General features: G+C 41.3%; 8 protein-coding genes across 12 annotated transcripts in view; 7 read left to right on the top strand and 1 right to left on the bottom strand.

The window, feature by feature from the left end:
• Positions 1-18,350: 18,350 nt before the first annotated feature.
• usp31 (ubiquitin specific peptidase 31) lies at positions 18,351-31,439 on the bottom strand. The gene is made up of 16 exons (XM_084677945.1): positions 29,763-31,439; positions 29,508-29,645; positions 28,815-28,909; positions 28,620-28,712; positions 27,340-27,475; positions 26,868-27,015; positions 26,578-26,758; positions 26,305-26,416; positions 26,065-26,159; positions 25,524-25,601; positions 24,844-24,973; positions 24,193-24,312; positions 23,820-24,045; positions 23,415-23,573; positions 23,153-23,305; positions 18,351-22,964 (listed from the first exon to the last, which is right to left on the bottom strand). Exons 1-16 carry the CDS (start codon positions 30,288-30,290, stop codon positions 21,493-21,495), a joined length of 3,864 nt encoding a protein of 1,287 aa, XP_084534071.1. The 5' UTR covers positions 30,291-31,439; the 3' UTR covers positions 18,351-21,492.
• Positions 31,440-33,620: 2,181 nt separating this feature from the next.
• Positions 33,621-38,948, top strand: il21r.1 (interleukin 21 receptor, tandem duplicate 1). Its single transcript, XM_084676833.1, has 8 exons — positions 33,621-33,645; positions 33,893-34,013; positions 34,171-34,361; positions 34,607-34,740; positions 35,258-35,459; positions 35,554-35,635; positions 36,217-36,298; positions 38,056-38,948. The coding sequence occupies exons 1-8, from the start codon at positions 33,621-33,623 to the stop codon at positions 38,767-38,769; spliced, it is 1,551 nt and encodes a 516-aa protein (XP_084532959.1). The 3' UTR covers positions 38,770-38,948.
• A 3,700-nt stretch (positions 38,949-42,648) lies between these two features.
• Positions 42,649-49,330, top strand: kctd5a (potassium channel tetramerization domain containing 5a). The gene is made up of 6 exons (XM_084677085.1): positions 42,649-42,929; positions 44,372-44,480; positions 44,704-44,795; positions 45,600-45,695; positions 46,279-46,404; positions 46,788-49,330. The coding sequence occupies exons 1-6, from the start codon at positions 42,708-42,710 to the stop codon at positions 46,815-46,817; spliced, it is 675 nt and encodes a 224-aa protein (XP_084533211.1). The 5' UTR covers positions 42,649-42,707; the 3' UTR covers positions 46,818-49,330.
• A 548-nt stretch (positions 49,331-49,878) lies between these two features.
• On the top strand, positions 49,879-56,748 carry ube2ia (ubiquitin-conjugating enzyme E2Ia). Of its 2 annotated transcripts, XM_084677087.1 has the most exons (8): positions 49,879-50,072; positions 50,300-50,399; positions 50,957-51,038; positions 51,227-51,310; positions 51,394-51,466; positions 51,563-51,672; positions 51,864-51,943; positions 54,795-56,748. In XM_084677087.1, exons 3-8 carry the CDS (start codon positions 50,973-50,975, stop codon positions 54,853-54,855), a joined length of 474 nt encoding a protein of 157 aa, XP_084533213.1. In that variant the 5' UTR covers positions 49,879-50,072; positions 50,300-50,399; positions 50,957-50,972; the 3' UTR covers positions 54,856-56,748. The 2 variants fall into 2 exon arrangements, with proteins under 2 accessions (XP_084533213.1, XP_084533212.1); XM_084677086.1 differs by lacking the exon at positions 49,879-50,072 and having other exon boundaries at positions 50,130-50,399.
• A 1,026-nt stretch (positions 56,749-57,774) lies between these two features.
• baiap3 (BAI1 associated protein 3) lies at positions 57,775-88,389 on the top strand. Its single transcript, XM_084678765.1, has 35 exons — positions 57,775-58,656; positions 58,784-58,841; positions 63,528-63,674; positions 71,338-71,425; positions 73,099-73,182; positions 73,366-73,473; positions 74,032-74,091; positions 74,835-74,901; positions 75,333-75,546; positions 75,748-75,792; positions 75,925-76,002; positions 76,171-76,276; positions 77,437-77,544; positions 77,652-77,744; positions 77,847-77,950; positions 78,238-78,355; positions 78,586-78,710; positions 79,168-79,258; positions 79,351-79,407; positions 79,604-79,701; positions 79,810-79,861; positions 79,985-80,136; positions 82,492-82,615; positions 82,831-82,971; positions 83,237-83,332; positions 83,646-83,861; positions 84,951-85,019; positions 85,116-85,195; positions 85,485-85,593; positions 86,133-86,204; positions 86,360-86,443; positions 86,694-86,814; positions 86,913-87,036; positions 87,141-87,346; positions 87,540-88,389. The coding sequence occupies exons 3-35, from the start codon at positions 63,541-63,543 to the stop codon at positions 87,641-87,643; spliced, it is 3,528 nt and encodes a 1,175-aa protein (XP_084534891.1). The 5' UTR covers positions 57,775-58,656; positions 58,784-58,841; positions 63,528-63,540; the 3' UTR covers positions 87,644-88,389.
• Positions 88,390-112,515: 24,126 nt separating this feature from the next.
• On the top strand, positions 112,516-120,631 carry gpr146 (G protein-coupled receptor 146). Its single transcript, XM_084678856.1, has 2 exons — positions 112,516-112,798; positions 117,149-120,631. The coding sequence occupies exon 2, from the start codon at positions 117,191-117,193 to the stop codon at positions 118,190-118,192; it is 1,002 nt and encodes a 333-aa protein (XP_084534982.1). The 5' UTR covers positions 112,516-112,798; positions 117,149-117,190; the 3' UTR covers positions 118,193-120,631.
• A 10,200-nt stretch (positions 120,632-130,831) lies between these two features.
• Positions 130,832-131,935, top strand: gper1 (G protein-coupled estrogen receptor 1). Its single transcript, XM_084678083.1, has one exon. It carries the CDS (start codon positions 130,871-130,873, stop codon positions 131,933-131,935), a length of 1,065 nt encoding a protein of 354 aa, XP_084534209.1. The 5' UTR covers positions 130,832-130,870.
• Positions 131,936-136,966: 5,031 nt separating this feature from the next.
• unkl (unk like zinc finger) overlaps positions 136,967-137,940 on the top strand; it is a 12,366-nt gene continuing 11,392 nt past the window's right edge. For all 4 annotated transcript variants that reach the window (XM_084678162.1, XM_084678161.1, XM_084678160.1 and 1 more), the window contains exon 1: positions 136,967-137,095. In XM_084678162.1, coding sequence (XP_084534288.1) covers positions 137,031-137,095 — 65 coding nt within the window. In that variant the 5' untranslated portion in view covers positions 136,967-137,030. The remainder of the gene's footprint in view (positions 137,096-137,940) is intronic.

Below are 137,940 nucleotides of genomic sequence, written 5' to 3'. Positions count from 1 at the left end.
CAGAATGTTCCCATGGTTTCTAGCAAGGTGACATAATTCTAAACATACATGTCAATTTCACCAACTTAAATAACTGGGCATGTCCATTCAGTGCAGAATGCCCTTCAAAGGCTTTTCAAAAACCTATTGAATTTTAGAAGATGAGGCCTTCGGAGACTTTATAGAGAAGACGGGTGGCTGTGTTTCAGGTGCTGCACAGTGTGAGGTCAGTCGTCAATACAAGTAGAGACATAGTGGCTGGCCTAAACCAACCTGAGCCAACAGGATTGCTCTACAAGGCCACTAATGGTCAAGACCACATCTGTATTTAGTTCCAGATCACAAGTTCCTGTAAATTATATGATAGGGCCAAAGCATATTGATGTTGGAGAGAGAGATGCCGTGCCTTGTCCTTGAAGTATAATTGTGGTTTTATTCTGAGTGAATCTTCGAGGTCTCGTTTCAAACGCTCGGTGGTAGCCAATAATTCTTGGAATCACTGAAGTCCACCATCAGCTGTCCAGGGACTAAATGGAGGCGTAGTCCTCATCTCCCTGTTCTGACCTGTGTACATTGCACATCATGTATCATTGCACATCATGTAATTGAGACAATAAAAAAGACAGGTTTGGTAAGTATGTTTGTGAGAACTGCCTGGGAAAGAAAACAGCTAAAGTTATATATATTTAGAAAATACAAACCAAGGACTAACATTGCACCAAACAACTCTAAAAATATGTTGATTTTTCAAAAACAAAATGTTGACATAACTAGGACTTGAGGTCCTTTGAAATAGCTATATTTTGTGTTCAGCAATTTCAAAGTTTCTGTTTCTGCAGTAAGGTTACATGGTAGAGAGATATCAGATGCTTCAACGCACGATTACTAAAGACAGAAAAACACAGTCTCTTACTCAGCTGTTCTCCTGTCAGGGGAAGCCCAGATTCAGCTGTTGAAGTAGATACTCTCCTCATGCCAGGCAGAGCAGCAAGAGTCTCATGTTATATTGGTAGGATATTTGTCAATTATTTATGTTCTGCTAAAATATAGGGAGGGCACAGAAGAGACAAGACCTTTTAAAATCTTGCGTTTATTTTGAATATATTTATACAAGTGAACGCAGTGATGATATAGAGCTAGTGCCCAGTGTTAGAACACAATTTGTATCTCCACTCCAGTGGGGCCCCCAGAATGTTCTCATAGGGGAGGCCAGGGGGGTCCACTGAAAATCTTGTGATAGCGCACCATCAAAAGCCATAACTGAATTTCAGGAATTTTAAGATCCTGAAATGTAGGCTAGTTGAAAACTGTGTTAATATGATAGTTTGGGAATCACATGCTGTTATACTTTGGTTTCTTGTTTTCCTAGTAATGTTCTAATCATCTGATATGCACATAAGAAGACCGGTACAGTTAACATTTTTGGTAATACAAAATAAAAATACAGACAATATGTGACTTGGGAGGCAAACCAGTGATTGTACCCCCCCCCCCCCTCCCCCCCCTGACCATTTTCTCCAAAGGGTAAATATGCTAAATATGGTAAATATTGCACCAGAAAAGTTACATTGTTCATTACTGTTTAGGATGAAAATAAAATAATAGACCCAATAAATGCCCGATATAAAGAGGTATTTTGTCTCACTTTTAGTGTACCTTCAGAGAAGGTGACTGGTAAATGTGTTTGAAAACCCAGGAGTCTGAAGTGCATCCCTGCACTGAGAGGACTGAACCCTCTCTTCACCAAAGATTCCCAAGATAAAGCTACATGTCAGGACTGAAGCCCTGAGCGTTTCATCAAGGAAAAGTCATTCTTATTACTGTAAGATGCCATGACAAGTGTCCACAGAGAACATACAGGAAGAGGCTACAGATTAACATAGAATCCAAATAAAGTTGGAATCAAATACAATCAGTGCTTCTATACTGTCTTAAATGCCCATGACTCGATGTCAAACGAGTACATTTGAATCAATGGTTCAATACTGTTTTAACAGCCCATGACTGGATGTTGAAGGTGTGAGATTTATTTTATGTAATTAGTTTTTGTGAACCTCATTCTTCCTCTGGCATTTGGGTGTGATTTTTCTCTTTTTGGTAAGCCTGATCCTGCTTGCCAACAGTCAAAGATAAGACCTGACAGAACAGTTATTTAGCATGGTGTCACAAGCTGGAATGCTGACATTGTCATTCTTCAGTTTGCAAGCAGACAGAATATAAAAAGGTTATCATCAAACAGCATCACTTGGGATGTACATGGTGTAATTTAAATCCAGCCCGTTCCAAGTGTCCACATCCACACAAAAACAAATATAATGTCTCAGGGGACTATGGAATCTTTTTTTGCAAGAATCTGCATTCACTTGCAAAATTTACGCAAATGTTTGAAAAAATCAGCACCGCCAGGTCAACATCTAACTTCTTACATACTAACTTCAAAATGAACATTATTTGAAGCAGATAAAATGGTCTCAAGTCATACCAAACCCTATTATACATTCATTTGTTGAGTCTGAAATGGATTGGACACACCATTTCACTGCACTGGCTAAAACATGTCACTGAATCAGCAATGCTTGAAATACGAGTCTTCAGCTGTAGTGCCTTCAGCTTCAAAGTGAATCGCTCCAGCGCTGTAGTTTTTGATCACTGAAGACAATTGATCTTTGGCGTTCAAAGAATATTTATGTTCAACCATTCTTTTTTTCATGCCTTGCTTTAAGCCTTCTTTAGAAGCATCGCACAACCCGTCATAAAGTATGTGATTGTGCTGTAATGTCACTGTTGAGGATTAGCAGATACTGAAGCTATAGCAGTCAATCAAAAAATGCTGTCGAAAGTGCTGTGTAATGCAACACTTACAACAAAACAAATACAGGAGACACCTGTACAAGTAGGGAGACAGACAGGCTCTTGGTGCCATATTGAAACAGCCAGACATGTCATATAAATATGTAGAGGGGAAGCACAGTGTGCAGTCATTGGAATGTGTCATTTTACATACAAAATATGTTGTTCTTCACTTAAAATAAGTTAAGGCTAGTAAGAAGCATTTTGTAATGTTAAATATTGAACATGGGTCCAAACACCATCATGCGAACACCCCTCAGGGGTTAATTAATTTAATTATTCAATAAACAATTCTCCTGGAATCCTGATCGTGGTTGGGTTTGGTATACATTAAATCCAAATAACAGAAATAATAGATAGATAATAGCTGAATGAGATTAATTGAATTCATTCAATAGTTACTATGCATTTGGGATTTTATGTGAATCTAATTATAACACTGGAATTAATTAGCCTTCATGCCTCTCACCGTTCCAGCAACAAAATTCACCACATTGTATGATTATACACTATGGTTACAAAATAACAAACACTGCTTGGCCCTTTTGGAGATACTAAAATACTTTAAGTGTAGCATAATTACTTTGGGCAAAAGGGTAAAAGAGATGTATTCAATGCATTCTTCAGAAATGCAGTAGGACAATTGTAAGAGGCTCAGGGCTTGTTTCTCTACTTTATTTTCTGCCACTTGTGTGACATGATCTTTTATCTCCCTCTCTGTTATCTCAGTCTCAACGTATACCTCTGACTGATAAAATGTACCAGAGCCAACTTTGCCAAAAGCTTTGATTAAAAAAGTTTTCACATGTCACAGCAGAATCCAAGTGTGTACTAATCTTTATTGCTTATAAAGTCTGCATCCTCTCAAACAACGATGGGGATAACACACGCGAGCATCTGTGATAGTTGATTGTAGTAGATTGATAGTTACCTGTAGCCTTGTCTGAATTTTCTGTTGAATCAAGTCTGATGAAAAGTATACTCATCTGAGGTGACTGACTATGTATGTTTGACAAAGAATAGCAGACAGACCTCTAAAAACAATCAGAATTAATTGTCGTTGGGATTAGATGATGACATTGTAATCTTCCAAGGGTCCAGTGCCTGTACATCAACCCACCCATTAGCACTTACTTCACACATTTGATTGCACAAGTGGCATGACTTGCAACAGGCTGTGTTTAATATTTTTGAACAGGACTCAGCGACTAACAGTTGGGTCATATTTTATCTGCTGTTAGATGTGAGTGTCTCATGGTTCCTACGGAGAGGGGTAATGGTGTGATGGAGAACCTTTTTAGCTGCTCAGGCACTCCCTCATGCAGTGTGCGTCCTGTCTTGGGTCAAAGTGTCTACAGAGCATCACTGACATCAACCAACACCTTCTGACACCCCACCTCCATCCTGCTTTGCATAGCGTCAACAGCAAGTAGATGCTGAACAAGCATGAGAGCCCAAGGGCCAGCAGGGTCATGATGAGGTGGAATTATTTCACGGTTGGGTTCAACATCTGGTAGATGATGTGGCTGGTGATGAGAGAGAGAGAAAAAAAAACGATACGCTCTAACCAGTCCATTAGATTTTCTTATCTGTCAGCCCACTTCACATGACAGAGCAGCACATACTGGAATTCAAGGTGTGATAAGCTATGTTGCTTGATGTTGAAGAGAAGCAAGAGCAATACCAGACCATTTTTGGGGGGTTGTTATTGAGGCTTAAGATGGCATTCAGAAAATCCCTTTTTGTATAACAATGTCTTCATAATTGGTGTGAATCGTAAACTGTATTGTGGATTGACAATAAAAGATCGAGTTATAACGTGAACATTTCCCAAACCCCAACCAACCTCTGTAGCCCTTTGCCACTAAAGCACTATGTTGCCCCCCTGTGGTGAACTCTCACCGCCACAATGTGTGGGCAATCGATCCTGTGTCTAATCCAAGACTAAGACCTTGGATCCTCTAGAAATGTTTGCAAGAAGATCCTTTAATCAAGACTACCATTTCTAAAATACACTGGGGGTTCAGTCCATTGGACAGTACCCAGGTTCCAGAAAGGCCAAAAGTTAATATTAATATATTAATCATGGTGACAATGACGAAGATGATATTATGATGATGAAGATGATGAAGATGATGATGATGATGATGATGATGATGATGATGATGACGACGATGATGATGATGATGATGATGATGATGATGATGACGACGATGATGATGATGATGATGATGATGATGATGATGATGATGATGATGATGATGATGATGATGATGATGATGATGATTGTTAGTTGTAAATTTGGGCTCACTATAAGATCAAGGGGCTTGTTTTTTGTGGAAAAACGTTGAAATCCACAATGGTAGCATGGATGATCTTTTTTCATGTCAAAGGAAACTGCTTGTGGGTAAATATGACCTAATGTAAATATAACCTACTTAAAATGTATTGGTGCAATTTTATAGCAGTGAAGGTTGTAGATAGAGTGCTTACTTTTCTGTGAGATCTGTCACGAGTGACTGACGGAACTCAGTTCACCAGCAATATGACTGTCACACTAAAGTTTTCATAACCATTGCTGTGCACAATAGCACTATAAATATAATGTTAACTTACTTTATCATTCACGTCTATTGGTATATTATATGTAATCAAATTGATATCTCCTCACTCGTTTATCTTAACCAGCGGAAGTATTTTCCAATTTTGCCAGTAAAAAGCCCTGTCAGAAATTATATTCCTATAAATTCAGAGTAACTTATGTGTCTAATTAGTGTAGTCAGTGTTCTTCGAGTACCACGCTAACGTGTCTGTGTGTGACACCAATGGAAGTTTGCTATGAGCCCATGTGGTGAACACAGAATGAGCAAAACCATTTTGCTCATGCAGTGTTTGATACAGGTACCTAAATGAATGTTTATGAATGTGATACCTTGGGCACTGAGACACAGTTACAGCTGGATGTGATACCCTAGGTACTGAGACACAGATACAGTTGTGCCACTGTAAACCCCACCACCTCACAAATGTCATTATTGAAACTCAGATGGAATTTCATTTCTTGCTTTGGTATTCCAGGAAAAGGTCAAACCCAATTACTGATATTTTCCTGCAGGCACTGTGTGACTGGTTGAACAATGATGCTTCAGTGCTTGAAATTAAAGGCTGACACAGAAACAAGCCCAGGAAATTAAACCTTGACACATGGGTCAATTTCTGTAATGCAAAATCCCCAGCTATGCCTCTGCATGTCATGGGCCATTTTTAAAGTGCCGCAGAATCACATTAGGCTGCGAAATTTATACTGTTCAGCAACAAATTATTGCTATATTCCCTGACACTGACTCTTAAAAGGTGGATACTAAAAACAAAAGGGCCAGTCCTCTTTTGACAAAGGCTATACTAATACAGGCTGGACTACATGTTGATGGTTGTCTTGAAGTACAGAGTGATTGAATGGCTTGCCAATGGTTTGTGGAAAAGGCCATTCAAAAGTGTGAAGAGATGAAGAGGCATTGCTGGTTGAGAACTGAGTTGTAACCTCTCTGATCCACGAGGAGTCATGCTCTACTGATGCGTTCAGACTTGGTAGTAGTCCAGTAAATAACATGCCCCACAGACATGATGTTCCTGGTGCTGCCGCAGGTGAAAGGGTGTAAGGGGTGCTTTGTGACTCACTCAAGCATGTCCTCAACACCACCCACTCTCCTCTCGGTCTCATTTCAGCAGGACTCCATTCACAGGGGGGTTGACTGAAATGAGTTGTGTTCGACTGGGAATACCTATACTTTACCAACCATTGCTGTACCACACCATTTGGGGAGAATTAACTATTCACAAACAAAATGCAAATGTTTTGAATTATTGTATGTTATATGTTATAAACTCTTTAAACACTATAAAATTATAATGTGATGATATCATCAGCCAACAGTACAGTCCTAACCTAATACATATATTACAGTATGATGTAGGAATAAAAGGAGAGGTTGTGGGAATCCAAACCAAACTGAGACGTGTGAACAGGAGTGACATTACCTTCTGTGTACACATGCATCAATGTTTTTATCACTGGATTTCATTTCAATCTCTATTTACAAATGATTTACTGACCATATTTAAATGCAAACAAGCATTAATTGTTCAAACATCCAAGAACGATTTGCATTAAATGTGCATTTAAATGTATGCTATTCTAAAGTCTAACATTGGGCTTGAATCACTTCAATATCAAAACGGAACCATTCCATATAATATCCTGCCACTAGAGCTGCTGCAATCCCTCTTGTCCATCTATCTATCTGTGTGATCTACTAGTCTGTTTGTTTAGCTATTCATGAAGGGATATGGAATGAATAGGAAATGAAGTGATTAAGATGTGCTCTGCAATTACTGTACTTGGTTGAAGACATAGGAAAACGTATCTCAAAAAAGAAAGCTGCCAAGTAATATCTCTCGCGCCATTACACTGAATAAACATGCACATTTGGAGCCTCTTTGTGTATACAGAGGAATTATGGAATTATTGTACAGAGATGTTTGAGACATGTTTAATTACTGGTTGGAGGGAATGTGTGAGAGTGACTCAATTCAGTCTATTGATTGATAAAGTGGCGTGGTGACTGCAAATTGGTAAGTAGATTGATAATCCTCAGCTCCAGTGGTTGGGTTACGTCCCTTTTTTTGAGAACCAAGATATGAGCTAATAACCACTTCTCTTTCTTTCTGTTCCTCTCTCTCCACCTACTGTAGGCATCAAACTGAATAAGTGCTCTTAATTAGACTTGGTCCACCAGACCAAGAGGCGCTCCATACAGCAGTTTCAAAACAAAAGCCTTAGTGCAGGATTTCATTTTGTGGTCGAACTTTGATAAGGCTGGAGAAATTCCTCCTGCTGCAGTGGGCAGATGAAACGACTGGAGGCACCTTCTAATTCTTTTTTCACAGCCTGGCCCCAGTCCTTTATTCAATTATTTAGCATGATGATCTTCACCATTTCAATAAATAACAGAAGCAACCCATCGTTAACTTTTCATCTCATACTGAATATAAAAACCAATACACTCAAACTGGATTGTAATTTACTGTTGGTTCACTGAACACGTGTAATGTGAATGAAAACCTTCTAACAAACAAGGAAAAAAAACACATAATAAACCAATACAAATACTGTCCAATCCAATTTTGGATCTGTAGTAATAACTGTAGAGGCATAATAATGCTGTTTTTAACAGTGGAAGACTCAAATGATCCAGGTGCAGTGACAGTAGGAATACAGACAAACATTGGGTACATCTTTCTGACCTTATCTCTTCAAAAACAACCTCCTCTTCACTGAGTTGTGTGGAGATGAGGATGTGATCCCAACAAAGTAGTTTTGGTCTTTGGCCTGCCTTCTTCTATCTTCTTCTTATTTGTCAAGAAATTGAGGCAGGACCACATTTTTGGTCACCAAAATACATAACTAATTTCAAATTGTAAATAGTATCTGCCTGCAAGCTGCCTCCTAGTCCAGATGAGTTGTAGAGCTATCCTTTTTCCGTCTTGGACGGTTAACAGTCTGAGCCTAAAACCTTGTCAGCCGGCACACACAGAGTAACCCAGGGGATGTGACAAACTTATCACTTTTCCTTCTCTGTCACATAAAGCAAATGTTTTTTAGTCTAATGGTCTCAGCTGACAGGAGGGGAAATGTGCTGTGTTCATTATTTGATGAGGCATTTTGGTTCCAGGAGGTAGCATTTATTAATATGTCCTAAAACAAGAGAGAAGTATTTACGGAGGTAAAAGTATCCTTCGCCTCTAGTCAATCCTCCACACAGCAGGCTGTAACATTGCTATTCTCGGCATATATAAATATATATATATATATATATATATATATATATATATATATATATATATATATATATATATATATATATATATATATATACTGTATATGAAAATGTAGAGACACTTCAAAGGCGAATCTTACAGACAACCAAACAGAAATGGCAACAGAAACTTTGCAAGATTAACACCGAAACTGTTTGGCTAAACACGTATGAACAAGATAGAACACTAGATACTGTCAGTAATGCTTGTTGGTGTTGTTGACTATAGGGATCATGTGCAGCACCAGGAAGGTGATTTGTTTATAGCATTCCATTTGTGAAACAGAGCTCTGCATTTGCTTCCAAGATGGAAAACTATCTTGTTTTCCATTTACAGTTTTGTTTTCTCTGAAACATGTCAGTTATATTTTGTCATGATCTGTATCTTCAAATTAAATTGTTAAGTAAGGACACTATTATATTTTTTCTTGCCCAGAATAGGGCCACTCACCTCATGCTATATCAATTGAGGCTTTCTGAGGCTAGTATGGTAAATTTAGTGTGTTTACAATCCTCAGGTTATTAGCATTCTGTGGAACATTTAAATGCCTGACTTCTAATCTTTTAGTCATAGATCTGTAGCTGATTTAAATCAATAAAGGGCCGCAATTAAAGTTAAGCACCGGTACAAGTCGATTTTACTCCTCTTGTGCGACGCTTCTCGAAGCATGACACATTGATCCATATGATTCTGATGACAAACTGCACATATTATTTACAACATCACATGACTAGCTCATGCTTTATATTACTCCTCATCAAAGCATATTTTATGTTTGAAACATTACTGGGCAAACAACACATTGGTTATTTAGAAACTGGACTACAATTGTAGTGATTTGTGTTGCAATGTCATGGCTTCTTATGTCCCTGTAGAATGAAATTCTACTTTCTAATATAGATATATCTCACAGTAATGACCATAACTCTAATGACTATTATGGATAGAGAACGGCTGAGTGTTCATTTCATACTAAAACTACCCTTACCAATGAAATGTCACGTCTCACAGACAAAGCTTTGAGGAGCTTTGTGGAGCACTTTGTCCAACTCCCTCTGTCTGCAATAGTCAGATTTACTACTGTGTCGCTGTAGAAAACCTGACATCCTTGATCCACATACCCACCCCACCTCCCTCACCCCTCCATATACACTGACAAACTCTTTCACACATGCCCATACACCAACACACACACACACACATTACTTTCAATAGGGGACTGCAGCACTACAGCCACAGTGGGTTAGAAATTATACCCAGAGTAGCTCAGTCCAGTCCTCAGCCAAAAGATTCCATATAACATCCTCTCACTGGTTACAAACCCCTTGCCATAAATCATAATTAATTACAGACCTAGCAAATGTGTGGACCTCTATGGAAGTTACAGGCAGCAGGAACAGGAGCCCGGAGGTGCTCTGTCTCAGTTAGAGCAGCATCTTGTTGACTGCACTCACATCCACTGATGCTGAGCGCAGCAGTCATTGGATTGACAGTACGGCCATATTCCATACTCTATACTAAGGACCAATATACAAATCTTCAACATCAAAGCTGGCTCCACCAGCCACTGTGAATAATCTTCAATGTGGCGGGAGAAGATTACCGTGCATCACAAACAGCTGACTTCACAACACATTAGAGTGAGCTACACTGCAGCACATAGCCATAATGAAAGCTAATATTATGCAGCAAAAATGTAGCTGGCTGGTCATTTGATTCTCTTAACTCAGTAATGGCATACTGCCGGGCACTTTACCTCTCTCTCCAACCTAAAGAAAGGACTCCTGAGTGTATTAGCCAGGGGCACAGCACAAACCTGTTCAGCCCGATTATTTCCTCTTGTGCAACATGACCACAGGGAGTGTTGTTGGAGAAAAAATCGTAAGTGAGGCAAGTGCGAGGAAGAGGCAGCTGACTTGTTACATGATGCAGGTGCCTCCTGTTCGCGATGCAGGTTGGTAAGGCAAGTTGCTTTTTATGTTTGTTGGACATGTTGTGTATGCCTTTGCCGGTCGACAACTGTGTTTACAAGTCTATGCCTCCTAAGTTCAAGAAGCTGTCAATAAATAGTACAGCAAGATTCATCAAACTGGTACTGTATGTGTATTGTTTGTAAAGTAGTGCTTTCGGTAATCAAACATGCGTTTCTGTCCTGGTCACCAATCTGAAAACCAGATGGACAAAAGTCCAGTATAGTCCATGAAGCTCAAAATATGCGATAATTAGGCACATGTGAGATCCTCTTCTTCTGTTGGATCCCTTGTCCTTCTTCTCAAAGTCAAAGAAAACCTGTCCAAGAGACTGGAGAACATGGTGATTAAATTCCTCCCTTCAGCCACAGAGCTTGAACACTCAGGGGAGAACACAAGTCAAGGTCACAACATCCACACTGCAAATCCCAGGCCTGCTCCAGGGCCCGTTTGTGTGTCTGTTTATCCACCATGGCCTCCTGTGTGGGGGTATAAAGTTTTAAAGGTGGTGGGAAAAGGGAAAGGATGGTTTGGGGAAACATCAGCATGTCTAGCTGTAATCTATTCCAATGACACTCTGGGGGGATCAAAAGCAATGAGCTGCTGACTGTTTAATAAACTGCAAGCTTACACTGCAGTATAGTCTTAACTATGATTCATTACTGTCACTGGATCCTGTATGAAAATAAAAGAGGCGCTGGAGGAGCCTGCTGGAATCCAGCCTTGTGTAATTGCTGTAAATTGTGTCTGTATTGCACGTCAAGTTGCTCACTTTCTGTCTGTATTTTTACTACCAATTAAAATACATGAAAAGAAGAACTTTAGAATCTTCTGAGTTGCTGTGGGGCTTTAGAGTTTACATATTGGAGTCTGATATTTTATTCATTGATGTGTTTCTTCCAACTTACTATACAGGTAGATTTCAACAGCTTGCCCCAAAGATATGTCAGACATTGGTCATGTTACGAGGTTTTGCTAGTGTGAATATTTTTATGACTTGCTATTTTTACTATCAATGCTCAACATTAAGAATTCCAATTGCAGTGATCTGGTAAAAAGAAAGTGGGGTCGTAATTGATTAATGGCTGTCAACATTTTAATAATAGTAACAAGGTGTTCATTTAGCAGATACTTTTATCAAAGGCAACAACGTGGGGCCTTTGAAGTGCAACCTCTTGATCTGTACACCCATCCCAAATGAACATTATTCTGGACTGAAAGAGACGGGAATGTGACTCCCTGTCAAAGGAGAAGACAAACGATATAAAAACAACACTACAGAATCAGAATCAGAATTCGGTTTATTCGCCATGTATGTTATCCAAACACGGAATTTACTGTGGCAGAGAGGTGCAAACACTAAACATATACGAATAAAAGTGTACACATTTACGAAATTTGTAAAGCTACAAAAGTTTAACTATTCCTAAGAACTAAACGTCTAAGATTACAAATTAAAATATAAAATAAAATATATATAAAAATACGAATAAGAATAAGAATGAGCAGCATCAGTGGTCAACATAACAACAGATTGGAGTTGGCTGAGTTGATTGGCTCTGAAATGTGGCCTGTTATTCCTCCACATGATATTTCTAGGCAGTCTGTAAAGGGATTGTTTACTGTGTATACTAGTACAATTCATGTGTAAACTTGTATTACTACGGTACTTGTATCATTCCTCTGTATTATTGTGTATAGTTTTACAGTGGATTATTGCTGTATTATACTTGTTACATTATTTGTATTATTACTGTGTTACTTGTATTATTACCGTATTACTTATAATACTACTGTGAATACTTACTTATTATTACTGTGCATATATTTTGTATTTTTTATGTTGACCCTTAGACGTAAATCTTTTAGGGCTGCTGTGACATCTTAACTTTCCTTCTGGGATGAATAAAGTTATATCTAATCTAATCTAATCAAAGAGTTTAAAGTGTAAATAGCTACCAAAATGTACCATGTAATAAAGCACTAACAATATTCCTCTGAGTATGACATCATATATAATTCATTCAGTTGAGTTCATTATTATTCACACTGGTGTGAGCTAAAGGAGCAGAGCAGAGTCTGGAGGTAGTGATAGAGCCTCTCCATAGTGTTAATTAATGGAGGGAGGAAGACTTCTCTAACTTGTCATGGACATGCGACAAAACCATTAGAAGCTGATTAAAATAATGGTATTATTAATGTTAACTGTGCCATTCATTGGCAGACACTGCTCATCCCGTTCTCCCTGAATTAGCTATCCTCAAGATGATGCACTGCAGTATCCACAACAACTGATAAAGACAGGAAAACTGCAAAAAATGCTTGACCTTTATGGAGAATACAGCTTTAAAAAAGGCTTTAAAACATATCATTGCCCTCCAAACTTGACATGCACAGTACAAAATTGAATGGTGGTATGGAATCCAAAATAAATCTAAAAAAAGTTCTTAAACATTAAAGGACCTAATGATTCCTTGACTGAGCTTTGACAGTGTTCAATATATGAGTGTAAGCATGTTTGTGTCACAATTTATGACAAATTTATTCTTTGTTGTTCTGATGCAAGCCAGCATCTGCATCTTAATAAAAGTAATGAGAAATTCCTCTCACTGACAAATCTATTACAGCACCAATTTACTCCCTTAGACTGCTGTAGGTTATGTTTATGATGCAAATGTGTGTGGAGGAGTTAACATTTACGACTGGGTCATTAACAAGGAGTGTGGATACATTTGCATTTTGAGTGCCTCCGTTTAAGGAGGTTGGTCCCTAGACCTGAACATCTTGCTACTGTCCCCTCATCCTGATGGAGACGTGTGCCTTCTCTTGCAGGCGTCTGGATCATACTGGGTTCATGATCTGGAACCACAGTACTGTAAAACAAATATCGTTTTGGATTGTTGGGCTGTAGAATACTGGCTCTGTAACATTTTAGTTGATAGGTAAAATATATATAAATAAAGATTCTAGTTATTGTGCATTCACTGGGGAAACAGTTCACCCAAAATCGAATTCCGTTTTTTTATGTTCGGTAGAATTTGCTTGCTAGCGACAATGGTCACAGCAAAACTACAGGAGCAGAACTTGATTTAGTGGTACATTAAATTGTGGTACAGGTGATAATAAAGACACAAAGACAAAGAATTTCAGACAAATCAACTCACTCTCCAAAGTCCAAAGATATATTACAACAGTAGAAATACATCCATTCATAAATAAATAATGGTTAAACAGCCAAGGGCATCTGGCTTCATATCCGTATTAGTTGCTGTTCTTATGAACCAATGTATCATGATGAAGAGGATTTGTGAGGGTGCTAAGGCAGATTCATGCTGTACACATGTTAATGTTCTAGTAATGTTCTCACTCACTGATGTAACTAAATATTTCACCAACAATTTTTTTTGTCATCCACCGAATTCTGTTTATCATGCCTCATTACCTGAATGCAGATTACAGTGTTCTGCCTAAAATTGAACATGTAGCTATTCTCTTTAATTTAAAACCTTTCATGAACCTGCCTAAAATACTAAAATTAAAAAGGGCCCCAGGTTATAGAATAAATAGGAATCCCCCTCATAATCTAAAAATGAATCAACACCAGTTTTGAATGTTGTTACATTGAAACTATTTACATGCCATTTTCAAAAACAAATTGTACAAACAGGTGTTGACCTCCATTGTTTGACAGGCAGTTCCAGGCATTTCTGCAGTTTTCGGCAGAAGCATCTTCCACAATCGGGGTACATGATAACTGACTAATTGAAAGCACATTGTCTCCGCTATCTGTGGAGATCTGCATATGCTGAGATTACCTATGGGTCATGACACCTGGCTGATCACACTAAGCAATTCTGCACAACCTACGCAGGGACGGACATTCCTTTCTTGCAGTGGGAAAATGCAGAACAGTGAGCTATGTATCCAGTTAGTGTTGGTGGTAGTGGAAGATTCCACAGACCCACTGTGTGATTCACGACTGGTCACAGTGGCCAAGAATTGAATTAAGGACCGAAGAAGTTGTCTTTGATCATGGATGATCTTTACATAAAGCTATATGTTACACCCAATACACAATACAATAAGATGAACAAGAACATGATAATAACCATTATCACCATTATTTTGGTAGGTGTTTTCAAAAGAAAAAGCAGCCTTGTCACCTGTTCATGCAACTGCACATCTATATTGAAATCGGTTTAGAGATTTCAGATAGGAATCAGTAACAGAGCATAATTCTCTTTGTGCAAGTCATGTTTTGTGTATTTCACTATGTCTGGAAAAATATGTTTAGGCAAGAGACAGGAATTATATCAGGGTGCAATCAAAATCAACAATGAAAAGAAGCAAAACACACATTTGCCCACCATGCTCATTTTTATTCAGGGTTCAGCTGTTATTCAGGTTTAAGGATGCTCAAAGGGTCCACAGGTGCTTTGTTGCTGCCCTGGCCATGCGAAGTACCATTTATCGGTCATGATGAGGGGTGTCACGTGGCTACCAGCCAAGGGACCACACAGACCATGGGGAATTGACTGGCTGCAGCCCCCCTAACCCCCCCCACCCCCCAGACACACTCCCTTATGGGGGCTTTGGCTCACTGCTCATGTTGTCCAACACTTTTCCACCTGGGGAGTTCGAACAAGCAGGGAGGATCTTCCCCATCAATCTTTGGGCTGTCAGCTGCGCTGACCCGTCGGACCCCGTCACAGCAGAGGAATCCGGCAAATGAAATCAAACAGTTCTCCTACTATATAGTGGCTCCAGCAATGGGGAGTGTCTGTTGCTATCTTGCTCTGAACATCACCCTGTGAAGCTTGATTGACTGGTCTTGGAAAAGAGAGACGAACAAACAAGCATTGTGAGAATGTAAGGGAGGAGATGCCAAGAAGATTTTGACATGAATGTGACAGATTGCTGTAAATAGCAATGAGCTGCACTGGTGTAGCGATGTGGAGAGGCAAGGATGAGGGAGATAACAGAACCGTTTTCAGTGCACTGTTGCTTACACAACACGATGCACGACATTCAGAATCATACATCTTTGTCAGAAAATGGCCTCTTTAAAGCTCTTATCAGAATTACCAAGTCTGAGCTCTTGGCCTGCTAGGGAAGGCCTTCAATTTAGGATAAACAAACCCTGAACACTATCTCCATCCCACTTCTTATCCCCAACAAGGGCAAGTAGAATAGGTAACACTGCTCACTGCTGATCTCTTTGGTCCCTCAGTAACTGTGAAACCAATGATGTGACCCTCTTTAATAATCTGTTGCAACAGACAGGTTCAGGCTGGTGACCTTTAGCTGTGCAGTCACATGCATATTTAACTCAGGGTCCTGCACTTCTCCGCCACCAGCTCTCTGTCAATGTCTTCCCTGAGCTCTTCCCATGAATTCCAACCCTTTTCCCTTCGGTCTTCAGGAATCAATTACTATCGATTTTCTTACAAAGTTCCCGCACTCACCAGTGCACAGTCAAAAGAGGGGACCAAGGAGATAAAACCACAGGTGAATTACTTAAGTAACTCGCTCTGCCGTGGGAGACGGATATTATTGAGTGTGAAGAGGAGGACAGTGGTTAGACTTTGTTTCGAAACATGGGGAATGAGGTTAAAATGGCATCCTCTGCAAAGTGGGACATTTTAAATGACTTGTCCTCTGGACATGAGCCAGGCCACAGGTTGAACGTCTGTCCCAGTTTAAAGCCCAGTAGGACATGGGGGCAGTGAGAAAACACATAGACAAACCAGGAGGTTTGCTTAACCACATAAGTTGGCTTCCGGCGAAACTTTGGCAACCATGCTTGGCATGCTTGTTGGTTTTTGTTGTGTCAAAATGCTAATGCAACTAGTGGGTCATAATTCTTCCAGCAATCCTAGCTAGAGGGCAACATGCACACAGGGGAGGTCTTTATTGATCAATATTCAACTCATTGTTCTGTTTCAATGATGGTCTACCCTTGGAAATAAAACCCTGCATGACATCCATTTTAAGTCCCAGTGATGATTAGACTAGATTACTGTTTTATTTCGATTGGATGGAACATTAGTGGAAGTTGTTCCCATCGCACACAGATCACTGCAATCCAGCCAGAGCAGTTCAACCACCTTCAACTGTACAGGAACATCAATCCCCACAATTTCTTTCATAAGGCAAAAATGAAACCACAGACACTGGCGTCAGCTCATTTATGCCAATCATCATACCCTCGGCTGTTTCACAAGGTAGGCGGTGGAAGTGGTGTTGAAAAATCGGTGTAATAACCGCAGGTAAGTACATAAAGGGGCCATAGTTTCATGGTCCAGGGGCACATTGAACCAACAGAACGGAACACAGCATGGTGCCAGGGCACCATGACGGATGATCCAGCATGCTGGGACCCACTCTAACGGTTTGCTGAGGACTTCAACAGAAGCTCACGGCCGTAGGCTGTCATAATTAACGACGGTATGACTCTGTTTAAAATGTAGAGGTTGTGGCATTTGACTACCTTATAGGGGAAAATCAATGAGTGGAGCACTGGCCTTTAAATAAGAAATATGAGACTTAGGTATGTTCATGAGGATGTGTTAGACTAAGCCTCTTGAGTGAATGGCATATAGATGTTTGTCTAATACTAGTGGGTTAGAATGAATAACAGAAAAAAGCCACATAGTGGGTTGAAGTTGGCAAGTTTCAAAACAGGGGTTACAAGCAAAGCATTTATGCACCCTACCCTAACCCACGATGAGGATTGGAACACCTGAAATTTCCAATGCCCAAATAAGATTTATAAGCAAACACAACTCATAATGATACACATGACGTTGAAATCAAATCTTCCCAATGAAAGCACACAATGATCCCTGTAATGTTACTAACATCTCTCGTTCGCTCCATTAAAACCCGACCCTGAGGTGAGAAGCAAACACCATTTTGAGATGTAAAAATCAGACACGTCGACACTGACAACTCACATCTTGCAGGCCCTGACGCCTATGCATTTCATGAAAAAACCCTGCAGTATGAATCTATGGTGGTAGTGACCTGCTAAGGGCTTGTGCATCACAGCTCATCTATCTGTATCTGCAGCAGGAAAAGTCTGAGCCATTGATTTCTCTTACACTCATCCAATACCAACTGAATCTATAATTGCAGGGGGAGGGAAGTAGATATTTGGCAGGAATATTACTTTTCTTGTGATAAAAAAAAACACTTGTAAATGGGTCTCATGCAGGCAATGTAAGAGATCTGTTGACAGTGTTGAGTAGGAGCAACAGTACAGCCTGTGATTCAATGAGCAGACAAGCTTTCATATGTGCCTCAAAACCAACTTCAGTGAAACCCTCAGGCAGGTTAATCTTACAGCTGCTTTTCTGCAATTTTTTCTTAGTTCAGAACAATGTCACTTGTCATGTTGCACTTGACACTTACTGGAGGGGAAAGGTTTTTTGATGGTTTTCCAAGAAAAATAATGGTTTTGGCACTATGATTAACCTTTTCAATGGAACTTAAATATCAACAGGTTAAAACTCAATGTATGGAAAAACGACAAGCAATTGGATACCAAGTGCAAACAGAGTCAAAGGAGAAGAGCTCCCTCCAGTGGTTAATAGTTAATGGTACATGCATACGCCATAGACGTAGAGCACAGTGAGCTGTTGTAAACATTGAGGACACAAGAGGTTACAGACAAACAATTAAATTTTTTATACCTGTTTTAATTTTTAGATACATTTTTGTTCTTGCATTGGTAAACCAACAATGTTTATAAATGTTTGCTTCTTTCAAAGAAATGTATTATAAAAAAGAAATTGTAAAATATGATATATGAAAAGAAATGCATATTGAAAGTGCTTGCACATCATTAATAAAACACACAAATAAATTAACATAAAAAGCTTTGACATAGTCTCATTTCGCGCAATTATTTCATTTGCTCCTGTTGAACCAGCTTCCAGAATGACATTGTTTGAACAGAAACATCCACACTGTATTATGAGTTCCAGTCTAGAGTGAATCAAGGACTGAAAAATGAAGGGTGTTGTACTCGTCTATCACACGATTCAAGACTGATTTACCTAAAGTCTAAGGACTAGTTATGAATATCTAGTTACATTTCCTGAATATATTAGATCTCTTTAATGCACTAATACAATACATGACAAGTTGTTCTTCCTGATGGCACCAGTAAAGTTCTTAAAAGGAGGATTATACTCCAATTGACTACTACTATTAGTGACATTCATGACCTAGCTAACTTTACATTGTCTTTTGTTTCCAGTTGTAATACTTTAAATTAAAGCGAGACCAAAGTATAGGAATGACCCATTTATGTAAAACACACTATCTGAAATGGGAAAGGGGAGACAGTTGCATCCATAGTGTTTGTGTCCTTGCTAGTGATGGCAAGGGGAATACAAGTCACTCTTTAACGAGTGAAATTGCAGTTGGAGCACCAAGAACAAAAACGGCTGTAACACCAGGATCACCTATAAACAAATCAAACAGGGAACAAGAAACAACATAAAGACAGCTCCTTAGAAAGAAAATATTATATATACACACACACATGATTTTTTTTTAAAGCATTGACATTCTAACATTAGCCATTTTAAAAGTGATGATTACCCTCATGTTTTTTGAGTGCAAATAAAGCAATGTAAGTCATGGGCTATGCTCCCTACAACTGGCATTTGGAAAACAAAAAGCATAAATTGTTCTGTAGAGGGCATAGCAACAGTCTCTTGCATAGTTTAAGACATGCATGCTTCTGTGTCATCATGCAAAACTGCTTTCCATACGTCTCTTCATGGAATTCCACGGCTTGGCATCACAGTGGCATCTACTTCAAACAAAAAGGTGAAAAGAAGCTGCAGCTTTCATAATGGTCTTATGAAGAGGAATATGCACCATTTAACCTTTCAGGGCTAGAGAAAGGTTCTGCCTTGCAAGCATGGAACGGCAGAATGGCATCAACTCAGCATTACGTGGTCACAGCGGAACTCAACTGCCCATTCGCGGACGTTGACTTTAAAACAAAGATTAAACTCTGAGTACAAAACCTAGGAGTTTGAGTCTTATGGTCAAACAGGACACAGCAGAGGGGGAATTTAGTGACACTGCCACAGCTAGATCCAAACCATTTCCATAGGCATAGCAGAACACTTGATGACAGTTGCCAGCAGCAACAATTAAAAGTGACAGATTATTAAGAGTATTGCTAACCTCCCCAAAACCTCTCACACCAGAATTCTTGCTTTGACCCAAATGTCATAATGAACGTATGACCAGTTTTGAATATGCAAGATGGAATGTAGCTACAGGCAGTGAAGTCGGTGGAAGCCAATTAATGCTAGAACAGACAAGTGTTCCATGATGTGTCTTTTAAGACAGAAATACTTATGAGCCTCTCTGCATTATTGCCCTGACAACACTGTCCTTCATTTATATGGGTACTTATGTGCCAACCTAGTTTGTTTACATTTTGTGCAGCTAAGAGAAATTGCAGTGTGCGCAGAAATATTCAGCATTTTGGATGTTTTTCATTAGCAAGCCAATTAAACTGTAGAATAATGGCATTTTTGGGGGGGTGACGGGGCATGCGGTGACACCCCAATCTGACAAAAGAATGATCGAGCTGTCGAGTGGTAGAGGCATAAATTGATTTGAAGCCATCCCAAGAGTGACCTGAACCTGGAATAAACATCTATCCAACATCTATCCCATTCCCCAACTTGGCTAGGGAATCTGGTTTGACATTTGTGAGAAGCACATGCAATAGATTCCCTCCACAAACTAACTCGGATGGGGTTGCAGTGACATGAACAAAGTATTGCACTTGCAGGCTAGGATCAATCCTAACTAGATATGGGCAAATTCTGTGGCAGTTCAAGGCTTTGCAACCGAAAACAACTTTAAAAGATAAGGTAGCACAACATCGGGGTGGCGATCAAAGTTGTAATTATGTTCACTCTTCTAGCCATCACTGTATCACCGCACAAAAAAAAGAATTCTGGATTCTGCAACGAGTTTTACCCTTAGATAGGCAACATAAGGATATCCCAATGCTGATCTTGCCACCTGAAATTCAAGTAGTATGAACTATAAAGATTGTCACGTCACTGTCTTACAATCAAAAGGCAGAAAGCACAAATGTACATATTTCCAACTGAAGGAAGCCGTTGTGATTGCATCTATGGCAGCCTGTTATTTCAAAAATGGCAGACATAATCGCCTCAGATGAGGTACCACAGCTTATGCAATTAACTGCTGCCAAGATGTTCAAAAGTGTTCACGAAAACTGTGGTCATACTTGGGAACCTCAGCATTTGAATGGCGTCAGTGCGGAGAACAGCACTGCCCCACGGTACAGCACCAGGTGTAGGGAAGGAGTCACTTCTTTCAGAACTCCTTCCAAAGATCGAAGATAAGTGTAGTTTGTCACCCCAAGCTCATTAAACTACATAAATGGGATGTCTTATGTATAAACACTATAACACATTATATTACTTAAATCTTTTGACAGTTAGGGTACTTTATAGCTATGTAGTGGGAAATAATGTTTAAAATATACAAAGTGCTCACTTAAAACATTCCTATTCAGTTTAGCGTACAGTAGTGAACTTATACTTTGCCAAAGGCAAATGATTTGGTTCCATGATAGGACTGAAAGGCGCTTTTGATAAATTACATTGTGATTCTTAAAAGAAAATACAGGTATATACTTTATACTCTCTTTCTATATATATAAATTCATATTTATATTTATGTATATCTTAGGCACATAAAATAACATAGCTGCATTACCTAAAAAAATGAAACTATTGTTGATATATTATTGAGGCTTCTGTGTTGGGCGTGCAGAAGATTGCATGCTGGAAGACAACTTTCTGGAAGACGCCATCCTTTCAAGAGGCTTTTTCCCATTAGTGGGAGATTTAAGACTTGTTTCAGAAGTGGAAGACTTGGATTTGCCTACAGGTAAAAGTGACCGTCTGACAGAGGGCTTCGAGGACACCCTCCCCTCCGGAGCCAGCTCACCCAGTTGAGGCTCAGTGCAGGCCTGGAGTGAGACGCCGTCTGCCGCCTCTCCACCTTCGCCCCCATTGTTCAGAGTCTGGCTGCTCAGCCTGGCTGTCCTCTCTGAGGCCTTCTTGGACAGGATGGTGGCTTTCCCCAAATCGGCCGAGCGCCGGCTTTCCCTCTGCCGCAGGGCATTCTTGAAGAAGGACAGGCCCTTGTCTTCGGACTTGCTGCTACGACGCAGGTCTCTGGAGGACACGCTGGGCGAGCGGAGGCTGGTGATGGACGAGATGCTGCTGGAGCTCCTCAAGGGCCTCCTGTCGGTCCGGCTGCTGTCCCCGCTCCTGGGCAGGGGGGCCCGCGAGGCAGAGCAGCCCCGGGGCTTGTCGACCAGGGGGCTGTTGAGCCCAAACGAGTCCCTGCTGTAGCTCCTCTCCACCAGTCTCTTCCTGCTGCCGGAGGAGGAGGAGCAAGTCTCAGTGCCACCGGAAGTCTTCTTCGCCGTGGGGGAGGGGGACGCGGAAGACTGGGGCGTTGAGATGCGTTGTTTCCGCTGCGGGGTGCCGGCTGTACCTGCCTCTGGCCCAGGGGAAGACTCTTTCTTTTTGGAAAGGGTCCCAGTAGGCGTCGCGTTGCTGATCTTCGCATTGGCACTTTTGTCTTTAGAGGTGATCCCCCTGAGGCCCTTCACCTGAGGGCTGGAAGACGATTGGGAAATGGAGGATTTGGGCGTCGCCGATGCACACTGGCGTTTCTTGGAGGACTTCTCTTGCTCGGCTTTGCCAGAGCTCTTTTTCGACCCGGTCGTTTCAGACTTGGAGGAGAATCCTCCAATGCTGCTCTTGCGTTTCTGCTCCTTGGTGGCGGTGGCTTGCGTGTTTTGGTCCAGGGCTGTGATCTGGTTGTTGTTGTCCGCTGGCGTGGGGGCCCTGCGGTAGACCTCATCTAGGAACCTCTTCCCGCCATCCAGATCGCTGCCGTTACCCTCCACCATGGCCAGGGGCGCCCTGCTGCCAAAGTAACGCTCGTGCCTGCTGTAACTACCGAAACAGGAGGTGGACACCTTGTCGTCGCAGGCCTCGCCGATCCTCTCCAGCGGGGGAGAGGAGCGGGAGTCCAGAGAGAAGCGGGAAGGGGAGTTGGAGCGCATCTGGAGCTTGGCGGAGAGGGACCACGAGGGCTTCATCCCGTTCTCGGTGAAGGACAGCGGGCTGGCCACGGACGATCTGGAGGACAGGCTCTGGCGTTGAATGCTCCTCACGAAGGGGCGGGTCGAGAATCCTCCTGCGAAAGGAAGACACGGAGGGTCACATCAAAACTCCGATAAGAGGTTTGAGTATCCATGTCTTGACCGAGCACAGCACTGGGAAGGGAAAGGCCAGACATGAATAGGGGGGGGAGACGGGGGGAGAGAGAGAGGACGACGAATGATGACAGGGCTGAATAAGGCAGGGTTCCAACACGTCTCTCACCGTCGTCTTCCATGCGGTCCCCCAGAAACTCCCCTGACTCGGCCAGCGAGGCCAGAGAAGTGCGTCTGGAGGAGGCCCCTGACGCCAGGCTGGCAGGCCTGCTACCCGGCAGCCTGTTGATCCAGTGGTCACAAAGAGACGAGCTGGTGGAGCCTGAAACAGACAGATACAACAGCCCTCACACAACATCCCTCCCAGACAGTAATCTTCCAGAGAGCCGTTTCCTTTGTCCTGCGCAGTCCACAAAGTGTGTCCCCCTCACCAGCGACTGAGCTGTTGGCTGACCAGGAAGGGATAGTGGTCCTCCGTTGATAAAACAGGATGTAGGCCGTCTGCTGGCAGACGTCATCATCCGCTACGGGCTGGACCTCACTGTCGTCAAAGCAGTACCACTGCCCGTCGATGGAATTCTTACAGTAAGCTGTCGGAGCAGAGAAAAGGGAACATTTACATGTAGTCATTTAGCAGACGCTCCTATCCAGAGCGACTTACAGTAAGTACAGGGACATTCGCCTGAAGCAAGTAGGGTGAAGTGCCTTGCCCAAGGACACAATGTCATTTTGCACAGCCGGTAATCGAACCAGCAATCGGGAAGGGAGGCTTTTTCAAGGCAAACCAAGGGCGGGAAAACAGGACCCAACCCGTTCTGCTGTCAACCCCTCTTTACCTGTGTAGTGGCCGCCCTGCATGTTTCCGTGGTGGTTGCAGACGGCGTACAGGTCATACAGGTAGTCGTCCGGGTTGCGTCCCAGGCCGTAAGGTCGTCTCCACGGCGACCAGTGGGAGGGCAGGCTCCAGCTGCTCTGGCTCCTCTTGACCATGTGGGGTGCCATGTCCATCCCCAGCAACGGGAACCTCACCATGTTCTGCATCTTCACCCTCCGGTCTGCCTCCTGAAGACGAGAGCACACGGGTCAGCACAAAACGAGCCTTATCCACTCAAGTCAAGAAGATTTACATTCACATTAAGTCATTTAGCAGACGCTCACCCCCCCCCCCCCCCCCCCCCCGAATACTGGCGCCGTTTCTGGGTGCAGTACCTGGCGGAACCTCTTGAGGTGCAGTATGAGCACATCCGGCAGGGTCCACAGGCTGAGCTTGATGCGGCCCTGCTGCAGCTGCTTGCAGTGGGGACAGCGCCAGGCATCGTCCGGGGCCAACTGGAACACACACACAATCCAGGCAGCAGCATCAAGGAGAAGCTCCCGCAGCAATGCTTTTGAATCAGCATCACACGCGGGGGAGGATTTCTCTCTTCTTCTTCCTCCTGTCTCTGTCCGTCCCTCCCTCTCTCTCTCTCTCTCTCTCTGTCCGTCTGTCTCTCTCTCTCTGTCTGTCTCCATCTGTCTCTATCTGTCTCTCTCAGTACACACATTGAGACCAGACTGGCTCAACGCAGCTCTGTGACTGACCAACATCTGCCTGAGCTAATTATAGAGTACATTCACATGGTTGTTGGTCTCTTTCCAGAGTTCTAATAGTAGTAGTAATGACATGCTTCTCTTTTTCCGAAGACAGCATTAGGAATAGAATATCCAGCCATCTCAGAAAGTGACAGTCCATTGGATATCCAGAAACAATACACAAGCCAGTGGGTGGGAAAGAGCAAACTGTCGCTTTCAACCTCTCAGCCCAATCACGTCAAGCTAAGCGTCTGTACCCTTTTAGCGACAACGTTACAGCGGCTTTACCTGTTCCTCTTTGGTGTACAGCTGGAAGCACTGGGCGAGAGTGCAGGCCTGGGGCTGGTGATGCTGCTCTCTGTGCAGATATACACTCTCGGCATCGGGGATGTACTCCTCTTCAGTGTGGCCAAACAGACTGCAGACAAAAGGGATCACAGTCAAGACTTCCACAGAAAAAGAACATAACAAAAAAAAAAAAACAGTCCTGTCATGTGAGGTCCCTTTTTTCCTGTATAGCTCTTTTTAGCATTGTAGAATCAGTCTTATGTACGCATTTAAAAAACCTGTGTGTGAATTTAGAGCAAGAGACGTTCGGTAAGATGTCAACTGTAAGGTTGGCAGGAGGCATATCCTGAAGTTGGCGTGTTGGGCCTTTTGGATAAACGAATATTTCCAAACAAAAATGTAAACATACAGATGATTGACACCCTGAGCCATTCTCTCTTCCTAGCTGTAATATTTTTGCCCATGTCGTATTATAACAACACAGACCAACTCCTTGAGGTATAAACAAAAACAAACATGAAAGGGCTCTTCTTTACCCTGTTCCGATTCTGCTGAGTGTGAACTGTTTCTCTGCATCTGCCATGTTTATGAATCTCCCAGCAGATCTTACTGCACTCTAGACACACACGGTTCATCAAAGAGACAAAAAGCACAAACAATCCTCCTTCAGCTACACTCACTAGTCCTTGGTCTCTTTGTCCCACTCCACCACTATCTTGACATGTGGAGGTCCGCCCTGTCCGCAGGACTTGTATGCTCTGCAGATAGAGACACAAATATATACAGATTTTTTTTATTTTTCTGATTAAAAACGAAATAAACAAACATTGACCACTATTAACTAAGATATCATCGAACAATTGAATGGACTTTTGTTAGATGGGGTGCATACATTGTATACTGCATTACTTGATATTTCACATTGGAAGGCAGCACATTATTCTCTACTCCCAGACAAATAGGATCAACAGCTAGGGCATGAACCAAACACGTTGAGCAGGAAACCATGGGGAAAAAATACGAAAAAGCATGCTGTAGCATGCTGCTGAACAGTGTCAATAGGAATGCGCCCATCTCTCAGGGCATGCGTGTGTGGCTTGAGGATTAGGATTGGTTGAGCGTAAACAACCTGCAACGGGAGGGCGCAAAATCAATGAACTGTATAGAATAACAGACTGTCGGGGCTGGAAGGAAATCTAGAAAGCAAGCGAGATGGCTGACCTTTCCACTGTGGGGTGGCACAGAGGCTGCTCGTCTTGGGGTAAAAGATAGGTGATCCCGACAACACCAACCACCCGAAGGCTGAACGGCCCCACCTACAGACAGACAATCACTTGTCAGTCAACAGTTTGCATCCCACCCCTTGACTGCAGGTGGTCCCATGAGCATATGTTGAGAAGCAGAATGGCATTCTCATTTCCAATGAAGACAATGAAATTGTCATTTGGACTGGTGACCAACCTGAATGTAAACTCCTGGCCTTAGCAGGTGACGCATTTTCTCCAGGATCTCCTTCTGTAGTGCATCCCAAGTCACAGTACGTTCCATGTACAGTACAAACGGTAGACCAAACCTTGAGAGAGCGCACATATTAGTCCTCCGAATATATCATGAGATACCATTTCAGCAACGTTTTACACGCCAAGTCTGCTTTTAGAGATTGAATCCATGAGGCCTATTAGATAGCCACAGATGCTGGTGTGCACAAGAACTAATAGAACTGTTCTGTAATACCTTCTCCCTTGCTGGCCAGAGCAGGCTCTGTTGCAGACCAGCAGGATCATCTTCTCTAGTCCCATGTTCTTATTGGGTGAAGCCGATACAGGAGTCACCGCCCCCTGCATGAAGGACGAAGTCCTACTGCTCTCAGTCCCGTACTTCAAGTTGTTCTGATTCAGGTTTGCAAGAAGACTCCCTAAAGGACCACAACGTTAGGGATTAGTCATCATGGGATACCTTTATGAAGATAATTGAAGAGCTTCAAAAAGACCGTCGGAACAGTATATCGGACGATAGCGATATACCTCTTTTAGTTCGGATGTTCTCCAATCGAAAGGTCTCGGGCGTCTCAAAAGCAAAGATGGAGTCGCTCTCTTGAATGACGTTGAGGTCGTCCTCGTCGTCGCAGAAGGAACGGTGGAACCCGTCGTAGTACATTTCCGTCAGGACAAACTGCGTACATGGATGGGAAAAGGACAGGACATTTTTTCTTTCATATTTTGCATTGTGTCAAATCATACGAACACATCGTTTCCCCCTTCATCCCCCACATACTCATTCATTCCAACTGCATCCTTGCAAAAACATTTAGATAACTGAAAAATTACATCTGGTTATATGACAACGCTCTTACAAAGTGATGCTGTTACTGTGCCTCTGTGATTATAGGACTCTTCTGGAGAACTGCTGCAATGCCAGTGTGCGTGTGTGCGTGTGTGTGTGTGTGTGCAAAGCTAGTATGACAGAGCAGAGGTTGGAGGGAGGAGAAAAGGTTACCTGGTCCGTGGGGATCTTGGTCTCACGTGACACTGCCTCTCGGAGCCGGAACACAGAGCTGTTCAGTGGCACGGCCACTCCGATGCGCATGCAATGGGAGTACTTTCCCTGGTACACCACTATCACATACAGAGGCCTGAGAAGGTGATGGAAACCGCAAATGCAACATTTAGTTTTCACCCAAAACTGAACTTTTCCAATAACGGGTAGCGTGTACCCACATGTTCATGAAAGAGGACAAAACACCCATGAGACCCGATTAAGAAACTTTGAATCTATAGTATTGATAATCAAATTCTATTTTCAAAAAACAGTATTTCCTGTTGCTGCATCCCTGCTTATTATGTGGGTTTTGTCTCTATAATCAGGATTTCTCTGGAAAAAAGTGGATTACTGCCTTAGCTGACAGGACTACAAGCTCAGCCAGGAGTGCTGAGAAATGTGGCTCTCAGCAGTTCTATGCCCCAAGAATTAGAGAACCCCCCCTATTAAAAGTGAGATTTCCTTTCTAGAGACATTGACAGTGAGGTCTGTTGTCACGTAAATTCAGCTAGGTTTTCAAGGCTTAATTTAGGCTTAACCCTCACAAAACTACATGTCTATATGAATATTTTTCCAACAATGCTTTGTAGCTTAACAGAAAATCTTTTCATGTGAAGTGGTCAACACATGCTTCTCAAATAAGTAATTACTGACTAAGAAAGCTTGACTAGAGCGAGAGAGCGAGAGCGAGAGCGCGCGAGAGAGAGAGAGAGAGAGAGAGAGAGAGAGAGAGAGACAGAGAGAGACAGAGAGAAGCCAGGCAGAGCACATTATTATGTAATTAATCAGACATGTTGGAGGAAAGATAGAAATTGTCACTGCACATCTCTTAATTCCCCTCACCATTACCTTCCTTAATTATGCATGGACAGTAATGACTTTAGAAGATTGAAAATAATCTTCATTGAACAAGGAGCTCTGTCCCTGATCTGACAGCGTAGTCAAGCTTTTAAAAATAGCCTCACTCCATCATGGGGAAAAGACGCAGAAGAGACACTCACAAGCATGTCTCCATAGTTTGAGACCAAAAACCAAAAGTCACTAGTTTCCCTAAATCCTAGGCAACATAAAAACAATGGCCTGATCCATTGAGAAAATGTACAATTATCTAAATAATGAATTTATACTGTATATGAACATGAAATTAATAATAATGGATATCCATCCAGAATATTCCAAATGTTTGTCTGAACCAGCGGGCCCCTGGCTGCAAAACAGAGGGGGGGTGGAGTACTCACCGCGTGTGAGGTAAGGGGATGGGCAGAGAGATGCAGAGGAACGGGTCAAAGGTGTTGCTCTGTTTTTGGCACTGTGGGCAAGTAAGTGATGACCTGTTGGCAAAAGATCCAAGTCAAACATCCGGTGCGTAACAGGTACGCATCTGCTGAGGCGAAGAACGAAACACCTTATGGGGGGGAACAGCTTGAGCCTACCTGTACTGAGCCTGAAATAGTTCCTGAACAAATGAACCAGCAGACAGGGGAGGAGAAGGACCCTCAAGGCCTCCATCATCCTCTTCAATTGGTGGCTAAATAGACAACAATTACAATGATTTTGTTGAAAAGCACTCTAAAATGTAATGGCTTGAGGGTTAAACATTTTGCAGTCAATGTACAATTTTGACACAGACTGGCAATGAGAAGGGAAAGCAAGGTTCAGGGGTCATGTATAGAAAACCAGTCAACAATGCTTTTAATGCTGACCAAACGGATTTCTACACTCACATTTTACGTTACCACTAAAACAGTCTTAATGGCTATTGCCAAAACTAAATCACAGCCAATTGGATCAACTTCAAATCATTCAACGACAAATGATGTAACCACATATCTGTTCACACAGCCCCAGTTGAGTACTTTGGGGGAGGCTCTTAACCCAAACCTGTTTTGCATGTCAAGTCATGTCAGTTAAAAATTGGTTTGGTCAGTAAATCAGCCCGTCAGTTGGATTTATATCCGCTGCTGGGGACATTTTAATGAGTTTCCCCAGTGCTGTAACATGCTGCTGACTCACCTTAGATACGGTTTAGAACTCACCTGCGCAGTCAAAGTCACACAAACTCTACTGCACTAACCTAGACACCAGCAAAGTCATGCAATTCACAGCTGTTCAATTGTAGAATGTACCTTTATTGATGGCCTGTTGTTGGGGTGTACAATGCAGTTTAGGTCCTCATGTACCCTGTCCAGGAGCCACAGCAGAAACTCCTGTGCATCATGCTGAGCATTCCCTTTGTATTGCAAGGCGTTTTTTGACACAGCATTCTTTAACAAAGAACACAACGCTCAGATCGGTCTGTTCAAAACATCTGTACATGAAATGTAAAGTGTGGCAATTTCAAACTTCAACTTAGACCACATGCAAATAGGTTAAACACCTACTTTAAACTCTCGGCTGTGTTGTGGAGTGTACTCAAAAGTCCACAAAGCCCGCACCAGGCCAGACAGCTGCTCTGTAACCTCTCCTCTGAGCTGCGGAGCTTTCCTCTGCAAAAGCACACCATTGGTCTTCGGTTTCTCTTCATCGATTCCTTCACCCTTGTACTGTTCCAGTGCCAAAAACTCAGCAAAGAGCTCAGTGTTACTCAAGCACTGAAGAATTGCATTCATGAAGCAGGTGTTTCCATGGTTTTTGAGACCTGACACTCCAGGAACCTTCTCTCCAAAAAGGAAGCTGCTATCCGTGTCATCCAAAGGCTGGGCATCCTTACCTCCTGTTTTAAATGATATGAACCCTCCATCGTCTTTGTCACCCTCAGTTGAATGCACCTCCGATCCAAAATGGGACAATGTTGACAAAGTCCTTAAGACTCTGCTCATAAAACTACCGACAGAGCGTACAGAACTCCGTCGGAATAGCTTCTTGCTAAAACCAGACTTTTTTTCCTTAGTTGTGGCTTTGCTAGACATGGTTCCTTAAATTGTAAGCGATCCCTTCAGAACCAAATTACCAATGTAATGATCGTTGCCAGCTCAATCAAGCTGAGATTAACGAAACTGAATTACTTTCTAGTGCTGGTTAAGTTAGCTCGCTATACCTGCTGACCTATGAAGCCAGCACAGAACTGCTTGATTGCAATGATAACACATTTCACAACCAAGCAATGCGAATTTAACTACATCAACATGGCTTTAGCATACCATACAACTGCTTTGCTCCTCAGCTAGCCTAGCCAACACTTCTAGAGCTAGATACTACTGTAGTTGTCCAGTAAAGTATTGGCTGTAACACGGCGCAATAGATAAGGTAAATTAGAAAGTATTAGAAATAATCAGCTAGCCTGTCAGCGGAAGCATGCTACTAGCCTTGATAGTAGAAAGACAGCTAGCTAGCTATCTTTTTAACTACTTTACTGGTAGCCAACAAAACTCAGCATAAATCATTCTGCTAACGTTAGCTAGATACCTCAATATATAGCGTTAGATACTGTGGCGCTGCTACCTACTAGTATGATAGCTATATACTACAGTGTAGCTGTTGGTACTACTAGCTAGGCTATCAGGCTCCATTATCAAGTTAGCTAGCTGGTAGTAGTTGTCAAGATAGCTAAACGACTAGGTCGAATTGTTAGCTAACAAAATTATCTAGCTACCGTTAGCTACCAAGCTATACGTGGCTGGAAGCCGAAAAAAACTATAGCTACTTGTTTCACATGGTTTACTTAACTGGATTAAATGTCTTTGCTAATGTAGATGACTAGACTAGCTAACCAAGACTTGTAGCTGCCAAACAAACTGGAATTCTACCCTCCATACTCCATAGTATTGGGTTACCTTGTTAGGGATAGTGAATAGCTAGTAGTAGTAACGCCTCCCGGCGGTGGCAGTGTCTTATTTAATTTGGCAAAAACACGACCCAATGCCAGAGATGTACCTTCGGCTCGTTTAAGAGGAGGCAAGGCAGTTCGAGGCCCCCGTTGCTTGCCTGAGCCCGGCTGACTTTTTCAGGGCTCTAAAGTCTCGCATTCGCTGTGAGACTCACGGATTTCACCCATTTCTCACGCTCTCACGCAACACCTTGTATTTCTCACGCATTTCAACAATTTATCACGATGAGAAATAAGGGATAACTTGTCCCGCTATTTACAATTAATGGACGAGGCGCAGGCATACTGAGATGATGATAGTTGCCTCGAGTACAAAGCCAATCAAAATCAATTTAAGATGTGCCTGTTTAATCTTGGTGTTCCCGTCACTCAAAACAGATAAAGATGTAAAGAGCAACCAAGGACACTGCAATTTTAGAAGGTTCGCTTATTATTACTGTCATTAATAAGGATTGTCATGAGGCCCACTATTAGTGTCTGCAATTCCTTGTAGCCTTTTTCTACCACAGTCCAATTCATCCATTATATGTGTTTGGTTTCCCTGTGTTCTGGGATGGCTTTGATAAAGAAAGTGTTTGGTCTGTCTCTTCATTAATGCAGTGACTAAGTGCAGTCTGCAGTTTTGGGAGAGAAAACCACACCTCTGACAATAAATGTCAACAGCAACACCAGTCCTATGTGTCAAGCATGTCTCTTTCTGCTCTTAAAGCTGGAGGACCATCCATTATAGGGCACAAGAACATACACAAAGATAGTGACAGTCAGGCAGTAATGGTGTTACAACAGTCACAGAGAACGAGATTCACAGCTCCCAGCCCATGACCACTCTCAGGGCAGAGAGAGATGGAGGTGGAGCTCTCCCCTTAGTCATCACAAGGGATGTTTACCCAGTACTTTCTCCTCACCCTGGATATATATATTAAGCCTGATAAATATACACAATTAACTCTTATCAATAGTAAACGGACATGAGAACATACCAACTAGTATCCAAAGACTAGTTCTATAGATTAGTGAATAACATAAATACACAGGAAATTCCACAGCTTCATATCTTGTTTCCTGTTGACTGCACCATCCTTCGCACAGTGGTCAGATGCGTATATTTACTGTACTTCATGATGAATCCTATTGCATTTCAGATCATTATTTGACACACATGTTAGTTAGGTTTTTAGTATTGGCATAATTAACAATAGTTCAACAACAGTGTAGTATTTGCATAATTAACAAGAAGAACATAATAAACACGAGGCACCAAAAGAACCCCTTTGAGTGACAAAGAAACAGTGTTTACTCAAATTAATAAACCAATAACCTTTTACCAAAAGAAACTGGGGTGATTTCAATAAGATACAACACATTCTTGCACTGTAAGTGTTAGGAACAAATTGACTCATTTAGTTCAAGATTTTGTTCTCAGAAAGTTCCCACAGCTAAATGCTAGCACTTTGTCTGTCAACCGTAGGAGTAAGATTATTGTCTGACTATACTGATCATGTATGGTATTAGTAATCATAGGGGTACCAGACACTGTTTAGAGTATCTCAAAATGCGTGAAGACAAAAGTAGCTATATAGGTTTACTTTTAGTAGTTTGGAAGAAATGAAACAACACTATCTCAATTTTATATAATTAAATACTGTATTCATGCAGTATTCATCTCAAAGCAACATATAATTGTTTCATATTATGTAACTTGATTTATGTTGCCGTATGAGATGGCTTTAAAATAACTGTCCTTTTTCATAAGAACTATACTAGTCATTGTTGTTTGTCAGCAGCTTTTAATATGGGTTGTATTGTAAGAAGCAGCATGATCTGTGGGAGGGAGTATGTAAAAGGATTTTATATGGGTTTAGCCTCAAAACCACTTCCTTGCAATGACATGGTGGATGATGATGCTTTAAATTCATACGTCACGGTAATGTCCCCCAAAGTATCAAAGGTATGGGTGAGTTTATTAATTTCATGAAATCAGTAGACGATGGTTTGAAGAATCCACATTCAAAAAAAGTAAGATTTTGCCATTTCTACACTGAGTTATGAGTTTGTGAGTTTGTCAGATAAAGACAATATCTTATTTCTAAAGATTCATGTTGTTTAAACACTTTTTATTCACTTTTAATGATGTTGTGACCTTTTATCAGAAATACTTTTATAGTCAATTAATCAATTATTCAAAAAGTAATATTAATAAAACAATGGTAATGAGGTTGGAAAAAACTGTTGTTGAACTAGTTCTTCATGGAAGGTCATGGAATCCTATAGATACATTTAGAAAATCTATTGTAATGTTGCTTTGAGTTCATAGTATTTCATCAAATAAGTCCCTCTTATAGTATGTAGAGTTTTTCTAAGGGTAATATGTTAAACACTGTACAGTATTGCACAATAAAACAATCTATAAACCATGTATATTAATTTTAAGGTTGCAGGTACCTTGTAATACATTAAGCAGAACAAACATATGTTTCCCAATGGCAATTAAACTACTAGCTCTTCATTTGTTGTGGATCCTATCCTGCTTAATTCAAGATGGTAAGAGGACATATTTAAATCCCTATATATATATATATATATATATATATATATATATATATTTATTTATTTATTTATTTCTAGGTAGTCAACTGTTTAACTATGTACTGTAATACTGTCCAAACTTTGTGCGTGTTTTTGTAGCAGAAAGCATCTGTCTTATAAACTGCTGTACAAACTGGAATGACTCGCTGAACTGCTCCTGGTCTGGCATAATCTTCAATGAAATGTCACCATCTCCATTGACCCTTGAAGTTGAGTGCAGGTAGCTGACATTTATGATTGTGGCCATGCTCATTACAAGCTAATTGCTTCACTCTATTAGCAATTCTCAATTTTAAGCTAACTGAAGGAATCCCCATTTCATGTCTAAGTAGAAACAATTAATATGAATTGTTAATCATAACTCTTGTCTCATACAGGGATTATGGAGGGGAAATCAATGGCAGCTGTGAAATGATATCCTCGCAAGGCTGGTGCTTAATACGACCAAAGGATTTCTATCTATACGCATCCCTTGGAACACGCTGCAGTTCAAAAATAAAATATTCAGAGAAGCTAAATGTAATGCCCGCTTGTACAAATGATTTGTTTTGGAATCTAGAGGATATGGGTGAGTGAAATGGTAAAGTAGTTGGTACTTTCCCTTAAGTTGTTTAAGATGAAAAAATAGTATCAATATGATTATTTTTTCTCAGGAGCAACACAATATTCTTCACTTTTGATGTTTCCTTTTTAAATATGCCATTAACAGACTCGTTCCACTTTACAAATCTGGGATTTGGTACTTGATTTTAATTATGTAATTGAACTTTCCCACATAATCCTCAATCATTGATCATTAATTCTGCCCCATAGTGAAACCCCAACAGCCATTTAATGTGCATGCGACAGAGACCAAAGAAAGCTACAATATCACTTGGGAGACAGATGATCAACTTGAAAACTTAATGTACAGAGTGCGAATTAGGACAAAAGATGACCCCCTAAAGGTAAACATTGTTTAACGACTGAAACCTTAACGAATGATTGTTACTGGAATCACCCCCTGGTCTAATGGCAAAAGTTCTGGAGGGCCACATAGGCCGGATTTACACCTTTAGAGAATTGGTTCCACTGCACTCAGGCCAGCCATTAGTAATTGTGGAAGGGGGGACAACTTTTTCCCAACTGGGCCCCTCATATACAGGGGTGGGGGGTGGAGAAGAGGGTGCAAGTGCGAGTTACATTTACATTTATGCATTTAGCAGACGCTTTTATCCAAAGCGACTTCCAAAAGAGAGTTAACTTATCAATGGGAGGAAGGGCGAGGGGATGCAACTTTACTTAGCATGGCCCTTCCCGGGTTCTGGGTCCTGGGCCTGGGAACATCTGTACCCTTGGACCCTCCCTGATGACAGGCCTGACTGCACTACAGCTGAACAAAAAAATATATGACATTTATATTTCCATTGGAACAGTATGCTGTTTTTAATGCCTGCATGTTGTGTTTATTATCCATCCTGACAGGATCCCATACACTATACTATAAGAGAGGACCAGAAGTACTTAACTATAAACTACATACAGTTGCCACAACAGGCTGAATGCATGGTGGATGTACAGGCTAAAGTTGGACCTAATTCTATTCACAAAGGCCCCTGGAGTGAATGGAGTTCTACCACAGAACTGGATAAACATACACTCACAGCACACATTATTTACATGAAAAGTAAATACAAATGTTAAGATAATCAGTTTGATAATAGCAGAAGTTTCGTTTATCCTCATTGTTGTAACATTAATACCGTGTCCATCTTTTTTAGGAGGTGATATATTATGGTGGAGCCTGATGCTATCATTTGTGTTGGTTCTTGGTGTCCTTGGCATAATTTACTACAGAAAACCGTAAGTATTTCTTTTTTTACTTGGTTAAACAAACTTTCAATAGGCTGGCTGGGCTATAAAATTGATCAGACAAAATATTCTGTTAGGGTCAAGCTAATACATTAGAAGAAGTGTTCCAGCTTTTGTCAGATGTTTTTTAACAGAGGTTATTTGACATGTTCATTTTTGGGCTCATGTCTATTCATACCAGTAAATGATATGATCAACTGCTATGTTTTTACAGAATCTGTTAGGAGATACTTTCCTGGCATTTCCTCCCACGTTAACAAAAACCCCACAGATGTGTTACTGTGCATGCAAAAGTGCATGTCAGTCAAAGGGCAAGCTGACACAGGAAGCACTGCAGAAGCAAGATACACTATTGATGCAAATGTGCTTAAAGTACAAAGGGTTCAGATAGCATAGCTGGAACAGAATCAAGTACATATAGCTTCATAAAGCTTCTTAAATATTCTTTGTTTAATCAAGTGATTAAATACGTTTACGTAAATAATGACAATGCTAATAGCAATGTCACTTTAGTGCACCATTTCTTTACAATGTTTGAAACAACATGACATTCTCTTTTCTTTTTTTTACAGATCTTGGTTTACAATGAAATACATCCCAAAGCCAGATGCATTTTTCCAGCCACTCTACCATACATATGATGGGGATTTCAAAGTAAGTCAAAACAGAAATATGTAAAACAGAAACAACCACGACAGTGTAAGTCCCAGCGATTAAGATGAGGAAATGAAATGAAATCCTTCAGTTTTGCAGGTGCTTAAACAAGTGTTTTTAAACTCAAACAGGCTGTGGGAGGATCATTAAATGACAAGCATACATTAGTAGTGCAGTTGACCCCCTTGATGGAAAATACCATGCAATGAAACAAACACTTTCCTGTTTCCAGTTTAAATATAGCCTAGGGGGGTTTCCATCCGAAAGTCTTGACAAAAATACATCAAGACTTAAAACCTGTTTTTGTCTTAGCTAAAAGTAAAGTTCTTGTTAGTTTAGCACAATTACTGGAGGGTGGGAGTAATCACTAGCTCTGATTCTAGCGCAGAACTGATCCCTTCAGAAGTACCACCCCACCTTTTTTTCTTTTAAAGTCTTTGTGTGTGCATGCTCACAGTATGTAACTATTTGCTCAAATAACCTTCTATGAAGATCTTCATACAATCACTTAAAAATCTTTTTGGTATGAAGTTCCAAGTTCTCTACATGCTTGTCAATACAGGACATCAAAGCTTTGAGCTTCATCCACCCGAAAACTGGAACTTTGTCCATCCACAGATATACAGTACTGGTCAGCAGAGCAACTACACTTTTTTCTTTCTTTGGAACTTTTGGGCCAATGCTGCAAAGCTCTTATGTTCAGCTTTGTCCCACAAACACACATGAGTAATTGTTCCTTTTATTTGCATCTGTTTGCATGGTATCAAGTAAGTTGTCCAGCCCTGCCAGTTTCTTAAATGTTTGTTATGAAGCCATGAGTTAATCAAAAGTATATATTACAAGCTGCGAGACCTGGAGGCAGAGCTGCTAAAGCTGTCCTTGATCTAGCAATATATTCCTACCCCAAACTGTAAACAAAATAGGGGAGCAATGCATCCATCGGATTCCTTTCTTTCTGGACAGTCATTTCTCGCAAATCATTCAAAACATTTAAAACAAGGTAACAAACTAACTACGAACAAAAATCTATGTCTGTGTGTGTGTGCCTATCAGTCTGTGGCTCAATTATCTCAAGAACTGGTCATTGTATGAAGTTGAAATTTGACAGATGTATGGCTTAGGGCTCAAGGACATGCAATGTAGCACAATACCAGTGATTTAAAATCACCCTGCCACTGTTTATATGCAATTACACAAATATCCAGCAGAGAGAGCTGAAGTTCACAGCCAAACATAGCCAAAGCCTGAGAACTAGAAAATATATTAGTCACTCAAAGAAAGAGTTGCACCTAACAAACAGCACATAGTTCAATACATCAAACCATATTTTATTGCTCAGTCTGTTGCTTTTTTGGTGAAAGTGTGATAACAGGAAAATGTTGTTTTCATGGGCATGAAGGACTTAATTTAATTGTTTTTAGGGGGTTCACATATTTTATAAATATATATCTCATATTTAGAGAAAAAGCTGTGATTGACTTCAGCGGAAGCTCTGTTTCATCGGATGTGGCATTGACTTTGAAAAAATGTTCCGTGCATATCTGTGGGCCTTATCTTGCTCAACTGGTGTCAGTGCTCAGGGTTGTGCAATAGGATATCCTTTATTGAAGGCACAATGTTTGATGCACAGTTTTAATACAAAGCACACACAAAATTACAATGATGTACTTGTTCATTACAGCTTGCTAGCAATGTCTCTTAGACATCGTAGACCTTACTGCACCCATATGAATTATGATTCATTCTGTTTGTCGCAGAAATGGGTCAGACCGATCTTCAGTGAGTCTGACCACTTGATGATGAACACACCTGTTCAAGAGATGCCCGTGAAGCAGTTGGAAGTCATCATGCTGACCTGTGGGAACATAAAAGAGAGAATCAGTGAGGACAACCAGGGAAACGGTAGACACGGTATCGCCTCCCTACTCGGTCTGGCACCCCACAGTTCCTCGTTACTCTACTTCAGTGGGGGAAGCGGGCACAGCACTGGTCACTCAGCTGGTCACATCTCTATCCATACTGTGACCACATCCGGGGAGGAGGAGGCCACATTTGGAGGCAGCACAAATGGTTTAGGCAGTAAGTTTAAAACTTCAACGGATTGCAATATGGATAACGAAGAAAGGTTATCTGTACAGAAAGGAAGAAGGTCATCGATTTGTTCACTAGCTGTGGAGTGGCAGCCACAAGCCCAACACATTGAACCTGAGCAAATTTCACTGGATTCCTTCTGCTCAAATGAACCGTCGGATGATGGCTATCCCAGGGTGGACTTGGACACCATTGATAGTGGCTTTATGGAGTCAGATTGCGGCCCCCCAATGAACTCAGACTTTGATAATGTGGAGCAAATGAACTCCTCTTTACTGAGTGGAGCAGAAAGCTCAAACTACGTCAAGCAATGGATGATTTGCAACACCGTGGAGGGAGATCCTGACAACCCACAGAAGCACAGTACATCCACCCCATAAGCCCCTCTGAGCTGAAGAGATAAAAATCAATCCAATATAATGAAGACTATTGTTTTGTATATAATTGTTTTATTGACTTTGTAACTGCTTGTGTGAACCAAATAATGTTTTTCTATTGTTATTCATCTTTTGTCAAATTGTTTAACATTATCTATAGTGCAACATTTGGTATATTAGGATATTGTAGTGTTTCGTATTTGATACAAAGATTAAAAAATACATATTTTTGTTGATGTTGGGTTCTTAGCATGCTTTTATGTATTAATGTTTGATAGGGACATGTGTGTGCATATTCCAATTGTTTCACGCAAATTCAACATACAATTCAGCTTTACAAATGAAAAGATATGTGTTGGTGAGTTTGTGACAATGAAAGTACCGATTATATCTGTTTATCTCTAGACAGTATCACGCAAACACTTGAGTTTCACTATTATCACTAAACTGCCTGCCACATGCCGTGCATGGATAAAAAGAATACGATACAATCTTAAATGTGATAATATGACCATACTTTGGTGGTGCATTTTAGTCTGGCTCTGGTTTCACACACTGCTCTTTAGTATATCTACTGCATGAAAAGGAACAAGGTAGTGCTTTACTTTATCACTGAATTACACAATATATGAACTTTCAGTCCTATCTGTATTGTTAATTCATTTGTCATTAATGTCAATTTGATTGGGCAGTATATACATGCAAACTGAATTTCAACACAAACAAGGTAAGAAATGTTGCGGTTTTTACATGATGAAAGTCAAGACTGGCCTTGAATACCTTTATGAAAGAACAGTTTTGTTGTTCATCTCCACAGATGCATGTTAATTGGAAGTCTTTGCTGATCCTGTGTGAATTCTGCAAAATTATTCATTTGTCAGGGGGTACTACTGATAAAGGTAAATTCATAAATTAGAAATAAGATCAATTCATATCCAAGTGCAAAATGTACATGTAACTAGTGTGTAACTAGACTTTTCTTAATACTTACAGATCCAATAAATGGACTTAGCTGTACAACAGATTATAAGTTTACAATTAACTGTATTTTGAAAAGAGACACAACAGTTACCATCCAGTACTGGCTGGATTTCAAATGGATTAATGATAAAGAGGTGCATTGGTAAGTTTTGTTTAGATTACCATTATATTTCTCACCTGAGTTCTTTATTATCATAATCGTGTGTCATTTTATTTTAAATTGAGAAGACAAGAGATTGTTACAGTTCTTTGTTTGCATAAATTATTCTTAAGGAGTTAGACAATTTTAGCAGCACTGATGGTAATATCTGACTATTTAAATCTTAAAACTGACTTGCTTGCCATCTTGATACAGCTTATTTGAATCCCCTTTAATCTTTTCTCTACAGCATGTTTAAATGTCCACTTGTAAAAATAGGGGATCATCATTACAATTGCACATTTGTGATTGTAAATAAAACAAAGCGCGGATTCAGAGCATCTGACCATTTCAACGTAATGCTTTGTTATGACTCTGAGTGTTATAAAAATGTAACAACATTTTGGCCTTCAGCTAATGGTGAGTTACTTATGAGGATAATACATTGTTATTCATAGATAAATTGTTCTGTTCATGTGGGAGTGGGGGTGAATGTCTAACTAATACAAAGGTCTTAGTGATGTGATTCACCAGTACACCATACCATTTTCCATGTTTTGATCATTTAATGTATAACAAACTCTTTGTGTTCAGTTAAACCAACTGCCCCAACTGATCTCAAAGTCCAGAGCAAACCTGATAGCTACAACATTTCCTGGACAAGTGGCTATGAAAACCACATAACACAACTGAAGTACCAGATATCCATACAAAAATATGTTGACAATGAGATACATAAGGTAAAACGTTATACAGCAAGAGGTCAAATATTGTTTTGAAGTACAGTTTTTTTTGTCAACTTTGATAACCTTTTCTTTTCAGGAATTTAGTGTGTACAACACTTTTTTCTTAATGAACGCATCCAAACTTGATCCAGACCAAGAATACCTTGTTAAAGTGAGATCTGAAATGTTATATTCAAAATGGTATAAAGGAGAGAAGAGTGAGTGGAGTATAATGATACGCCTAAAAACCAGTGCAAAACAGGGTAAAGTAAACGTGTTCTTTTTCTTCTGTGAACATGATCCTTTTGTCACAATATTCCATTTGACATACAGTACAACATACTGCTCACCTACACACAGCTGTCCCTTCCCTGCACATGTATTTGTTGTGTCTTTGCAGATCTGTGTTTCTTTTTGCAGCATCAAGGGGGTTCCTCAAGTTAGCATTGCCAGTGTGTTTGGTCGTTGCAGGTCTGATCTTATACAGCTTATACATTCCCATCAGAAGGTGAAGTCTGTTTGGTAGAATCATTTCATGTTATATTTTAAGGGCACTGGAATGTGTTTATTGAGATGAAATGTCAAATAATATGTAAATCCATTGTGCCCTAGAGTGAAGATTGAAGCTTGCTTACATGTGCCATCCCCATCCCCCTTCTTCCAGCCTCTCTTCAAAGATTATAATGGAAATCTTAAAGTAAAGTTTTTTCAATATAAGTCTTATATATTTAAAATGTGTCTTGTGTGAGACTGTTTACATCTTAATGATATTGTCTCCACAGGACTGGCTTGCATCAGAAGGGAATTTGAAAGGGATGCATGAAATAGAAGAGGTCCAGATAACAAACACTTTGATTATTGAGAGTAAACCTATTAAGGAAGACCATTGGATTTCAGCAGCAGCAAATACACATTTGCAAGATCAGAGTCCTTATGTTGATGCTTCTTTGATGAACTGGGTCTCTTCTAATACAAATGGTCCTTGGGACATCTCCCACACACAGGACCCATGTTCAACCCTAGAGTTACGTTATGCCTCCGATGCCCCCTTGCCTCCGAAGTTTGAAGCAGCTAGTAAAGTTGAGTCTGGATGTGAAGAATTGATGCTCAATCCTGTTAGCCCATGGCCAGAGACTCCCCTATCACTCGAAATGCCACTGTGAGGGTTACAACATCCTTAACATTATTCCAGAGTGTCATTCCGGCGGTGTGTTCATGTGCAAATCGTGGTAAGCTGCAGTCTCTCATTTCATAACTAAGAATGTGGTCTATCAGGTTGATGGCATGAAGATGTGTTTGCAAAGGATGTGTAAACACATGAAATGAACTAAAAAGGGAGAAATATGTCTTATTTGTTAAATCGTTCCTTTACTTTATGTCATATTTGGAAGTGTTTTCACAATGTATTTCTTCTTCAGTTGTGGTTCTCATTGATGGGCTGTCTGTACTATGTTTATATTGTATTTTTTATCCAGCCGGTCAAAGCACTATAATTATTTTATTTAGATGAAATGTAAAAGTGGATGACTGGTCTGTATTTATCAGTTTGGGTTAGGGTTAGGAAAAGTAGACAGGAAAGTAGACAAGTCTGTAGTAGCTCTAGTTTACTTTCATAACTTTTGTACGGGCCTATTTCCATTTAGCACAGGGCTCAATTGATTCGTTGTCCTTTTTTGAATGTTATTTTACTTATTTTGTCCATTCGTAATATTAGTGGAGTTGTTGTACACATTATCTCCGAAGGCTTGTACTTGTCCTTGTTGTTGGTTTTATTTCACTTGACAGAGTAAGCCTAACCGTTAAATAAACATTTTGATAATTTAATAAAAAAACAAAAATGTAATAAAGTGTGTTCACATGAGCACAGTCAGGACTCATATGTATATTCGCACTAAAAGTGGAAATACAGTGCGCAATACAGTGTTGCGGAATATGCTTAGATTACATATTTTCTCTTGTATCCTGGCTGGGACGGGGAGGTGTGGCTTTAGTCAGTTTGCTCACGAGCCAAGAGCTGTCTTGGACCACCAGAATACTTCCTGTTTCTATGAGGTCCTGCAAGCTACGAGTAGCTGCAGTGTAGTGGGGGAGAAGGGATGGCGGAGAAGAGCCCTGACCTCAGCGGCTCAGTTGGACGGAGGTGTCCCGCCCCGTCTGCAGGAGAAATAACGCATTCACCTGGAATTGGAGCATCCAAATGGGTTCGACTGAATGTTGGTGGAACGTACTTCCTCACCACGAGACAAACGCTGTGCAGAGACCCCAAATCGTTCTTGTATCGACTATGCCAGGCAGACCCCGACCTCGACTCTGACAAGGTAATGTTAACATAACAGTTGTTGTGGGTAACTGGCTAGGTAATTAGAGTTTCATAGTTAGCCATGCACAATAGTCCAGCTGGCTGAAACCGTCAGTGAGCCAGTCTTCACTTTTTAGCTGGCTAGCTAACATAGCCTAGCCTCTGCTTTTCTAGAAGAGGCTAGCTAACAGCCAGCAGTAGTTAGCTCGATCATCATAGAATTGTTTCATGATGGACATTTCAAACAACTTACGTAATGTTCACAATAAAACACAGCTTTGTAATTTACCAGTAGTCATATAGTCTGTTGACCAGTTATTAATAATAAATTAACAGCCATGATGAGCATGATTTATCTTTACTGTCAGATGTTTCACTTGGACTCAAAAAGTGTGCCTCCAAACTACTTTTCCATCGGTAGGGGTTAGGTGCCCTGTTCTGGTCAAAATGTGATTATATACACGAGAAATTGTGTTTTTGACCGTCCTATATATTTCACAAAAGGTCATCATGCATCATTTAACTGAAGGATGACATTTACAAGTCAGCAAAGAATTTCACAAATCGTGTTGCACGGATACTAATAACATTTGGACATAGAGGAGTAATAAATGCCCAGCAGAAGGTTCAGAATGAGTGGAAAATGTTTCATGCATAAGCAGAAAGTAATTCCGAAGTTTAGATTTTGGTGGCAAAGAAATGTAGGTTTCTGTATTGATTCTAGCTAATGAAGGTGTTGGGGTGTTGAATCTAGCTCGCAGTGGGGATTCTTGGGAGATAATGAGACCTCTTAATGTCAGTGCTCCATGTTGTCCCTTGGGGAACTGTGGGCATTAGCCACTCAACTATGTCTGGGCCAAGCTCTAGAAACAGGCTCATATTACTTCCAGGGCCTTGGCAAAGGATCCTAAACAACAGATCATCCAGCCACAATGTTCCGTGTAATTATGGCACTTCCGGCACTTACCTGTAATGCTGGTGCCTACAAGGTATCAATGTGTAAAGTAGAAAGTTGACTTCTAGCCAATAACTTCAACATCCCTTAAATCCTAACACCAGCGCAAATTGAACATCAGCTGGAAAGTCAGTCTCTTAGAAGAAGGAACAAAGAAATCTGATTGGAGTCTGTGGGCTCTGCTTCCACCTTCTAGAATCCTTTTTGTAGTAACATGTAAACACCCCCTCATGCATAGAAAACATAGTTCCTATACCATAAATAGCTCTTTATGGCTACCTTTGTGAAACAACATCACACATACACACTTACATGGTTGATCTGTATGTCAGCTACATGATCAAGTGTTTTCTTCTCCCATCAACCTTGTAACAACTTAAACCTATAGCATTAATCAACAGTTTTGGAAGGGAAAGTTTAGACCAAGCACAGATTGTCCTCGTAATATTGTATGAACTCCTTTCTCGTTAATATTCTTTAATTTTTATTTTATTTTTATTCCTCAGGATGAGACGGGTGCATATTTAATAGACAGAGACCCAACTTACTTCGGTCCAGTGCTCAACTATCTAAGGCATGGGAAATTGGTGCTCAATAGAGGCCTTGCAGAGGAAGGTATGATGAGAATGTCCTTGATTGTTCATAGATGTGTTTGAGCCTGTCTTTCATGTCACCATCAGATACGTGTTCTGTTGTTGTTTCTGTGTTGCCGATCAATCTCCTTTTTATTTATGATGCTTGTATTCACTTAGAACATGTTAAATGATTCCCTCATTAGTTTCAGATGCTTATTTAAAACACTTTCAGGATCTGTTCATGTATAGTTTTGTTCCCGAAGGAGTACTGGAAGAGGCAGAATTCTACAATATTACCTCTTTGATCAAGCTAGTTAAAGACAAAATCAGAGAGAGGGACTGCAGAATTGCGCAGGTAAGTCCTGCATTGCTGATACCACAACGTCCCCATTTCTTTAAAATGAGGAATTAGAAAATATCTGTATAAAAAAAGAAAGATTTTAGTCTTCTTCAAGGAGTAATCAAGGACTTCTTACAGTTCTCCCAAATGTTAACAGATGTTGTATTGTGGAGGATCTCTGTTTGTGCCACTGTGGTGCACTTCTGTTAGGTTTCTTGTGAATATGGTATTTCTTAAAATGTTGCAAAATAACAGGAATAGGAGGTAGAAACTTTCCAACTGTAAGAAACTCCCCTCAATTAACGGGGAGTGATGTGTGGCAGCCTTGCATGTTTGTTTAAACATCTGCAATCAAAACTGAAAAATTGGGAAATTCTATACATCCTAACCTATATTATGACTTAAACGTCCCGTAAGTTTTTCCCTTCTAGGGATATTTTTAAGCACATGTTGCATTTCATTAATAAAGAAACTACCTTTGAAACAAGCTGGTACTAACAACATTGTCACTCTGGCAGTATCTTAGCTGGAATTGCGATTCAAACAGTACCATCTGTAAACTGAGAATATGCCCACCAACAACGTAAATAAGCTTGAAAAGTATTTTTGGAAAACTGGCTAATATAACTATGTGGGTGGGAAAATAATCTCGTCTCGTCTCGTCATCTTCCGCTTGTCCGGGGATCGGGTCGCGGGGGCAACGACGGGAAAATAATAAGAAAGAAATAAAGAAATATACATTATATGAGAAGAAGACGCACAATAAATGTACCTGGAACTTAGGTATAGGTCTTAATGATTGGATTATTTTTCACACAGCTTCCAGTAAAGCATGTCTACAGAGTATTGCAGTGCCAAGAAGAAGAATTAACACAAATGGTTTCTACCATGTCAGACGGATGGAAGTTTGAACAGGTAGGCCTAGAGGATAAAGATGCAATGTCCGGTGTTTGTATTTGGTGCTTTAATGTAGACTTAACACTTCAATGACACATAATCTACACATCATTAGTATTTGTATCGAAAACTTTTATAGCCAGAGTAAAAATGCTTTGATTTAAGTTATTTTCAAGTCTTAAAATTGTCAGACCATGTGAAGAGACAAGAAATTGCAATTTTTGATCCTGGAACCATTCAAGACTCGGTCTTGCTCTGATAGTAGGAATGGCTGTCCTGGCTCTTGCCACTCACACATTTCCTTTTTTGGGAGACAGCAAGGTGACAGAATGCCAAGCATTCTGCACATGGCCTCATTTGTGAAAAGGGAGAACTGCAACACGGTATAGACTTGTTAGAATACAGCCATTCAACGTCTCTAACGTAAGGCATTATTGCTATGCATTAATACTATGTACTATGTACATCATTCATTAATCAGCAACTGATGAACCGATACATTATTGAGAAACGTTTTCTTTAATTGTAAGCAAACATGATGTTCATCTTTGGTCACAGTTAAGGGGCTATTTTTCTCTGTTTCTCCCTTCTCTTCTCATAGTTGGTCAGTATTGGCTCCTCATACAACTATGGAAATGAAGACCAGGCAGAATTCCTGTGTGTTGTCTCCAAAGAACTGCATAACCAATGTTATGGCACAAGCAGCGAGCCAAGTGAAAAGGCAAAGGTGAGTGCTTCCATACTGCTACATGGCGCTTACTAGTCTCACAACATGAAATGTGATGTTGAAAAACTTTTGTTGTGCTTTTTTGCATGCAAACACCCTAACTGCATCCTTTCCCCTGCCTCCCCCTTCCTATGTGCCCATTATATCAAGCATCTCATTGGTCATTAAGCAGAGCAATGCTTAGATGAAAATTCCTCCATATTTAATGGTTTTCCCTTCCCTTATATATCTTCCATGGTGTATGGAAGTTCTCTATTGCTTCTGTGCTGTTACTGTTCATGCTTTGTAACTCCAGAAAGCTAACTGCTTCTCATTGTTGTGGCATTCACTCTATACTTTTCATGTAATACATAATTTTTATGTTAATCTAACTTTTTTCTCAGATTCTTCAAGAACAAGGTTCTCGAATGTAAAGAGACTGCAATCCTTAAGATCTTGTCAAAAACATGATTATTATTTTGATATAAACACATAAAACACATCACAATCTAGAGGAACTTTCTTAGGAACATCATGGTAGGCTGATGAAGTCAGCTTCCTTCTTTCTACACACACCAGTAATGTGCACAACTAAGTGTTAATTGACTGTTTTGACTACTTAGTGGTGTAGATTGATCCCAGATGGAAAGAAAGACCTAGCAGCCTTATCAGTGTGATGGACAGAAAATAGACGTGTCATTTGTAAAAAAAAAAAAAAGGTAATCTACTACATCTAGCTGGTCCATCATTTACTCAGGGTTTCTGCTAGTATTTTCAAATATTCACCAGGAAACAATGCATACAACCAGGAGGGAATCGTAAAATTTTTGGTTAAGAAAAACGAACTTGAAGAAAATCAATTAGATTTGTGCTCTGTATTAACTTTGTGTTTGATAAGTCCATTTTAGACTGTTTTGGTTTATATGTCTATGAAAAAGAGATTATTTGTCCACTTTTACATAGCCCTATGGCACAGAAACTTATGTTATGGAAAGGGGACATTATCATCTGCTTTTACCTGTTACTTTAAAAGAGATTGATGATATATGATTGGGAGATGCAGGATGTAGAAGTCTTCCATTGTAGGGTTCTTGGTGTACCCAATGGATTGCCTTGAAACTGGAACATTCTTGTATTTTACCATAAATGCAGGGTAGATAATGTTTTTGAGAAGCACTTTTTGTCATATTTGCAGAAATAAACTTCACATCCTGATAGCAATCAATAAATTAATTGCTCTGACGATAAACAAAAAAATATCAGATATTTGTGACCATTTCAGGACTGTAATAAACACAACCAATCATCGCGTTCAGACCGAATGCAATGATTGGAAGACCAATGATCTTACCTATCTACCTGCACGTAGTCTGCCCATGCACTCATTGTAGTAGTCATACAGCACATTGATGTGTTTTTGGGAGAGTTGCTTTGAAGGGGGGAGGGGGATATTTTTGGTTGAATGTTAATAGGTATTTGTTCAACTGTATGTGGAACCCATTTTACTTGCCTATTTTTATATAACCTTTGCCTCTTTGTCTCAATATTAATTGCAAGCCTTATTTGTTTACTTGGTTTACTTTTGAATTGTTTGTATTATTTGCAAAGCTTTTGTCTTGGATTTGGGCAGTTAACTTCAATGTTAGGGCGGTGACTGTTTGTGGCAGGTACTACCAAGCAAACAATTGATATTATGCATACATTTATCACACCTGTTTTGGTAACATAGTTTTGAAGCACCAGTCCTTCTTCTGCATGATTCACCACAGTGTTTTGCAATAACACCTGTATACCAGTCATCAGTCATCTGACCGGTTTTGGACTGGCAGTGTGCAAACGTTAAAGCTGCAGCACACAATGGCTTTACCATCACTAATAGCTTTCACATATTCTGCCTATTGACAATATATAAAGTAAAATGTTGGTGTAGAACATGTTGCCTTTGTTTGATGACCAAATCAATATTAATTTGAACTGAATTACACAAATATGTGGTCAGGGACTTGGAAACTATTTAGGTCATTTTAATATATCTACAAGCCTTTGTTTGTACATTGAGGAGAAAGTCTGATAATATACTGTATAATGTTTTTTCATAGCATGTTTTTTTTGTTTGTTTTTTGCTTACACACTAAGGGCTTTCAATAGTGGAATACAAGCTATAATCTCTACAGAGGTCAATTTGACCATTGTTATTGCCTGATCAAGGTAAAGTTTACGTGTAGTGTTTTATAATCTTGATCTTACATGTTTACTTACCTTGCCATTTTGACACCACCCTCAAATGTGGCTGGTTGGAAGATCTGCATATTTGTATATTTACATATCCCAAATAGTTGCTGTCAGCCACGTATCAACACAACTAGTAATACGTTTTTGAATATTTTCTGTTGACAATTATATTTACTAGTCACAGAGTGTCTTGTGGTGACATGTGCCTCTAGTGTCCCTGAGGATCTTCAGTGTATTTGCAATGGGTGTGTTACTGATGCTCATATTTTTCAGGGTCAACTTTTGATGAGTAGTGACCACCCAGCAGTAGCTTTTTTAGAGTATGGCGTTACAGGAGCTATCAGTTATGGCATGTGTCATCTACTGCATGATTAAACTGATGCACCCTAGGGTCCTCTTCAGCTCTGCAGGACACCACCTCATTTTAGATAGGTCTGACTGTTCTTCTTAGAAAGGGCCCATGGTAGACACAAGTATGTTCTTTCCTCCAGCTGCTGTGGATGTCTTAACTTACCGTTTTTCAAACTTTCATTAATCTGTAAAACATTTTGAAAAAGAACAATTATGCTTTGCTCCACTTTATCACTGCTGTTCCTATTTAGTATCTTTCTAGATGTTTATACATGTATTTTATATGCTCATGTGTATATACAAAATATGAAAACCAGTAAAAATTCAAAACGATGGTCAAACTTAATAAATGTAAATTAATTAACAGTGTTTGGATGTCTTTTTCTTAAGGCCTGATCAGGCTGGTTTAAACTGCTGACCTTGATGTTACAGTATGCTACCACTTGATATTAACATCAACGTTTATGTTACAACAAATATTTAAGGTAATAAGTACATTGTCAAATTAGATAAATGTTTTGTATAATAAATGCAACGACATTAGTGATGATGAAAATGGTAAAGTACATATATTTCTCTCGATGGCTCTGGGCTAAACTGTTGTGACATTGTGTAGTCAAGAGCCGTTAGTCTACGCAGCAACAATTGTAATAAGCTACCTACTGAAATAAACCATGCACATTAAATACAGTCTTTTTCTTAGTTATTTCACCAGTAATATTGTTTTGGATTTTCTGTATCGCACTGTATAATATTGTCAGGGCCCTTCAAGTTTGGGGATTTCAGTCACATAACATCCATGCTAAACCTTGAGTAAAAATTATGTGGACTAGTAATAGTTGGGAAAAGAACATTGGAGTTTGGTGTCCCAACCCTATACGTTCTCTTTCTGCCACGTCTTTTATTTTTTGAACATTTCGATAAATGTAGTCTAATCTTGTCATTGTCTTTACCATTCCACATATACAAACTGTTATCGTGGGTACATTTTAATAAAACATTATCTGGGGTAATTATACCTTATTCAAAATAAGGAACGCGGGAGTTTTGCAACTGGATCAGTTAATTGGTGAAATCGTTTTCAGGCAGAAGCAATCGGCATATGGGTACGTTCCGTTCCTGAATTTTGTTTCCTCCTATGTGTTCTTGTTTTCTCTGTATAGATCTGATTACATTTGATTGGCATACATTTTATGTTTAAATGCTGCCTGGTTCGTTACTGTATTTGTGGTAGATCTGCGAACGAAAGCGAATAAAGGTTCGCCCAGAGTGGACATTTGCGCAACGTAACGTGGTCTTGGTCTTATTTAGGCTGGGATAAATTCTGTTTCAGGAGGAGGGAAACTTCGTAAGCCTGGCAAGCAAATTGTGGCCAAATTTGACTCCGTCTGTTATCATCACATACAAAACTAACAGTTTTAGTCATACTGAAGGTAAGTGTTGATCTGTAAGAACCCTCTACGTGAAAATTAAACGTTAATCGGTAAGTTTCTTTGCTTTTGCCTTGGTTTTTCGGTCAACAACACAGCCAATACGCTTGGAAACTCGTACAAGCTAACTGGCTAGCTAGCTAACTGCCGGCTAACTAGCCTATATATATACAGTTATTATGAATGGCCAGAGGTTGCTAGCTAGCCATCTTACATGTAGCTGGGTAGTTACCTGGCTACATAGAAGTAGCTGACTGGTTAGCTGTCTTACAATTGGCAGGCTGAGTTAGCTAGTGTGGACCTAAAACTGGCAAGCTAGCGTTGGCTAGGAAAATATGCTGGCCTGCTAGCTACTGTAGTCTAGACGTTAGACTAGTAGTAGCTGCTGTGTGGACATCTCTCAAACTTATCCAGGCAGTTAGAAATATGTACCCTTAACTGCTACTGAGAAGTGAAGTTGTATTATTGACCAGATTATTTTATTGCTCTCAGAAACTGGTTTGTGTACGGGTTTCCCCGGTTTCTTTATTGAAATTTGCAAATACTTTGTTTTGATTTAGGAAGCAACAAGAAGTCATGTCTGGTATAGCCTTAAGCCGCCTTGCTCAAGAAAGGAAGGCCTGGAGAAAGGACCATCCTTTTGTAAGTATTAAAATCTTTGCATGAGACCCCACTTTGTGTTAAGCGGTATATAGCATACTTCGTGAGTTTCGTTGTTGTATTTCTCCTCTACTGTTGCTTGTTGGATCTGTGGACCTAACTTGGTCGTTATGATACTCTGAACATTGTCTTTTACCTAATGTAATATCATGGCAATGTCCTTTTACTAGGGTTTTGTTGCTGTCCCAACAAAAAACCCTGATGGAACAATGAACCTGATGAACTGGGAGTGTGCCATTCCTGGGAAAAAGGGGGTAAGACTTGATTGAAAGCCGCAACCAAAATGGGCAATGGCTTATTACAGGTACCTTTTTTCATTTTTTTATTTTTTATTTAGACGCCATGGGAAGGAGGGCTGTTCAAACTGAGAATGCTCTTTAAGGATGACTATCCTTCCTCTCCTCCAAAGTGTACGTTTCTTTTTTTAATGATTTAACTTTAAATGAGCACTAATCCTAAATGTATGTAACATTTCGATAACTAATTACCCAGGTTGTCTTTTGCAGGCAAATTTGAGCCTCCCTTGTTCCACCCAAATGTATATCCGTCAGGCACTGTCTGCCTATCGATTCTAGAGGAGGACAAAGACTGGAGGCCGGCCATTACTATCAAACAAGTACCCATCTGGAGTTTTTAAATATTTTGAAGATGCGCAGATCTTTCTGTTGGAAAATCCAGTTTGAGTAGTTTGTTTCTGTCCTTGCATTTGCTTTGTCAAAATGTTGTGCAGCAGAGGGCAGCAAAGATTCATGCTCTGAATATTCATCCCATGTGAGAATTTGAAGGTTGCTGTTTTGCCTTCAACAGATATTGTTAGGAATCCAAGAGCTCCTAAATGAACCAAATATCCAAGATCCGGCACAAGCAGAGGCATACACGATTTACTGGTAAGTCTTAGTTAGATTTGTCGCCTATGGATTAGTCAACTGCTATGTATACACATCAGTAATTTTGATGTTTTCATGATTTCAATGTTTGTAAATGGGATGTAAGGCAAACTGGGGCCTGTTCCATAAAGACCGCTCAAAAAAGCTTGAGATTAAAGTCCCAAACCTGACTTGATATAACTTAAATCAGTTGGGGCAAAAGAATGTTCTTTCGCGTACTAAGACGATGATTTCATCCACCACTTCATCAAAATAAAATGACACCCTATGATTGACATGAATGATTGGCTATGTAGGACGTGGTCTTTTTTTTTTTATAGACCTTTACTTAATTGATAACGGTTTTCTCCATGTAGGCTATGCATGTTTGTATAATTCTGAAATCATTGTTTAAGGTATAAAAAAGGCATCACGCCAGAAAGTTTGGTGAATCATTGTTTTCCCGTTGGGTCAGTGAACGTCCTTGTGTTATCTTCGGGTCATTGGGACCTCCCCATGTGTTGTGAAAACTTTACCTCATACAAACATAGCAAAGCATTTTCTTTTAACCTTCGGTCTGTCTCACACCCCCCACAGCGCGAAAGTTAAAATAAAATACTTTTATTTGTTTCTGTATTGGGTAAAGTTGTCGCAGCACAACGATGGATCGTTGTGAGCCAAAGGCACCGCAATGGTTAAGCAAAAGAACGTGCTAAGCCTGACTGTTAGCCTGCTTTGGACCAGGTCAGTTTCGCAGCGTAAGTTACCATAGTAACTGAGTTTGAACTACATTGAGCTGGCTTTATGGAACCGAATGAACTGGAAATGTGTCCGACTGACATAAGCCTGGCATATTTGGTAATTTGTGTTGTTTATTTTTTAAAGCACTTAGTGATGGTCACATGCAACTAGATTTTCTATTCTGAATGAATGCTCATTTGTAAATAAGGTGCCCACACACTTCCTTGGGTACAGGAGTCATCTAAACAAGGCCAACAATATAATTACTGGGGCCTGTTCCATAAAGGCCGCTCAAATAAGTTGGACTTAAAAGTCACAAACCAAACTTGAATTAGCTTAACAAGTCAAGCAGGGCTAAAGCGGTTCCATGAAGGCCCATTTCAGCTCACGTAGTCCTACTAATTTAAGTAGTCAAGCTAATTGGGCGTACCGTATTCTTAAGCAGCCCGAGAGGTAAAACATTGATCATACAATCCACCATGGCAAAAGCAATGCACACGGCCACGTGACTTCTTCCAGAAAGAACGTTCCCTTTAAGCCTTGTACGATGACAGCTCCCTCATCCACCGCTTCATCAAAATGAAACGACAAGCCATGATTGACGTGAACTATAGGCTACATAGGTCAAGGTCCTTTTTTAGACCTTTAGTTACTTCGTTGATTAAAAAATAGACACCCTCTAAACGCATGTAAATTTACTTTTTTGACATTGTTTAAAATAAATAGCCTATTAATACATAACCCAGTAGTTTAACCTTTTTAAATGGTTGTGTTGGGAAAATGGAGGATGTAGCCTATGGATTTAGGTTTGTTTTGCAATTGTAGACTACTGTTAACAACTATATAGCGATTGTAATTATATTTGGATAATTTAGATTGAGATAGGCAGTCCTAAACATTTGAAATCACAAACTAGGCTACAGAACGTGGCGTGTAGGCTATCAAATAATTGTTTATCATTGTTTAATGCAATAGGCTAAATGTTGTAGGCTATTTAAGTAGATTTTCTATCAATGTTGAACATGAAAATGAGAATATCCGTGGTAAATCATAGTTTTCCCCGTTGGGTCAGTGTTACAGGAAGGTCTGGTTAAGCACCAAGTCACGCTAAGCCTAACAGTTAGTCTGACCCTGACCAGACTAGTTTTGCAGCCGAAGTTGTACCTAACCCTAGTAACAGAGTTCGACCTACATTGAGCTAGCTTTATGGAACCGTATGAACTAGAAATGAGTCCGACTAACTGACATTAGTCTGGCTTATTCGGTAAACTCGCTTTATGGAACAGGCCTTAGGTTGCATTCAAATATTTAATTTCATGTTATGTAAACAAATGTTTTGAGATCTTGGTGTAGTGGGTTCAGAAAATGATCAGCATAGTTCATCTTAACGCAAGCTGTGTAGGGGAAAAGAATGATGATTGATTTGTTGTCAGGAATGCATGCGTGGACCCAAAAGCAGACCCCAAAAGATGTCTTTGCTCCTTTTATTGAAATCAGAAAATAACATACAAAAGTAGATTGTCAAAAAGCATGACTCACTCTGTGGCAGGTCAGAGAACTTAAGCACAGAACTAAAAATCCAAGCCACTTAAAAAGCACAGAACAAACAAGGCACAGGTGAAAACGGTCATAATGAGAACAGATTAACAGAACCAAAAACGAGAACACAGCGAGGGCCTCTGGTGGCCAACAAAGGGTCACAACCCTGACATTTGTATTCATCTTCTGCTATAAATATGTGTTCAAAAAATGGTGATGGTGCTAATATTATATTCATCAACATAGATGGCGGAGATTTGAAACCCGAGATCAAACTTCTATATAAAATGTGGTGGCCGGTTGGGGAGAAGCAGGAGGACAATTGAAAAATAAATTGCATGTCCCATTTGTAGGCTACGCATCTGTGCGTTCATATCTCTACTATATGTGGGAGAGGAGGACAAGGAGGCTTTCTAGCTATGAGTTATACCCATGAGGGTCATGTACTGAGATTGAGAGGTTTAATAGTTGAAGTTTGTGTTGAGTGTTCTGTAATATTTCATTGAATCCCAGTAATAGTAGAGACTCCTGACCTTTATCTATATCTATGAAATGTATAACCTGTCTTGCATCTCATCAATTTCCCTTTCAGCCAAAACAGAGTGGAATATGAAAAAAGGGTTCGAGCACAGGCCAAGAAATTTTCCCCGTAAGCTTCAATACTTCACGTCAAAGGATTGCTCATGTTTTTTTTTGTCTGCTCTTTTTGGTCTTTAAAACTGTCCATAGCAAACCTTTTTCCTGCTGGACTTTTTTTCTCCTTTTTTTTTAACTGACTGTTTTGTGCCATTTTTCTGTCCTTGAAACATTCACCATACTGATCTGCCCCTTTAAACTTTTGATTTGGAGGTATGGGATATGAGGTGAAATGTACCACCATAATGGATTTGCCAGACTCCCATCTGTGGTACTTTTGAAAAGACTGAATGAGATCAATGGATGGGAGCATCCACTTCTATACATTGTTCAACTTAATGTATTCAATAAATTAGCGGTTGTCTGCCTATATGCTAAACTTTTATAGTAATGATAGTCAAGACAACCATAGGAAGTTCAGCAGTTAACTAAATCACAAGTCTTTGTTTGAAGTATTTAGAGTAAATAAAAAAAATAATGTTTATACAAAGTGTTAAAGCATACAGATACATTCCATCATATCACACTGTATTGTATTATCAGATGATCAAGCTTATGAACAAACCTTTTAGATTTTGAATGTTACGAGGACTGTCAACATGGATACTGAACAGGATGTTGCAGAAATTCAGCAGAATTCATCCTCCATGTGACAATACTGTTTTCATCTATGACCGTGTACATCCAAATATGTATGCATACAGTATCTGTATTTTGTATGGGAAATTTGGCAAACTTGTGGTATATTACTGAAATGGATGAGGAAGCCCTAATGTGCTGAGCCCCTTGAGTTAGACAGGTTTCTTAATGTTTTTACTGTCAAGGATTCTACCATCTGAAATCAATTTTAAGCTTTGTTCACAATCCTTCTCTTGAAGTGTGATGTTAAGCTGTTCCACAATATATATATATATATATATATATATATATATATATATATATATATATATATATATATATATATATATTACACACACACTTGACATTAGTATTTAATTGTCATCCCTATTTGCTTCCCTGTTAAGTGTTGACTAATTATAGATGTTGAGGCCTAGCTTTATTTGACATTTAGATATATTTGTGAATTTTTTATATTGACTTGTTTTATTCGATTCTTGGAGGCTGAGTCTTATTTATCTGAGAGAATTTAATCTTAATTTTGAAAGAATCTAAACTGGATGAGTAGATCTAATTGCTTTTGACTTTACTGACCAGATCATTGACAGGGTCATAGATGGTAATTAAAAGCTGTCTGATAGTGTAATAGGATGGTCATGCTGTTAGAGGTTATCTATGTTCCCAGGGCACATATGTTCCCCTATTCAATGTTCAATGGAACACATTAACGCACCTTTTGTTTTCAGGTCAAATTGAACCCGTCATGATATAATATTGCATGAGTAAATATTATCAACTATACTTTTATTGGAATAAGGTTTCAAAAGTACTATAGAAACACAATGAAACCAATGGTTGAAATTTGATTTTGATCAATTTAGGTCTAACACTGCTATGGGGACTGAAGTGGGAAACATGAGACCCTGGGCACATAAGAATGACTCCCATCCTGTAGTCAAGCGTTACAGTCTTGCACTTTCATTTGCATTTCCTCAACAATCAACCTCTACCTCACCAGCCTGCCCCACTGTGTTCTGACTTATAACCCAAAATATTCAGTAGGCAAGGGTAACACACTTGGTTTTGAGGCAATGGTAAAACAATTGTATTAGTTACGTAATTTGTGTGAGGTTGTGTGTAAGACACTGATGAATTGTCTCTGAGAGGAACGCCTCACACAAACCTCATCGCTTGTCTGATTGCTAACTGAGCGCAGCAGGTGAAATACAATTAGCACACAATGCAAATTACAGGGTTTGCAATGCAAATTAAATCATTAGCACTGTCATCAACATCAGGCTTATACATCCTGTTTTGTTGCAATTTTTCTGAAGAAAACAAATCAGGGTTGAAATGATCATGGAGATGTTTATCAGACTGGGTGATTAGAATATGGATCACACCCAGATTGTCATAATGTGATACACGATTCTATATTCTAGTAATCTGAAGAGAATCATAAAAAAATCAGGTTTTCCATCTGCACTTGCACTAGGAGTCTTGTTTAAGAAATATATATATATAAAAATCTGTGCCACAGATACTTCAAACAATTCAAGCCAGCTGGGGCGGATCACTAATGATGTGTCCATGGAAACGGTGCGGGGGTCACCCAGTGTCTTCACACTGAGCACAGCGAAGTCTTCAACCTTCTTTGCGGTTTTTGTCTAAAGGGTAGCTGACAAGGCATAGAGTTAAGAGGACAAGCAACAAAGCTTGGGGGGGGGGGGGTAATCATCATTTTCTGTTGCAGGCTTTTATGTGATGAGAGTTTGTGTAGGTTAATGATATAAACATGCCATTGTGAGGTTCTCTGATCAAGGAGTTCCTGACACAGCAGACAAATAAGGAGGTCCATGCCTAGAAGCGCTCTTAACACAGGACACTGTTTAATCAAACTGCAACTTGGAGGTTAGTGAATTGCAAGGGGTGTAAAATCCAGCAGCACAATTTCTGTTTTGAAGAGGGAACAAAAGCTATTATCTGAATTGCTTGGCGGCCATACACTAGTCTGACCACAGACAAAAGGGAAGAACATTACTGTAATTCCCTGGGGGGATGTGGCAATGCTGCAAGTGAAAAACTCTTGCCAGTGTCTCATTGTGAAATGCGTTGAAACGTAGGCCTAATGGGTTTTATATGGCGTTTGAGTACAGAATCTAAACAGAATATCCATTTCAGATTTACAACTCTAAAGAACAGTGAATGCCGTAATCCGACGTTCCTTATATGCAGGTCAATGAAAGTGAAAACTTCTCCTAATTACTAGGGATCTTTGGGTTTGTGTATGTATAAGTAGTTCTATTTGGTAAGTGTCACTCGTGTGCCGTGAAATGGTGCCTGACTGGATCTTTCGTTATTGGCTGTGTGTGGAATCATTTCTGCGCTTAGAGAGGCACCTCACCCCAGCACCCGCGTAATTAATGTGTCCGTGCCTATTTATAGCATGTGTACGCGTGCACGTACGTACGTGCGTGACAACCGAGAAACGAGTAGAGTGGGGGTAGTGTGTAGTATCTGACAGCGTGGGGTGGTGCACCTCTCCACCTGCTGATTTGTATCATGGTGATAATTTTATGGTCTAGCCTATCACTCGATGTGCTACATTATACGATTTTATAGCAAAATAAACAAGATCTATAGGCCTACTCAATCACTTTACCATGAACGTAGTACATGAAATATAGGCTAGGCTTTGAGAATGTAATTATTGCAATGCCGAGACCATTAGGCCTAAGGAAATCACTGAATAAACAACACAATTCCAATTGTCAACCTCTGGAGTTGCTAATGCCAAGCTACAGTTGTACGGTAAGAATTCGGAGAATCAATTAGCCTATACTAAAGGCTACCAATCCGTGATGGAGTTGGTCAATTGTGCAATCAACATTATAGGCCAACAAAAAGTGGTCCAATCACAAATAACGGGTAACACGTGTAGGCAGGTGTAACCTGCCTGGTCAAATTAAGTTGCTTTATGTTCTTCGGAGTATTTCGAGTCGGCCGCCTACCTATGTAGTGTGTGAACATAACTGCACACAGTAGAGTTCAATAACTGGCAGATGAGGTTAACCTTTCTTCGCAGGCTTGATATTCGACATCCCTCAGCAACAGCTAGAGGAAGATGAAGTGCTGCACTTCCTATGACCATATTCGGATAGTGCCGCTGATGCGGGAGCATCAGTAGCCTAGACAGCTCGGTGAAAATGAGCGCGTTTTATTTCCATCAAATACAATAAATGAACGTTTATTGCAGTAGTTAATTTGCTCCTATCATTTTGGAGAAGACGCTGTCAAACCTTGAACGTCGATTGTTTTTTGTTAAAGGAACTCAAAAGAAGCCGACAACAACAACATTCGCAAACTGTGAATGAGAAAGCTACAGGTGAGAATGATTTTGTATCTATCTGAAACATCCTAACTTTGCTATAATCATAATTGAATCTTATTTTCTAACGTAAAAATATTTTTATATGTAATTGTTGGCATTTTCTTTTTACTTAAAGGGAACATTCAATGATTTTACCTGTTGATTCCCCCCCCCCCCCCCCCCTCGAATTCATAGCAAGTTCAGGGAATGATGACATGTCAATGGTTTATTTGATTAAATGACTGGAAGTGCAGTGGTTACTTGAGTGATCAGTCGCATTTCAAAGTTTCTTCCATTCAAATGTAGGCTAATTAACAAATCTCCCGTAGGCCCTCTAAAGTGATTACAATAGTTTGCTTTAACGTCCATTGCTAAACATATGCTGGCTAAATTAGATAATAATTTTTTTGCCATTTAATGACGATGTTAAAGCTATGTTGGTTTCGCCTCCACAACTTAGATCATAGTCTTAACAGGGAAACAGACCCGTTGTTCTATGTTCTTTTAGGTAGCATAAGGTAAGACAGTTTGAATCCTTAATCTTGAAACTTGTTTGGCAAAGAATCAAGCATATGGTATAGATACACATTTAGTTTAAACATACAGAAAAATAATGTGTCTGTAGTTTTTGTATGATAATGTTAGAATGTTTTCACAGCCTTGGATACCGTTATTTAGAAACCTAATCAGAAGAACAGTACATGTTTGTAATCCTGGATTGAAAGAGAATTCCTCATCACATCACCTCATACATTCATTTACAAAGTGTAGGTATGGGTATGTCATTTGTTGTTGTCTTGGAAACAGCTTTACCATCTTATGACGAGTCAAATATGTAGGGTAGTGTGCGTTATAAAAAGCCTTTCTTACAACCCACAAATGTTGCAATACTTTCTGTAAATACAAATTGTAGGTTAGTTACACAGCATTGTAAGCTTTGAGTACAATCCACAAGAAAGCTTACATTCATAATGGTAATGCTCAATAAATGTATACGGCTGGGAACATGTTCTGGCTATGAGTGACCATTAGCCACTAAACCTAGAAGTGTTGGGGGAAAATGCACCAACCTCAATCTGCGACATTCAGTTTACCAATGATCACTGTTCAATGAAGATTTATATACCCTATGAATTCTTATTTTTCTCCCTTCCTATTTGATTCCCTAGAGCAGCAAAATACTTCTATGGCTGTTGTCTTTTTCAATGTGTGCTATATCACAGTGGTTCATCAGAATCAATTACAAGAACATTTAATATTAATAATAATGTGTTTTTATTTAGCAGACGCTTTTCAGAAAGTCACATTTCAAATGACTTTCTGAACACCTAATCTCTTCAAATGTTTTTGTAAAAATGTAGCTGTCTGTAGCATGCTACTGAAGAGGAAAACACAGGTCAGTGTAGAGGTTTGTTCTATATCGGGGGAAAAACCCTCCCCCATCCAGGTTGACTGACGGGTAAAATGCCATCTGTTTTTTTCACTGCTTGTGAGCTTCTTCTTGAACACTACTCAGCATACAGTGTTAAACTCTGCCTTTCTTAAAGTCGCTGACATTCAAAGGACCATAATAGTGATTGATGGAATTAAATATACTAATGGTTTGGATATTGGCAATGGTAGACCTACTAGTGATTTGTCAACTTGATATACTATAGGTTTAAGGAGAGTGGACCAAAATATGCATCTTTTTAACTTTCTGTCTATTATGTATAGTAACATTTAGCTCTTTGAACATTTGAATATGTATCAATTATGTGTTGGCTACTTTCCTCATGTGGCTTGTTTTCTTTATGCTTTTGTTTAGACCATTTACTATGCACTTATCATGCACTGAAGCTGTATGTAGAGAATGCTGTTGGGAACCTAAATAGCCCTTGTCATCTGGCTGTAGCTGCTTCTGCTGCCAGACCACACAATGGCTGTAACAATGCAACAAGTGTCCTACACATTATCCAAGCCAAATAACTCTCAGCTCAAGAATTGGGATTTTCCCATCTGAAATGCGAAATGTCTGCCTGTGTCTTGTCAACCCTGACATAAACGCTGATTTCAGTAGCTGATTGGCATGCTGGAAATGAGTTGCTGTGAAACCCCTGCATTGTCATCCTGCTTTTATCAGAGCCTGAAGGGGGATTATGTCCCTTATCTGTACATACAGACTGATTACTATGATCGTTCTTCCTCGTTGTGGGATCCTCTCTGTCAGCTGAAATGTCCATATTGTGTGAAGTGTCTGTCTTCAGTCACAAAGCCTTGTCCTTCAGATCATCAGTGTGTGATGGACATACTTTAATGAGGTAATCGGGCCTTGTCACATAAATAAGGTACAGCATTTCCCCCCCCATGATTTTCTTTAATTATGGTTTGCTTTTGAATACTCTTCAGATATCAATCGTATGGGCTCAAACAATTGATTCATCAAGACCAAAGCAAATAGTTTATCAACATTCATAAGTCACCAGTGGAGCGAGTTGCACAATCATGTCTTTGTGTGTTTCACTACAACTAATTATGTAGAATTGAATTATGATGCATCCGAAGGCCAAAATGTTTGTTATTCAATATTTAGTTATTATAATTATTTTATGATCAGGTTGTTATTGAAAACACACTGGATATTTTGGGGGTTTGATATTCTCCAAGTTGTGGTTCTGAACAAGAACAAATACATGTTGTAATCTTGTCGACATGGCAAACATTACCAATGTTTCGATGTCATATTCTGTCTGAGAAGAAAATGGAAGGCTTATTTGGTGTGGCTGAGACTTTGGGGTGACAGTGATGGAGATATTAGAAAGCTTTCTAAGATTTCATTTCATGGAGACCAGTAGGTTAATAAATCTATATGAAATAAGTATGCAGAATAAGATTCCACAGATGGAAGGAACTATTTTGACAAGTATGAATCATAAATCTAGCTTTATCTCCTAACAGAATTGGTTTTGATATGAGGGCGTCTCAAGATTGAGACCTCATGCCATTTGGATTTTTGACAAAGCAGTCGTGCACTACTTAATTCACTCCATATATTGAGATGAGCAACTTGGGCTATATACTAAACTGTTGTGGTGAGTCAGTGTGAAGGGGGGTAAAGACTGATATAATAACAGCAAAAGTGTTTTGGGAGAATGTACCTGGATTCACTACCACTCTTCCTGCGCTGTTACCATAGAGACCCCCTCATCCCTATAGTAAGGAGCCTTTGGCTGCCTGGCTCTGGCTTTCACAGGAGAGAGGCACGGGTGAGCCAGTGCCTCCATGGAGAAGCTCAGGCACCCATGGAGACGACAGAGAGAGAGAGAGAGAGGCATTCACTTGGCTATGACAGTGTTTCCTTGGCAGCCAGTGCCCCTGTGTACAGGGGCACGTCTGCTTTTGTCACCAGGGGTTGATGACTGTGACAGAGTGACAACCAGTTGGGAGTGAGTCATTTTTAATTGAAATGAGCTCACCTGGAAAACGGATGCTTTGTAATCCTAGCTAACTGTCCTCAGTCAAAGTTCCAAAATACACCGGTACAGTAACAGTACAATAGAATTCCCAAACAGGGATTCAGTCATAGTCATGACTTGATAACCTTCCTCACAGGAGCAGAAGGATATACCTGTATGCAGCAAACATAAATAGATGATCAAACCCAAAACCGAGACTTTTCCTTACACTACTAGATGTGCCGTGTGTGATGCCGTGTGAGACGGAAACAGATCCTCTAATCATGTGGGAAGATTATGCTAATTTCGTTCATTGGATTCACGCGCATTCTACACCAACTTCTACCTCAGAAAAGGTCATATTCTTGCATGGAAAGTTGTGCTCCAATTAACACTACAAGCTCAAGGTCGGATTCCCAGTATGCAGATTTTGTACGCTTTTCTTTTTATTTGTAGCTGAACGGCATCTGCTGTGTCAAAGCCAGTGTACCATACCTCTTCCCATCCTCAAAGAGAGATGTGACAAGACACACGCTGTCAATGGATGAAAAGAGTTGTGTGTCTGTCAGTCTTCTAAAACAACTTCTCCATCAAATCCATTCTCTTGTGTCCCTTTTTTGTGTTTTGTGCATATTTATTTATTTATTTATTAACTTTTCTCTGCTTCTGTCTTGTGACAGCCTCCACTCGTGTCAGGAATTCAAGCTGGGGGATGTTCAGAAATTACTCATACTCACTGAGGTTGAACTGACGCAGTTCTTTCTTGAGTTTCTCATATCACAGTTAAACTCAAGTGGATGTGAAGCGCAAGGTCAAGAAATGAGTTAGATGCTTGTAATTGTTTGGTACATTGTGTGAGTGTATGGAGAGAGAAGGGAACTTCTGAATGCTCCTTATAAAAATGATTTTTTTCTTGCATGGAGCCTCTCAAAATACTGGCTACCTTGCAAGTTAAAATATAAATTGTCCAATATACAGTTAACCCAAGCCAGAAATAGCACTACTTCTGGGTGTAATTGAGTTAAGAAACAGAGGGGTTATTAGTTTCACATTAGCCTGGTGCATTTGCAGAGAAATATCCTGAAGCAGATGTCCCTTAAGATCAAGCTAGGGGGATGATAAAACACATTTTATAAATGTGTACATGTCTCTAGAGGACATGAGTTAATGTAGGATCTGGTCTTCCATAGAACACATGTGCAAGGACCTTGTTGCCAGGCGTCTCCTGATCCATGAGTGTGTCCTGATCAATGCTTTCTTTCTGCAGAGAGGAAATCAGAATGACGACACTGCTGGACCTAAAGAGCAGTGTGATGAGGCAGGTGCAGAGGAGCCAGTCCCTGAGGGGACGGAGGGAACCTGCAACCTCTGTCAGCAGCCCCCCGTCTCACCGCCCTGACCCTCAACCCCGCGGGTAAGTCTCACAGAGCCCGAAAGAAACTCATGCTCCTCCCACCTGACACATTTAACTTTGTCAGGTGTATACCACACAATTCTATCGTGTAGGAACTGTGGATTATCTTTCTTCATCTCTACCAGTCCCAGTATTAGGGTCATTAATGGGCACCTGTTTTTGCAGTTGGCGGAGCTTAAAGGGACAATGACAGTCTTTTAAATTGGCTGCCTAGCCATGTCATAATTCATGTCTTGTTTTTCTCAGTCCTAATCAGCTGGTACTGGAAACCATAAACTTTGTTGCGAATGTGTTTCATGGGGATGGCATCCTTTGAGAAGGCCTTGCATTAATTGTTTTCTTCCCCAAGGACAGATCAGCCATCTTAAATTCTTAGAGCCACATGCACAGTCAGACACTCGATGATTGGGTAACATACCTATCGGCTAACAAATTTATCGACCTGGCACCTTGTAACTTGTGTTTCCAGTTTGAGTTAAGTTTCTATCATACGCTATATAGATCCAAATAATGTTCCTTATAAACTAAAGCAAATTATACCTCTCTCTTATATTATTGATGAAAGCATTGAGTCATGAAAATGTTCAGTTCTATAAATACTCAGGAAGATGACTGTGCCTGATTCAAAGGCACAAATAAATCAATTGTTTCTCCAGGCCTACTTCGGTGCATCTTCCTTTTTATTTATTTTCATACTGATGTCCAATCCAAAAGTAATGGTCATGCAAACAGAGGTTTCTATAGCAACCTAAACACGTCAGTTTGTTACATTTGCTCAAAAAATACAGTTTTATTTAACGACTGTACCCACTTTATTTGAGAGGGAAAAACACCTGTGACGATGAATCCAGAACATTGGTTATTATTGTCTTAATACTGTATATAGGCTTTGAACTGGAACAGCTATTGTTTATATAGCATATTAAATCAAATGCACTCTAAATAGAATATAAAAACAGTCGATCAGGAGCTTTTGATGAAAGAGACTTTAAAGTCTATCCCTGGAAATAGGAGGCCTTCCATACATCCTGTCGGACTGAGAGTGCAATGAGACTGAGTACAGTTGGTCCTGTGTCACAGTGATGGCTCTAATGAACGCACTCACTCTTCCTGGAGGTCCAGGAGGACAGGCGTGTCTTCCTCTGTCAGCCCCCCTGGATATGCATCCCCACTGAGCCCTGAGCGCAGCCCCAAGACCATGAGTGGTGACGGAGCTCTCATCATTAGAGAACGGAGAGACTGTGTTTTTCTCCTTCGTTAACCGTAGACACATACACAGTGGCCCTGATCCTGTGGCCCCTCTCATTAGCAGCATGCAAATAAGACTGGGCCCCTCCCTGTACAGCTGACCCAAGATGCAGAGAACCCTGATTGGTGTCTTGTGAGAGCTTTGACGTCAGTCACATCAAGAAAAGATTGTTGTAAACAGCAATATTCCGAAGCAGGACATGCATAATCATATGGTTTCTCAGTGAAATTGTATTATGTCCGTGCATAGACACAGCACACCTATTAGCCAGTGATCCATGTAAAGATTAGCAGTGGACAGGAGATTATTATGCAATAGACAGAAATGTCCCCATAGGCTGTTTGTATTCTCTAATGGCTTGCTCTTTTTAAAGTGCTGTTTTATGCTTGGACAAAGGTCTTAATTATTTACACATTTCTTAAATTGTGTACTCTCAACTCATTTAAATAATTTGAACTCTGAAAAACATTTTAAAATGTTGACGAGATGATGATTATAGTGAATGGAATATAAAATCAACTGAAATGCTCTAACAACATCAATTAAAATGAGGTCATCCATACTATAATGAGATGTTCAAATATAGTTTGATAAAGACAATCTTCCCATTGCAAGTTCATAAGAGAACCATAGATTTTTTTTTAAGCAATAATATCAATATTAATCTCCACTTGATTTAATAAATGTGTCATTAAGGATTTACAGAAAGAAACTGTTCTTGCTTAGTATCAGTCCAAGGGACAAGGATGACTGTGAAGGATGTATTCAGCATCCTAAAAATGATTAACGGATAACAAGTGCTCTCTGAAGATTTTAGGAAAAACTGGCAAACATAAGAGACAGATGTTATTGCCAGGTACGGTGCATCCGGAAAGTATTCACAGCGCTTCACTTTTTCCACGTGATGTTACAGCCATATTTCAAAATTGATTCAATTCATTTTGTTCCTCAAGGTACCCCATAATAATAACGTGAAAAAAAGGTTTTTGGAAATATTTGCAAATCTATGGGAGACTAGTCAGGATGGAGGGGAAAGATGAATGCAGCAATATACAGAAACATCCTTGATGAAAACCTGCTCCAAAGCACTCTGGACCTCAGACTGGGGTAAAGGTTAATCTTCCAACAGGACAACGACTCTAAGCACACCGCCAAAATGACAAAGGAGTGGCTTCGGGACGACTCTGTGAATGTACTTGAGTGGCCCAGACTTGAACCCGATTGAACATCTCTAGAGATCTGAAAATGGCTGTGCACCGACGATCCCCATCCAACCTCATGGAGCTTGAGTTGCTGCAAAGAAGAAATGGGAGAAACTGCCCAACAATAGGTGTCATACTCTAAATACTTGAAGCTGTATTTGCTGCCAAAGTTGCTTCAATAAAGTATTGAGCACTTGTATTTCCGTTTATTATTTTTGCAAATCTATTAAGAATATGAAACTAACTTTTTCACTTTGTCGTTATGGGCTATTGTGTGTTGAATTGAGAGAGGAAAAAAATTATTTAATCAATTTTGGAACAAGACTAACAACACTTTGAACAACATTTTGAAAAAGTGAAGCATTGTAAATTCTTTCCGGATGCACTGTACAATAAATTGTAAACGTCAAGCAATAACTGCTTTACCGACAAAATTGAATTACAAATCTTCATATTTTAATTGAAATGTATAGTACCAGTCAAAAGTTTGGACACATTTTCCCATGTGTCCAAACTTTTGACTGGTACTGTACACAAACGGATACACACACACACATGCACACACATACAGATACACATCCCACGCACACACAAGCAAAACACAGGTTGGTAAAGTGTCACAGTGTTCACATCACGTACAGTACCAGTCAAAAGTTTGAACACATTTTCCCATTCCATGTGTCCAAAATTGACTGGTACTGTATGCAATTAGAATGTCTAATTCTGTTCAAATCCTGCTGCACGGGAGAAACAAAGAACCAAACTCACTCCAATGTTTGAGCATAGCTACTATAAATAGATTTGTCAGTCATTTTATGGTCCTATATACCCAAAAGGAAAGTTCTGTGACCTGGTCAATTATAAACAATTTGCTTATGAAATGCAAAACTAATATTGTCCAAGGAACTTGAAATGTATGTTTTTATTTGTGCAATTCTCCCTTAATTTAGTCTCCAGACAGAAACCGCAAGTGAAGGCATTGAATGAATAATCAAAATAGATTGGAATAATAATAAAAGGCTGTATGGGAAGAACCTGTTTCCTAGCAACATAAAATGGGACTGTTGTCTAGGTTTTGTGTGCATGTGTGAGAGGGAGAGTAATAGAGAGAATGTGGAATCGATGTTAATTTCTCAAACCTTCAAGTAGGTAAAAATTTACCAGAAAACAGAAAACAACCCTAAATACTCAATTTATTTTCAAAAATGACTTTCGGAAGGCTTATTTCACATCTACAACACCTGAATGAATTATCTGCACTCCCCCACAAATCCTGTCTGCTCAGGATTAACAAAGTAAAAGCCTGTGCCTTTCTTGTTGTCAACATGTAAACTTCCTTTGTAATGTCAGACTGGGTCCCTGGGCTGCTCTACATTTAGACCTCACATGAGTCATTTTCCTTTTTCCGTCTGATTAGATTTTCCAAAAGATTTGATATTACATGTATAAAGGCAATTTTTTTTTTTTTTACAATATGTACAGTACATGGTCACCAGTTAGGCGTCATGGCCTTCTTGCGATGAAGACTTGCCAGCATTATTACCATTAGTCTCCATCAATACCTTGAGGGTGTCTACTCCTGACCCCTGTAGATGGACAATGGGGATTTCAGTGAGCAGTGTGTTGGCTGCCGGGATGTGATGGAGGCAATAATAAAGCATGACAGGACCATGGGGACAGCCCATCAGCATAATGAGACAGATAGGGATGGAGACCGGCCAGGAGACAGGGACTGGGCTGGAGAAGAGAAGTAAAATCTTTCCATCAGAACCGGGAGCTAGGTCGGAGCTGGTGCTAGAGGCGGTTTGGTTTGGTTCAATTTGCGAGCCTTCAAAAAACTGGTTTGCTTTTCCACGGGCTAGAGAGCCACCACAGAGCCACGTCATTACGTCACTGTATACGTCATCTTTTCCTCGTCTTTCCCAGTAACGCTAGTGCAGCAGCGCCAAATCCAAACACAAAGCAGAGCCCGTCTAAAGGCTGTTTATCAATCCTAAGGCTGCAATCTGCCTGCTCTCGAGGATCTGCACACCTCAAGGTCCCTGAGGCGAGCGAGGAAGTTTGTGGCCGACCCCTCCCACCCTGGACACTCCCTGTTTCCGCTATTTCCCTCCGGCAGAAGGCTGCGGTCCATCAAGACCAAAACCTCACGCCAAAAGAACAGTTTCGTCCCATCCGCTGTTGGCCACTTTAATAAGGCCAAGGAGTCACACTGACTTTAAATCACAAGCTGCACAATGACACCCTGCACATAGCAATTTGCACTATTGTATCGTTCCATAGCACTCTGTTTTTTTAGGTTAGATTGTAAATTATGGCTACTTATATTTTACTTTTTAGTCCCCCTAGTATTAGCTAGACCCCCCTTAGTATTAGCTAGACTTTGCTCCTTTTGTATAGTTAGTCCACATATTTAAGTTTCAATATTATTTTATGTTTAATGTATGCACCTCCCTGCCAAAGTAAATTCCTTGTTTGTGCAAACATTCATGGCAAATAAAATCGCCTTCTGATTCTAAGAACGCGAGGTTGAGATGCTAGGAGAAGTTTGGCCCCACCAAATATCACTCCAAGGTTTTTGGAAAAGTTGGCAGCCCTGGTGCTTGTGTATTAGGCTAGATTTGTGTTAAACATGGGCTTATACTTAAGAAAGTTCAAAACAAACTCAAAAAGTGTTTGTCATTTCCCTCATTTGATAGGTAAGGGGTAATGTATAGAATGCCGGTAGCACCCCGCGGGTGCTGTTCGCCCTGTCGGGGCTTATTTTCCCAATAATGACCGGCGTTCTATACATTATCCCTTATTTTCCGTTGGTTACTTATTGACAGCTAGCTACTATGGCAAATAAAATTCAATTACTTGCTTTAGCTTTGGCGTTTGAGGAGCCATAGCCTGGTAACTAAGGTACAGGGCTCTCAAGTTTTGAAGACAGGCAAGAGTGACATCCCCCCCCCCCCCCCCCCAAATCAGGGGGTCAAAATTAATTAATTAATTGCTTTTTACCTGACATCTTTGAAAGGCAGCAATGATTAATGCATCCATGGCCAGGATATAATAATAAAATACGACATTACTTTAAAAGTCAGAGGAATCGGGCCTATCTACGTCTATCTATCCTGCTCTGGGTACAAACCTGCTATCTCTGACATCCCAAGCGCCGCCACTGCCAACTACGCCAACGAAAAGCTAGATATCTGTTGATGCGGGTGGCTTCTTAGTTACCTGAGGAGTGAGTTTCACCGATGCACACTGGCTACATCTATGAACTACTTGTTTTGAGCAGGTGTCAGTGAACAGGCTGTAAAACTGTTGGTTAAGAGACTCGTGAAAAACTGATGTTAATTATCTAGGAAACATTTTTAACAGCAGTCAAGCTGTCATAGTTTGTGTCAAACAAGTTGTGAATGTGTTGTAACATTAAAACAGGAGATCATGACTGTGCTCAAAGTGATGCTCGAGCTCCAGCGGTTTGCTTTGTAGGTGAACAAAACTTTCGGAAGATGTAGCAGAATCACGAAAAATTACAGGATATGCTTTTTTTCCATTGGTTGTTGCATTAAATCATACCCAGATACAATGGTACAATTTCCGATTGGCTATTGTATAGACCCTTTATTTTTTGGATTGGCTGATGAAGTGGCAGGCTCGACTCCAGGGGAGACGCGCTTGACTGCCGGTTCCATAGTGAGAGTGGGGCGGCCAGAGGAATTTTGGTTGGGTGCTGCGGCATATTAAATATATTATAAATATTTTTTTTCTGCGAGAGAAATACAATGTGTGGCGGGAGGGCGTGACTAAAGACCGAAATGAGTGACTGTCACTCTCAATGCGTGACACTTGAGAGCCCTGAAGGTAGAAGGTTACTAGGCAAGGTAAACTCGTACCTACTCCTCGTCCTGATTGGTCAGCTGTCAGAAAGGCGCTTCACGTTGTCATTCGAGTCCGAAACTTCTCCTTTGGGCTGTGAGTGTGGGGCGTGTTTCAACCAAACTCATCAAAAAAAATGCCTCTTCGCTCAATTGGATATACCTTCAACCAATCAGAACAACGTAGTATGTTTGTTGAAAACAAATTCAACCCAAGTGCTCTTTGGCTCACGTGGTTGATTCCATTACTGTTGATCATCTATCCATCATCGTATAAAGCCCGCCCTGACAATATGATTGGTCCGAACAGCTCCTGTTCATTTTTCCCAAAACTAGCGACCCCAGACCCAACCTCCCAACCAATTTTTTTTGTGGGCGAGGCTAAGTTGGTCTGGCAGCCAGGTTAGGCCTTTGGCTGTCGAGAAAAAGAACTGGTTCTCTGGCTCCAAACCAGGACCCAAAATTTGTATGAGAAAGCTAGATAGTAGGGGTAGTAGGGGTAGGGGACAGAAGTGGCAGGCAATGTTTCTTGCTTCTGCTCATGCCAGAATTTTTTTTTGTGCAGGAGGGGGGATGGGTGGGGACGGGTAAGTGAGGCTGTCTCCCAAGGTGTTTTGCTGTTCCAACGACTCCCTTGTTCAATGTGACTTTATCACCATGGTGACTAGGGCTATGAAATTAGCAAGTGGCACAAATCCAAGGATTCACACACACAGAGAGAAAATAAAAACATTTTGTATCTCCCTAGGATCTCTTCATTGCGGTAATAGATTAACATGGCCGTAGTATAGTGTGAGGTCATTGTGTAGCCTAATATTACTGCAGAACAATAAAGCTCCAGAGAGGATGGGCAGTGATGTGAGACAGTTCAGTAAGATGGTTCTTTTTCATACGTGACAAAAACACAGGTTGCTGCGTTTTATCTGCTGTTTACACAGGTCAGAACAAAGCAAACAGACAGAGACTTTATTGGCAGACTATTCCCTTGGCCTCTCTGCAGATAGAAAGGTAATGCGATTCCAGCTGACCTAGTGTTCATCTGTTCTATAGAAGTACTGACTACCACTCAATTCCACTCAATAGAATAGTTGTAGTTGTGATTGAATGATTATCTGTCACCGGTTGTGATTGACAGCCCTGCCCATTTTACAAAAAGATATACGCGAGTATATTGTCTATGCTAGGCTCCTTTTGAACTTGTCTGGAAAAGCATGTTATGTTTTGCCTTGGTTCTAAGGAAATGAAAGAGACTTAATCCAGTGTAGTCTGTCAATATCAGAACTGAAATACAAACATGTTTCTCTCTTAAGAGTATTTTTTGTGTCTCTTTCCTTTTTGTTTCCAAGGGCTCCAGAAGGGAAGGGGGAGTTCTTTGAGCGCATGAACAACATACTCCAGAAGCAGGAGAAAATTCTACATGCTCACAATGCTGAGGTAAACCCTCTCCTGGTTCTTCTCACGCTCTTCTCCTTCTCCTGTGGAAATATGATAATGGGTAGACATGGGGGATGCACATGGTCAGCACCCCCCCCCCCCCACGCCACAAGGCCAAGTATGACGTGTGTGGACAGAAGGACAAGGTTGAGTAGAATGCTCAAAAGGCTGGAAGTTCAGCTGTCACAAGCTGCTCTCTGCTATCTCCAGCCTCCTCACTGCCCACGCCAGACGACGCAGACTCGCACTCATTGGGCCCTATTAAGAGGTTTATCTGAGAGCACTTGATTCCTATAAGCTTCTGGTATTAAAGTGGTGAAGAACAGGCCAAAACATGGATCTCTGTGATACCCATTGCCTTTTGAGTTATGCTATGTGTGGCAGGACTGAAAGACACAATGGGCCTCATTCACCAATATCTTCCTATGTTATTTTTTAGATTTGTCCTTAAAGTTCCTAAGAAAAGTCTACGTGTGATTCATGACGTTTTCCTAAACAGCAGAATTTTGCGCAGGTGTGGTCTTAGAATGATGAATCCCAATATGTCGTAAGTTGAAAGCTCGTGCCCCGTTGCTCCTTTATAGCATAGGTAAACACCCCGTAAATTCCCATAAAAGGGCATGAGATGGCAGGGCGAGATGTCAAAAAGACGTGGTAAAGGCGGTGGAGGCCTCGACAAAAGACAGAAAAACTTTCGTAATTCTAAAGTGAAGGTACAGCTTCAAGAAGTTGGCGACAAACAACACATCATATGGCATCAGCGGTGGATACAAAGCAGTAAATAAAACTGATGCATGGAATGCAATTACTCATGCAGTGAACGCTGTATCTGGAGAAAGGTGCAGAACTGATGAAATGAGAAATAAATGGTTTAACTTGAATCTGAATTCTGAAGGAAAAAAAACTTTTCAAAACATAGCGTAGAAGACAGTTGACTGTTACAAGTATCCATGAGGACTGCTCTTGGTAGCCTAAATCGTCCCAACAGGTACTCGTCACTTTCTGCAAATAAATTGGTATGGTCACGAAAGATGCGTTCCCTCCTCCGGGCATGATCTGCAAAATTTTGCAGCAGCATTAAATACGCCATTGTTGGTGTTGTCCTAGTGTGCGGAATAAGCCTACTTTGGGCCTATAAATACTGTGATAAGTCATTTATTATTGGAAGGCAAGTTTCCCCGTAAACTTAATTGATGTGAATTGAAGGCAAAGCAAGGCTAGTTTATTTATAGGCCTAAAGCACAAATGAGCAGAAATGTAAGTGTAGTGTGTATTTATGAAAACAAACAAAATTGTGTAAAATAATGACAATTATCAGTTGCAATAAAGAGAAATATTACATTTTTAATTAGAATGGACGAAAACGGTATAACTACTTGCTTTTGCGCAAACATTGCAGCTCTCAATTGTGTGTAAGAGTGCTCTTGGGTGTGCGTAAATTCTGTTCTTACCTAAGAACAAATCCCAAATAAGAACATTGGTGAAGGCCAGAACCTTCGTGAAAACTGCGTAAGTGGGATTTAAGAACAGTTTTTAAGAACATCTGGTGAATGGGGCCCAATGTCTTATGTCTGACTGTGACTTCCCCTTACGCCGTGACCGTATTCAGGCTGTCATGGTGATTTTGGATATTGTCTTCTGAACTTTGTGAGCCCTGAGTTCTGTCCCCACAGTGCCAGGGAGGGAGCAGCACTGCAGCCCCACCCCCTGAACACATTGACCAGGTCTTTGTACCAGACAGAGCCAGCAGGAGGGAGGTGAGTGGGTTTAGGTTCTGACCTGGCTATGTTCAAATCAATGGTAGAGCAATATAAAATGAAAGCGAATACAGATTTTTTTTATGTGTATGAAATGGACAACGATACAATGGTTTTTGCATTTAAAAAAAACAATTGCATGAGGCTGTATCTAATCATGTGTTTGGGTATGGTTTTCCTCAGCTGGACCTCTTGTATGAGGAGGCAGTGTACACAGTGGTGAACAGGGTCGGAGTGCCTTCACCGGAATATGTCGCCGGAGAAGGAGAGATCTTCAGCTACTTGCTAAAGGTAGCCATGCACATCAGGGATTGTCATCATGTCTGAAACACAGACAAAACAAGGGTTTAAAATGACTACGCATTTTAAACTGAGTGTTCCAAATGATCACAGTCAAATGTATCATAAAATTCAATCATAAACCGGGAATAATAACACTCGTTTTTGTAATAGGATGTCTCTTAAGTTAGTGTAGATGTGCTTGCCTCAGATCTGATTAAACATCAAAGTCCGTGCCTACCAAGTATCGATGTTTAGCTGTGATATAACAAGTCAGACCCTGTCACTCTAACGCTGGCACATCCTGTCGCGCCTGGCTTGTGGCTCTCAGTAGTGAGGTAGCTGACATGACTGTCTTTGAAGTTCTATATGGGGGATGAGATCTGTACAGCCATCTTGTTCTGCTTCATCGCAGGGCTAGTTAGTGGCAGAGGCAAACAGCATAGACATTCTCACTATGAGCTATACAAACTCCATGACCTTCCCTGGGTGTCTATCGCTAATATGCTCACAGACGCATGAGCCTCTGTGGCACAGTGTGACCTTTCCTTCTCCGCCCCTCTCTGTCAGGTGTTTGATCTGGGTCAGGAGGAGCATGACATTACTCTGCAGAGAGTCCAAGAATCCAAGGTGAGATGCTTTGTTACTTTTTCTTCATGTCCTTCGCTCGTTTCGTGTTGCTTACATGTTTTCTAACACCCAAGCAACTATCGTCGACCGCTATAAGACTGGAAGGGGGCCGTGTCCAAACGACGTGGCCGCTATTCATGGTGTTAAGACATTTTCCTCTTCCCGATACAAGGAACGTTCAATAAATAAGGGCCTGGTGAGATATAATGGAAAGATTAACAGCTAGTACCTGAACAGGCAGGAGTCTCTTTCGTCCATCTGGCTATGAGAAACCTTTCAAGTGTCTGAAAGAGATGCTGGGGTCCTTCTGCAAGGCTTCTTAAAAGACTGAAAGATATCGTGCCATTTAAACACTCCTTTTTAAAAGGATCTCAGCCTTCACATGCACAGCAGTCTCTTTCCACCTTTCTGGTACACAATGCCAGGCATGAAGCATCTGACAAAGAAAACAGCCATCGATTACATTTCCTTGACAGACTCCTGCAGCACATGCACATGCACCTGCTTTCTATACCACAGTGAAAGTGCAATAAAAAGAAGCGTAATCAAATGTATTTGTATAGCCTTTTTTACATGCAAGCATGTCACAGAGGGCTTCACATACGCCCATAGAACTGCCCCTCAACCAACCTAAACCCTCATCTAATCTAGGGTTCAGTGTGCGTTCCACACTTACTGGTTTGGTATAAATGTTTATTGACTAATGGGTGTCTGACTACATGGGCGTACACTTTATTTTACAGAGAGCCAGCTTCTCCCTGAGGGTTTCTGTCATGAAAGGAAAAAATCTAATGGCAAAAGATGCAAACGGTAAGAGATTCATTCTTTTGCCCATTTTCATCAAAGAGGAATGTTTCTGTAAATTAATCTGTAAATGTGAGCATTAAATTAAAGAGGGTCATTAAAATGTAATGTAATGTTTACATAAGGTATTTAGAAAGCCTTCGTCATCTTAATGAGTGGCAGTACAGGATAGATTAACCTGGTCTGTTCTTGGAGGGAGTAAGGCTTGCATGACTTGGTGTACTCAAGTTCTTCAAAGGAACTGACTGAAGCTCTAGACTTGTCATTTGTTCATAAAGCTTTCAAGTTATCCCACTGCCCAGAGCATTGTCTAAAAGACACTGTTGGATGATTGCTTTCTCTTTCTGAACCCCAATTGAGTGGAACCTCATTATCTAATAGCACTGGTTTGGAGTGCACATTAACCTTTCTTCTGTGTTCACCGGGGGGCTGGGCAGGGTACAGCGACCCCTATTGCATGCTGGGAATCCTGCTGGGTCAGAGTCCACGAGAGACAGAGGAGAAAAAGGAGAGGAAGTTTAGCTTCAGGAAGAGGAAGGACAAACTGGAGAAGCGTTCCAGTGTCAAGGAAGTTCTGGCTGCACGCTGCATCCAGGTCACTGAGGTCAAGCCTGAAACCCTCAACCCTGTTTGGAATGAGCACTTTGTCTTGTAAGCACTGCTTCCGTCTCGTCCGTCTGTGAGAGGTTTGGTGTGCTTGTAGGAAAAACTCCACAGTTGATGATCTGCCCGTTTATGATGTTCTCTGATTCACAACTCACTGTGACTGTTCACAGGCTTTCTATCACCAATACTGTGAATGACATGATGACATGAGTGTTTTCTGTGTTTTTTTACATTCGTCCTTCATAGCGACATTGATGATGTCCATAGCGATCTACTGCATCTAGACATATGGTATGTTCACTCAGAAGTCTGGTCTACAGGAAGACTAAAATTAGAATATTTTGACGGCCCTCTCTTGAATTTGATCTGATTTAATGCTGGGCATAGGACTATCTGCTAACCTTTGATCTTTAATTTCCACAGGGATCACGATGATGATGTCTCGGTGGCTGAAGCCTGCAAAAAACTGAATGAAGTCAGTGGATTCCGAGGAATGGGCAGGTGAAATATTCAAAACTTAGTACAGACATACACATGTACACTTTGAAGGTTCTGACCCTCTGTGGTCGCTTTACAGGGAAGTTAAAGGTTCTTTATTATCAAGACACAGAAGATGTGCTGATCTCTTGGATGTGTATTTCTGTGGTTTGTCGTTGCTTATCTCACCAGGTACTTCAAGCAGATTGCTAAATCGGTTCGGTCTAATGGAACAGCAGCGTCTGGGTCCGAGGAAAATGCTGATGACTTCTTGGGGTGCATCAACATTCCTCTAAATGTGAGTCATCTAAATATACAAGAACGTTGGGCCTGACCTTTCCTTGTTGGTTCCAGGGGTCTCATTTATAAAACTGTGCGTAGGATTCTTACTAAAAGTGTACGTACGCCCAAAAGCCTAAAATGGCGTACGCACACAAAAATTCAGATTTATAAAACCGTGCATACGCACACCTGTACGCAATGTTCCCTTTATAAATCACAGATTACCCACAAGTGTGCGTACGTGAATCAGCATTGTACCCCGCCCTGAACACGCCCATTTTTAACCATAAATAGTCAATGCAAAGCACCTCATGAATGCTAATCTAGTATCTCATCATGACCCTGGCATACGATTGTTCTTTACGGTGAATCATAGCGCATGACAACTTCTCAGACACTGTTAGCCTATTGGTGGAGCCCGAAAACTCAGTGATATACTGCGAGTCGAGATACAATTTGAAAACAAAAGCGTTTTGTTATGAACAGTAATCTATTAAAGTCTGGACTGATAACGAGGACGTAGAGTGTAGCGATTGCACGGGAGCTTAACGACTGTATTTCCAGTTTTTGACATGAGGATATTTGCACAGTATTAAATAAATATATTTAGTTATACACTGTGTTCTGCAGTTATCTAAAGGTAGGATATGTGATGTTATACTGTATTCCATGCAGTCGGGGAATCTCCCCCTCCTGAACTCCCGTAGTTGACAATCTGATGGTGAGGAAGCGCTGAATTTTTATTTAAAGTTTGAGTTGGATTGTACAAGGTGTTTATGGAACAAGAATCACTCAGTACAAGCGCAAATAACACTGCTGGATGTAATCTTCATGATAATCATGAAATTGAATGAAAAAAATGTGTGTGAGGAAAACAAAATATATAAATATTAGGAGTAATGTTCTTCCCACATTCAATTTCTGCAGTCTGACTACAGTACGGTCATCTGTGTCGCCAATTCCAACTGTTTTCAAAATGTGTGTAGGCCTTTGGGAGGGTCAGAGTTTGCATGGAGGACCGCACATTCTCCCGTCAAGGTTGTTTTTTATAAATCACAACCTTTGCGTGGGAAGTGGCGTACGCACATTTTCAGCCCGGTTTTGTGCGTACGCAAGCTTTATAAATGAGACCCCAGGTGCTTTTGACAGCCTTTTCTCATCCTGTTGTCCATGCAGGAAATCCCTGTTGTTGGGTATGATAAATGGTTTAAACTTGAGCCCAGGTCTAGTGCCTCCAAGGTCCAGGGGGAATGTTACCTGATCCTGAAGCTTTTCACAACCCAGGTTTGGATGTCTCACCACATTCACCAAACTCGCCATACCCTAACACCTCTGTCTGTTGAAGGTCTATTACAGACTATTAAAGGAGCTCCTTTTTCTTTGTTCCTCAGAGAGACACAACACTGAGTAAGAGGGATTCTAATATTTTCATTCACAAGAAAATGCTGAGTCAGATACTGGAGTATGAACATGCTCACATTCAGGTGAAACATGACTTAACTATTTGATTTATATTTTATTGAATAGGATAAACAGTATATTGCCTCAATAATACTGTAGATGGGTAATGTTGTTTTCATTTTCAGAAAGAACCTTACAATTGGAACGGGCAAGTGACGCCACCAGCATGGACTGTGCTCTCCCATCATGCAGTTCAAACTGACCTCTCACCCCTGCAACAGGCCATCATGTCAGTTCATAGATCATGCTGTATTCTGTACTTCAAATATTGTGGTGCTATTTATACTGTAAACACCGTTTTTAATTAAAGCTCTTTTTTAAGTAAACCTAAACATTTCTTGCCAATGAGCCTTCTAACCAGGATTTAATATGAATCATACTTATTACATATTGTTTCACATAGTGAGTCAACGGGTTTCAGGGTTAGTTCAACAAGTACCTTGCACTGTGTAATGACAAGCTCTTGACACAAGGCGAGAGGTAAAGGTCCTGGTTTGATGTTGCCCTCGTCTGCAGCCGCTGGCAGTGCTACAGCAGCCACCACCGGTCCCAGAGGGTCTGCTACAACCTGCTGCTGCGTCTTCTCAGAACCATCGATGCAGAGTGGGATCCCCCCGAGGTCAGAGGAGACCTGGTAGGTCCTCCCTCAGTCCCCCTTTTGGCTCCGTCTCATTCCATGAGGTGTTCTACATTCTTACAGGTTGAGAGCGTTTAAAATGGTCATTATATCCATGGTGTAGTAGACTGAGTTCATGTGTTGTAATACACAGTCTCAAACCCCTAACTAGATATGGAATATAGATTAGATAAAGGTTTGTTTTGGTCATGCAAGGCTGAGTCATGTGTTGCCTGCATTGTGTTCAGGAGAGCCAGCTGTCTGACAGCTTCCGGCTCCACATAGAGCACTGCCTGGGCCTGATGAAGAACATGCGTCAGGTGTTTCCCAATTCCTGTCCATCCGCCATCACACGCTGTGAGCTCATGCTGAGGTAAACTCACTAGCGCCACCTCTCTCCTGCATGCTGCTCAACACTCGACTGGACCGCTGATCTGCATAGACATAGTCTACAGCCATGTCAGTCAGTACCTCAGTCAGTTCTAGGGTTTAGGAGAGCTAGAGTAGAGCTATAGAACCCAGTCAGTCATTTGCGCATGATTGGCGGTCATTTTGCCAATAAAAGCAGCTGCGTTTCTAAATCTCAAGTTGCTGTGCCCTTTCTGTATGAGCATCCTCATGGGGTGCCACACTGCAAAGACCAGATTGGAAGAATTGATATCCTGTGGGGCTCTTTCCAATAAGATTTCAGACTCTGCCCAGAGATTGACTTCTCTAGAGAAATCTCACAAAGTACACATGCACGCACAGATGCGCGCGCACACACTTGTATGTCTTCTTGTTAATTACACGTTCCTGTTTGAGACTTGTCATTATTTCTTTCATGGCAGGGGAATAGGACACATGCAGACCATGCAGGCATTCAAGACTGTTTGTCCTTTACGAAATGAATTGCATTTGGAAATTGCCACAGTTGTCAAGGTAAAACATTAAAACAAACGCAACTGATTTATTAAATTGGTGATGGCATTTTACTACGCACGTTGCCTTTTACCCTGTTTCCATGCCATCAGAAAGGAACTGCGGAGTGGTATGAGAACATCATCTCACAGTACAAACCAGAGAAAGGGGTGAGTAGCCCTCAGTAAATGTTCATTCAAATGCAGATGTGTGGCTTGAAGACATCAAGGCCTCCTTCACTGGACTGTCTCCTGTCAGTCGTCCGGCTCCGTCCCCCGCAGTGACTCGTCGTCATATACACCATGTACTGAAGTAGCCTGTGAAGGTAGTGACATCTCTTTTGGCTGTTCTTGTTGCCGGCTCAAGGCCCTGGAGGAGCAACTAAGGAGACTGGTCCAGGTGGTGGATGCTGTGTGTGCTGACGTCCAGAGTGGACAGAACGTCTACAATAAGCTCTTCTACAGGTACACACATTCAGCCAGCAGGTAGATGTTAATCACTTAGATTAGCTGCATCAGTTGTTAAGTCTCATTTCTGGTTTGTGTTTCTTCTTTTCACTTTTGAATCCCCAGTGCTGTGAAAGTAGATTTCTTCAGCATCTCATACAGGCAGTTGGAAAAACTAGTAAGTTTGTCCTAGTTGTGAGAGATACTGTAGCTGTTTGACCATATGGCCTCTGCCTGAGACTTTTGTCATGAGGGACAACCACCTGACCCTTGAACTCTGTTCATCTTTGTGCTCACCCAGGTTGCAGATGACGTGAGTGTTGCCATGGAAAGGGTGTGTGGAACTCTGGAACAGGAAAGCACCAGACTGACTCAGAGCATGGGCGAGACCCTCTTTGAGCTCTACATGTCTTTAAAAACACTGAAACGCTTCAGGGAGTTTCTACCTCTCAAGTGAGTCACTGCCTAGATTCTATTATGGGTGTTCACTGGCTTTCAATTTTACACCACAAGCATTTTCTAAATTAAAAGATATATATATAAAGAGATTGAGTCCTCTTCACCAAAAACTGCCTTCTCAACTATATGTGTTTTGTTAAACTGGTGCACAGTGCTTGTAATTCCGTTGGCGATTTAAGATGTTGGTGCGAGTCATCACCAGTTGCATCATGGGCACTGCACTATCTCTGTGTGTGTGTGTGTGTGTGTGTGTGTGTGTGTGTGTGTGTGTGTGTGTGTGTGTGTGTGTGTGTGTGTGTGTGTGTGTGTGTGTGTGTGTGTGTGTGTGTGTGTGTGTGTGTGTGTGTGTGTGTGTGTGTGTGTGTGTGTGTGTGTGTGTGTGTGTGTGTGTGTGTGTGTGTGTGTGTGTGTGTGTGTGTGTGTGTGTGTGTGTGTGTGTGTGTGTGTGTGTGTGTGTGTGTGTGTGTGTGTGTGTGTGTGTGTGTGTGTGTGTGTGTGTGTGTGTGTGTGTGTGTGTGTGTGTGTGTGTGTGTGTCTGACTTCATCACAGGCACGACTCACTATATATCAATAGTTCCAGGAATCTGTGTTTGTGTGACGATATTTCTGATTCACATTTTCTCAAAATTGAAATTCACACCTGAAATTCTCAAAAATACATATTCAGCCTCCACATCATCTAGTCACTTATTATGCACATCATAAAAGCAATTTCTCATTCTTTTAAACAAATTGCTAATGCTCTGGTACATTCATCCAAATAATGATGTAGCCTACAATTGTTTGGGGTTTCCTATGTTAACAATTGATTGTCATGCTGATCAAAATGTATTATATTAGTTCTCTGTTAAACTGTCTTACCCCTACACAAATCTAGATATTTAGTTAATTACATAAAACATTACATGCACATTGGTTGAGCCAGTTGTCATAATTATAGGCCAAATTCACCATACAGTGTTGAAATGGGGCTTTAAGGGGGATTGTATTTTTTTCCTTTGTGCTATGCAGTGCTGTAAAATAGTATTGTATTTTCTGTTTCAAACTGATATAAACAATAAACACCAACAATCAAACGAGGAGGCTACAATTGTAAGAACATGGTTTCTGTTGTATGCCCATTTGCAGCTTGCTATATCCATGCCTCAAGAAACCGACCAAGGAGGCAAAGGTGGTAGGAATAGTGTTGGTGTCCTATACCTGTTGTGACCCCATGCAGTGCCTGTGATGCAGCCGGTGATGCTACTTAGTTGATTCAGTCTCACACGCACACACACACACACACACACAACGAAATTATAAATTGAACAGTGTCCATGCCTGTGATGCAGCTGGTGATTATAATGTTGGTTTATTGATTTGGTGTAAATATAATTGGAGTTTGTGCACATTTGCTATGTGCAGGCAGAGTTTTTGCATCAGTAAATGTAATACAATGTAATACAATTCACTCATCTACTGACATATAGCTGTCTTTCTGTTAGCTAGTTAGTATTTCATCCATAAAGAAAACCCTTTGAAAGAAGCTGATTCAATGTTATGCCTGCACAGCACTGCTCACCTGGCCGCATCTGCGTTGTAAAAGTGATTTGAGAATTGGCTTCTAAAGGACAGTATACCCCCCAAAAAAGATTTGTGCATTGGTAATTGAAAGTTTGTTCAGCAAGTAAGTCTTCTGTTGATGATGCCTAAAGCTATATCAATTTCCTGTCTTAGGCTAAACCCTGGTGACGTGTATACACAGCACAATTGTAGCTTATAACCTTTCAGCTATACTGAAATAAAGAATCCACGTTTAAGTATTTTTTTCTCTTAGCTAGCCAGCATTTAGTCCATATTAGAAAACCCTGCTCACCTGGCCGTATTGGTATTCACAATCTCAATTCTCAGAGTCCACTTGTCTTTAAGGAGTTTGTCACAGAAAGGGATGCACGTTATAGGACTATTTTACTTTTCACATCAGAGCAATATACAGCATTTCAAATTTCAGTTGTTCAATCGCTTAGTAGAGCTCAGCTAAAAGCTGTGCAGCTAAATTTTATGTACAGTGCTAGCACCACGTGGCTGAAAGGGATCAATTGCGAAACTGGCGGCAATATTTGGGTGGGGGTTCTCGAAGCGCTTATCTAAACTGTTAAACACGGCACCGCGTGTCTTTGGGTTCTGCAAAGGTTACCTGCAAAATTGCAACTTTGCAGTGCCCAGTTCTCAAGATAATCGTTTGCTGGTCATTGCCCTAAAATCCTACTATGAAACAGACCAACACACACACACACACACACATATATATTCCTTGCATTGTAGTATAAATGTACACACTTGGTTTACTTGGTATATGTCTCGTTGCAGGGATGCTAAAATGCTAGCTTTGACTGGCTTTCACAACTGGTTCAAGTCTTCTATACACAAGTGGCTGCAGATAGTCCATGAGAGATCCTGCGACAGGATTCGTAAGGCAGTGGACATGGACCAGGTTACAGAAGGACCCTCTTATAGCATGACCCTTACTGAAAATACAATACTTATTTCCATCCATCATTACATAGTGATTTTGAACTAACCAGAATATCAGTGACTTTATACAGCCTTCATTCATTTATCAGTACTTTAGCTTGTACAATTTTGTGTGCATCTATTTATTTACATTTTTGTGATATATTGATATGTGTGTTTGGGTGGACTGAACAGCTGGAGCCAGTGCATCAGACCAAACATAGCTCCTCAGCAGTGGATGTCACAGCATGTTTCAGCCAGGTGCAGGACTTCTGGTCCCAGCTGGCCTGGCCAGACTCTGCAGGAGCCTTCATCTTCGTCACCCGCCTAACGGATGTGAGTGGCGCCGCCAACGCTATCACTCTTCTATTCACTCCCTCACACACACACACACACACACACACACACACACACACACACACACACACACATCACAACCACAGACGCACACAGTTACAACCACAGACACACACAGCACTCATTCTCAAGTTGAAAAGCTCTACAGGTGGCAAACTACAATCAAAGACACCCGAGCAGAAATCAAGAGGCAAATTGAGGGTTTCACACTCGCGTACGTTTTGTGTGGTTTTGTGTGTCGCAGAATTTTTGCAGTGAGGCTGTGAGTTACTCTGAGATGATAAAGCGCAAGATTGAGAACAGCCAGCTCGGCCAAGACCACAAGATCCTAACAGTGCAGGTAACGCCTGTGGGAACACATGAAGGGGGCGGCGGGGGAGGGCACGCAATGACGTAAGAAGTGAATGTCAATGAGTGTTCTCTCATCAGAAAAACAAAAGACAGCAGGGGGCTTGTAGAGTTTCAGTATGCGTTTGCTCTAGTTCCTGCTCGTGCCTACACTCATTGCCAATTGTTCATCCCCTCCTCCACCTGCCTCTTTTAGCCCTGCCACTCTTCCTCCTTTTGTTTCTTCACCCTTCTCTGTGCGACTTTTCCGTGTGTCTCTCTCTCTGTCTCTTCCTCCTGTTCTGCTCCCTGGCTATCCTGGCTAGCTGTGCATTGCACTGAACAACACCGAACATGTGCGTGTGTTCCTGGGGGGCCTGCCCCGGGACCTAGACTGGCCCGGGTTGGAACAGGCCATGGAGGAGTCTTGTGGAGCGGAAGGCAAGGAGCAGGTCAACAAGGCCCTCAACGGGCAGTTGTACAACGCAGACCTAGACCTGCAGAGAGAGGCCAAGCGCCTCATCACCCTGCTCACTGACAAGGTTCAACTTTATTTATCCTTCAAAGGAAATTAGTGTGCAGCAGTTTCCACTGGTCTTTCTGTTTTTTATAAATCTGTCAGGAACCAGCATGATTATTATCAGGCAGCTGAATGAGGATTGAATCAGCTTGGTTTTGTGCTGCCTTCACATGCTGTCGGAATTATGGTAAATACAAGTTTTCGACTGGGAAGTTACACATGTAACGCCCCCTAAAATCGTGATTACCACTGGGAAACTGAGAATTTTCCGAGATGGATTACTTTTCAACGTGGATGAGAGGACAGATTCAGTAATGTATGTAATTCTTTAGACTATTTTTAAGATTGCAACTATTGTTAGCCGTTTGTGTACTTTAATATGTAATCTATGTACACTTAAAGGTCCCATGACATGAAAATGTCACTTTAGGAAGTTATTTAACATTAATACGAGTTCCCCTAGCCTGCCTTTGGTCCCCCAGTGGCTAGACATTTTTGATAGATGTAAACCAAGCCCTGGGTATTCTTCTCCGCCTTTGAAAAAACCATGCCCCGATCTGGAACCTTTCCCCTTATGACGACATGTTACCTCCCCTTTCTCTGCTTTGCCCGCCCAGAGAATTTGGCCCACCAATGAAAAAATGAGCTACAACCTGCGAACGCAATATTGTTTTTTCCTTGAGAGACAACACGGCTTGCAAACGACCAAATCATGGCAGTTAGGCCAGCCCCCCCCACCCAGGAAAGAGACTTCAGATACAGTATTAGGGGACCACTAAGGTCTATATAAAAGCATCCAAAAACAGCATGTCATGGGACTTTTAACTTGTAACCATTTATTGTGTCCATTTCCTCCTTTAGCAGGTGCATAATGGACTCAAAAGGATTTCCACAATATGGAATTGTCTGCCATTTTTTATATTCCTCCGACAACAAAAGCACTTGAATATCAAGTACTTTGACGTCCTTGTGATCTCGATTTAACAAGTGGGAAATGGGATCTTCCGACTAGCACGTGAAGGCAGCTTAAGAATAGACTGTTGGCACATGTCATACCATAGATTCTGAAAGACAACTAATGTGTGTGTGTGTGTGTGTGTGCGTTGTATAGATGCTCTCAGAGTTGAGGAGGTACATTCAGCACATCAGCCTCTCCCCTGACTCCATCAACAATGATGACGTGAGACCCAACCCTGCCTCGCAGTATCTGTTGTGTAGTCCGTACATCGGTGTAGTTCCCTGTCCAAGACTGGTAATGTGAGTTTGATCCATGCAGGCTGTGTCCCCCCTCATGAAGTACTTGCACGACACTCTGGTCATCCTCAGTGAGTCCCTGCTGAAGGAGAATCTGACAAGGTAATTGCCTTCATTGTTCCACACTCTACTATGCATAATCAGTGTGCCATAATAGCATGCCTACTGACACCTAAGCCATCGCAGCGATCATTAACGAGTCATTTTGCAACACATGAGCATACAACTACTATGAATAAATAGCTGTTTGTAGTCTGTTGTATGGGTCTGTTCAACATTATTGTGTGGGAGTGTTCCTGTCTGTTCTCTGCTGAGGATAGTGATGGGGCTCTGAAGGAGGGCACCAAAGGGCCGGGGCTTTTGCTGTCTGACCAAGTCGTCTGTGTTCCAGAGTTCTCCACAGCATGTGGGAGCTGCTCCTCAGGATGATCCTGGACACCATCGCTGAGAACCGGGGAGTCCAGGTGGAGTTCTACAACCGCTTTCAGTATACTGTGGAGGTCAGTGTTCCTGTGGACCACAGACCAAATGTCCCCAGCTCGCCCCCCGCCCCCCCCCCCCCCCCCTCCAAGGTCCAGCCCAGTCAGAGATTCTCGGAACAACCGTGGTCCCGTCCATCATTGTTACTATCATTACCATCATCATCAGCCCTTCTGTTGTTGCCGTGATGTTATTGCCATTCATCACCTCTCATAAACCCCATGAATATTATTCATGAGGTATATTGGCAGCTGCTCTGTGCTGAGGGGAGTTCCCTGTAGCATGACAATGTGAGAGTTCCTGTATTCAAATGGAGCTGAGCTGGCAAGGGACATATGACAGATTTGCATGAAAAGTCATGAAATGCTAAGCGCGTGGGCAGAGCATGGTGTGTGGCCCACGGATGTCGCCGTTGCCTGCCAGGGGTTTCACGCTGTTAGCGAGAACACACACAGAGTTGCTGATATTTTCAGACGTATGCTCCTACTAGATGAAAAACCGCCAATTTCGCCATGCTAATCCACCGGCTTGAAATAAGTCTCCTCTCCCTCAATTCAAGGCCCTGTTGCAGTTCTTTCACGCCGAAGGAGAGGGACTAGTGTTGGAGGATATGAAGAGTGGAGACTACAAGGTAGGAGCTCCAGCCGTTCAATCAGTCCTTGCTACGACTGAGGGCCTTTTCAGTGTGTGTGTGTTGAGGGGGGGGGGGGGATTGCATGTCAAGCTGACTTGACACGTCTTCTCTATTCTCTCTTTTCATTCCCCTCCTCCCTCCTGCTGCTCCAGGCCCTGGATGAGGAGCTAAAGCTGAATAAATGCTCCTCCATCGAGCTGATCGAGCAGTACTTCCTGGAGAAGATCTCCCAGCAGGTACTTGGCAGCACATGGGGGTGGCTGCTTTGTTTCCAAACCTCCAGGTGTAGTGTTGATTAGAAGCAACATTTACTCAAACGAAATGGGCACATTTTCATCTGCATCAAAGACGGCTTATGGGGTTTTGTCTGGTTGAGGCGTGTGGGGATGCAATCAGGACAAATCTAATCTTGTAATTTTTTTCCCCCCCAGATGTTTGTTAAGCAGACTTGCAGAATAGACTTGATTTTATGGATCTGTTTTCCAGAGAACACTAAAGCACACCCGTTTTGGCCGCATCAGTGTAAAGTGTTACTACGATGCTCCTGAACAGAGACTGACTGTGGAAATTTTGCATGCAGCTGATCTCATTGCCCTGGATGCCAACGGTAAATATCACAGTGACATTGACATGCAGCAGCTCATTCACCAGGAATAGTAACACTTTTCGCTCGCCCGTCTCCCCTCTTATCTGGTTTCTGCTTAGGCCTGAGTGATCCCTTTGTCATCATGGAACTGTGTCCCCATCACCTCTTTCCTATGGCCAAGAGTCAGCGCACCCAAGTCAAGCTCAAGACCCTCCATCCAGTATTTGATGAAGTCTTTTACTTGTGAGTGTCAAACCTGGCAACACACACACACACATACCATTTTGACCAGGTTTGGAGGTTGACCATTCTGTTTTTCACTGTCGTTCCATCCCTCTGTGTTCCAGCCATGTCAGTCCTGAGCAGTACAGACACAGGTTTGCATGTTTAATCTTCACTGTGATGGACTATGATTGGTTGTCCACCAATGACTTTGCTGGTGAAGCTGTGGCCCCCCTAAGTGACTACTGTTGGCCGGGGAGACCTAATGCCTCAGCCTCTGGCAAGAACGTCCAGCCCTCCATCTTGCACTTGTCTCGCAACAAACCCAGCGGTAGGCAGCCCTGCTCCTCCATCACACTGTCTTCACACTGACAGGGATAGGGGTCCCTTAGGAGAGGAGGGGGTTCAAGTTGTGCAAGGGTTTCCAATTACTTTTGGAATTTAACTTGGCCAGCCATTCAATCGAAAGATAATTGTGTCAGGCTTTGGGAGGTCTTACATGTCTGTTTGCTCTCCCCCTCCAGAGAAGCCAATCATGAGGATGTTGGATGCACGGACAGGAGACAAGGAGGCTCAGGAGTTTGTTCGCAGACTAAAGGAGATTGAGAAGTCTATGGAAGAGGAATAAGCTGTCCAGCTTCTGGTGTATCAATGTTTTCTTGCCACATCTTGCCGTATTTACTTTTGTACTTGTTGTACGATGTTTCCAATGTTTACAGTTTTTAAATCCTCTTGAATGTGCAGTAAATATGTCCAAATGGAAAAACATGTTAAGACATAACGCTGTTTTCTATTTGGGAAGCTGATGTCCTGTCAGTGCTGTATTTTAATGTCTCAGCATTTCCCAGACAGGGAGTATCTGAGAAATGTGACCAATAGTGTTCTCAGTACTGTAGCTATATTACTCAATACAGTATATTTTGTTAAGAGGTTTCTGAATGTCATCGTGTTGTATTATCTTTGATATGATAGATTTAAACGTACATCAAATGACAATTGTGTTTGTAAAATGATTGGTATGCAGTTTAATCATTAAAATGGATATTACAGCCATTATAATATTTTACATATACTAATTCCCCCCCCCCCCCCATGAAGATATTATGGAAAAGTAGCACTGTCATTTAGCAACAAACAAAAAGCCATCTGTAGTCACATTTTAAAACGGTGTGCGTGATGTCAGCTGTACTCAAATATGATTCCAAAATTATCTCTTCAGATTATGAAAAGTATCCTTGAAAAGAAAACGGTCCAATATTTGTCAGAAAGGGATTGTTATTGTAAATGTGAATTATTTGTCATTGAACTGTAATGGACTGTGTTGCTGTTGAATGTATTATTCATATGAAGCTGTCTGTAAACTGTTATTTAATATGATTACTTCAATAAACAATTCAACAACAATTAAACTTTTGGGTTTCTTATTTGCGTTTATATGCAGTGGTGTGGAATCTTTACAAAAACATATGACATCCGGTGCGAGTTCTCCACGTATACATGAAACTAGAGATGCACCGATACCATATGGACCTTGAACGAGTACTGATATTTATACTATATACTCGCCGATACCTATACCTGTACATTTATGAATATATATATATATATATATATATATATATATATATATATAAATTTTTAGTGATGTGGCAGTTTTCCAAGCACAACAGTGAGACGAATCAATGTAGGACAGCTTCTTGATTATTACTAAAATTTAAAAAGTATTTTTATGTGCTTATCACAAACCAAAAGCACACACTTCAGTGTCCAATAACCTTCAAAGGGCATGATGGTTGGTCTTCTGCAGTAGGCTAACACCAGGGGCATCGTTAGACCCTTTTTACTTGGGCACGTGCCCCAGTATAAATCTGCTGTGCCCCAGTAAAATCAAAAGTTTGAGTTTTAACAATTTACTTTATTAGTCAGTGCATTAATTTCGATTGATAATCCCGGAAAAAAACCCAGTATCCCAATCAACGCTTGTAAAAGTGTTTAACCAAAAACACAAACCGATGCATGCATAATTCCATGTCAGAGCACTCTTCTATACTTACCAAATATCCACTGCAGCACGTACACAGACATCCAGGTGTCAGACTTGGCGCACAAGTCAGAATTGAGGTAGGCTAAGAAAACATTACAAAACTAAAGATAGTTTCTAAATTATAGGCCTACCGAATGCGAAAAATGTGCGCGCTAGCATTAACTATTGATGTCCCTCCCTGGCCCCTGCCAAAGCTAATATCAAACTTGCGTCCCTGAACTCTTGTATAATGGGTTAAGCAAGGGGAGTTTCTATATAATGCATTGTGCGCAGCAATCTTGAAAGAATAAAAAGGGATATGATTGAACAGGGGCCTGTGCCCCAGTAGAGTTTTATGTCTAACAACGCCTCTAGCTAACACTAAGTTTTCTTTTTATGCTCGCAATCTTTAATTTAGTGAAAGGTTGCGTTCATGATAAAAGTAAGTTGGTTGTTGTTGTTAGTCCTCTGACTGTTCAACCTTATTTAATTCTGTAAAGTTTATAAGTAGTCTATGTAGCGGTCGACCAGCACTGTGGAATGTTTAGTTTAGTTTTCGACCGTGGTCGGATTTTATGAATATATATTTTTTAGACCATATAATATTTGTTTAATTATTATGACATTGTTAAAATATTAGTTGTACTAGGCCCATATTCTGTAATATGGTGTGTGATAATTGTCTACGTTCTGTGTTGTTTCAGCACCACCACTCATAGGTTAAGAAACGGAAAATGTCCTAGCAATAAATCTAGAGTTACAAAAGAAAGCCGTGTCCAAGAATTGTGTTCTAACAGACACCCCTGGAGCGAACACAATGCACCAACCAGCAATATATATATCGATTTCATTTCTCACCTACACCATTGGCATCATAATATATATATATATATATATATATATATATATATATATATATATATATATATATATATATATATATATATATATATATATATATATATATATATATATATATAAAAACGTGAGGTATCGGCCTATCGGGTATTTTTACGAGTACGAGTACAAGTTGTGCTTGGTATCGGCCGATACCGATACTAGTATCGGTATCAATGCATCCCTACATTAAACTGAAACTACCTCGAAGGCTTTTTAAGCCTCTGTCGTGGGGGTGCCTGCTTTCTCCTGCAGCCCACCTGCCTGTCTCTTCTCTTTCCTGTCACTCAATTGAAGACTGTCAAAAGGTAAGAGCAGAGGCGTCCTCATTGCCTTACTAATGTCACAGGCTGATTCAGACGTGTTCTCCCCCAACACCTCCCCTCATGATACTGTTACAGAATTAACCCTAATCGTTGATGGAAAGTATGTTCTTAGAAAGAATACATAGTAAGGCTGTGTTTGTTGTCATTCATTGACATCGTTTTTGTACCTGCGGCAGGCTCCGTCAAATGACAAAACCCAGTGGTGAATGAAGCAGATAGAATTGAGTTGTGTCAGTACTGGCTCAGGTGTGAAGGGAAGCATGAACTTGAAATACAAACACCATGCCCTCTGGTTGGACCCTTTGGAATATTCCCATCTTTCCTTCTGACAGCTTTCTGCTCTCTTCCAGCTGGGTCCCTCTCAGACTTGCCACATTTCTGGGGTTCCCCCTCCCTGTTGCTGCCGTTTGAATTGCAGTTTCCCAACTCTTGTTTCAGCATGATCTGTTTAAAGAAGCACACAGAGAAGTAAAAAGGACGATATACAGTACAATCATAACATAGAGTACTTCCCCCAGATTCTCACACACTCGGGTACAGAGGTCTGAGACAAGTCACGATAGAGTAGCTTTATTGGCAGTGACATCCAAAACCACTAGATGTCCTTGTTGTTACATAAACTACTGTATCTTGAAAACTTGTAACTCTTGTAACTTGTGTACGCAAACCACACTGACATTAGGCCCAACGTGAAATTAGTGGATGACTCATGTTGGGTTTTCTGTTACAGAAGGTGTCACAATAAGACTCATCAGATGTTCAAATCGCATGTTTGAATGTGCATACTACCATCAGATGTCACATGCGCTTCTGGGTCGTCGGGCACCATGGCAACTTGGCCAGTCCAGCCTGATCTGGGAAAGAGGGTGGGAAGATAGGGAGTGGGAGAGTATGCCTGCTTTGTGGCGGTTACAACTGGGGCAAGTGTGAAGAGTAATGTAACTCAACATAAATTAATTGTAACTTGTTTAACTGCATGCTCCTATGGTTCTTCCTTTTGGCACTTATTTGGTTTTTCACAATATACGCTTCATGTTTTAGCTACCCGCGATGTTTTGGGGCTATCTCGTTGTTATGATCAGTGACCTATGCACTTTTGTAAAGCTCTCTCTTGAAAGTCGCTTTGGATAAAAGTGTCTGCTAAATAAATACAGGTAAATGTAAATCCTTTGCTGTCGAGGCCTCATTTAGGATGGATTCATGCTCAGCCATGCCTGAGGTCATGAAGGCCGAGTGAAGCCGGTGTCTTGGCCTTGACGCCGGGCCTCAACGGGGGGGCCCGACAGACCCTCCTCAGAGCACATGTGTGTGAGAAGACGGTCTACAGAGGTCTTGTGCAGGGCCATGGCTCTCCTTGTGTCATGGACAGCCCTGAGGGGAGGCCTCCCGAGGCTCTGTAATGAGGACCAGATGGAGCAGAAGGAGAAGGAGGGCCACTCTGGATCCACTGAACATGGAGCTGTCCTTGTGTCCCACCTCAAACACTGCTACAGTCATGCAGCTCAGCACATGGACATGGACCCACAGGGCACTTTGAGAAACTGGAAACTGAGAAGGCTGAAAAGGTTTCTCCATTTAAACATCACACACACACACACACAAGCGGACCTAGCCGCAAACTATGTCATCCGTGTTTTGGAAATAGTTCACGGTAAATGAATATCAAATATTCAGTCTACTGATCTGAGAGGTTTTCTTTGCTGTCTCTGTCAGGGGTTTTGCGAGTTCACTGTTGGGGGGTGAGGGAGAGAGAGATCTGGGACGGGTATTGATCTCGGGGAATCTTGGCTGTGTTCTCCTGCCCTGCTCTGGCAGGTACGTTTAACAGCACTGTGATCCCTCAGTCTCTTATCTCCCCTAATACAACCTTAATCCTCTCTGCAGAAATACTACACGGCACAACTCAGCCTTGTTCTGGAGCCCAGCATGTGACATGCTCACACACACACACGCACAGACACACACATATAGTACACCTGCAGCTGGCATCCTGGTCTCTGTCTAAGCTTCTCTCAAACAGAGACACTGCAGTTTTAGTCATGATATCATAGAAGACACATTTGCATCTCAGATTTACGGGCATAAAGCCTGTCATTAATGTGAGGGTGCTCGTTTTACTCTCCTCATGTTTGAACTTGTACTGCTGCAGACGTTTCCCTCACAGGAAACTTCCAGTGTGGTTTGTCGCTGAGCTGCTCAGGATTACTGAGAAGTCCCTTCTCTTATCAGAAGCAGCCAGCATTTCCTTGAAAGCTGAATCAGACAAGCACTGGGAAACCACAAAATAATTTCAGTCAACATAAAAATCTTCTTATCACTGATTACAATTGGATTGAAAAAAAAAGATGTATTGAGCCCCTGGTAGTTTGAACTGACAAAGCCTCATGAGGTTCCTAGAGATCGAATGCTCTCATTCCAGATTGAGGACACAGACACCTGTTGAAAGACGCTCTGGTTGTTGTCTGCAGGTGGGAGCAGGTTTGGCTGTGGAGTCTGGGTAATTAGGCACTTCAGAGGCCCAGCCACTCCTCTTCAGTGGGGACAGAGCCAGGGTGAAGAGAGGCCAGCACAGCGGCTCCTTTGTGGCCCCTGTCAGAAATGGTATTGGACAGTTTGCCCTGGAGGAATGTATCTGGGACAGAGCAGGGGCCTAGGCCTGGGCAGAGCATCCACTGAGCCTCTTAACAGGGCTCCCTACCACTCGGCATGGAGCCAGAACTCAGGGCACAACTAACAGCCATAATTGGGGAAGGACAGAGAGGCATAATAGAGGAGTGAGAGGGTGAGTGAGTGAGTGAGTGGGTGAGAGAATGAGTGAATGGGTGAGGGAATGATTGAGTGTGTGGGTGGGTGGGTGGGTGGGTGGCTGGGTGAAAGCATGAGTGAATGGGTGGAGGAAGTACAGATGAGAAAGATGAGAAGAGGGACAGAAGAGAGAAGATTGAGAATGGCAGTCAACTGAAGGCACTCATTATCTTGAAGGAAGTGAATCCTAAAATGTATGTGGCCTGTGAGCACAGCCTTGTGATTATGCTACACATTGTAAACATCCATTAGGACAATCCCAGTATTGTCATTGCTTTCTCTGGGCTATGGAGAGTTGAAAATGACTCAATATAAAAGGTTCAAGTCAATTACTTGAGGCACAAACTATGATACGACTTCAGACTAAATTATTTCCTGTAAGCAAAACCCAATTTGTTGTGTGAGTGTTCTGAATAGAGTCTATATGATCATATACACATGTGGCCCTGAGTCACAAGGTCACAGGTCTATTTATTAATAATCCCAGCAAGAAAAAATACAAGAAAAGCATCACATGAGCTGCATATGATTCTCCCCTAGCCCCTGTGTTTTATGAGTCTGGCACTAGCCAAAAAAACATCAGCAATGCAGAACCTTGGCCTAATGCATGTATCTCATCAGTTCTATACCTATCAGTTGGATTGATCAATTAGTCTAGGTTGGCTCCTGATGTCGAGGTTATTTGTTTTCCCCCCTTTGTGTAGCTCATGTCAGTGCAGCCGTAGATCACCATGGTGAGAAACACAAAAACAAACCCTCAAAAACACAGACGAGAACATTAGCTCAAAACAATCTCAAGGCACCTTTTGAAGTCGGTTTTGGGAGTGAACTAAAAGCAGTACCGTTTTTTTTTCTCTCCCTCTCTGTCTCTCTCTGCTCTCTCTCCTTCTTTCTCAGCTGGTCTGTGGGCTAGCTGCAGGCCACTGTAGAGAAGCCATTATTATGGCGAGGCCCTGTCCACATGAATCCTCTGTTTACCCACTCAGTTCTGCAAGCTCAGACACTGTGGTTCCCTCCACTGCCCCTTGACACGCACATCAGAACCCTGCTCTTTCTGCTACAACAAACATGCCTCAACCACTCAGACTCAGTCCCAGCTCTGAAGAGTGGAACTCTGGGTCTCACTCCAACATCCCAGAAACAAATCAAAGAGTTGAAAAATCCAAAGAGGTGAAATGTTATTCCAAGTGCATGTCTACATGTATTGCACAGCGAAGCCGAGCTTGCGTTTGATGCAACCAACTTAATTACATCCCATGGGCTTCTTATTAAATCATTTATTGGCCTTCAGCTGAATTTTGCAGTAGACACGGTTAGAAGGCAAAATCAGGGGAAAAGATACAGTTAATGCAAATCAAAGACACACTATTACATCAATGTGTCATCAGATATTACACTTTGACCAAAGCAGCGAAGCAGCCCTTGATATATTGCTTTATTTATTTTGTTGCAACCCCTCACGTTGTCACTCGTGGCTTGTTCTGATTCAGAGTATTAAAACAGCAGCACGAAAAAGGCTAAATCTCCCCGGTCACCCAAAGTCAGTATTAATTTAATTTGAAGGACCACCACCCTGGTATTTGTCTCTGGATGCCCCCCTGTCTACCTCTCTTTCCTCTGAAAGGATAAAAACCTGTGACACAAAGCCCACTCTTTTCCTAGAACAATGTGGTGTTAGTAATCTTCAGTTCATTTCCTACTAAAATTGTCTGCAAGCAGGGCACCAGAGGGTCAAGTGGTCAGTCGCCAAGCCAAAGTGTTCACCACTGCCCCTTTGAAGTCTTTGATGACCAGTGAACAACAAAAGACCTCCGTATCCATGACCACCAGCAGTAAAAGAAGAAGAATGCAACCAGTTGCACAATTAACAGTAATCCTCTAGTTCATTTCAAGGTCAGTAGACTTCCATGACTTCTCAAAAGTAAGAAAACAACAAATGTTCAGTAATACAGCATGTGATACATATTCCACATTGTAAAAAATACTAATTTCCATGACTACAGAGAAATCATAGATAAGCTAATCCTTACTGCAATTGCACCGTGTGTGCTAACATGTGAACATAAATGGACTCATTGAAGTACAGGACAAAAATGCATTGTATTAGATGAGGTAGGGTTAATCAAAGTTGCAGAGTCGTCACTGTGTAAAGCTCATACCAGCCGTTCAATCTCATTGGCGGAATTCCAGTCAGTGCGTGTGAATGGCCAGTTCAGTTCGCCAACACACAAATCTGAGTGGGTGAGCTACACGATGGAGAACAGGCAACAAGACAAAAGGACCAAAAATATCAAACAGAATCTGCATGGACACAGACTTCCTAATGAGGATGAGGGAATCTGAGTTCAGCAGAAGTCAAAGGTCAAGTCTGACTCTGTAGGACATTCTCCACCAGTTCATTAAAAGTACTATAAATGTCCCTAGCAAACCTTTCCCCAGGGTGAGTCATAGGCTCCGGGTGGCCTTCTTCTTCTTTGCCTGACCTCCCTGACTCCTGGTGGGACCATCTCATGCAGGCTGTGGGAATCGGCTCAGCCAGTCTTCCCAGTGGAGAGCAGAGAGTGTGAGAAACAGAGATTCCGTCAGAGTCTCTCTGGTCACGGGGGCTATTCTGCGGGTACACTACAATGTGTTTGTCTGAGGGACAGTCTATTATGTCAGCTTCTCTCTCATGCCCCCTGAGTTCCACAATGACCACAGAACATCGGGGAACCCAGGGGCCCAGCAGCATCCATGGACTCCACATCCACCAGTGTCCGTGAAGCAGGGGGTGATGGGGCATGAAGTGGGGTAAAGATAAGGTCCTTGATGATGAGGGTGGGAACAGCTGCTAAAATGTTATGCTTTACAATATAGCAAACCACACAGAGAAAAACTCAGCTGTCTCTTGTCCCCCCCCCTTCTCGTGAACGCGCCTCACGCTGGGAACACATGTTTTTTTCTCTCTGAGATGAATATCCCACAAGAGCAAGGCAGGTGAGAAGTGAATTTGTGTTCATACATGTACATCGAGTTTGCCATGACCACCACGTGAACGAGATTAGCTGGGAGATGATGTGACGTGCTGTTCGTTGGATGCAGAAAATTCCCTTGTCAACACAACACTGTAAAACCTTAAATAAGCTGGTTTTGCTCAACTGTACCCTACAGAACTGACGGAAGTCACGTGCCACTGTGTACAGTAGGTACAATTGCCGGTATCTTAATAACAACAGGTCAAGCTTGGTTGCCATGCTGTGCAGAACTCATGCTGTGCAGAACTCATAGGGTCGGATCGGTAAAGTACATCAGTAATGAACAACTACCATTGTTGTTGTAAATGGTCATATATTCATGTTGCTTTGTGCCGCTGTTGGACCAGAAAAGCTGCTGGCACAGCTAAATGGCAGCATTGAGAAGAAAAACCAATCCGGGGCAACAGTTGATTCTACAGCACAGCAACACTACCCCCTAGAAGCCAAGAGCTAGTGGATCCAGACAGGCTTTAGCCTCAATCCCTGATCGAGCGTCTTAGTCTTCTCAAAGCCTGATGGATGTCATCACTGACTCCAAGGGACCACCACCATTACAGCTGCCAACACTGACAATCTGCTCTGCTCTACTCCCACCACAACCGCCCCACTGTGTGGCATTGTGGGTTAGCACAGCACCGTTTTTTGTGTGTGTGTCATGTGGACATCATGTGGTGAGCTTGGGTTTCCAAGAGAACCTGCCATCTAATGCTCCACCAACGCTATGGCTTAGTGCACCCCCCTCTCTCCCTGGCACAGGTTCCAGCACACTAATGCAGTTGGGATCAAAATTATAGAATGGGGAGAATCATTCAGCCAAGACTTACAGAACCGGCCACATAATTTACTTGCGTGTTGCTTGATGTGATCGTGTTACACTCCAGTAATTTATTCTTGTTGACAACAGACCTTGATAGAGATAACTGCATTGAAACCTGAAAAACTCCTCAAGTTTAAATCTATATGCAAGCATTTGCCCAAAATAAAATTGTCCTTTTAATTGTCCTTCCACACAGTGAGAATGCTTCATACTGAAGTAAGCTCAGTGTGTTCCATGACTCTTTCGCATTCACAGCGACATTTAAACAAGCTCAAGGTTGGACAAACAGATCTCTCATACAGAAACTTGTGGTTCTGACCACAGAGCAGGGTGGAAAAGGAACTGTTCTCCCTCAGGGAAGTGTTATTAAAACTGGCCTTTTGACAAGCACGCATGAAATGTGGCATAGTAAGCACAGGGCCTGGTCCTCTGGTTCCAATCAGAACAGGCCTGTTTGTTTGGTGAGCACCGCCTGCAGTGCACCCAGCGCCAACGGGGATCGCAACTGGATCCAGATGCCTGCTAATTGGCAACACCAGTTCTGTCTCATCCCATGCGCTTCTCTGTGTCCCAATGCAGCCCATGAACACCACTACATATACTCTTCTGTTTCATGGGCCATCTTCCTTGACTTCCTGGACAGCATTGTTCATTTCATAGATTTGGAATAACCTGCGAACATACAAGGGACACTATCAAAAGTAAAAATTGTAAGATTCTTGGGAGATAATGTGACATAATTGCACAGCTGAGTGTTATTGTATTGTGTTCACTTTGCTCAGATTGGGCCAATTCAATTTGAACAAGTTGGGGCCTATGGTGTCCAGTTTAAAGTTAACTTATAATGAATCATAAATAACTTCGGAAATTCACTTTTTCTTGATTCAGGGAAATGTTATCCTATTTTCTGGGATAATTCCATGTGAAGGCGAGGCCTTGGTTAGCAAATTGGAAATCCAAGTGTTGTTACGCAACGGTGAGGTCTGTGGTGGGCCTTCGTGGAGTGTTTGCTCTCTTTGAAGCAAGGGGAGTAGCATGGAGAGGAAGGTGGCTAGACTTCTCCTTGCCTCTAACGTTTCCGATACCTCCCTTTTCTTCTCTCACTCTCTCTTTCTCTCTCTCTCTCTCTCTCTCTCTCTCTCTCTCTCTCTCTCTCTCTCTCTCTCTCTCTCTCTCCCTCCCTCGCTCTCTCTCTCGCTCTACACTCATTTATCTGTGTGTTCTTCGCAGCGGTGACTCAGCTTGCTCCACATGTCTGCCAAGTACTACATAGACAGAGAGCAAAAAGGTTGTCAAATTCTTTTCACTCTGATGGGACTTAACAACCTGTCTGCTCCATGGTAATTGTGGCGTTGCAATTAAAAATAAGCTGATGGGTAAAAACATTCCTAAACTGAAACAATCTACAATGCAGTCAATCAATCCTTTGGCAGTAATTAAAACACTGCAAAGCCGTTCAATGGGTGCATACCGTTTAACATCGCACAGTTATGACAAGATAAAGGAACTTGTAACCAATTAACCATTACTGTGTCTTACTCGGAAATAAGAAGGAAACATTTCGTTTACAGATAATGCAATCCTCGACTATAGCAATACACCACAATAAAAAAGGATCCAACACATAAACCCTTACAAACGTGCTCACATCTTCAACATGAGCTATCTCCATCATGTGTTAGTAAATGTCTTCAACAGTTAGATCAAGATAATTTATCATCTATGGCCACAATCGCCAAGCCACTGTCTTTTATGAATGCATTCAAACATCATGTAAAGTTTGTGTAAGCGGTGGAAAGCCTCAGAGGAGTTCCCCTTCCTCACACACGCACACACACACACACACACACACACACACACACACACATGCACACACATGCACACTGTTCCCTGCAGCCAACCCTTTGCTACAGTAGACCACTGCTGGGTGGTCTAACATGCCCAGGGAGGAGTCAAGCCTTAAGTTAATTGGTGAAGATGTGGGCTTTAATCAAATCCCCTTCCTGTGAGATCTAATTAAGTACAGGAGAGCCACGGTTTTTCTATCTAATAAACAGCATGTACCCCCCCACCACCCACCCCTTCAACCTCCATCCCCAGTCCTACCCTTCTTGACAGCCATTAGAACAGAACCCACAGAACCGCAGGGCAGACAAAGATAGCCTTGTGTGTGGCATGTGGAATGCTCATGCCTGTACTCTGGGCTTATTCTTATCTGATGGAAAGAGTGTGGAGGCCCAAAACCATAATCTTCCTCTTTAATACAAGCCTACAAGTCTGGCTGGCCTCAACAGTGACAGGTTTAGGGTCAAAGTCCTAGCCACTGCAGATGTAGCTGTGTAATTATGTCACATTGAAATGGCACTGTACAAGTAGACTGACTGTTCTGAGATCAGTTTGAAATGATGCTTTCCTCCCATTTTCTGTCGTTCTAACAGAAGCGCTTTCTGTCTTCAGTTGTGTAAGACTCTGTGTAAGACGTTTTAGACTCTGAAGGGGAAGTTGAGGCTCTCTCGTGATAACAAGTTCTCTGCGAGGACTCTCTCGTGGACGACACGTCCACCCAGTCTTCCCCATGTGTCATCTAGAAACATGTCTGCCCTCCAACAACATGATCTTATCAGAGAGCTCATCCCTCTCCCATGGGACACACATTCACACACACACACACACACGCCCACGCCCACCCACAACCCCACACTCCCACACACACGTACCACACACACACATTACATGTATAAACTCACAAGCGCACACACACACACACCAGTATTCAGTTGTACAAAACAAAGTGTGGATTGAGTTTGAACGTTCGCTAAAGCGTTACATGGGAAACATTGGATAATAGTGACCTTACTATCTGAGCTGCTTCAGTCTGTATCTACCTACAGTAGAAAAACCTTTGTGGTGATTCCAGAGTTCCAGCAAAACAAGCCCTCCAGATGAGGGCAGCTACCTCAACAGTACAACTACACAAACCTCCACCAACGCATTCAAATGTGTCCAAACAACAGGCTTACTGGGACACAGGGGTTAGCAGGGAGAATGTTGACTGAGCACAGAGCGAAACCTGATGCACGCAGAGTGACAGACAAGGTCAACAAGATAGTGGGTTTTTAAACTGGTATGCGTCCTTTTTGAGGTATTTTTGTATATGTTTGTTCGAGGTGGATGAATCTAAAAGGGTAGAGAAGATGAAGGTGGGCAATAGTCTGGTTTGTACAGCTGAAAGGAAAAGGCCTCATACATGGCAGCCAGCACAAGAACAATAGAGATTAGTAGAGCTTCAAGGTCTGGGGGCCCAGAGAGGGGCTGGTGGAGAGCCCACAGCCCAGCAGGAGACATGGAGGGGGGGAAGGCACATCCACAACCCTGCCCTGCTGGAGCGGAACACAGCACACTACAGTACATGTATAGTTTTCTCCCCTGTAAACCGACCCACCACAAACACTGTACAGTATTTATTTAAATGCTGGAGACAACAGACCAGCATCAAAAGTCCAAGTGTTCTCTTAAGTATACATCACAATATGGTGGTCATGAGGCTAAAGCTGGCTAGTCATAAGTTTGTTTCATAATTCTTTTTTCTTTGTGTTGTGCTTGCCTCCGCCTAAATCGGGATGAACTTTACTTCTGGACCAAGTAAGACAAAATAGCCATTGTTTCTGTGGCATGGCAAAGCATTTTTTTTTTATCAAATGGAATTCTTAGTGATGCATCCCTGAGGTGGCAAAATGTCTGGCTCTGATTGTGTTTTGTTTTTCTCCAGACTGCTCCTTTGCTGTGTTAACTGTTGTGTGTGGGAGTGTGGGGGCTTGGTGTTGTTCCTGCACCGGGTGAGGTAGCTAACGAATCATCTTTCCTGGATCCACTTGAGTTGAGATTTGCCCACCCCACCCTGCGCAGACAGTCTGTACCATGTGTATTTATAAGATCACAACTCTCTCCTCACACCCTTAATGTTGACTCTACCCCCATCACATACTTACACACACACACCTACGCTAATGCACGCACACATAATCTGACAGACACTTCACTTTATCTCCTTGTTTGATTTGAGAATGTTTTGGAAAGACACTTACCGACTCCTAAAGAGCCTGCTAATCAATCATTCCAACAAGAACATTTATAACGTCTGCTGTCTTCCTCTCAAAGCTAATTCACATTCAGATGATACACTGATAAAGTAAAAGTTGTGTCTAAAACAATGAACACACAATCGTCTACCCTCCCTCATGAATCCTATTTGGTCTATTGACTGTTAGGTGTTGATTCAACCTTTTTGTTATTCACTGCATTCATAGCTTTATGATTTCAAATGGACAGTGAAATGTATGATTCAAAGGGGATCAGTGGACTGCAGGTTCTATCAGTTGTGCACCCTACTTTTAATAATCCCCAAAACAGAGTGACGCACATTCAGTTTTTGAACAATATCGCCACAGAATGCTGATTAAACTCAGAAGCTCTTTATATAAAGGTACAGTTCCCCGATCAACCACAGCAACAGCAACAGGACTTTCCAGTGCTAATGCTTCAAAAAAATACCAAAGGGAGGGAAAAATCACCAAAACTCCAGTTATGCTGGTCATGTGAGTTACATCTTAAGTACAGTTCTCATGTGATGTGCCACTTAAATAATTCAAGCACAACTAATACGAGTGTTCAGATCCCCCTGTTTGGTAATATGTCTGTCTGCTGAACAATTGGGTGGGGATTTTTTACAAGTATTTTTTTTTCGTAGTTTCATGTTCAGAGGAGCGAGACAGAGGCAATGTCTGACCATATGCTGGTTGGTTTACATTAGATAATATATCAGTGCTCTGAAGGAGCAGGCTCCTTGTCCTGTCGTACATACTATTACCATTAGCTGTGCCTTCAGCCCATTTCAGGCCTCATGACTTTTGGAACCACTGAGTAAACATTTCCAGATCAACATGATATCCAACCTGACACCGGATACGACTGAGAAGCATGTGGGGCTTTTCATTCTTTGGAGCTGTTCTTTGGAGCAGTAGTTGGCTAATCTTAGCCCTTCACTGGCTGCTATTTGGTGCACCACAATCAGCATGCAGGGTTCATGGATACATCTCTCATAAATAGTGGTCTGTTTGATCTGGTGAAAGAAAATGTGGGTAAAACCATCATCATGTCCACTAAATAAAAGCAGAATGGCCTTCACCACAGTCAGCTTTGTGATGTAGCCAGGTAGAAAAAGTTCTCAAGGGGAGGTCCCTTTTTTAACCTGCATATGTTACTGACACCAGCAGGTGTTGGAACTACTATTGTTACACTCAACGGTAAATTTGAATGAGACATTAGGATCTTTAACATTCTTGGACAGCAGTATGCTATTGCTGTATGTTTTCCTAAATCACAGATTGAATACATGTGTGCTGGAAAAGTAATGTGTGCTAGAACTGGAAATTAGAGTCTAATCTCTAGGATTTATTGTGATTGTTGTGCCCATTTCACATTTCCATCATGTATGGAAGGTATGCATGCTTGTCAAAGATGAAAACAAAATGTGTGTTACTTTTGTGTCACTCAAAGTCAGCTTTCTCCCAGCTCTTGTGTATAAGCATGGTGTGCATTTGCATGAGTGTGTGTGTGAATGTCGAAAGGCATGTGTCTGTGTGTGTTTGCTCAACAGAGTCGAGAAAGAAAGGACTTTTCCTAGGGGCACAACCAGCAAACAGAGCAGGACTTGTCAGCGAGGGTGTTATCTGATGAAGGGGCCTCATGTAATCTCAGGGTTGGTGGTGGCCGGCAGGGCTCCATTAAGGCTGCCACAGGAGGCCCCCACCGCTCCCCACAGAGAGGGGCACCTCCAGCCCTCCCTCCCCAGCCTCTCATCTTTGATCAGAGTGCAATACAAACAGGAAGAGAAGATCAAAACATGCTAAATACAATCCTGGATGGTACTTGCTTGCACAGGTCAGTTCAAAGGCAAAGCAAAATAGGGAGATCAATACATTGATAATCATCTTAAATGAGACAGAAACCAAGAGTGTGGGGAGTGGGGGGTTCAGGGCGAGTGTCCCTTACTCTGTGAAGACGGAATGACACAGCAGTCTTAATGCTCTCTGGCTCTGTGATTGCAGAGAAAATGGAAATAGCAGCTGTCTAGTCTGGAACCAGGCTGTCACACAAGCAAAGGAGAGCCAGGTTTAGGTGCAATGTTTGAATAAAGGATTTTTTTTTCTAAACAGTAGGCTCTGAGTGAAAGCTTTACAATGCTGGTGTTTCTTCAGCTCTGCTCCACTTGAGCTCCAAAGACCTTTTGACGTCAATCTTCCCCAGACTGACCTGCGCAAAAACCTGAGTGTAACTAAATCACTCCAGAGATTGCTTCTATTCATCAGGCCAGGGCTTACTGTTTATTGCAGACAAAGACCGGTGTTTTCTGCTGTTCAATGGTCTCCACAAACATCCAAAACAATCCCATTCTCCACAGGATGGCTAACTCTCATCAACTTGTTTCGAAAACTGCCATGCATTAGAGCACGATTTCACACAGAGGTCAAGAGTCATATATGCAAGTTCCATGGGTTCTTTGTTCTAGTTCCAAAGAGTTCCTGTCACTTCCTTTCTCTGCTTCCTTTTCTGTCTGTCCTAGGTCAGTTCCTTTCCTCTGTGGCTAGGTCCAGCCATCTCAGAATAGCATTTAGACTGTATCAAAACAACAGGCCTTTCAGACCCTCAGCCATGTGCAAAATAAAGACATTAGTCTTCCCAAACAGTGAAGGCCTTTGTCTTAAGACAAGCTCAACAAAGCATGACATTCAGTGCCTTTCTTTACCACACCTTGCATGATTCAGACATATTAGTAATAGTCAGAAATTGTTGTTTGTTGGGGCTTGGAATGGCCCGGTCTATCCCCCGATCTTGGGGGAAGCATTTCACAACAAAATTAGATTTAAATCTCAAATTGGACATTTCTGTTTTGCTGCCTTGGAGCATCTAGTTTAATGATATGCATTAAATATCCAGATTTCAGCCGTAGGGTGTTGTATAATAATTCAACTGGACAGTAAAATGAGATACAGGATGATGAAGCACTGTCTCTTTTCCAGCTGTGTTTCTTTACCTGTGACCATGAGGTTGCTCCTTTCTCTTTGGCAGGTTATCAGGAAAAGAAGCTGTAAAGATGGAAATAATCGCCCCCACCCTCCCCCACTACTACACACACATAAACACATGCACGCACACACTCACACACACACACTCACATTGCTAGGTTGAGGGTAGACCAAAGAGGCTAGGCAGCATGCCAGTCAGAGCGAAGCCAAACGTAGCACATTTGAAGAGAGCCAGGCAATAACCGTGCAAACAGTACAAAACATACACATGAGAAGATAGACATGATAGTATGTGTGTTTGGGGTGGAGGACAGTGTGCAAAAAGGTCTTTGGATATTTTTGTCTGGAGAGGAATGAGGAAAGAAAACCAATAGTGCCAGAGTATGAGGCAGAACCCCATCAAGGAAGAAAACAATTCTGACCTGGACCAAGATATCTACCACTGGGCCCAGAGAGTGCCAGCTTTACACCACAGCCCTCACACACTCTCTCAAACACAGTGAGCTGGAGAGTGATTCTGCTGCACACCAAGAACCAAGGTGGGCAATAACACTGAGGTCTGGTTCTGTTGGGTGCTAGCTGTGGTCACATTGCACATAAAAGTTATGTTTTCAGTCAACATAAGATTGAGATCACATTTACCTTCTGATGTTTTCCATATAACCCTGTGTCCATGGTCATTGTTTTCTGTAAATAGGAACTCTTGAAATATGATCACTCTTGCTGACAGGACCTATACAGGACTTGGCAGTGTCACTGGCTGTGTCATGGCATCAGCTTCCCTTGTCACACATGGGTGGCAAATGTTTAGTATTCTTTATAAAGTCATACATGTTGCATTCTCCTCGGCTGACAGTTTCTCCCAATAGGGAAATGAATCTGATGATTGTCAACAGTGTCTATGACAGGAATAGAATATTTTAAAAATGTAGTTTGGGACAAGATAAAAAATATAAATGTATCACCATAAATAAGTGATGAGTATCAATGTGTACACAACAAATGTGTCGAGTCCCATCAGCCCACTACACACACGGAGAGCCGACATGGATGCCTGCCTGTGGAACAACACTTCTTCACTCTCTCTGACGTCATTCTCAATACTTGAGGGAGCATCATGTTTCCTCAAGATCTTTTAGGTCCATTCCAGAAGTTTCAGAGTTCCTTCAATAGGCTGCAGAGTGCTCCCTGTGCCCTGGGTTCAGAGGGAGGGGAGGGAGAGGGCAGCTGGGAAGGAGCAGGGGCTGGGGGCCAGGACATCATGAAACAGAGAAGCACACAGCTGTGTCTGGACGGCCTCCCGCCCTTCGCCTGCTCCTCCACGGCAGCCCACTAATCCCCTTTGTATCTCTGCTCATCCAGGCCAGACAGTACCCGCCAGTGGTGCTGCCGCATCTGGTGGAACCAAACAGCGGAATAATCTTGGCTTAAGCCCAGAGAAGAATGGGTCAGGGGGGCCTAGACACAGGCCGAGGCTGTGGGCAGGCCGCGGCGGCCCCTGTGTTCTGTTCTCCAACCCCCAGAGAGAGGCTGATCCCATCCACATGGACGAGGAAATCAAACACACGCTGGGGTGTCATCCGCCTCCATGGCCCCATGCACATCTGCAGCATCCCAGACACCAGCAGGGAACCCCGGGCCTGGCCTCAGGGGGTGCATGAAAGTGAACGCTTACCAACTGACTGACACAGGCCTAGCCTGAGGACTTGTTGGTGCAGCTGATATAAGAAACTGCCCTTCTGAAGATTCAACTTCTCTTTTTTAGCAGCTCAACGTTAGAGGGTTTGATGATCGTGCTGTTAACTTTTGCCTATCATTGTGCGAATATATTGATCACTACCAACTCAATATATCACAAAATAGGATTGATGCGCATAATTTCATTTATATATAATATTTATGTGGAGGCAGCAATATTTGTGCTTTTGCAAGAACAGTTAAATTCTGCAAAACCAACATGTCTCCCTCATACAATGAAATAGGGCTAAACACAATACTGGATTAGGCACAATCGGATTACCTTGCACCCCCCTCAGACCAGCACTAATAAAATCAAGCATCTCAATAGAGCTTCCAACATGTCTTAACCCAGATGTGCCAACCTGTTCAAAGGTGTTGTCTGCCTCAGTCATGCAGCAGGGTGGATTGAGATAAGAGGTTAGTGATTTGAGATTGATCAGCATTATCATGGTTTAAGTATTTTGAACTGATTAGGAGACAAAAAAAAACATTTATCACTGGAGTTTCTGTTCAGGATATGAATGTTAACCTCGGGTGAACTCTGACAGAAGACAACATATGGAAATTTCGCTTTGGGGAGAAACGGGAAGACTGGAGGGGTGTCATAAAAAGACTGTTGGCGGAGGTGGATGTTATTGAAAAGGCTACATTACAGGGTTGACTTGAGGTCAGTGCTCCATGTTAAGCCCTGACACATGCGGGTCTACACAGAGCAGGGCCCCGGAGAACTGGGCATAGCAGTGGGTGGAGACAGCTGCCTTTGAATGCAGGATGTATGATTCATCTCACCCTAGATCTCCCTCAGGACACGCGTGCCAAAACACTATCTGCCCAGTTCACTTACTCCAGGAATGCCACTCTGCAATGCAGGCCCCTCTGCAGCCAAGTAGTATGACGCGTGTGGAAACCTCCCATTAATACATGTGCATGTGTGTGTGTGTGTGTGAGAGAGAGAGAGAGAGAGAGAGAGAGAGAGAGAGACAGTGAGAGAGAGAGAGAGAGAGAGAGAGAGAGAGAGAGAGACAGTGAGAGAGAGAGAGAGAGAGAGAGAGAGAGAGAGAGAGAGAGAGAGAGAGAGTGAGAGAGAGAGAGAGAGAGACACAGAGAGAGAGAGAGAGAGAGAGAGAGAGAGAGAGAGAGAGAGAGAGAGAGAGAGAGAGAGAGAGAGAGAGAGAGAGAGAGAGAGTTCTGCCTGTTTGTACATCTGGGTGCAATTCTGTCCCTTTGGGATGGGCTCTCTGCGAATTACAACATCAGTGTTTTGGCTGGATTTTTTTATTTTTTTTTGCCATAGTAACTCTGCAATTACTCTTCTAGCCTCCTTGCTTGATTTAAATTTGACTCAGGCTAACTGCTCAGCCCCCCTGAATCCTGTCTGAGAGTCAGAGCCAGAGAGTCTAGATGAAGCTGGCTCCCCCTGAGCTCCTCCAGGGAGATTAACCCCTCACTGGAGGGAGACTGCAGGGAGACGCTGCCTCTTAGCAGAGATGTTATCAGCACACTGCTGGCAAGGCACACTGCTCATTTGAGTATAAACAAAGGAGAGGCATGCCTGCCAGGGCCCGGGATCACTGCTACCCATGACATCATTTGCTTTGCAATGCACAAAAGGTTAATAAGAAAAACAAAACTGAATGGGGGTGTAGCAGATGGGGAGAGGAAATCGAAATGTATTGTAAAAAACATCTTTCCAAAGCATCATTTGTTCCACCAGAAAACTCACACACAGGCACCAGCTTATGAAACTGGCTTACGCAGCTTTATCTTAATCCAGAGCCCAGTGCTGGTCCATTCTCGCTTTGTAGCCCCTCTGTACAGAATAATGTACACGTACAGCAGGGCTGTTCTCGCACGCTCGCAAGCAGAACATCTGAACATAAACAAAGACACGCATGCACAAACACCTGCACTTCCATAAGGGTCCCCGTGCCCTTTTCCCAGGAAGTCATCTAACAAGATGACAGGCCTCCAACCCAGTCACGACTCCCTCGCTCCATCAGCTAAATGAAAAACAGGGTCCCTGGGAGATCGAGTGTGTGTTGTAAACACAATGCTCTGACCTGCAGGAGGCATAGCCTGACAAACAATATGCCGGTTCCACTGACCTCGAAAAATTGAATTTGATATCTTCACAGGATATTAAACTTGAGGTGGTTTTCCGTTGCCTTCCACTGACACATTCAACTACTGTAGCGTGATAGCTAACTTATTAAAATATGTCTCGATTTCACATTCATCATACACATACAAATATGCAGTTGTATATCTGAATGTCTAACACAACATGGAGTTTACTCTGTCTGCCAGTTGCCTGCGGGGGACAGGTATGTGCTCATATCTTTAACTGATTCTATACTTGACTGCTCTTTGGTCTGTGCTCTCTGTGTTCACAGCAGGCAGACAGTGAAGAGATGTCACAGACACTAGCTGCCCGTGCCTGGCCTGCTATAGGCCATAATCTCCACCACAGACTTAATGGGCTTAATGTGCACTACCAGGCCTCCCAGCTTAAGGGCATGTGTACTGCGACCTGCTGGTGTGTGTGTTTGTGTTTGTGTGTATGTGTGTGATCAGTGTGAACTTCTGAAAACACACAGGTTATGGGCTGGGGTGGTCGGATGGCTGAGCGGTTAGGGAGTCGGGCTATTAATCAGAAGGTTGCCAGTTCAATTCCTGGCCGTGACAAATGACGTTGTGTCCTTGGGCAAGGCACTTCACCCTACTTGCCTCAGGGAGAATGTCCCTGTACTTACTCTAAGTCGCTCTGGATAAAAGCATCTTGTAAATGGAATGCTTTCAATGCTTTCAATCAAAAACATGTTAAAAGCCATTCCTCCAGAGGATCAATAATGAGCATCAAAGGGCTGGGAATACCCGGCTGGTTAGGACACACGAGTTTATTGGTGCTCTATGAGGAAAGTCAATGTTTTCAGTTTCTATCATTATTATCACACTTACGTGTGGGTAACCATTTGGTGTGCGAGTGACTATGCAAATAGTTGACACGCATCTGTTAGTGAGGTTGAGGATGGACAGTGGTTGTACATCTACATTTAGTAGACACTCTTATCCAGAGCGACTTACAGTAAGTACAGGGAGGCAAGTAGGGTGAAGTGCCTTGCCCAATTAAACAACGTCATTTTGCACGACCGGTAATTGAACCGGCAACCTTCTGATTAATAGCCTGATTCCCTAGCCGCTCAGCCATCTGACTCCCACAGTACATATGCCATGTCACAGAGGAGCAGGTAAATTACGGCCAAAGTCTTACAGTGGTGTTGAGACTTCCAGGAATAGAAACTGATTTCTGAGCCTGATTGGGGATGAACAGTGATTTACTTCACAGGTTGAATGCTTCAATCCCTTTCCCTCTCACTTTCTCCCTTTCTTAAAGCAGAAAGAGGGCATTCACAGTCATGTTCCATATCCTATTGGAAACTGAGAAACCTTAAGGTCTGAACCAAGCTTCCCCCAGTTTGCATAGCACAATCTTCCCAGTATAATCTTCAGCAACTTGGGTGGGCATTAATTCAAAAGCAAATCCAATAGGTACACAACACGTTTTATCAAAACAGTATGGAAACTAACATATGGTATTTGACAAAAGAAATCCTTTAGAAATGTTGTCTGTGAAGCTTTTAGTAGCCTGTCTGTGTAGCATGTAGTACATAAGAGTCAATTGGTCTAGAGATTAATAGACTTCCAAATACTCAGCCTTATCATGGTTGAGTCTGGAAAGGACAGCTTTTAGAGCAGAATAGTTCTACCCCCAACTGGCATGTCAGGACTGCACCTGAATGCATTGTTCAGCAAAGCAACCCCTATGCCTACCACCCTCATCCCACTGCGGATGTGATTGCAACCCATATTAGAACAAATGTCCATTCCACCTCCATAAATGAAAGGAGGCAAATCAGAAAAATATTTTGCTTCGTTTCTTAGAAATGAAACTATATGGTTTTGGTGTAGTCTGACAAACAAACTACAGTGTATTATTAATGTTGAGAGGGGACATTGTCAACAATTTTATTTTAACATAAAGATCTCTTATGAAACATGCTTGTACTGTATGGGCACCCAGCCCCCCCATTCAGAACAGGGCTTCTTACCTTGGCTCACACACTTTCCTCACTCAAACCTTGTCAAATCGCAAGCCGTAGTTCTGACTTAAGTGCTACAATAAAATAGGTTTAAAATGTGAATGTCTTAGGTGTTCTGTCATGTGTTCAAAGTTCTTCTCTTAAAAGTTTTTTTTTCTGCATGACAACAATCAATCACACCTCAAACCCAGAAGTTCTCCCAAAATTGTATAAATTGGCTTTATTATTCCAAATGATTAAATAAAGAATGACAAGTGTATTAACAGATAGTCTAATCCCTCAGAGAAATAAACCTCTCAAGGGCACAGAGACCTATAAGTGCTGCTCCACAATAGAATTAGGTCAGACAATATCATTGGACAGGACTGGGAGTCACAGTGCTTTAAAACACAGGTCAATTCAGAATAGATTTTAATATAATAATAATAATAATAATAACAGTCATTTTCGGATAAAACAGGGGAAATAGTACCCTGAACTGACCTGAACTTAAATGTACCTCCCACAGTCATAGTGTCTTGTAATTACAGTGTTCAATATTAGGACAGCCTAACCTGGATTTTAGGATTTTCAACTTTAAAATGTGTTGTTGTTACATAAGCCATGAACAATTGGGCCAACATGAAGAAATCTATAGTTAAGTATCACAAAAGTAAAAAAAAAAAAAAAAAAAAAAAGACATTGTACATTGTGATTGGGTGACTGTATAAGGTGACATAACATTGACTCCACATTCAAATGAACACATTAATGGGAGCACGGAGATTCACTGAAGTGTGAACACACTGCTCTATTACCCTATTTATATGGCAAAATCTATTCTCACAACTTTTTTCTGCCAGTTGAATAATACACAGTACAATGCTTCCATCTTTTATGTTTCCTGCAACAGTTAATATCAGGTGATCCACTTGCAAATAGAAACACACCAAAACAATCAAATGCTTGAGCGGAATGACATTACATCAGTGAGTTTTTATGAAATGTCCACAGCAAGGCCTTGAAACATATCTCGTACTAGCGAGGATCCTCAGGGTATGACCATGGATTTTATGTGTATATTATCTATCTTTCCCCTCAGCAGTGGAACGAGAAATTGAAGGGTGCCACTGAGCACACAGAAATATAACATTAACACAGTATTATGAGCCTGGCACACCTCTAGTAATCTTCTGTAATTAAAGAATTTAGAATAAATTTGTGAAAGTTATTTTTGAACAATGTTCTAAAACACTAATAGAAGGTTACACATATTTTATTTCTATAAAAATACACTTTTTTCGTATATAAGCTTTTTAAAATTATTAATAACCTGACCTACCTGACTTACCAAAGCTATTTGAGTTGTTGAACTCTAGAGAGAACGGAAAACTGTGACTTGGAGTCTAACAAGATTAATGTAGCCTACACAATCAACAGCTAGGCTTGGTAACTTTTTCTGTAGGTTGCTAAGCAAATTAACATGCTGTAAGATTTGGGTCACACACTGACCGGCATTTAAAAGACACGTCAGTGATAAATAGTCAAGGTGTAGTCAACTGGTTTTACTATGTTTTTTTTTTACTACCACTCATGATTTTTAAACTGACCATTGTTCAACCAGGGCAACATTCATCTGCTTTACTAAACCTTATGGGTCAGGATGATGGTCACGGGTCATAAACAGTGAAAGACTGTATTTACAGTTGGGCCAACTTCTGTAATCCTTAATCTTCTTAGTAAACTCCAGTCACTTCACAAAGGGGTATTCATTTGTACAACAAAAAGGTCTCTCATGAAGCTCATATTTGTAGACAGTCATGTTATCATGACAGTGGCCTACATAATATTATTCTGATCCATCAATAATTTTTTATCAGTAATTGGGGGCCTTGGCAATAATCTTTTTGGGGGCATTCTGATCTTTTTTTCTGAGAGAAAAGATTGCTGATTGTCATGTTCAAAAGAACACCCAAACCCAATGGGAAGATTAGAGTAGATTTGTCTGATTCCAGGATTTGTAACATTTGTGTAACCTGCCTGTCTAGGCACATACAAGGTACCCAGCTCACGAATTACATCTCATCCTAACCCTGTCAAACCATCGATCCCTTTCACCCACGGAAATTAAAATACAATCCACTGCAAAAAATGTCCTCAATCATTCCACGTTTGCTTTTGACAGCTTTAGTGGATCTATTTGTGGACCAAACCCAATGAAATGCAGATGTGGATTATAGAGAAGAAAATGTAAAAATAAATGAAAAAGTAATTAATTTAACGGCATACGTAAATATTGTCAATTTTGTCAAACTTGTGTCATAACTTGTCTGAGTTTATAATAGGCCTACTTTAAATAAGAGTGTACAAATACGGAACGCAAACTACAGAAAAATATACATTTATTGGGTATAGGTCTGAATGGCCTAAATGTAAGGGCGGGGGGGGGTAAAATAAATAGGTTAGAGTAACTGTCGATTAATTTCAAACCAAAGTAAAGCGTGCAGGACAGGACTATTTACTGTCTTCTTTGGAAAACCCACTGAGATGTTTTCGTATGAATAAGTGGGAAGGATTTTGTCGTTTAGTAGCGTCGTCTGCCTGCAAGCCCCCCTTCTTCTTGCTTGGTCCAATGAGAACGTCGAGGGGCAGTCGGGCCTCATCGACCAAACGTAGGAGACAGTGGGGGAGGGTCACGTGTGTATACACTGTAGAGTTCAGTACCACTCATTTCGTAGTAAATCGCCAACGTCGTGCACTTTCGGGAACAAGTCGAGTTGAACGAGAAACGGGATTGCTAAATGTAGGCTTATAGCCAACTACTTTAAGTAACTGCGTGAAAAGTTGTAGAGCTATCGTGTATTTATATTTTGAACGAATAGATAGAATACAATACACGATTAGCCTACATGTAACTACAGAGAAATGTCAGTGGAAGTACTTCAGCAAAACCTGATGCCTCCGTAGATCCTTCTCCTTGACAAACCTTATTCTCTGGTGAGTTTTCTTGAAATACATATTCTGACTCGGAATATAATATTATGTTGACGGATTCGATTTCACAACTGCAATTTCAAGTATCCTAAATTATGATTGGAAATGTTTTATATTTGCTAAACTTGAAAAAATAAAGCATCGGGTAAAGCTTTCAATATCCTGCAAGCGTCACCATCTTTTTGCTTTTACTAAAGAATTGTACAATGAAGTGAAGTCCACTGTGATGCATCGTACATTGTTTCAAGTTGTAGAAGGCAGCCTACATGGAGCCTGCATAGTGCTGCCATAGAGCAAACCAGGCAGCTTTCCTAAGTAGGCTGAGACTTACTGTAGCTAACAGTTATACCAGAAAATAATATCGTAGGCTCAGCTCAGTATGAATAATTTCAGCATTCCTATTGTATTTGTATAGCGACTATATCTTCCGTCTCTACACATTTAAGAAACGGCTAATCAGCCGTTAAAAATAAAAACTGTGACTTTCACGATAAAGTTCTGGCTGTACAATAATAATAATAATAATAATAAAATGTTCCACCTTCAACAGGTTGTTGATTGTCTCTTATGGAGGTTGGTGATCATTTCAACAATTTAATATTCTTTTGATTTGAAAATAGAGTGAATATAACATCGTTCTTTTTGAACTGTTTTCCTGTTGCAGCCTGTAAACATAAGCAAAGTATAGTGGTGCGCTCCTATGTGTTTCATGTTGTGATACTGAAACGACCATTTTAATTACAAAGCAAACCATGTAACAATCACCATAGTGAGTTGGGTGTACTCCAGTCTTAAATAACTTGGTATCGCTCCTGTTGAAGGACTTGCAAACAGGACAGATCATCAGTAGTAGTGAAATACATTACTACTTATAATTATTAATTATATAGCTATGTAATGACCAACGCCACTTTGACCTGAACACTGTAACCCCTGAGCTCTAAGTTTGAGGCCTGGGGTAGTTCGCTTCATGTGACTGAGGGGAGAGTAGGCGTAAGTGCCCTGGCTTAGTGAGTGTTAGCCTGTTTTTGCTGACCATTGAACTTTGACTTTTGTCCCTAGCCCGTAGCCTACCTATAGCATTGTGTCACTAGGAAGGCATCATGGTTTACCATAGATGATCCTGCTGAATGCAGACTGCTGTTCACCGCGGTGTGTGTATTTGTAAAGGAGTTGAAACTGTAGCTATTCTTGTGTCACAAACACAGTTTTCAATGCATGATGCAATCTAATTAGAACAGAACATTCGTATGAAATAAGCCAAGTTAGCATGGCTTCTCTTGAACCCATACTAAAAGGAGTGGTAGTGTTTTAACTCATATACAGGAGAGTAGAGGTTCAGGGTATGCCTGGCCTATACCCTGTCTTCGTATGCACCAATTGAAGTTCTAGATATATGATATAATAGTGATTTATTATGCGGTGTTAAGCTTTGATCTGTTCAACGTTTCCTTAAACAACCAGTTCTGAACAGGCTGAGCAGACATCTTCAGAGAAAATCCTATATCACTACTCATTTAAAATGCTGCTCAAGGCATATAAAGAGCAGGTGTATCTCATAAAGCCATTCATTAGAGATGAAGGATGTTCATAGGTGGAATTATTCATTCAAAACATGCAAGTGTCCAAGCCACTCCACCCTTCCCTCAGCAAAGTGCGATGATGCCATTTACAGCAATATGTGAAGAAAAATACAGTTTGGTACTGTACCATATTTAGGAGGTTGGATCAAATGTATTTGTGTGAAATGACATTCAGTTACATTTGATTATGGCTACTGTAGAGTTGTATGCAGGATTGTTGACACTGTGTGTAAAAACCTGAGTCACCGAAATACAGGCACTCCACCACAACACTTCACTCCAGCTCTACTGCAGGCGAGTGTGAAGAATCATGTGACATCACTTTCTTAGAAACGCCTGTACATTCCAGCTGGGCTGTAAGGGGTGTGGGCAGAGCATGTCATACTATTCCCATCGGCCCAGAAGAACCCAGTTCAAAATGCGAAAAACGCCAAGCTCATCTACGTCAACCTCACAACACCCAGTCTGTGGGGAGAGGGGGACGTGCTGGAGCAGACCGCTCCTACAGGGATTTTTGAGCTAATTTCATTTGACAAAGGAGACAGTGTGAAAAGTTCACAGTGCCGTAGACCAGGTGTAGTCTAATGTCAGTGAAAGTAAGATTGGGAGAAAATCGGTCTTAAAGCTTTTCCCAGCTGTATGCATGTTTTGCATCTCAGTTCTTTCATCTGCCAGGCCAGGTTATGTCACTATCTCTTATTAGATAAAAAAAAAATGAAAAACATCAAATGAAAGACATAAAAATGACTTTACATTAAGTAAATAAAAGATCTCCAGGCAGAATGTACTGTTTATGTGTGGATATTAAAAGTAGGTCTTCTCATGCTTTAAAGTCAGTATTCAGAGCTTATAACTGTTCATAGGAGAAAACTCATACAGCCCAGTATGTAGGCTATTTGGTGTAGCATTACTATAGCCCACAGTCAATTATTTAAAGTGTGTTCATTGTTCCTAAGAAGATGACATGAATATGATGATGTGGGTTGGAGGACAGAACGTATGATTGCTGATAAACCTTCATGTCTTCATACTATACCGACACATCTGATTAAATTCAGAGAAACATTCAAGACCACAGCTAGCTGCATGACTTTGTAGGGAGTTTTTTTGCTGAACTTCCACCAGTAAATGAGTCACTTAATGTGGTGATGAGTGTTCTTTACAAACGGCCTGTGGGTCTATTACACCTGTCCTTGGGAAGGGAGAAGCGCTGTTGGTACTCCTGAAAAGGTAACTTTACACCCCCTACCTAGTGCTCCCTTCCCATTTCCACCAGACTCTTCGCTACAACCAGCAGGAAAGGTGTTAAAGAAATGACTTTGCTCTCCTATGTGAATGATATGAGAAAGTCTTGTTTGGCGTGTGTCCCTAGGCCTCAACAGTCCCTCAGTAGTGGGGTTATGTAAGTGAATGGAGGAATGTGCTCTTTTACAGGCATTTTCCCTCAGCATCCTCCAAACTAAACTGTCCTTCTAGGCTTCTACCCAGTGTTCCGAAACACTGTCTTGAGATTGTGTCCTTGAAAAGTATTGCCAGGTTTATTATCAGTCATTGGTGTATGTTTGCAAACAAGGGTGTTTTGTATTATGTTTAATTGGGAATTTGCTAGAATGTGAATTTGTGTCATTTTTTGGGGTTTCATTTATTACTGTGAATAGAAGAAGCTGGAACTGTGTCCTTGAAAATCCTCACTCAGTCCATTCATGCTGTACATAAGCTCTTTTGTGAGCTTATGCTTTCATGTCTTCTTCAGATGAATTAATTAGAGGTAATGTTCAAATATGATCCGAGTTGGCATGTTCTAGCGAGACAGAGTGTTATGTAACTCTGGTTTTAATGAGCTGCCTCTGTGGGGCTTGATCCCCAGTCCAGCCTTTCCCTGCATGTCCCAGGCATCCTCTCTGACCTTGCCCTGAACTCCAACCTCATACTCAGCCCATGCTGACCCCACCGCTGGCCAGCAAAGGACCTGCAACACATTTTACCCTCCATAAATCTACCCATCACTAGGCAACATTCCATAAGCTCCTACTCTATGTGCCTCTCCCTCTGTCTTTCTTTCTCTCTTCCTTTTGGACCCGCAATTTCTGTATTTTTGGGGGGAAGACAGGGGACTAGTAACCTGAACAGAAGGTGTCCTCGCTTTGGTGAGAATGGACGAGCCAAATCAGCTTGTAGAGTGGGCCTAGGGAAGGAGGAGTTTTTTTGAACTGGCTTGCCATGCGAAGGGCACAAGGGCAGCCCTCTGCAGGGTGCCTGGCCTGCATGTGACTGGGACAGGGAACAGAGCGAGGTGGAGAGAGCAAGTATGCAGGGGTGTCAGACAAATGCAGTTTTGTATTCTTCCAAGAAAAGAAGGACCTCAATTGCTCTGGCAAGTGCAGTCCTAAAACTGGATAGAACGTTTTGAAGCCAGAGCCAGCCAATGAGACATATTGTGAGGAGTTTGTATTCATCCAATGAAAAGCAATGGAGTAGAATTAATAGCGTTATCCCAAGAATAATAGCCATGCCGTGTCTGGCCTGTTTGTCTGTGAGTGGGCTCACTTTCTTTTCTGCTCAGCAGAGCGTTTTATAAAAGACACAAGAATGCCAGAAACCATTGAGACTAATTAAGTTATGCAACACATTATGAAGCTAAAACACACAGTATTGTCCACAATGTATTCAAATAATATAGGAGAATGTATTTGCAACTATGCAGTCATAAGTAAGATGATAGTAGTTGATCTGATGACTAATCGAGGTTTTCTCTCTCTTGCTTCCCCAGCTGACTGAGCGAGTGAAAGCTTATCTCTGAGGGAGCCTAGCAATGTGGACCTGTATGGTTTACAATGAGACAGACTCCGGGGTGGACAACCGGCTCTGCCAGGACTTTGGACTCATCCTGTCTGTCTTTTCCCTCATCTACCTCATGGTGTGCTTCCCCGTGGGGCTGTGTTACAACGCCCTGCTGGTGGTGGTCAACCTCTCCAACAAGGTGTCCATGACCATGCCGGACGTCTACTTTGTCAACATGGCCATCGCAGGCCTGGTGCTCAACCTGGTGGCCCCCGTGGCCTTGATGGGGCCCAGCTTCACCCGGTGGCCCGTGTGGGAGTACAACAATGAGGTGTACATCACCCTGCTCATCCTGTTCAACATCTCCTCCCTGGTCATCATGTACTCCACCACGCTGCTCAGCCTGGACTATTACATCGAGCGGGCGCTGCCTCGGACCTACATGTCCAGCGTGTACAACACCAAGCACGTGTGCGGCTTCATCTGGGGCGGGGCCGTGCTCACCAGCTTCTCCTCGCTGCTCTTCTACGTGTGCAACCACGTCTCCACCAAGATCATCGAGTGCTCCAAGATGCAGAACAAGGAGGCGGCCGACGCCATCATGATGTTCATCGGCTACGTGGTGCCGGCCGTGGCGGTGCTGTACGCCTTTGTTCTCATCCTGCGCATCAGGAAGGAGTCCACGCCCCTGGATCAGGACTCGGCCCGTCTGGACCCCTCGATACACAGGCTCCTGCTGGCCTCTGTGTGCATGCAGTTTGTCCTGTGGACGCCGTACTACATGACCCTGTTGGTGCACACTGTCGCCGGGGCGCCGGGGAGTCATGGCAACAGGCAACGCCTCACCACCTACTATTTCCTGAGGTGTCTGTCGGAGCTGTTGGCCTTTTCTAGCAGCTTTGCCATGCCTCTCATGTACAGGCAGATGAACAAGAACTTCTCCCATAAACTCCAGCGGCTGCTAAAGAGGCTGCACTGCGGAGAGCAAGCCTGCCCTCACGAACGCTCCACAGTGCAACAAGTGGCGACATGAAGAAGGGCGCCGCCTGTCCTTTCTACGCCCACTAGCAAGCCTGCACTTATCCAAGACCCCCAAAGAGCCAGCACACGACCTCAGAGGTCAATGGGTCCCTCGCTACTTGAGCGAGGTCCATCTTGTGAAGAAGCCACGGAATCTTGAGTGACTTTCCAGAACATTTGAGTGTATTCGTCCGGTTGTGGAGAGGACAAACCAAGCTGAAACCACTAAGTGCTGTTTTATTCGTGAGAGTGCAAGCAAGCTTTTACCTAGAACATGTGTTCCCTAGACTGAGAAAAGCCTATGCTTTCCAGATATATCTTTACTAATCAGATCCAGGTGATCCACCCACACTGTAAAGACTGGGGTCTGGATGAGGCTCTGACATGACACCAGGTTCTAAAAGAAGTTTGTAAAGAGTTACAAAGAGAGACATTATACATCAAAATAGACATTTACTGGATATTGAGTCATGTAACCATGAAGTCATGTTTTTCTTTCTTTCATGAAGCATGTCAAAACCTTGCTAGTAATTCACTATGTTGACACATTGCTAGGAATCGAGCGTAATGAGAATGGCCGTTAACGGCCATCCGGTACTGTGGGTCTTCTGCGCCTCATTGTAGGTCTTCTGTTTCTGTCAGTCCAGTTTCACTGTGTTTGTACATAGAGTAAAGCTTTGCACACATGTTCATCTATCGAATTACACACTAAAATACATGTCCTCATTCTCCCATCCCTATGGTATTGTATTGATCATTCTAATGGCTAACAAAGGTCTTCTAAGAGCTTACATTCAGGGTCCAGACATGGTCAGTTTACCTCGTGTCCCAGGATGATTTCCAATAACTACCTGAGGACAGCACTTTGCAACAGCTAAATATGTGTGCGTGTGTGTGTGTGTGTGTGTGTGTGGGGGGGGTCCTTTGCCATTCCTCAGTATCCGATCAGTGCTGCTCAGATGCATTTAAAGGTGATCTCCTCATCACCCCTTACAGCTACTTTACCACCTAATTCCCTTCATGGCTAAAAAGAAAAATTAATCTGGTTCACAGTAAAGGAACAAACGTATTATTTTGTTGATTTTAAGGACATCGTCGCTTAAACATATGCTATGAAGCCTGCAATGATTTTGTTTTCACGGAGAGGGTCAGTTTTGTCATGGTAAAAAGCCAATACAATTATAAGCTATAGCCTGTATTTAAGCATTGCTAGTTCTTGCCTGGGAACCATACAAGTTAGTCAGCTCATGTTTTGTTTGCTCTGGCAGATACAGTCTGGCCACCCTTTCAGATAGTCCAGGCCTGGACAGTGCCGGTTCATCACAACCGTTTATCTTATTTGGGATAGGGTTGACACAATGACTGTACAGAGGAGCCATTGAAACATTTTCATAAACAACCAAGATGGAAGTTTTATTTAGCTGATATGTTGTATCTATCCAATTGCATCCAGCAGCATTTTGGTATGCACCCGTTGATAACGCCCCTTGGAAATTGAAAATGAACTTAGAGGTTCCGGCATTTGCAAATTGGTCTGGCTATTCCAGGCTTAGCTACTGCAGGTAAAAGACACAAACTCACTCATGTTACTCATGCACTCCATGAGTAATATTGTCAATTAGAGATATCACCATGAAGACTAAAAATGAGTCCACACCCAGTTAATGATTGTTGAAACTTAGATCAAAGTCCTGTTGATTCGCATTAGATCTATGGCAGGGCCAGTCATTTCCTATTGTATACACTGCTTTTGGTAGACATAGCTAACTGAAATGGTGTGAATCTGAAAGGTATTGAATCATGGGTCCAAACATTTCCGGTGAAATGAAAGTGAAATAAAAAAAATGTACATCATTCTAAGAAATGAAATTACAGTGAAAACTGATTCTGAAACTATGGAGTTGAAATCTATAAGTGAAACCATTATTCTAGACACTCTGATAGTGAAATTAATGACAGGAAGTGATCATTTGGAAGGGAAAAGAGGAATAATATCATGTCTTAGAATGTCTGGCACCTTCATCTCTCTCTCTTTTTATGTTGAGCCATTGCAATCTACCAAATTGAGAATATTAAAAAAATATGAGTACTGTATGTGGGAATTGTAGAGCTTGATATTCTTATGAATCCACCTATATAAACAAAGTCAAGAATGTATTTAATGTCATGAGGTCTAGCTACAAAACCATGAAACCTCATTGGTCAAGATAAATCCAGTTTCAGATGTGATGCTTTTGTGACTGTGTATATACTCGTATATAAGTATAAAAGAAATACAGGTTCTGTATATATTGTAAGCTAAAGATTTAGTAGATGAACACCATGCCCTTCCCCAAATACAGTGTTATTTTCTGAAAGATATATTTAGATACTGTAGCATCAGTAATCTTCACTATTACCTATTGAGTCTAAGACTGTTGAAACAATAAACTAACATAAACAATAACGGTCACTTCCATTGTTTGTCTTGTTTGTATTGCTTTGTATTTAGAGCTGCCTTGTGGTTCATAGATGGAATAATGATAGTGTTCATGACTGAAGTCTTAGAATACTGCCAGCAATGTACAGCAGAAACCAGGCATCTGTGTCATCTTGCAACATAATTAGGTTTGGTTGCCCATAACCACAACCATTTGTAATGTAAAAAAAAAAGAACAAAAAAAGCTTGTTCGTCTGTTTTCTCAATGGCATCTGGAATAGAAGGTTTTCCCTTCTGTGGAATCAACAAGCTATTCCCATGGATGGTTGAGTCAATCATACGTTGATGAACTCTGTTCTTTCCTCTTTGGTACAAGTATAGACTTGTTGTGTTCCACCATCAACTATCTCTGAAAATATTTTGGGGAGATTAGGCTTTTATGGGCTGATGTGTTTCCCTTCCAAATGCCATAATCTAATGCTTTTCTTGAGCCTACTGTATGCCAGACTACCCAAGTTATCTTTATATTCTTGTAACCATCCCATAGCAAGTCTGAGTCGGTTGGTGGAGATGCACACAGAATCATACAGAAAAATTTGGCTTTGAAATGAGTCTCTCAACTCATGGCACTGTAAACACTAGCGTGCTTGTGGTGTGTCCATTGACCACGTGATTAAGAAATGGGGAAAACAGCAACATTCCTGTCATTCTAAGAATTGTTTTGACTTCCGTGGGCAAATGCAGTCCCTTTTTCTCATTCTCAACAAGAACAATGTTGTCTTGATATACACGATAACCAGGGCTGTATGGTGCCTGCTGTGTGAGTCATCTGAGGGAGATAAGAGCTGAAGGAGCCTGATTAAAAACACTGAAATGGTAGGAGCTGAAATAGAAAGCTCTTATAGGATGAAATGTCAAACCAAGAAGAGGATAAACATGGATCATAGCAGAAGCATCACGTGGAGATGCTAATAGAAGGAAGACATAGGCGTTGAGACTAGGGCTGAAATCCCTTCCTTTCTAAACAGTTTGAGTCCACATTTGTAATTACTTCAGGAGACATAACATTTTAGCTCAACCAAATTGTCACCATTTTATGATTTTATTATCTTCACAGATAACCTTTTAATCTACTTAAAGAAAATGCTACGTTAACACTTTAACGTCAACTGGTGCTGTAAGGTTTGTAATACTTCAGTGTTATAGATCTGCAGAGCCAAGTCTTGCAAAACAAGGCAGCAATAGTTTGGAAGAGAAAAGTTTGAAATATACTGACTGTACATCTGGAAATGATGTGATAGTGTAATGAATAGGGAATGGTTGCCATGGATACAGTTCTCCTTGGAGAACTGAAGTTTCATGGGGCATTTAGACTCCAAAGCCACTCAGGAAAACAAAACACTGATAACCCATCTGTCCACTTTATGACGGCAGGTTGGATATCCACATTGTTGGAAATGAAGAAGTACATGTGGCGCCACTGAAACGTTTTCTACTTCGAAGTGGTAATGATTCATAAGCACTGAAAGAGGAACGGGCATTCAGTCAGACATTCACTTCAGATGTTACCCAACTATAGCCTGAAGATGGATGTGATGACATGACCCTATGCCTGGACACAATGCATGCACTGTTGTCACAGGAACACAGTCTCTGAGCTTTGCTCAGCAGATGGTCGGGTCTAAAGTTGTATATCCTCTCTTTTTAGACCTGCCACGTTGTAGAACCTTTCTTGTCTGGCGATATTTTGATCAAATTATGTGTATTTAAAACCTTCCTCAGTCTAAACCTGTGCTCTGAAACATGAAACATATTGTCTAGATAATGACGTTTATTCAATCACATTGAATAGGAGTCCAAATCAGATTTATCATGTGCAATCCACTTAACATGCATCACGTTACATGTAAATGTAGAAAAGAACATCAGACCACCGATGTATTTGCTTTGCAGAACATTTTAATTGTCACTTGAAGAGTTTAATTGGCTGTTAACCAGATCCACCACACCATCTGGAGGAAGGTATTTTAGAGAATTCAGGACATTTGAGGGAATGGGATTCGCTGTTGTGTGTACCTGTTGTGTAAGGAAGCATGGTGTGGTGAAAGATCCTCATTGTTAATATACTGATGATTCTAATAATAACACTTTTGTCTCCCCCAAATTGCTTGTCATTGATTAGTTTGTTTTTCGCTGATTTGGGGAATTAAAAAACAATGTATGAAACAATCAGTCAAACCATCAAATTTACAGTTTGTTTTAACAACACAATCAGCATAAGAATCTTAAAAAGAATGGCACTGTAAGAGGCTGTTAGCCTCTGGCAACACCTGACCGAATTAAGACTCCTGGCATGAGAAGTCCTATAGAAAAGAGGTTTGGGTAAGGGGAGGTTTACTTTAACACTATTTAAAATCTACCCCCACCCCCCTTCCACCCCTTCCTCTCAGCTCTGGGAAGACAACCAAGCCACCAGATGGTTGAAACGTGATCCACCGTTCTTCTTCTGCAAGCCTTGTAGTTTTCCCCTCCTTTCACGTGAACAAGAGAATCAAATCTACAATAACAATGTAAAAATCCAATGTCAGCAAAAATATCTAATTAGTTCTGGAACCACTAAAGAGGAGTCTGTCTGTAGGATGTTCTATTCAGTTTGTGGTCGGGGGCCTGGGAGACATGTTGGGAGTCAGCCGCACATCATGCAAAGTTGTAAAGTAAAGGCAGATGAATGTACTCCTCACACCCTTCTTTTTTCCAAGTGATGAGAGCTGACGACCTCCCACTTCCAAACCACAGACAGCAATCTCTCACTGCTAGCCATCCATAACGTTTGTCATGTCACTAAAACATTGAATCTCTGCTCATTATTCCCCTGAGAACATCATCGAAGCACAGATCACCTCACTATGGCTAATTAGCATGTGATACAGCTATTCACGAAAGACTAAACAAACAGAGCAGATAGGATGAAAGAGGAGGTCAATTTGGCCTCCTGTCTCCACAAAGCCATGGTCTGGTAGCTTGGTAGACAGCTGTAGGAAACCCTGTGGGGTCAGAAAGACTGGTGCACTGGCCAGTACGACAGCTGAGCCTTCTCAGACCTCACAGGAGTGTGTGTGAGTACAGTATGTGTGGTTTGTATGTGTGTGCGTGTTGCAATCCTCACATTGATTAATCCATGGTCAGTGCCCTTTGACATTTAGAGAAGGGACAGTATAGATCCACATGACTACTTGTTCCTGAACAACGAGAAACCAAAAACCAATGTTAGACCAACAAAACAACTAACCTTTTTGGATTAAGGCCTGTATATTTATTTTCACTTTCAAGGCCCTAAAACTCTAAGTTTGTATGTTAAACCTCAGTAAAGGTGTTGCAAGTATTTTAGTAAAGATCTTGCTAGAACAAAACACTATCAATTATTAATACTAGTGCGCTTCCCAGTGGCCATTACTGGAACTGATGTGTGTTGCCTCGCAAGAAAACATACTGACATCTTCAGGACAGAAATGAACATGAAAATGTACACCATTTTCTTTGTTACTCTTCGATACCATGCCCTTTAAAGGCAGTATGACTGAATCCATTAAAACTTTCCTGCTAATCTACGTGGTCTTAACACTTTTATGAGAGAAAGCAATGTCATTGTACTCCAAAAAGCATTTCCAGTATGATGAAAGGTCACTGAATATAGAAGACATAAAGAACATTATGTAAAATCCATAGAAATTCCTTTTGAAACATTTGAGGATAGTGACTGAATCCAATAGTACAAATAAATTAGCCATAGGAGACTATTTATTTAAGCCTAATATTAAAAGCATTCCCTTTGTCTTAAATTTCCTTTTAAATAAACGTTATCCTGGAAAAAGATACGGTCTGGAATCAGTCAGTGTCACAATCTATCATTCGCCCTTCGCCCTAAGCAATATTTAGAGCAAGTTTTATGTCATTATGTGCCCGAATGTAATGTGTGAATATGTGACAAAACTGTCTCCATGGTGTCTGGGTAGGTTGTGGTTCCAGGAAGTCTTCCCGCTTAGCTGTATGTTATTTCTCAACTTGGTTAACCCTGTCCTCAGCAGCCCTATATGCTCTCTGCGGAGCATCATAGTTTCACGTTCGACTAACACACAGAGGCAGGGTTTACATACACTGGGCTCCAACCATTTTCCTAGCATCAGCAAGTAAGAAACAGTCAAATTAATGAGAAATTATATGAGATGTTATTTTAAACTGTACTACTTATTTTCAAATTGCTTTGTGTAAAATGTCTCTATTCTATCCTTATTCCATTCCATCATATTCTATTATTCCTACGTTTGGCAACACTTTATATGAAGCTTCTAAGTTAAACACCATGTAACTACAGCAACAGAAAAATTGAATAGAAAAAAAGTGGAGACAGAAAAAACTTTCTAGGTACATTGGAATTGTTATGTAATTAAATGGTCATAAGTGGATATTGGAGATTGCTTTACCAAAAGAAGATCCAAGTTAACATCCCCCTAACCCTGGAAAGCCCAACCATCTCCATACCAAGTTTCATTTATGTAATAACTTGTGCTGTTACACTGCAGTTCCAAAGTAACTGCTTGTTATTATAAGTATTGTTACATAATGACATGGTAATTAAAGTAACCTTAATGCAAAGTGTTGCCATGTATTCTATTTTATACCATGGTCTTGGTGAATACTCGATTCTGATTGGCTGCAGGGCTGTCCATTATCAGGTGATAATGGACACCTACTGCGTCATTGCAGCAAATCTGTCTTTTCAACGTTCTAAATTATTCCGCTGGCCTCACAGGAGCCTGTACAAATTATCTGAAATAAGTAACCATAACAACAGTGACGGAGTCAAAGCCTTCATTTACTATTTTGAAAGACTTAAACAAGCAACTGTAACTTGTATTTACAACAATGAGTGACTTCAATATTAATTTTAACCTAAAATGTTTCTTTTCTGAATGTAGTACGTTAGTGTTACGTAATTGCTCATCTCACATCCCATTCGCTATTCACCTCGCTAATCAATCTACATCAGACACGCTGTGGCCAACACGACAGTAGCAGTAACTCTACACATGGCCGGTTATTTTCTTCTTAAAAATCCTGATTTTAATTGGGGACAATGACATGACTCGACGATAGCTGGCTAGTCTTGTTGTTAAACATACAGTCAAATTATAATCATTGTTTGGAGAAAATGTCAACTTTGATTCGGTCATCTCACATCCATTTTCTATTCAACTCGCTCCACAGGCTGCGGCCATACTGTAGCCTGGTACTAGTATATGGCCGATATTGTTCGTGAAAATCTTGATATTAATTTTGGGACAGTGACATGGCTGGTTAGCTAGCAAATCTTATTGTCAAACATACTGTAAAATTGTATTTACTGTTTGTCAACCGTACACAACGTTACTGTATTGCCTCTGAATCTTGCTAGCATAACGTTAGCTTTGGGCTAATAGCTCAGCCAAGGGAAAGCCGGTGTTGGTTCTATGAGCTGAGCGGACTATAACATATCAGAGTTCGCTACAGATCTATTTAGCAAAACGCCCGAAAACATAAATTCATGTTTGTAAAAATAAATGTTGGCGAGCGACCATGGTATAAGCGGGATAATGCCCTTCTATGTGTCCAATAGAGTGTTTTCACCGACGTCACATTCTGGGCGGTAACCCGGATGCGCGGCCATATTGGAGGCACTCGATGTAAACAACTGAGCGGAGTACAACCAAAGAACGTATATTCTATACTCTTTGGTACAACCAGAGAATGTCTAATATAGAGAGAACTGCCACTCTCTGGAAACTTCCGGGTTCTGAACCGGTTGAAGTTCCATGTGAGGGCGCTAACGAGCGAGTGCAGAATGAATGGTCTATGGAGCGGTACCCCTCAAAATCCACTTTTGTCAAGATATAATTTTTTGTCTAGAAATTTGAATTCTGAATTCGAAAGGGGAGGCAAAAAAAATACACAATGCTGGCTGTTAGATTGTTTTAGAGTCGCCTTTCTGTTCTAAAAAGCCTTTGAAAAGGTCATTGACGTCAAACACATCATACGACCAGAGCTACTGCTTGACGGCAAGCTCTGGTCACTTACTTTTTTCTCTCAGGGCATAGACAACACAGCTGAAAGGTTAAGCTCTCCCTGTCAATAGACATGCTAGAAAGAGTTTTGGCTTGCTAATGTTGTTGCTAATGTTGCTAATGCTCCGACATTCTGATTCCGCTTCGGATGCCATCAAGCGGGAGCTCTGGTCGTATCAGTCCTTCACTAACCAATCAGCATTCATTAGCAGAATGCTAGCGTGTTATGGGCAACAACGACTCACCATGTAAGAAATCAAAAGGACATAAGTATTCGTTCATTCAACTTTTGACCTATAATCAATGTTGAACATGCACAAACTACGATCAAATCGGAGATTTTTCAACGACAATTAGGTGAAAGAGACAAATTAAGCCGTTTAGCTCCGTAGACTCCCATTCAACATGCACTCGCTCGCGATCCTTTAACAGGCTCTGGTACAACTGTAGCCATGTCTAAACGAGCAAAATGGTCATCAAAACGCGTCCAAGATCCAAAGGCATATAGGGAAGGACTTGGACCACAAGAAAAGGGTCGATATTTTGAGAAATTAGGATTTATTGGCGGTGCAGATCCCTACCATTTAACCTAGCTGCCTCTACGACCCGGTGATTCTGCCTTCAGTTGGATATCCCGATATTGTTAACTACCTTTCTCGCCGAACCCATACACATGCAGCAGTTTGATATGAATTATATTATGTCAGTGTCAGCTTTACAGTAAAATAAGCACAGTAAAAACAATAAAAGCAGTAATTGTTTTTACTATTTACTATTAAAAACATTATCATTACAATAGAACATTTGTTGTGAGCCGCTGAAATAAACATTTCACAATACCTGACAAGAAATGTGCCGAACAAATAAGGATGTTGTCCAGATTTTTCCCTCGTAGATCTTGGTTGTCCTTTGCCAACCACAAGCGCCTCCTTTACTCAGATAATCTCTGGCATTCCTCTCCTTGGTTTTTAATTAGCCTACTTTTGGAAGTCGACACTATACCAAATGTTTTTCTCGATCTGTCCTAATGGTACAACCTGAAACACGGCAATAATTCAACATTTTCCTTGACGATGTTCGGGATATACTTCAGTGCCAGTGCTTTGTTGTGATGCGGAGTGCCTCCAAGATGGCGACTTCCGGTCCGATGGCGGTTGTGAAAACCCTCTATTTCACCGGATAATGGACGGTGCGAAGGCATGAACTGTCTGACGCGCAGCGGAGTCAACTTTTTTTCGGGCATTATCCCTTTTTACTGTATAGCAATTTTTGTTAAGTGATAAATGAATAAATTACAAAATAATTTTTTTATGAGAGCACAAACACTCATACAGCTCTTAATATTGACATTCACATTGAGACACTTTTTTTTTTTGAGACTTCATTAGTCCTCCATGCACACAATCAATCTTCAAGCGGCAACAGTGAAAGTTGCTATGGTGATATTAATTATGATCATATTTGCTGTTCTGAGAGTATCTGCTAGCAATTTGCATGCAATCATGCAAGGAATAGAAACAGAATTAGTCCTGCCCCTAAAAATGTATCTAATACCATTTACTGTGGATGTCAAGCCTAAACACCATGAATACCATACTAACATCATCAAAACATTACATTCTCTTCTCTGTGTCTAATATTCCTCTTTCTATACAGGTACAACTGTCACTCTCAGATGATAGTTACGCAATACATGGAAAAGATCTGGTTAAGAAAAAGCTTCCTTTTTGTAATCAAGACTAAAAAACATTTCCCTTTGCCTCCTTGAGTCTGTCGCTAGTATACTGAGGACTGAACACAGATAGTTGACTTAGTGCGTTGATTTAACAGATAGTTCCAATGAGCAGATGGCCATGTCTAAACACAGGCAGTTCTGTGCACTGTCAGATATCGTTGCTTTTACAGAGACACCACCCTACATTTCCCAGGATCCACTGTAGACAGGATTTGTAGATAACATGATTTCTAATGTTTTACCTTGGAGCTATAGCACTTGACAATGACAACTAACCTTAGTGGTTCATACCTTCTCTGAACAGATATATAGAATACTTCTTTCCGGTTTAAGATGGTCAGTTGTCCTGTTCAGCCTTGGCAACATGCCTGCTGCTCAGAGGATGTTAGGGGGTATAGGTGGGAGGAGGAGAGAGTCGGTGGAAGGGTGGTGTGTGAGTGAGGAAGCGTGGTCATAAACAAAGCAGTTTCTTCAGTGAGGTCCAGTTATTAGCTACTGCATCTATCTGAGTGTTCTCCTCAGTGACTTTTCACTGCCTTCTTCTCCTGGTCTACTCTTGCTCTCCCCTGCCTCCCTCTGTTAAGGTTGGGCTGAACAGCAGGTGATGCAGGGAGGGAAGCGTCAACTGGATATGGGGATTACAATCTGTGGCACTCTGCTGACTTCTACATTAACACTCTACTCTGGCTGGACAACGAACACACAAAAGACAAGTAAGTGCTTTTCTATCAGAGTATCTGTATTACATTGTAGCTGTTCATATGATTCAAAAAGATATCAACAAAGAAACAGTCCCTTATAATAGGACAACAGGAGGAACACTTTGATTTAATGAAACATGACATGAAAAAACACTGATTAATAGGAGGAATGGCTCAAACAAATGAATATTAGTAATATTCTATAATAGAGTTCTTTGTGCATTTAATATAAAATTGCTTTGGGTTACCTGTGATTGTTTAGGCTCTAAATCTTTTGTGGAAAATGACCAAATTAACAAAAATGGGTGATGTATAATTGATCTAGTCTTCATCGTGCCTGGCTACATGTCTAGACTGGTCGAGAGACCCATCTCCCCAGAGAACTTCTATCTCTGCCAAATGTCTCGCTGGGGCATTATTTATTAAGCTCAAGTCGGTCAAAAAAAATAAAAACAGCTTGAGTCAAAACAAAAGAACCACACTAAGTCAACCAAGTTTAATAGGGTGAACTTTCAATAAATTGACTTTGCATGGCTATTCCCTTTGTGGGGGCTAAACCTGCCCTTTCATCCCCTTCTGATGTCCTGTGCATACATTCTGCATAGGTCATTACCATGTTTCGCTCACAGGTAGGTTATCTCTTAAAAGATCTTCCTTTCATGTCTGGGACACTTGCTGAAAGGTTTGATAAACCTGATTTTGATTGCAATCATCTGTGAAAACATTCTGTGAATTGTTTTCTGAATCTGAATTGTTTTATTATATTTTATAATATTGAGCTTATTCATGGGACTATATGCGGTTAATACTGCCATACTGTTGTTTATACGTCATATTATTCACCGTTGTTTAAATATCAAAATAATGTCAAAGACATTATAATGTATACTAGGTTTGGTTTAGAAGTTGTGCTGATTCTTCAATGTCAATCCAAAAACCTCTTCATCTACCATGTTCACCTATTAATATCAATACTGAGTGGATAAGGCTGAGCTAAGATTAGCTGAGGCTTTCAAAGCAGCTCTTTAATGCATGTGTTTAAGTCTGTAGCCTGCATTTTAATGTTCATGGTTATAGTCTACATACAACTACAGAAGTCCAATAATGTTTAGATCAGCTATAATCAAAATTGGAAACAGACTGTATGGTTCACACTTTTCCATATGTTTTCAAAAACCTGTAGGTCTACCCACAAAGTATTCCAGGCCAAATGTTGGACCGTAAATCGAATCCTTTTTTCCTGTAATGACTTCTTTCTGTCCTCCTCAGCTCAGGTGTCACATTAATAGCGTCACAGGCTGAGGTTTGCTGAATAAAGATGCTCATGGACTGGAGGAGACAAGCCAGCACTGGAATCAGAACGTGTGAAAAACAAACTGCTCAAAAAAAGAGAAAGAAGCACACGCCGTGAAGCACTGACCATATGGTTTGACTCTATGCTATGGATTACATATGCATTCGCAGCCTCGACAGATAAGGCTACGTCAAAACATGGAGGGGCCTGTCTTTGTTGTCTGTGTCCTCAGGCATATTCTAACAGGTAAACCTTGCTATCAACATGGGTGCAAATATCCCATAGACTTCATTTAAAGAACTGACTGCTGTCAGCAAGCAAACGCAGCATAGATGAGACACCTTTTTGAGACAGAGCACTGGATACTGTCACAATGCCATTATGTAGCAGATATAGGACATATGACCTATAATTCAGGACATCCAAAACTGAGACACAATCAGTATGGAAGTGCAGGGCACCTCTTTGGTTCAGATAAATGTAAATGGTATGGAACAACTGAACACCTCATATGACTACAACATTAGCGATGTAAGTGAGAACCCAGAGACCTATCAATACTACGTCATTGGCCTCTTCCTCTCCTGCCTCTACACCATACTCCTGTTTCCAATTGGATTCATCGGGAATATACTTATTCTGGTGGTGAATCTCAACCACAGGGAGAAGATGACCATCCCTGACCTTTATTTTGTCAACCTGGCTGTGGCGGACCTCATTTTGGTAGCCGATTCTCTCATCGAGGTGTTCAATCTGAACGAGAAATACTATGACTATGCTGTCCTCTGCACCTTCATGTCCCTGTTCCTGCAGGTCAACATGTACAGCAGCATCTTCTTTCTGACGTGGATGAGCTTTGACCGCTACGTAGCCCTGGCCAGTTCAATGAGCAGCAGCCCTCTGAGGACCATGCAGCATGCCAAGCTCAGCTGCACCCTCATCTGGATGGCCTCCATCCTAGCCACCCTGCTCCCCTTCACCATCGTGCAGACCCAGCACAGGGGAGAGGTGCACTTCTGCTTTGCTAACGTCTTTGAGATCCAGTGGCTGGAGGTGACAATTGGCTTCCTGGTGCCCTTCTCCATCATTGGCCTGTGCTACTCTCTGATTGTACGTAAACTCATGCGAGCCCAGAAACACCGGGGCCTGTGGCCACGGAGGCAGAAGGCCCTGCGGATGATTGTCGTCGTGGTTCTGGTGTTCTTCATCTGCTGGCTGCCGGAAAACGTCTTTATTAGCATCCAGTTGCTCCAGGGGACGGCGGACCCTGCCCAGCGCAGTGCCACCACCCTGTGGCATGATTATCCACTCACAGGCCACATTGTCAACCTGGCAGCTTTTTCCAACAGCTGCCTGAACCCCATCATCTACAGCTTCCTGGGTGAAACCTTTAGGGACAAGCTGCGGCTATTTGTCAAGCAAAAGGCCAGCTGGTCCGTGATCTACCGCTTCTGTCACCACACTCTGGATTTACACATCCCTGTCAGAAGTGAGGTGTCAGAGGTGTGACGCCTGGCTCCTGATCATTGGACAGGATTCAGCCCTCATTTCAGTATAGTCACAATATATTTTATGCCTTTAGGGAAACACTGGGCAAACATTCCAGGGAAATTGACAATGATGACCCCCCTTTTTATATATATATATATATATATATATATATATATATATATATATATATATATATATATATATATATATCACCATATCTTGGCAAAAACAAACTCATTCATGTCATGTATCACACAGCTCCTTTTTGTAACATTATTCTCATAGGAACAATTTAAAGAGTCACATCAAAGGACCAGCAGCTCCGTAAACTGAATGTGGTTATTATACTGCTGCTGTTACGCTCTGCACTGTTCAGGTAAACCAGGGACTGCTTAACAAACCTGTCTGTTGCCTTGTTTTCATGTGTGACAATGACACTGTATTTTACTAAATATATAGTAAATCTTTAGTCTTTGTCCTCACTCCACTTTTATATAATGAAATAGAGCGAAATACTTTTTCTAATCAAATAATCTTAATGTAATGATGACAAAGTCTGCTTTATTTGAAATATGATGCCCACTATTAACTTAAGATAAATCCATCCAAAATGTTAAAGGAGGACGCTATCCACATGATTATGAGCCTAGTTGTCAGCTCCGGTTAGGCCAAGGCTGGAGCAAGGAGGCAGGTGTTGCTCCAAAGAGATTAGGCTATGTAAACACATTATTCAGAATGAAGATGGAGCTGCTGCTACCATCTCTTATGTTTACTCAGTCCCAGTCATTCACGCTTTTCACACTACTGGACTGCAGTGGCTTAGGTCAGGGGAAAGGGACTTACATTTACATTTACTTTTATTCATTTAACAGACGCTTTTATCCAAAGCGACTTCCAAGAGAGAGCTTTACAAAGTGCATAGGTCACTGATAATAACAACAAGATAGCCCGAAACATTGCGCCAAAACATGAGGCACATATTGTGAACAACCAAAATAAGTCCCAAAGGGAAGAACCATAAGAGCAAGTAGTTAAACAAGTTACAATTAAACAAGGTGGACCGCTATAAGTGCAATTGTACCTGTGGAAAAACAAGCAACAATAAAAACAATATATCACAGCGAGTACAAAAATGGAACTCAGTTACCACTAACCACAAGAGCAACAAGTCTCTAAGCAAGAGTTATTGTGATCCTTGATGAAACTAACATCGGGTCAAGCAAACCATTCTTAAGTACCGTTGTACTCCCAGAACTTAGAGCAAAGGGTTTATTTAGTAAACAGCATTTTTTTTGTATACTCCAGAGTAAACAACCAAATTGTGGAATTCAGTTTTAGTTACAGGTGATATAACGACTAACGATTTTAGAGGAACATATTATGTAACGACTGTATGAAGGATAGCTTATACTAAATCAAATCAAATTGTATTTGTATAGCCCTTTTTCCAAGCGATGTCACAAGGAGACATATGCCCATAGAACTTCACCTAAGCCAACCAAAATCTGACAGTCTTTTGGAGGATATTTCTGAATAATAAAGCGTAAGCACATTAAGTTTCAGGTACTGTATTAACCCTTTATATCAAACATGACATTTTAGTTTGAAAAGACTAAACTCATTCATGCTTCATTTTTTAAAGAGAAACGTACAGCTTCTTTTTGTGAATGTGTTCATTTCTAAAAAACAAAGCATCTCTTTACTATGCATGTTCTGTAACAGAAACAACAGGGAAATAAACCAATGCACTGCATTGCAGTATACATGTCGGTGCACTTTTAGAAAATGTGCCAATTGTTTGTTTATGAATCCATTCTGCTAAAATATTTAATCATATTTCTAGTAGAAATACAAACACATGTACACAGTGCTGTCTATAGCGTATACTATATAGATGTACATTCAACCTATATGCTCTTGAATCATCCATCAGGCCACTCATTCAAACACAATCAAGTATTTGTGCCAACATTTTATGAGCCAGTCCTGGTCAATAGCAATGAAAAGATCAAATAGGTTTTTGGCCCTGTGGATCTACTTGGGAATAAATAATGGGCAATCTGTTTCTTTGGGACATACAGTATCAATATATGTCTAATTCACTTTTATAAACAGCAGAAATCTGCATATAGATTTAGAAAAAACAGGTGCTACAAAAATGCATCTCAGGTTACGAAGCAATACATTTAAACAACACAGGTGGGATACAAACATGTTTCTATAGTGCTGAATGTTTGTTAACAAACGCACCTGTCGTAAATTCAGTTTACAGCCTCTTTAAGATATTTCTGTTACGCAGTGAATAGACTAAAACTGCCCAGAGGCAATTCAGTGAAAATGTTTGCTTTTCAATGGTACAGTACATCCTCCAATATTTCCCAATGCAAATCTGATCATACTAAAACAAAAAACACTATTAAGATAGATAAAAAGGAAAAAACACAGTGGTACGTTTATCATATGTTTTGATTGAAGTTACAGTACTCTTACTGTAGTAGTAGGCAAGCTACTGCTAAATCCATGTCACTATCAGTCTGGTCATGCCAGTGAAAGAAGTTTCATGTATGTAAGTTATATGTGATTTTGGAAATTTGCTATGTATGGATGGCTCCAGGAGCAGCCGGTGGTGGGGCGCTGTAGTTCTACGCAGGCCAGCAGCAGGAAAACAGACCTGGCGCAGTCTGGGAAAACAGCGGCCGAAACAGTAAACTGTTTTTCCAGCTGTTACCATCCCAGCAGCCTGGGAAATCAACAGAGCATTGTTTAAATAATTGTTTGTAGGGGGTCTAAGAAAAAGAAGTGCCTCACTGCATATGCTCAATTACCATCAGTATGTTAACTGATTCTATGGGAATGTGTACAAAATACCGACAAGGCAACGCATCTAAGACTTTCCTACAGAATTGGCTTTAGCATATCTTAAGGGTATGTCTTTATAATATTTGGAGAACATCTTGAAATAAAGTGTTGTGAGAACAGCCTGAGGATGTGACTCGAGGAATCAACAGAGGGCACAAGACAGGAAGATGGGCAAGTGATAATGCAATGAAAACTGACAAGTTCATTAATAAACAGAAGCGGCGCCCAGACGGAAGGAACAAAAAGCCCCCCAGTTGAGTCTCTGGGGAAAGCAGAGCAGGGCCCATCCGTCCACACAAAAACACACAGTGTGAGAAGAGGTTGACAGGGCACAGTACTATGCGCAGCTGGGACAAGGGTAAAGGGTTTGATGTGACTGACGTCATTGAAGATTTTTTTTATTTGATTTGAAATGCATTCCTTAAAAAACACAAAGACATTAAACTATTTATGGCAGACTACATTGTGAGAATACAGCAACCTATAGGCCTAACTTGCAATGTGTAAAACAAATGGTATATTACTCCTAAGTAAGTGAAAGGTTAGTCCATTTAAGATCATAGCCTAGTCATGTTCATGCTTGACAATACTTTTGAATATGACCAGTTAACCCCCTGCCAATCTGTGTCAGATGGTATGAAGAACGTGAAAAGCCGCAAAGAATCAGATAGGTTGCTGCCATGCCAAAGTAATTAAGCCTAGATAGAGCTGGGCTAATGCATAATTGTAAGAGCATACTGTGGGCCTAGAAAGCTGAATAATGGAGGCAACTCATGATTGCATTTGTAAATTAACATTGTTCAAAGGGGCGAGAAAAAGGGGTAAAGAAAATAGAAGTGTACCCTTGGTAGCCTAAAAGGAAGGCTTGTGTTCGTATCAGGGACGATTCTATGATCAGAACTTTAGGGGGGCTCAGCCCAAAATGAGAATGTGTGACATGGACTTTTGCCTTGCAAAAATGTTACCCCCTTGCTAACAAATCACTAATTTCACTGGATAACAATTAATACATGTATTTATTATTATGCAAAATATTGAATGAATGAAAAGACTAAGAAAGTCCCTTTCTTCAAGAACTAACAGCATCAAATGAAACGGTAATGATGTGTCGACAATAAATAAACATTGTTTTAACACGTTAGAGCACTAAAAATGTATTTGAGATAATAACAGTTCATAATCATTCAATTTCTTTGAATTGTTTATTATTACAGTTTATAAGGGTGCTGAGATTAAATTTAGATGTGCTTGATCACCCCTAAAAATAGTAAAATGTTCCTAAAAGTTTCCTACGATTGGTCTAATGGGATTCTCGTAAGGTGCCATATTTTCTGACGTGTATCTTCAACAAGGCAAAGAAAATAACTGACAAAATATGTCTTTCATCAACTATCGACATTGTTTTAATTTAAGCAAATCATCATGTCCAAACGCAAACATGTTTTCCCGCGCTTCACTTTGAGAATGCTTTCCTGCCCTCTAGTGGCATTTTTACTACATTACTGAAAGTAAAGTATCAACTTTCAAGCTGTTATTTGGATTACATAATGACATGGACTCACATTCAACACAGACATTATCCAAATGTACTTAATAACTGGAAGCAAGCCTGCTCTGCTGTTTAGAGGCACTTTGAATAAAATGCATATCCTACTGCAAGAATGGGTACCTGAACAGAGAAAAGTAATGATGAGCTTTGGAGTAAGATAATAAACCTCCAATACTTACATGGAGGTTGAATTCAAATAAATATTAATAACACATAAGTCTATAGTTTAACACTGCTAATAACCAAACAGCATCACAGCGGTTCAAATACCTGTTTTGCATTTACAGATCAATGTGTAACAAATCACCTTGTTAATTGCCCTTCTAAAGTAGAGCAATAGAGATGGCTCTGTTATAAACTAATCACTGTTTGCTTGCTAAATAATCATGTTGAGGCTCACTGGGAAGTCAGCGGTCGGCCTAAATTGTCCGCACTAATAGCCAGAGAAACAATGTCGCAGCTCGTGGAGTTGTAGCCCAAACAATGTCAAACGTTCAGAGAGGACTGAGGTTTACATATAATTGCCGCTTTATTCGACATGTCGGCTGCTGTCATGCGTTTGACATTAAAATGTGTGGTGTTTCATATCATTCATCATTTCATATAGGGCCTACTGGAATGTATGTTGCTGTCTTCAGATTACCTGGCGAATACTTGGTTTCAAGCAAGTTTTTGCGCATGCGCAATTCATTGTTTTGACTGAAAATGCCGTCGGTTTCGAAAACGGCGGCTAATGCTTCTCCTCAAACCGAGAAACCAACCCACTATACGTAAGTAAAGCAACTATTAAAACGTATAAAACACGTATTTTACTAGATACTGGGCCTAATTGACGTATAATGTATAGTTTACTGCAGACGTACCAGTTTTCTTTCACTCGTGTTTGTGTGTTGGACACGGTGGTTTTCCTTTTGTAAATTCCGAATGCACGCTAGCTGGCGATGTAGCTCGGGCTTCGTATATTTGCTGAAGTAAAACTATTCAATTCAAATTTGTTATACTATATGTAGTTTGTTAACAGGTTGGTCTACTGAGGACCGTGCATATCCAACGCGCGTGTCTCATGTTATTTAAACAAATGGATGCTAACAATTTACGATAGGCAATTATTTTCTTGTGTTGGACCATTTGGGAACACGCAGTCACAAGACAGTTGTTTGTACCCATCGCGGAACTTGTATCATCATCAATGATTGGACCAGAGAATAGTCTGAACCGTAATCTAGTTAGTACTTGCAATTTGTCAGCTACGAATCGATAACTAGTGCTACATTGCCAGTTACGAAGTTAATAATTAGAGCTAACTCATAATGGACCCTAAATCTAAGTTGCGCTTTAAGTTGCTAGTGTGGTTTTGGAAGATATAGAGCTAGTAATCGAAATAAACGTATGCCAACCAACAACTAGCTAGCAAGTGGCTACATAGTTGTCAGTCAACTTGTGCTCAGTCTGTATGTAAACAAATAGTCCCCTGTTGGAGTGGGGAATTGGCTTGACTGTTCTGTCTACTTAAATAATGCTAGTAAACTATACTATCATAACTATTACGATAAAGAATATACTATTGGTGATAAACTATATGCAACAGTTATCTTCTATAAATCATGCTTTTACG

Source organism: Hypomesus nipponensis, chromosome 17 (assembly GCF_054491055.1).
Source record: "Hypomesus nipponensis isolate SF chromosome 17, ASM5449105v1, whole genome shotgun sequence".
NCBI classification, from domain to species: domain Eukaryota; kingdom Metazoa; phylum Chordata; class Actinopteri; order Osmeriformes; family Osmeridae; genus Hypomesus; species Hypomesus nipponensis.
The sequence above is the reverse complement of the archived record's forward strand: the minus strand, read 5'-3'. Positions and strand labels throughout refer to the sequence as shown.

What these genes read in the sequence shown, in the direction of transcription:
- usp31 (XM_084677945.1), bottom strand. Translation starts at nt 30,290, where the DNA reads ATGTCTAGCAAAGCCACAACTAAGGAAAAAAAGTCTGGTTTTAGCAAG. An exon ending in ACAACAGGCCATCAATAAAG is followed by an intron (nt 28,910 to 29,507) that starts GTACATTCTACA and finishes TTGTCTATTTAG; the next exon opens with CCACCAATTGAAGAGGATGA. An exon ending in ATCCCCTTACCTCACACGCG is followed by an intron (nt 27,476 to 28,619) that starts GTGAGTACTCCA and finishes TCACCTTCTCAG; the next exon opens with GCCTCTGTATGTGATAGTGG.
- il21r.1 (XM_084676833.1), top strand. Translation starts at nt 33,621, where the DNA reads ATGTATATTAATTTTAAGGTTGCAG. An exon ending in TTGGAATCTAGAGGATATGG is followed by an intron (nt 34,362 to 34,606) that starts GTGAGTGAAATG and finishes TCTGCCCCATAG; the next exon opens with TGAAACCCCAACAGCCATTT. An exon ending in ATAATTTACTACAGAAAACC is followed by an intron (nt 35,636 to 36,216) that starts GTAAGTATTTCT and finishes TTTTTTTTACAG; the next exon opens with ATCTTGGTTTACAATGAAAT.
- kctd5a (XM_084677085.1), top strand. Translation starts at nt 42,708, where the DNA reads ATGGCGGAGAAGAGCCCTGACCTCAGCGGCTCAGTTGGACGGAGGTGT. An exon ending in TAGAGGCCTTGCAGAGGAAG is followed by an intron (nt 44,481 to 44,703) that starts GTATGATGAGAA and finishes TTGTTCCCGAAG; the next exon opens with GAGTACTGGAAGAGGCAGAA. An exon ending in GGGACTGCAGAATTGCGCAG is followed by an intron (nt 44,796 to 45,599) that starts GTAAGTCCTGCA and finishes TTTTTCACACAG; the next exon opens with CTTCCAGTAAAGCATGTCTA.
- ube2ia (XM_084677087.1), top strand. Translation starts at nt 50,973, where the DNA reads ATGTCTGGTATAGCCTTAAGCCGCCTTGCTCAAGAAAGGAAGGCCTGG. An exon ending in TCCTTCCTCTCCTCCAAAGT is followed by an intron (nt 51,467 to 51,562) that starts GTACGTTTCTTT and finishes TGTCTTTTGCAG; the next exon opens with GCAAATTTGAGCCTCCCTTG. An exon ending in CGGCCATTACTATCAAACAA is followed by an intron (nt 51,673 to 51,863) that starts GTACCCATCTGG and finishes TGCCTTCAACAG; the next exon opens with ATATTGTTAGGAATCCAAGA.
- baiap3 (XM_084678765.1), top strand. Translation starts at nt 63,541, where the DNA reads ATGACGACACTGCTGGACCTAAAGAGCAGTGTGATGAGGCAGGTGCAG. An exon ending in ATGAACATGCTCACATTCAG is followed by an intron (nt 77,745 to 77,846) that starts GTGAAACATGAC and finishes TTTCATTTTCAG; the next exon opens with AAAGAACCTTACAATTGGAA. An exon ending in AGGCAGTGGACATGGACCAG is followed by an intron (nt 82,616 to 82,830) that starts GTTACAGAAGGA and finishes TGGACTGAACAG; the next exon opens with CTGGAGCCAGTGCATCAGAC.
- gpr146 (XM_084678856.1), top strand. Translation starts at nt 117,191, where the DNA reads ATGTGGACCTGTATGGTTTACAATGAGACAGACTCCGGGGTGGACAAC.
- gper1 (XM_084678083.1), top strand. Translation starts at nt 130,871, where the DNA reads ATGGAAGTGCAGGGCACCTCTTTGGTTCAGATAAATGTAAATGGTATG.